This window comes from Myxocyprinus asiaticus, chromosome 22 (assembly GCF_019703515.2).
Source record: "Myxocyprinus asiaticus isolate MX2 ecotype Aquarium Trade chromosome 22, UBuf_Myxa_2, whole genome shotgun sequence".
Classification (NCBI taxonomy): domain Eukaryota; kingdom Metazoa; phylum Chordata; class Actinopteri; order Cypriniformes; family Catostomidae; genus Myxocyprinus; species Myxocyprinus asiaticus.
Genome location: NC_059365.1, coordinates 13958575 through 14079853, shown reverse-complemented (window position 1 = coordinate 14079853; position 121279 = coordinate 13958575). Strand labels below are relative to the sequence as shown.

The following is a 121279-nucleotide window of genomic DNA, read 5'->3' as shown; positions in this document are numbered from 1 at the left end:
GGAATGGCATTAGGGATAGTAGATAAAGACAGATTTTTCATTTTTGGGTAAACTATTCAATTAACAAATCCACTGAATGTTGCATCAGAAATATGTATTGTGACTCATTTAAAATGGTTAAAAATGTTGTGTAAAATATTTAATGTAATTTTCCATTTCCTGTCTATTGCTATGATGTCATTTAATGGGTGTGGCTTACACTTTTTATGTAAATGCATAGTCTGCGACCAAGGCTTTTGTCTCTTGATAATTTTAAATGGTCTTTTAATCAAGACACGGAACCAACTTTCTCTGTGCGAGACGTGGCATTCCATTCATTTCTCATCAGTGTACCTTGAGGCAAAGACTGACTGATTCTTTCAGGTCTAATTATACAATGCACAATTATAATCTAGAAAAGATTATGTCTGGGCCCTAGATGAGTTACTTTAGGTTTAGCCAGGTATAAGGTTAAATCTAAAGACCAACTAAATTACATAATTTTGTTGACTATTACTTGTTGGCATGTTATTTTGTATTTTTTTGCTCCAACAACAAAAAACAGTTCCAAATGAAGCCAAAGATGGATCAACTATTGAGTGTTGCCAAGCAATGCACAGACTGCCAGTCTGTCTGGTACGTCACGATTTGCAATCCGGTACTAACCGTAAAAAGGAAATCTAAAAGGGACAATCTATTCAAATCACCAATATTACAAAATCTTATCAAACTTTTGTCTGTAACTTCAAATGAGTTTATAAATTGCATCATCACAACAAAGGAGATTTCTGGAATCTAAATCATCCAACCATGCAGCTTTTTATTTCAACTAATCCGAAAAAATGAGCAGTCTCGATCAAAATGATCAGGCCTCAAGCAAGACTAGGCAGACTGTGGTGTCTCAGGTGACATAACTCTGACAGGTGCTAAAACACCTGACATTGAGGAGTTTTTAATGTAAACATTACTGGTAAACAAACAAAAAATCTTTTTTTTTTTTTTGCCTATAAAGGGGTATTTGCCATTCAAGTCTGGACTTGCAGCATTCTCCTCACTACAACTGTACATTTACCTTTATTTGAATGTAAGACAAATAAAGGAGTGACTCAGCTTCCCCTGGCATGGTGAGATTTCACACTTCCCAAAATCCATGGGAGGATTTTGGTAATAGTCATTTGTCACTGTGATTTACAGTGAATTACAAGCATTAAGGGATATTTGATCTTGTCAGCCTGCACCCAGCATGCAGAAATCCTGTCTTCAACCGTCTGCAGTCTTGACATGCTGATAGGTCATTACAGATGAAGCAAAAGAAGAGAATTTTCCCATTCATTGGGGGATAATGGCATACAAATTTCCTGACTGAACATGTCAATATTAAAACAAAAAAGCATATACCACACAGATCTACCAAGTGCTGATATCTCTAAGCTGTTATTTCAGATTTCAAACGCGTCATAAACCTGTTGTACCTTCTGTATGCAGTGCCTGCCAAATCATCCCACAGGGGGAAAAAAAATCCTTCCTCATGCTATGTAAGAGATGAATCTTGAATTTACAAAACTCTCTGTATCCGTTAGCAGTAACATGACATTCATCATGTCAATATCTTTGATTCATCAGTGTTTTTTTATTTGCTTTGGGATCATTCCAACATCAAACAAATGCTCATTGTCAGTGTTTGTGACATGGTATGTTTTTGTTTCCTTCTGATAGGCGACTGACAACTAGCATGTTACCATCTGCACTTTATGTTTCTAAAAACACACCAGTGACGCACAAAGGCATCCTGCTGCAGTCAAATCAACTGGCATAACAACATGTCAAACTAATAGATGTCAGAAAACCTGATCGGGTTGGAAAAGGTGGTACAGACAGTAGTGGCTGAAACACCTCAAACAAAGTGCTTTCTTAAGTGTCATGTTTCAGTGCTTTATTTTGGTATACTAGTGAAGTTAACGACCATGATGGACAACTTTTACCTGAACTTTAAAATGTTTAACTGAACTGCAAATTTCTGTTATGCAGCCTCTGTGACTAATAGAATGATTACAGACCATGTTGGAGCCAGACTTGCTTTCACCTCCCCTGAAGCACTTTCTTATTTATGTTGTACATAGTAACTGTTAAGAGACTTGCTATTATATTCAGGAGGGAGAGGAACCTGTTGTTTAGTATTACTCTATTGCACTTCAAGCAGTTGTCTCTTTTAAAATAAATGAATAAATAGCCATTGCTAGGGGTTTGGAATTATTGATTAGCCCCAGATATATAGTAATAGAAGCCGTGTGCCAAATGACTCACTGAGCACTTACACTATGAACTCAGTCATGTAGTGTATGAATTTTTCAAAGTGAAGTATCATCCCTATATGGAAGCATTTTTCGCAGTTTTTCAGCTGATGGAAGTGACATTTCAAACACAGGCGATGTGTTGCTGCTAGCTTTAGCGTGTTAGCCAAACTCAGTTCAACACTTACACTCCCTGAGCACTTTATTAGGAACACTATAGTCCTAATAAACTGCACGATGTGGTCTTCTGCTGTTGTAGCCCATCCGCCTCAAGGTTCGACATGTTGTGCATTCTGAGATGCTATTCTGCTCACTAAAATTGTACAAAATGGTTGTCTGAGTTACCGTAGACTTTCTGTCTGCTCAGTATCACTGGATATTTTTTGTTTTTGGCACCATTTTGATTAAACTCTAGAATAGAGACTGTTGTGCGTGAAAATCCCAGGAGATCACCAGTTACAGAAATACTCAAACCAGCCCGTCTGGCACCAACAATCATAGCACGATCAAAATCACTGAGATCAGATTTTTTGCACATTAACTGAAACTCCTGACCCGTATCTGCTTGAGTTTATGCATTGCACTGCTGCCACCTGATTGGCTGATTAGATAATCACATGAATAAGTAGGTGTACAGGTGTTCCTAATAAAGTGCTCAGTGAGTGTATATCTCAAATAATGAATATATTCATGCAGTGTGGGGTGATGGGGAAGCATTAAACTCACATATGTAAGGTGTTTTCTTCACAGATCAAAGTGGTTGATGAAGTGTAATCAAGCTTCAAATCATGATCGCGCCTTTGAGACTGCAAAAACTCAAGTTCTATAGTGAAAAGTATAGTTACATTTTAGTAACTATACATTTTTAAGACACGTATTAACTTTATGCTGTCTTTATGCCCATTTTGGAGCTTGAAAGTGTTGGACCCCACTAGGGCTGTCAAATTAAAATTCGAATTTCGAATATTCGTCGAATTTAAGGGGGGAAAAAAAAATTTACATTTGAATGCTAAAACTGTATATTAGAATTTTGGATGTGAGCCAAGCACTGATGATGACTTCAGATCGATTGCATTTTTGCATTAAAAATGGCTAGACACAGTGCAACAAATACAGTCTAACAGAAAACAGGTATCTCATTATGCTTTTAAAGTTCTTATTAAATAGACACATCATCAAAAAAACAGCGCTCCTACATGAGAAGCTGAATAAACAAAGGGAAACACAGACGTTCATCAAGCGCGCGTTTGCATAGATAAACAAATGGGATGGTTGCAAAAGTGTTCGGTGTAAACAGCCCCTTACTGTTGGTGGAGGTCTTTGGCCGTTGCATCTTGCTCATTTATCAGCATTTCTCAGATTAATCAATGAGTTTTTTAAACGCTTTGTCAGGAAAGATGTTCAACTTGGAAATGTGTCTTGAGACCCTCGCATTTGGTTCCAGTCTGTTGTGTTCTGTCTGTTTGAACAGCCCCTGGCCTGAGCTCATATTCTGAACCGAGTTCAGCCGAATACCACTGCCCCCCCATTTTTCTTTTGACTCAACATTTGAAAATATGGACCAGCTAAAACTTTTTATTTATTTATTTTATGCACATTAGTTGAAAATAGAATGCTGTTTTTTTTTTTAAACAGCCAGGAATGTTATTTGCAATAATGTAATGGTGCTCTATGTTTTATGTTTTTACTGCGCACTCTTGTGGACTAAGGAAACAACGTAAATTTAAAAATATCTGCAAATATTATTCACATTTTTAAAATATTTAAGGTAAATATTCGAACTTAGTTTATCTGCCCAGTTGACAGCCCTAGACCCCGCTGACTTGCATTGTACGGAAATATTCACATCATATCTCCATTACAACATCTTAGTTTGTGTTCCGCGGAAGAAAGAAAGTCTTACGAGTTTGAAAGTAAATAGATTTTTGGGTGAACTACAGCTTTAAAACTATTAACTATACGTCCAAATAATTTTTTGGGGCCTCTATATAATTACTTTCTTGTTTTGTTCCAATAGTAAATCTCTGCCATGCTGACCCTGAAGCAAGGGATGAGGGACATCAGAGTGGCCTTATCTGATCTAGACCACTTTGTGAAGACACCTGTAGAATTTTCAAAGATAAATTACCACCTAAGTAGCCATAAAAAGAAGATTTATTGTCATACTGCTGCAATCCCAACAGCTGTAAACATGTATGGCCCTTTAAACAATAATGCTGGGAAAAAGCTTCCAATGCAAATCTGCTAACAGATAAAACTTGATTCAGCATATACCGTTCATATTGATAAAACTTCAGATCAGTGCAAAATGACGCTAAAAATGGAATACGGCCTGTCATGAGCCATTCGTCTCAGTTCAGTTTTATGTTGTCAAAAAGTTGTAGGCAGCAGATCACTCAGGCCCCATTAGTATTGTGCCCAAGGACTTAAGAACACTGATCCATGTTGTCAAGTGAGGTCTTCAGATGCTTACTTGCTGGCCCAGGTTGAAAGGTAGTTTATTTGACACCTAATGTGTTGACAGGTGTCAAGGTAGGGTGTCTCTCCCTTTGTAAAGGGGAGATGGGCTAAGGGGAAGGGGGTGCCTCTGTTGCCCCTGGGGTCTTCCTGTGGTGGCGTATGTTTCCAGTGAAATCCCTAAAGGTGATGGGGCTTGAAATAGAGGCTTTAACCCAAATGGCTCCCTGGTGTGCACAATTAAGCCTTTGTACAACTCTCTGTTTGTTTTCCTGTTTTCAAGTTGATGCACTGTTTATTTTGATCTTATGTGATGTTCTTACAACGTCGGCTTTATTCAGAACTTTGATTTTTTTGTTGTTTAAGTTAATTTTGACCGTGTAATCTTTGAAATGCACATTACACAACAGCAAGGGACATGCTTGTGGGATTTCGGTTAACCGTTATGGCTGATTCTTAAAATATTACATTTGGTCCCCTCAATATTGAATATTTGGTTACAGTCTTTTATTTGCATTATGAAAAGCAAACATTATGCACAAGTATAATTCTTTTTAAAGTGTTTTTATTCTTAAGTAAATGACTCTCCTTTACTCTGGATGACTCAGCTAAAGTGCTAACAGGTTGATGGATTGTGGCAGGAAACATTTGCTCAAAGGACTGACTTTGAAATGCATCCTCTATGATGATTGACTTCAAATTTGTTTCATCATACGAAAGAGACAAATTGCCATGCCACGTACCACAGAGAGAGAGAGAGAGAGAGAGAGAGAGAGAGAGAGAGAGTACAGTTTGAACGTTATGCATGGAAGGAATGTAGTGAGGCTGAATCTCATGTCCATCAACTGCCACTGATCTGCCATTTACGCTTCTACCTGCTCTCAGCCCAGCTGCAGGGCAATCCGGCCCAATACTGGCAGCAATATCACATCTGAGGTTTCTAAACGGTAATGTGCCCACAGACAAAGGACTAAGAGACAACAACAAGCCATTAATCCTGAAAAATATTGTTAATGTAAATAAGCCAAGGGTTTGGAAAGGAGAGTGTCCATGTGTGTCGTTAAACAAGTGTCCAATTTGCGGGTTATGATTAGTGATTACTCATCAAATTCAAATGCGGTGGTCTATTGTGCCATTCCACACACACACACACACACACACACACACACACACACACACACGCACACACACAAAAACAATGCAGGAGGAAGATCACTGGTGGACATTCAATAGAGCACACAGACTTCCTTCTGGTTCAAGTAATAAGTCTGGCTGTGATGTATGTATGTACTATCACCTATACATCCTCATTAGAGAGATACTTTTTAAGGGCACACCAGTGCCCTCTGAACCAATGAGGGTAACGACAGTGTTGTGGCTTTAGTACACTGTGACCACCAGCCATTTAGAAGGAATTTATGGTTATTTTACTATTACTTTATGGTTATGTTTACTCAGCATTACTGGAATGGAGTATTTCATTTCCAGCTTTGCCAAAGGGGCTAGTAGTAGTGGTGGTGGTGTAGTCAGCTTTTAAACAATAATTTCTGTTTTGTTCCAGGGGACGGCTTGCTGCAGGGGTGGTGTACCATTAACTAAACTCAACCTATTCTGCGTGTTTTTACCTGTATGAGAGCTATGCAAAAAATGCCATAATTCACCATATATCTGGGCAACTGAAGACATATGAGGGATATGAAGGAGTTTCTAATGACCTTGAGCGCATATTTCAAAGATATCGAGAAAACTCATTCACTACCTCATCTAGGCTGTCAATCAAAAATAAAAAATAAAAAATTCTACATTTTGATCATTTGAAAATCATCTCATCCATGGTAACCATAATGGACTTGTTTGAAGATTAAAATAAAAATAAGCAAACTGCATTTTAGTGCATCAACATCAGCTATAATTTCTGCCACATAGAAAATAGTAACAATTTATGTCAAATGAGCTCATTTACACATATAGCTACTTTGGTACCTCATGATGAATAGTCTTTGTCTACATTAAAATAATGTGAATCTCAGTTCATAACATTTTAAATATATTTGCTAAAGCCCAAATTCTTGAATCCCTTGGGGCCTGTGCCAGTAATATTGCCTAAACGAAATACTATAAATGTACTAGTCATTCGCCTGACAATGATACCGTCATCATTTTTATGGAGCCACACTAACCTTCAAATCACTTGATTTATTAACCAACCAGACACATGGCGCTATCATTCCCGACAAATTTGACGAGTAGTCAGAGCAAACATGTTGTATCTTCTCTTCTTTAAAGCGACCATAGGAATGGCGCCAACTGTGTGGGAAGAACAAGCATGCCTGCAGCACAGAGCTCTCTAGTGGTTTCCACAGTTAGTACGCTGAAACTGTTACGCATGAGAGAACAGATGCTCACCCGCTAAATAATAATTCACTATGCACTTATAAAGGTCCTAGATCGTATCTAGAATATCTCGTGTTTTCTGGAGTTTTTTGTCTACAGAATTTTTTTGAAAGATGTTTTCGTCATCAGCCGAACGATCAGCCTACAACCCACTGAAGACACTGTAGCTATAGTTTTATCTCTCACAGCCTCGTTATTATGGAGGACGAAACCTGCAAAAATATTAAATAAATAAATACACACATACACCCGTAAATAAGTAAATAAATCCATATATTCATGCATAAATAAATATATAAATAATTAAATGTGCAAGGAGATATACAAATAAATAAATGCACCAATCAATGCGAAAATAATACAATATAATATAATAAATGAAATAAATGTTTGGGGAAATGCAAATTGTTAAAGGAAATCCAAAATTAAAAAGTTGATTTTTAATCCCACATTTCTATATTTCTTTAATCATGCATTTATTTCTGCATGCTATTCCGTAGGTTATTTATTTTTCCTTCGAGCAACATGCTAATGAGAGGATGTCAACAGATGTTCAGACATCACAGTCAAACTATCGATAGCAAGTGCAACGGTTTTTGGCGGGAGTTTGCAGTTTCACTATATGGTGAAAAGAAGGTCGATAGCAGGGTTGCTCCGCGAGGCCTCGAAAAGTATGGAAAACTGTAAAAGCGAGATAATTTGCTAAACGTTTATTTATTGATTGATTGTGAAAATTCGATAATATCCGTATTAATGTAATAGTCTACTAGTGTACTATACGCTACCAATCCAAGCTGTGGAGACATTGGTACCGTTGCATCTTTGTAACACACTGATTTGTATGAATTATAATTGTTTTTTTTTTTTTTTTGTTGTTTTTTTTATTGGACCCCGAGTCTGTAATAAAGTTCTGAATAGTCAAGCGAAGCACTTTTACAATGATCAGCCAATGGTGTCATAAATTCCGCCTACTGATGTTTGATTGACATCCTCTCATTAGCATGTTGCACGAAGGAAAAATAAATACGGAACAACATACAGAAATAAATGAATGATTCAATCAACATTCAATTTTATATTTTCTTTTAACATTTGTTTATTTCCCCAACCGTTATTTTTCTATAATTTTGCATTAGGCTCATGGGTGCATTTATTTAATTATTATCTCGTCGCACATTTAATTATTTATCAATTCAATTCTGCACAGATATATGAATTTATTTATTTATTTATATATGTATTTGTGTATTTATTTATTTATTATTTTTGCTGGTTTCGTCCTCCATAGCTACGTTTTCATCCCCGTCAAAAATCTAATGTGGCGTTGAATAAGGTCTATGGGAAAAGATAATCTTACAGATCGTTAAAGTAGCCTATGGTGTCTTGAAGATCAAACACCACCAGATTATTTTTCAAGTCCTTAAATGTTCAACGAATATTCCGGGCTCAATACAAGGTAAGCTCAATCAACAGCATTTGTGGCATAATGTTTATTACCACAAAAAAAATAAAAAAATAAATAAATAAATAAAATAAAAAAATAAACAAATAAAAAAAAAGGATTTTCGACCTATCTCTTTTTTTTTCTTAAAAAAAAAAAAAAAATGAAAAAGAGCAAAAAACGAGGTTAGACTATAAGAGGCACTTACAATGTAAGTGAATGGGGCCGATTTTTTGGAGCTTTAAAGGCAGAAACAAACAAATAAACAAACAAACAAACAAACAAAAAAAGTTAATAATGTTAAAACTGGTGTATGACCTGCAATTATGTTTAAATCGTTGTTTTTGTGGATGAGAGGGTTTACTAAATCGTCATGGCAACGAAGTTGTAATATAGGATATAACTTTGTCAGAAAATGAAGCGATTTTACCACACTGAAATCATGTTACGCATATTTTTTTTTACTTCTTGTGGCTATACTTTTGAAACAGTGTATATTTTGTACGTTCGGATTGGCCCCATTCACTTCCATTTTAAGTGCCTCACTGAAACCTTTTTTGTTTTTTTTTTGTTTTTTTTTTTTTGTTTTTTTTAAGAAAAGGGGGTAATGAGAAGTCAAAAATGTTTTTTTTGTGGTAAGGAACATAATGCAAAACATGCTGTCGATTGTTAACTTGAACCCGGAATATTCCTTGAAGGAAAATCAATGATGTAACATACTAGGCTACACTGTAAATACATCGGGATACATCGTGTTATTGGCATTAGTCACATTTGTAATCAAAAGCGGATGCAACTCTAAACTTATTCTGACAACTTCCAAGGTGGGGTTAAACAATTAAATACATCAAAAATAAACATGCTTTATTTTATTTTATTTTTTTATGATCCGCTGGTCCAAATTCGTTTTGTCTATATGTCATGGTTGAAAATAGTATGCTGCTAAACTGAAATTGTAAGCCTTGTTCAAGTTTAGGAAATAAAGCTGATTATGGTGTGTAAAAAGAAGGGTGATAACCAGCCCCACACCTTTTAATCAAAGCTGTTTTCCCCGGGGTGCAATTTTCACCTTTTTTGTTCGAAGTCAAAGTGATAAGGAACAACTCAGCAGCCTTAAATAGCAATCATCTTTTTTTTTAGAAGATTAATGTCTGCTTCCACCCATGGCAATGCAAAGGTTACCTTTGCTTTAATAAACTATTAAAATTGTTATTTAATAAACCATTCGAAAGAGCGCACATTATCAAAGGGAGCACGGGAGCAGATGTAGGTTAATAGCAACACATTATTTTCAGTACTATATGGGGACGCTTCTGTTGGGCAATTAACAGATTAATGAACGAAAGACAGGTATTGTATTACCTTCGTGTGGCTGATGACGTCACTAAGGGACAGTGCAATAATTCAGGTCAGCAGCTACACATAAAAACTCGCGCGCCTTCCCGCCATCTCAGAGGAGTACGGGATTACACCTTTACACTTTTTTCTCCCTTAAAAAGATCTGCTTTTTATACCCTTTTATTTTATTTTAAGCGGGACAGATGTTATTTAAAAATATATAAATGATATTACTCATCAGCCTAGTTTATTTAAAAAGGTACATGGTTAGGACTATAAAATGATTGGAATTTATTAAATACGATGCAACACTTCATAACAGCTCTCATTAAAGTTAACAAATATTATTGCATCAATCGTTAATGTATTTCTTTATATATAGTTTAAGTTAAAAATGCTTAATATATTTTCATAATTGGCTATTTCACATTTAATTTTATATTCAAATGCACATAAACTGATTCAGTAAAACTATTATTTTTAAATTACTTCTTAATAACATTTATTTTGAACAAATTTTTTATAGATGGACCTGCAGCCTCAGCTTTCTGTTCTTGGCTGATAGAAGTGGAACCCGACGTGGTCTTCTCCTGCCCATCCGCCTCAAGGTTCCACGTGTCGTGCATTCTGAGATGCTATTCTGCTCACTACAATTGTACAGAGTGGTTACTTGAGTTACTGTATCCTTTCTGTCAGCTCGAACCAGTCTGGCCATTCTCCGTTGACCTCTCTCATCAACAAGGCATTTTTGTCCACAGTACTGCTGCTCACTGGATGTTTTTGGCACCATTCTGTGTAATCTCTAGAGACTGTTATGTGAAATACTCAAACCAGCCCATCTGGCACCAACAATCATGCCACGGTCGATATCACTGAGATCACATTTTTTCACCATTCTGATGGTTGATGTGAACATTAACTGAAGCTCCTGACCCCTATCTGTATGATTGTATGAATTGCATTGCTGCCACACAATTGGCTGATTAGATAATCGCATGAATAAGTAGGTGTACATGTGATCCTAATAAAGTGGTCACAGAGTGTATGATGACTAGGCCTATAACATATTTAATAAGTAGTACTAAATCAGATCTGTTAGGCAACAAAAAAGCAAAATTAGTAGCCTATGTGTTAAATTAAAAAAACAATGTGTGTCAATTCTGGGAAGGTAAGCTTAAGGTAATACAAAATAAAAACCTAAAAAGAACGTTCACAGAAGGTTAGGAGTATTTACAAATCCCATAAAAGCAGCTTACTTTTTATAAAGTAATTTATATTTCCGGGTTCAATACAAGGTAGGCTCAATCGACAGCATTTGTGGCATAATGTTGAATGCAACAACAAAATATTTCGACTCATCCCTCCTTTTCTTTATAAAAAAAATCAGCAAAAATGGAGGTTACAGCGAGGCACTTACAAAAGAAGTGAATGGGGCCAATTTTTGGAGGGTTTAAAGACAGAAATGTAAAGCTTATAATTTTATAAACGCACACATGAATTATTGTTAAAACATGTATTATTTAAGCTGTAAAGTTGTTTAAATAGTCATTTACCGGGATTACAGGGTTTACGGCATTACATCATCACGGCAACAAGGTTGTAAAATTTTATATAACTTTACAAGGAAAAGGTTATAAAGCTATTCTATCACACGAAAATAATGTTAACATGCATATGGCTTACTTCTTGTGGCTATACTTTGAAACAGTGAGCATTTTAACGTTTACAGATTGGCCCCATTCACTTCCATTGTAAATGCCACACTGGAACCCAGATTTTAGCTTTTTTTTTTTTTTTTTTTTTTTAAAGAAAAGGGGGCACAAGTCAAAATTACTTTTTGTGGTAATCAACATTATGCCATAAATGCTGTCGACTGATCTTAACTTGTATTGAACCCGGATTATTGCTATAATCGCTGCCCTATGGACCAGCATTGGACTCTGGACAGCAAACTCAACAGGCCAATTATTAAACTTAATAGATACATTATTTAGATACAAACAAAGCGATAAGAAATTGCTTATGAGTGTTGCTCTTTTGCGCCATGACTCCATCACTGAGACCGGACATAAAGTCAGATGTTGCCTTCAGATGTGCATCGTCTTCGGCTGGAAAGAACACTCAGAGTGAGTCTCCCAGGTGGCTGTTAAATGCTCTGGGAACCTCCTGACATCACTACAGGAGGCTGACTTGTGCTTGTCTTCTGTCTAAGCAGGTATTGTCCAAACATGTCAAACAGTCAGGGGAGTAGTGAGCCTAACATCCGCTCAACCATAAAAAAGAGCCAGACTATTAACGGGGAAGTGCTGGTGTAGTCTAATAGGGGGGCACCACGGGGCAAACGTCTCAATCTGTCAATCAGCCGGGCTACATCAGAAACAAACTCACCAATCAGTGTCTCATTACACGCAACAGTGAAAGTGGTGTGGTGAGTGACCTTACACACGTCGCAAAAAGGGTAAGTTGCTGACCAAAAAAAAAAAAAACAAAACAAAAAAAACAAACAAATTAACTGCATTCTATCAGTCATTCAGACGAAAAATAATTCGTTCTGAACAGTTAACAGACTATTCAGACGTCACAATGTCATCGAGGGATATAAAGAAACTCATGACATTAAAAACAAACATATTAACCAAAAATTTGGAAGACAGATTGCTTGACTGAAGAATTACGCAGCGGTTAAACATCCTCCCATAAAGTTCTCGCATGCCATGATCGAAAAATACAAAATTCTCACGCTTGTTTTTACGTTGAGTCATTGCGCCCCCTAGCGTAAAAATCTGTATATTGACATTTCAAATGGGATGTTTTAACTCAAGAGTTCAGTCGTTCAGGAAAAACTAGATTGTAATGTCCAGCATAAAGGTGCTCTGTAGAAATCAGATGCCATCTCTCATAATCACCACTTTTATCAACACATAATTAATAAGTATTCCTCTGCAGAATAACACATTCTCATATTTATCTGTGCTGGATTTTACTAAAACAATTCTTTTAAACATTTAGTTCCAGAAGAAGTCCATCAGATGCAGCTTTTATTGCTTGATTTTCCAGGAAACACTTTACAACAAAGGCACTTATGTATTTGGCAGAACATTTAGAATATCTCACAATAGTAAAAATAAAATAAAAAAATAAGGGCACACAGGCAACAAAGCTAATTTCACCTGCATCTGAAATGCTTTTAAAATTGCAATTCATAATTGCTGCAGCGAGCAGGCCATTTGCGGTGAACACAAAGTCTGGTTTGCCAATTACTATCAATGTAAAAGAACAGAAGACTTCTGTTCTCTATGCCTGAAATACATGTAATATATTAGTTGTGTGAGTCAACATTTCTATTTAATCCAAAATTATTAGAAAATGACCCAAGTAATTGACCTATTACTGAAGATTATCATGATTAAAAGAGAGAAAAAATACTGTGCAAGGTGTAGGAAGAAAGTGTATTGGTAGTCAAAGCTGTCGAGGCTCATTATCTCTCAAACAAATAAAAACACTGATATAAAAGTGCGAGTGCATATTAAAAGATCCCAAAGCTTCAAATTAAATAAACAAGTGCTTCTGGCTCAAATTATGTCTTTGGCTCTAATGTCTCTTAGCTATTCCAAAAATGGAATCAAACATTACTGATATAATATCTAAAATATACAAACATTTGTTTTGCCAGTTGAAATGATAAATGCCGTAAGTCAGTTTCAACACCGCATGATCACAGGAGGATACGGAGGTCAGGGTTAATTATGTGGTCAGCTGGGCAACACCTCAGCAGGTACAATGGATGTAAGGTGAAATGAAGAGGAGTCTCTATGTTGTATGAGTTTAAAGAGTAGCTCTTCTTTCTCCTGGCTGAGCTTCTGGCTCTTCAGAGACTGTTTCTCTAGCGCCTCCTGCAGCTCATTCTGCTCCTTGGAGAGTTGTCTGTAAAAAAAAAAAAAAAAAAAAAAAAAAAAAAAGTATAAGAGAAAACTGACAGAGAAAATTCTTTCTTTGTCATCAGATATAAATATTAAAACAAATCACTTACTCATAATTGGTTGATCTTGTAAATGACAATGCAAATGGTAATATAATCATAATACTCCAGATGGCGCTATACACAAACATTTGAGTTAACAAATGTTCAATCTCATACTTGCTGTTAGTGCAAAAATAGAATTGACTGTGTGTAGCAAACATAACAAAACAAAAAATAAAACAGACCATTTAATTCTAAGGCTCAGATTGAGGGGGAAAATGGTCATTAAAAAAATAAATACAATTTTCACTATCATTATAAGTAGACCTCAGAGCAAAACATACTGCTAAATAATTATTATTATAAATAAATGTTATTATGTATAAGTCTTCTTTAAATAATTAGCCTTTATCAACAATCTTCAGAGTGAAAGCATTAAGGCTAGTCATACTGTATGAGGCTTTGATAGTTGTCTATCCGGACCCTGAAGTCCTCATTCTGCTGTAGAACATGCAGGAGCTGATCCTCCAGTGAGAGATTCTTCTCAACCTGACAATCAGGACGGAACAATAAGCAGAACATTATACAAACTGCTGAGAACATCTTTAAATAATCAGTACATCAAAGCTTCCAGCCTCAGTTGGTCACTTGTGCATTTCTTTAAGCAAAAAAAAAAAAAAAAAAAAAAAAAAGTCAATTTGCAACATGCAAATAAACAACATGAATACACAAACAACATGCACCCATTCCCAATTTTGTAAACACTTTCTCTGACAGTAAACTCAAGCTGACATGTGCTGCAGAGTGATATGCAGTACTCCAAAACTATTTTAAACAGCATTTTGCTTTTACAATTATGCAAGCAAATTATGCAAGCACACTTATGACCATATTGAGAGAAAAAATCATTTGCGAAAGCAAAATGTTTATTAACAGTTTTCCACCCATTTTGACCAATGCTATTCCATGACTTTCCATGAATTTTCCAAGTGATTGTGATTACTGTATATGGAATTTTAAAAATCAATTTAATTTAGACTGCTTTGCTAATGAATTATTCAGACAAATTGTGAACCATTTTGACCTATACATTGACAAGAATCGACTCAAAAACGATTCGCTCACAAATTGGTCATCACAATGGCTTGCGAGCCAGTTTTACTCTAGTCTACACAACAGCAAAATCTAGCTAGTAAGATGTTTTCAGAGCATAGGAGAACCTAAAAATTTGACTTTTGCTGGCTTTCCATGACTGTGGGAGGAACCCTGTATTAAAAATGGATAGCTGATATAAAATATTTTTTGGGAAGTTGACATGTCCATCTAAAACCATTCTGAACAGCATTTTGAAAATTCTTTTATAAATATTATGCTCACACTTTTCATGACCATATTAACTGAGAGGATATTTGTGTTTTTAACTCATTTGTGAATGCAATAAGGTGACTAGAACATTTAAAAACTAAAAATGGTGAAAAAAGAGAAATGTGACCAGTTTAACATCAAAATATACATTTTCGCCTATACGTTAATACACATTTTAACCTTAAATCTTTGTTGTTATCAGCTAATCGTGTGGCAGCGGTGCAATAGGAAAAAAATCATGCAGATGTGGGTCAGGAGCTTCAGTTAATGTTCACATCAACCATCAGAATGGGGGAAAAATATGATCTCAGTGATTTCGACCATGGTATGATTGTTGGTGCCAGATGTGCTGGTTTGATTATTTCTGTAACTGCTGATCTCCTGGTATTCTCCCTCACAACAGTCTCTAGAGATTACTCAGAATGGAGCCAAAACCAAAAAAAAAAAAAAAAAAAAACATCCAGTGAGTGGCAGTTCTGCAGACATAAATGCCTTGTTGATGAGAGAGGTCATGGAGAATGGCCAGACTGGTTCGAGCTGACAGAAAGTCTACGGTAACTCAGATAACCACTCTGTACAATTGTAGTGAGCAGAACAGCATCTCAGAATGCACAAAACGTCAAACCTTGAGGCGGATGGGCAACAACAGCAGAAGAACATGTCGGGCTGCAGTGGGTACAGGCTCACCAAAACTGGACAGTTGAAGACTGGAAAAACATAGCCTGGTCTGATGAATCTCGATTTCTTTTGAGGCACACAGATGGTAGGGTCAGAATTTGGTGCCAACAGCATGAATCCACAGACCCAACCTGCCTTGTGACAACAGTCCAGGCTGGTGGTGGTGGTGTAATGGTGTGGGCAATATTTTCTTAGCACACTTTGTGCCCATTAATACCAATCAATCAATCATCGCTTGAATACCACAGCCTTTCTGAGTGTTGCTGTTGACCATGTGCATCCCTCCATGGCCACAATTTACTAATCTTCTAATGGCTACTCCCAGCATGATAATGTCACAAAGCAATAGTTGTCTCAAACTGGTTTCATGAACATGACAATGAGTTCACTGTTCTTCAGTGGCCATCCCAGTTACCGGATCTGTATCCAGTAGAACACCTTTGGGATTTGGTAGAATGAGAGTTTCGCAGCATGAATGTGTAGCTGACAAATCTGCAGAAATTGCGTGATGCAATCATGTCAACATGGACCAGAATCTCAAAGGAATGTTTCCATCTTGTGGAATCCATGCAATGAAGAATTGAGGCTGTTTAGAGAGCAAAGGGAGGCCCTACCCAGTATTAGTATAGTGTTCCTAATAAAGTGCTCAGTGAGTGTAAATCTAAGATTCCATTTTTCCATCCTTCCACTGAAAAGTGAAAAGCTTTCTTTTTAAGCAAAGTGAAGACGTATCTAAAGTGTTAAGAAATTGTAGTGAGGTGAGTAGAGTGTGTACCAGTGTTTCCATGAGCAGCAGTTTGTTCTCCTGCTTCTGTAAATGTTCACGCTTCATTTCAATGACAAATAACAGGCTCTCCTGCTCCTGCTCCCAGAATGCACCAGGGCTGCCATGAGTCTGAGACAGAAATAATGAATGAAGGAAATGAATAAACAGTGTACTGGAACCACAGCTATCTGAAGTGTGCTTTGATAGTACATCTCCATAGTCATAACAACAAACCTCAATATTTCTCTGCAGGTCTCTCCTGAGCGTAGACTCCTCAGCTCTGTGCTTTAACTCATTGAACAGCTTCAGCTCTGACTTCAGCCTTTCAATCTGGTCCTGAGTTCACAGAAAATTCAGACCAATCACTTCAAAGACAATTCTTATAACTGCCTTGACTTGGGAAGCACAGTATATTAGATCAGTTCTCAATACAATTTAAGGCAACAAGGAACAGCTAAATAGACACATGGTTTACCTTCAAAGCATTCTCAGTTGCTGTGTGCGTTTCATTTAAAATGTTCTTCTCTTCATTGTGTAATCGTTGTAGCTCTGCAGAGTAAACAATTAGTTAGGGCTGTCACAATTATAAAATTTGGCTGACGATTAATTGCCAAACAAATAATGTGATTATGATGATTAATTGTCGGTTTTAGGGCTTTCATGATTATGACAATTAATTGTCATACAAATTATAATACTTTTGTCTTGGGTGTATGTGTGCTTCATAAACCTTAAGAAGTCATTTATTCATATTATACTTTTACATAATTTCTTTTAAGGCTTTAAAAACACACAAATGAATTATAAAATCATATTTTAAATATCGAAATATTTACAAAATACTTTTATATCTGGCTCTCTTTTTTAGTCAACTTTAGTCTTAGGTCATTTTGCATTTACACTGTTGTTGTTGGAACCTAGCCAACCTGAATAGCTATTATATTATAGAATTCCAAAATTCTTCGCTCTCCGATTTAACCCACGAGCCCTTATTTCACATGAAAAAAGACCTTTGAGATTCTGTTTCTTCATTCTATAATCTCATTACAAATAGAGTAAGCGGGCTTGACACAGGGCTCCTCTGTGTCACATTTCGGCCTTTAAACCCTCCAAAAATTGGCCCTATTCACTTCCATTGTAAGTTCCTCAATGTAACTCTAATTAAAAAAAAAAAAAAAGTTTGGATGAGTCAAAATAATTGTGGTAATCAACATTATGCTACAAATGCTGTCAATTGAGCTTAACTTGTATTGAACCCGGTATATTAATTTAAAGTGAAACCGGTGCGCTTTGCGTTCACTAAAATCCTCGTTTATATTTTCGCTGGAGTTTGACGCGAACATCTGCAGCATTTCAAGTCCGTTTTGGAAGCGGTTAATCTTCCCGCGCTCTTCAGTAGCTGCACTCAGTGCGGTCCGTGATGCGGCTCAGTGAGTTCGACTGAATGAGACACACAAATGCACCATTCATTCTCCTTTTTGGACAGTAAAATGTAAAATTTTGGACAGTGTTAATATACTTTCTCCCATCCCAGCTTAATATGCAGAGACAACTATAATTAAGTCATTCATAGATTAATTTTCTCAAAAATTGTACACAATGTGTCTCTATGGCACTATAAAAATTCCTGTGATTATTTTGAGTGACCAACTTAACAATGTTACTCAACCAATGACGTGAGTTGGGGGCGGGACTATCTGAACAACAGTGATGAGGGGCATGTTCGGAAAGCTGTTTTGAAAACATTGTTTATTTTTGTAATTCTATTTAATGTCACACAAATTGCATACTTTAGCTTTAAGAATCTGCACTATTTATGTAGTGTACTAAACATGTAAACAAATTTGTGTTAGTGACCATGTTAACTCCTTTGTACTAAAGGCCAGATTTAATTACTTCCATTGAAGCACACAAGATGCTCTGTGAAACATTCTCAAATCATGATGGGATAATATGGATCATAAGGTTTTGCACTTGTGAAGTTCATTCCATTAAAACGAAAGGGACAAAATACCATCTTATCAGCCAAATTGCAGATAATACAATTTATAATGAAAAATTGTGTTAAATTAGAAAGCTAGTGGTCTCAGACTTTTGAACCCCACTATATATAAATAGGTTTTACATTTACGCTCTTGGCAGATGCCTTCTCATCAAAGCGACTCAGACACAAATACATACACATACAAAAAAAAGTAACTGTATGGCAGCTGTTGTTAGTCTGTATTAGATGGCCCCCATGTTCTGACCTTCTGTTGCTCTCTGATGCTGTTCTAATGTGCTCCTCATCTGCTTTTCATGAATATCATTTAGATCAGCCGTTATTTCAGTCTTTACCTGTTAACACATAAGAAAAGACAATGTACTACAGAGCATGTAAATATAACAGTGATTGAGTGCCTTTTTATCTGAACTAACAAAAGTCAAATTTGGAGGAAAAGATACATTACATAACAGGTTGATATATGATATAAAAAGGCCAATAGTTAAAAAAAAATAAAAAATAAAAAAAAGGAAGCACAAGTACTGAACAAACACAGAAAATGCCATCTTTTGTTCCCCCTTGTTAAAACAAGTAGTGTTCCACAGTATGTTTAAACACAAAAACCAGCCCTCTTCACAGGGCAATGAATAACATCCCTCCCTGCAAACAAGTTTAGCTTTGTTGGTCAGAGGTTACCACAAGGACAGATGTACCAAAGCACTGATTCTAAAGCCCTGTTCAGATATCAAAACAAATGTGCACAGAATTTCCCATGTTCCCAATTATGCTGGCATGGCTTGTTTATTACCACGGACAACTCCATAATACATAACCTGCTGACATAATCTGGGAAGAAGACTAGTCTTTCTTGATTGGCTTTTAACTTGAAGCTACATGTACTTAAGAGACGTGTTCAATTCACAAGACAGAAAAGATAAAGAGCATGATGGGGTATGCAGATGAGGCTTTTTAAATGAAAAAACTCAGAGGGGAAGACTATCAGTCAAAAATAAATAAAATAAATAAATAAATAAATAAATAAAAACATAAATTTCGGTCTGTTCCTCACACAAATGCTATTGTGACTTCATAAAACTTGGAATATGGTGCACGAGTCGTATGGAACACTTCTTTGAAACTGAAATTTAATTTAGTAAGCTCTCATTTACTTTCATTACATTGAAAAGAGTGGCCACGATATTTGTAAAAAATTCACCTTTTGTGTTCCACTGAGGAAATAGTCATGCGGGTTTGGGATTAAATTATTTGAAAATATATAAACAGTATTTTGCCACTTACCTTATTTTGTCATCAGATGACTGTTTTTCTCATAAATTATGTTTTAAAAATGTACAAAGTAGTAAAAAAAAGCTTTTATCATTTTAAAAATAAATAATTTCCATTGAACGTGGATTGGATCAGTTGAACACATGACAGGGCAAAGTTTTAAAGAGAGCCTCAATGAAAAGATAAACAGAAGATACTAATATATATATATATTATATATATATATATATATAAAAAATAATGACTATATCAAAGCATGATGATTGAAATTAAACAATATTATTTTGTTCTTCTAAAAGATTTTTGCACTTTTTTTTGCAGTCACATCTGCATCGCAAATTCATATTACGCATATGTCGGGCAATTCCACAGAAATGTCAACCACAACAAAATAAAGTTAACCAAAAAAACAAGATGCCATTTTGAGTTCTGTTGTGGTATAACGCCATACACACCGCTAGAGGGCGCCGCTTGCTTACACAATGCTGACTTAAACGCTGACTGAATCGCTGAATGCAGTCTATTTTATAAGTTTTCATAGTTTAGTAATCGCGCAAGACCATACTGTGATTTCAGTCTTAACTCAATCGATCGTGTAGCTTTAATGGATACCATACCAATGTCTAAGATGTCAAAGTTGGCTGGTTTCAAAGCATTTTGGATGTGGTTTACCTCATTATGTATAGGTAATATAGGTAAGTGCTGCTTTCACAACTGTCATGTCTGTAACAACGGTTATTCTTACCATCGTAATGTTCTTAGTGCCATCCTTTATATATTCTTTGACTATCATCATTTCTGGATTGTGCATTTGAATTCACAGAGTTTTTACAAAGTGTGATGATAATTAATTATAAATAAACCATACTTTTTTTCACATTGGTGTTTATGCTTAAAAATGATTTGCTGATGGTTTTAATTTGGTCAATAATTGGCCGATATATCGGTGCATCCCTAAAGGAAATGTGTGTATTCTGTAAATATTGCCAGAGTTTTCATTTTTGAGTGAACTATTGCTTTAAATTAAAAGGGTTCTCTACCTTGTCTGTAATGCTATGGACCAACGTGCAAATGTCTCCAGGATGGTCCTTGAGGAGCTTGTCTCTCTCATGGTCTCCTGAAGCCCTCAAAACTGCACGTAGTATCTTTAGCTGCCGCTCATAAGTCTCCAATCGACTCTCCAAGCCAGAGTTCTGCTCGTCAGATGAGAGAATACCTAGCGGAGAACAATTAAACAATACATTGTTTGCCCTAGGGTACATCTGAAACAATATCTCCATGAACGCAAGCCAGGATCGCTCAGGGCCAGGAACAAAAGAGCTCGAACAGGTCCATGCAACCCAACATTACCACTACCAAACCCTGCGCCAACATCAACATGCTTCACAATGAACTCATGCAACATTAAAAAACTTACATAAACAAGTTATGTACACATTAATACATAATAACTGTAGCTTATGCATTTGGATCTACAAGTTCTGAACAAGCATTTGAGGATTCAACTGGGACATTATGAAATACTCTGCTCATATTTGATCATGACATGCTGCTAGATAGGTAGAATGGTTTATAAAATGTTTTGACTGCAAAGAACCCTATGTTCAGAATATTACCAAATGCATTCGCATAATATGATTCAGAGAAACCACTTACCATTTCCATCTTTAAGGCCGATGACCTCCTTAATTTGCTTATCACCTTCTTTTGCTTTGTTTTTCTTCTGAATGAAGAGAAATAAATGATTAATTTATTGCAGTGAAATCAAAGCTAGCAGACAAAGTGTCAGTAATTCAAAAACTAGCAGACAAACTCAGTCTACACATGCAACACATTACATTTAACAGGTGTCATAAATTGATATGTTACATTCCAAACCAGTCTTATTTTACCAGTGAGAAATGAACTCAAGATTGCACAACCATGACATCATCTATAAATCACTCGCAGTAACATGGCACCCTTTAAAAACTTGACTCATTTTTCCTCAGTAGGTAACTTGAAGCTAAATGTTGAGATATTTCTCAATCAGCAGCATTTGTGGCATAAAATCTGGGTTCCAGTGGGGCACTTACATTGAATTAGAGTTGGGATACTCGAGTCACGAGTCCAATTTTAATGGACTTGGACTTGTCACAGACTCGGATGCATTTTTACTTGGACTCGAACCTTTGGGACTCAGGATTTTTTTCCGAGTCCATGACATTTGTGATGCAATGAAAAATAAATAAATAACAAAACAGAAATTAATGAACAAATCTCTGTCTGCATGCAGCTGTATTAGCCCGTGAAGTCGTAGACATAGCCAGAGTTGTTTCACTGTGTTTAAGCAAACACACACATACGCACACACATAAGCACAGGCACACTCATCAGTCAGCCAATACGCTTGAATGTTACTACAGGGACTACTGTATAACATCAACTACCGAGGTGGCTGGCACAACGAAAACATTAAGACAGGTATGTATCCAATGTAATAGAAACTAAACAAGGCAGTTTCACATGACACGGGACCTGACAACTGATAAAAATTGCGTGTGGCATTTGTGCAGGCAAGACGGTGCTTGAACTGCGGTTTCATCATGGTTAAAAACTTAAGTTTTCAGTCTTAAGAGTCAAGTCACCCACATCATGTCTCTCACAGTTTACTAAAAACAGCATATTGAAATAAAAATACATAAAAATAGTATTAATATTGGATATTAAGTCTTTTTAAGCATAATGCATCTACACGTGTAGGCTTCTGTAGTCTCTTGTGGTCCACACAGTGTTGTCAGCTTGAACTGGTCCATAATAGCTTGATGAATTAACTGTGTAACCTTTTAAATAGTCGGGGAAAAAAGCATTATTGCTAAAGCAAACAGCAACTCTAAACAGATAAACAACACCTATTTATTATTGATTGACTATTTTCAAAGCATTGACGTGCTGCTTAAAATACATTCTTTTACAGCATTAGGATATTTTGGGCAGTGAAACATTTGGTTTATAATTTAATTATAGGCTATAAAATAAATGTATTATTCAATGATAGAGTTTGTGTATGATGCTAAACTTCATGTTATGAGATGAATTTAGTTGGTTATGATGTTTTTATTTTACATTTTTATTTAATTTTTATTGTAAACCACCAGGTAACTTATGCACATCTTTTTTTTTTTTTTGCCAATATCTCTGACACTTTTGAAGGACAATTCTGTTAAATTTATGACTCAAAATTATTATTCTCCATGTTTCTGCGGTTAAAGAAGAGCTCAATAAAATTTAGATAGAGAAAAAAGATTCCGAAAGAAATCTCAGTGTAGACTATTATTTCTTTAGATAGGGATAATTTTAAATAAAAATAAATTAACATTCGAAACAATAATAACCCTGGTTGTAATGACTAACGCAGCTTTCACTTTCTTTAGTCTATGTTTGAGTGGAGGGGAAAAAGTAACAAATAACTGAAATGTCAACAGAACGCAATAAGACTTGTGTTGAAGGACAGTTTTGTCTTCATACACCTAAAGCATACTTTCATTCTGAAACCACTTTGAAGTCTGTTCAGCAGGATACTAATCATAAAATGTATATATGAAATGCAACAGAGGTTTTTTTGTTACATTTAGATTGACAAACTGTTTTTCTTAGTTGTGAAGTTTAAAATGAACTTAAAATATTGATGTTGAGTTTACGGTTACAATTTTAATTCAGATACATGAACAGATTCATTCGGACTCGGCCTGTTATGGACTCGGACTTGAGTCCAACTTGGCCCCTTTTGGACTCGGACTCGATTGTTTAAACACTCGGACTCGACTAAGGTGGACTCGAACCCAACACTAGTTAAAATAAACATTATTTCAAATGAATAGTTTAAAATATTTTAAAAAGCGCTGAAAGTCAGGAACGAGAACACTTTCATAATTCCATAGGGAGTAAAGAACGTGCCACTCCAGTGTGAATTTTAAAGATTTCTCGAGGTCAGCGCTGTTCACAGGTGATTTCATTTTTGGAAGCTTACGTGCAAAACGTCTGCCGAGATATACCCACACCGCATCAAAACACTCAGAGTGCAAAATGTCTCTCCTCTGAGAGCAAAAATTACATCTTTTGTTTGCATTTCAGGTTAGAGGATCAGCAACTGATTATTATTTAATTCAAGCGGACACCCTCAATCAAGAGTTACAAAATAACGTTTGACCCAAGTCAAATCCTCCTTGTCATTGACTTGAGATGTCTTGCCATTTGTCATCAAAACAATGTTTTCTGACATGCAAACAGTATAAAGTGACAGGAAGACATGTACTCGGCCATGTCACTGTGAGACCCATAAACCAACCAAAGCTGTTCTTGGTTGTGGAATGTCACTCATGCGTCATGTAATATAAACATGACAATCTAAGGATGAAAATATCTACAAATATTCGAATATTCATTGAAACGATTTTGCAGGCTAGAGTAGGGTTACTTAATCATGAATACAAAGCCAAGGCAGAAACTGCTTTCATCACATAATTCAGCTTAATCCACAAAACCACTGCATGTACTGGCCCTCTATGGCCGAGAACCAAATGTTCTGAAACTTTAATCAACACTTGGTTTTATTACACTTCACCATCATGTGGTTAAGTGCTTTTGATGCAGCTTCAATAGAGGCTGTAATTGTGAGTGTAAAGCTTTCTCTGTTTAGTCTTCAGAGACTTTTCACACTTCTCCAGTTGTCCAAGCCAAGTATACTAACACACGGCTATATGATAAACAGGACCAAACGAATTCTCTCTGGTGTGGGCCTGTTTATAGGTCACATTAAAACATGCAGTGTGAAACTTGGGACCCTGTGCCCATCACATTCATAACATTGAGTCTAAATCCTTCAACAATCTGGGCTAATGAAAGCTTGACCATGCCTTTAGCAGAGCCAGATTTTATTGTATGTTTAAAGGGGCACAATGATTGTGTTGATTTCTCCCGCGCATTTAAACTTTTACATTTAAATGTAATGTTATGCTGACGTTCTTAGCTCTAACGGTTCTTCTATTATTCAAATGCGGAACGATTATAAATGGGGATATAAAATGATAACACAACAAAAATGTAGGATAAAACGTCCTTTCATTATCATAACGGATGCCAGAAGCACATTTAAAATACAGCAGATGTCACATGCTGAACCCTGAATCTGTTTCTAATTAAAAACGTCCATAAGTCGTGAAAGTAACACAAGAGTTTTCACATCGACTAACGCATTAGGGAGGAAGTAACAAGTGATTTGAGAGAACAAAACAACAGTGGCTCCCATAATAAAGACACGTGCTGTAAGACATTTCTAACGTCTCAAAAGCGGGTACAGGTCTCATTGTAACTTTGTATTATTTGTGAACATACTGAATAAGCTTTACGAAGCATTATTTACCTTTTCCCGGGAGATCTGGCCACAGACTTTGCTGTTGTGACAACCCATACTCCTCTGCCTTGCCTCTATATTCTAACCCCCGTCTTCGGTACGGTGGTAGTAGTAGTAGCAGCAGCAGCAGATCGCCTAACTTTTTGGCTGCCTCCACCCGTTCAAATATTCGGATCTATTCGAATAGGCCAAGAGGAGAGGGGCGGGAACTTCAGAGTCAGGGGGCGTTTCAAAAACGCAGTCAACATTTACATGAACAATTTACGCGGAGTTCACGGAAAATTGGTGTATCCGTGCACAGATGCGTATACTGCTGAAAGCCGCAACTTCCTCTAACATAGCCTCAATGCAATCAGCTTTTACATTAATGTACCAATAAAGCTGCCACATATTAGGGCACAACTTTATTTTTAGTAACTGTCCAATAAGTGAAAGGAAAGTAATTTTTGGGGAAAAGCCCCCCTGTTACAGGGGCTAATTGTGTTTCTTAAATTTGCTTTTCTTAACTGTGGCAAATATATTTGTTATGAAAAATCTTCAAAGTGGGCTCAACTTGACTGATCCAATCACAATGGAGATTAATATGTTTACAGAATAGCCTACTTGAGATGTCATGAAATGCCAAATGTGATTGAAATGAACAGAAAAGGGTTAACCCTTTTCTGAAGTGGTTATTGTGTAAAGGTAACAATCTCAATTTGTTACTCAAAAAAGCATCTTGCTGTCTCAAATGTATTTGCTTGACAAATTTTGTCCCTATAGTTAAACAACATAACTATAACCTATTTCTCAAAATTAAGTCAGAATTGTGAGATATAAATGCACTTTATTGTGACTTTCTATCTCACAATTGTGAGATATTAAGTCATAATTACCTCTTTTATTCTGTGCCGGGATCTGGCATCTATACAGTACATAGGCTAATACGAATTGATACACATCTGGCTACAACTTTTGCAAAGTGTTTTAGGCAATGGACATAGTATTTTATTGAATATTGTATTTTGTTATCATAAAAAAAGTACACATAACTTTTTTTTTTGTTTGTTTTTTTAGCCTAAGTATATAGATGTTTCGATGCACATTTGTACCTCGTAATTCCACACTGAGAATGCGTGATAAACTTTTCTTTTCCAACAGAGTCGTTTCACGTTTAGGGCCCTGAGCAACCAGGGGGCCCTGGTGATCTACAAAAGGGAGGTTCCCAAATATAATTTTGTTGTCATCTGAGGTGCACAGATACATAATCATAAAATGTTAATATATATAAACTCAGCAAAAAAAAAAAAAAAAAAAAAAAAAAAAAGAAACGTCCTCACTTTCAACTGCTTCTATTTGCAGCAAACTTAACGTGTAAATATTTGTATGAACATAAAAGATTCAACAACTAAGACATAAACTGAACAAGTTTCACAGACATGTGACTAACAGAAATGGAATAATGTGTCCCTGAACAAAGGGGGGGGGGGTCAAAATCAAAAGTAACAGTCAGTATCTGGTGTGGCCACCAGCTGCATTAAGTACTGCAGTGCATCTCCTCCTCATGGACTGCACCAGATTTGCCAGTTCTTGCTGTGAGATGTTACCCCACTCTTCCACCAAAGCACTTGCAAGTTCCTGGACATTTCTGGGGGTAATGGCCCTAGCCCTCACCCTCCGATCCAACAGGTTCCAGACGTGCTCAATGGGATTGAGATCCGGGCTCTTTGCTGGCCATGGCAGAACACTTACATTCCTGTCTTGCAAAAATGGCTGGTGGCATTGTCATGCTGGAGGGTCATGTCAGGATGAGCCTGCAGGAAGGGTACCACATGAGGGAGGAGGATGTCTTCCCTGTAACGCACAGCATTGAGATTGCCTGCAATGACAACAAGCTCAGTCCGATGATGCTGTGACACACTGCCCCAGACCATGATGGACCCTCCACCTCCAAATCGATCCCACTCCAGAGTACAGACCTCAGTGTGACGCTCATTCCTTTGACGATATACGCGAGTCCGACCATTACCCCTGGTGAGACAAAACCGTGACTCGTCAGTGAAGAGCACTTTTTGCCAGTCCTGTCTGTTCCAGCGAAGGTGGGTTTGTGCCCATAGGCGACATTGTTGTTGGTGATGTCTGGTAAGGACCTGCCTCACAACAGGCCTACTGCAACCCCTCAGTCCAGCCTCTCCCAGCCTATTGCAGACAGTCTTAGCACTGATGGAGGGATTGTGCGTTCCTGGTGTAACTCGTGCAGTTGTTGTTGCCATCCAGTACCTCTCCCGCAAGTGTGATATTCGGATGTACTGATCCTGTGCAGGTGTTGTTACACGTGGTCTGCCACTACGAGGACGATCAGCTGTCCATCCTGTCTCCCTGTAGCGCTGTCTTAGGCGTCTCACAGTACGGACATTGCAATTTATTGCCCTGGCCACATCTGCAGTCCTCATGCCTCCATGCAGCATGCCAAATTCACGTTCACACAGATGAGCAGGGACCCTGGGCATCTTTCTTTTGGTGTTTTTCAGAGTCAGTAGAAAGATCTCTTTAATGTCCTAAGTTTTTATAACTGTGAACTTATTTGCCTACCGTCTGTAAGCTGTTAGTGTCTTAATGACCGTTCCACAGGTGCATGTCCATTAATTGTTTATGTTTCACTGAACAAGCATGGAAAACATTGTTTAAACCCTTTACAATAAAGATCTGTAAAGTTATTTGGATTTTTACTAAATTATCTTTAAAATACAGTGTCCTGAAAAAGGGATGTTTCTTTTTTTGCTGAGTTTATATATATATATATATATATATATATATATATATATATATATACTGTCTTACTACTTTATAAGTGGCCGAGTTGTCACCTCATTGCTTTAGAGGAATTCTGTTTAGAGAAACTGACAAAACAGCAGTGAACCATGACACAGTCGTGAGGTGTGAGGATGGACATGCTAAATGTAAACATAACAAGGCATGGTAACTTCAAACAAGTGCTTGCTATTACTGGCTGCCGCTTTTGATTTCATCAACCGTGTCATTTCGATGAGAAATTAGTTAAACCTGAATGTGAATTTAGTAAGAAACTGCCCATCATATTATAATATAAAATACTGTCAACTTTTCAGTGGACAAAACATAAACCATCATATCTGAGCTAATCACATTCACTGGTGTATATACAGTAGTATGTCAGAGATACTCTATTTTTGTCCTCTTAGCTCTCGTTTGGTATATATTAAGCACTAATGTGATACAGCAACTTTGGTTCATCTGGGTAATTTGAGACTTTCATTTTTGGTCAAAACCCCATCTATTTATAGCAGAGTAATCCGTCATAAAAACGATAGAGCAGTTGTTGCTGAGAAGTGTACGTGATGATAAACTTTCCATTGACAGACAGCTGCATGGACTAACACTCAGTGGTGACAATAACAGAGAGAGCCATCTGGTAGACAAAATACTGCAATCTCATAAAACAGTATGTTTGTATTTAACAGGATTTGCCAAAGTTAACAGGCTTATCACATATGAGGTCAGGATTTTAAGAGAGAAAAGTAAATGTAGCTTATTTTCTTTAACACTCTTTAGGACACATCTCATCCATAGAGCAAAGTTTAAATGGTATTGAAACGCAGTTTTGAGAAAATAATGACTTTAGCAAGATTTGTATTTTTTGTCACTAAGAGGATGGTTTTAACAGGATTAGGAGTAGATTTTTTTTAGGTTTCCTAAAATATAGTGTTTATAAGGCACAGAAGTGCTATAAAATGTGAAACTAATAAATAATAATAACAAAAAAGACTAATATCTTGAACAAATTAAACAAAGTTTGACTGTTTTTGGTCATTACCTTTCCTTTCTGGAGTGTATATACATTTGAGCTCAATTTTACATATTTTCCTTTTTCCAGAGTGTTGCTGCATGTAAATATTTCCAAGGCAGATGCACTGTACAAGGGAGTCTGTGCCACAAAGCTTAATGAACATGCTTTGTGCCATACAGCTCTTAAAAAAAAAACAAAAAACAGACACAACCTCACAGTCAGCCAGGAGATAAAATTCTTTCCATTACTCCCCCTTCAACCCCAGGCACTGTAAGCCTCAAGGCCTCAGAAAGCTGGAGGTTGGGTGAAATTAAACTTAGCAAAGGAACAAGTTATGCTGAGAGTTAACGATCTGGCAAAACTATCAGGTTAGGTTTAATTAACACTGTTAATGCAAAAATGATATGCAGAATAATACACAATGCTGATTATATACATTTGAGAGTTCTAAACTTCATAAATACAATGAATCCTAGTAATGACCACATTTCAGCCAGGAAATACACTGCAATTGTATGTCTACAGGTTTACAAGTGACAGCAGATCTGTATTTAGCAGTCAGTAAAAATGAAGAACATGGCTAGTCTAGCTCTCTGTGACTAGACTCAGCATTCCACTTGGACATCTGGATTTAGGACTGTACAACACTTTAAAGACAGTCTGAAAATCAGTAATGCAAACAATGTTGACAGGATAACAAAAAACTGGCTTGCGTTTTACAATGGACCGTATTATGGTATCCTGGAAGAATATATAATATACAGATCTTTACAGCATTTAATCCTCTTAGCCCATAAAATGTGCAAGACACTGTTGCAAATTAATTTCACATTAATTTGCCAACTTGTCCTCAAGGCACTGCTAAAATGCAATGACAACAAAAGCTGCATTTGATGCCACCAAGTGTGTGGATTGAAAACTACACCTTGCACCAGTGTTCCTTTGAAGCGAAAACACAGGAGCCAGTTTCAAAACCACTGTTAATTATTTTAATGTTTATTAAGAACAAACATGGTAATAAAATTCACTTTAAACTGATTCAGAATAAACCCAGCACCTTTTAGGCAATTAACTGCTTTATTTAATCAAGGACATAATGTATAAATCATCACAACAGCAAATTCAGTAGATCATTTCTTTGTTAAAAGGATAGTTTACCCAAAAATGAACATTCTCTCATCATTTACTCACCCTCATGCCATCCCAGGTGTGTATGACTTACTTTCTCCTGCTGAACTCAAACAAAGATTTTTAGAAGAATATTTCAGCTCTGTAGGTCCTTACAATGCAAGTGAATGGAATGAAAATTTTGAAGCTCCAAAAGGACATAAAGGAAACACAGAAGTAATCCATAAGACTCCAGTGGTCAAATCCATATCTTCTGAAGTGATATGATAGGTGTGGGTGAGAAACATATCAATTTTTTTTTTTTTTTACAATAAATCTCCACTTTTACATTCTTCTTTTGTTTTTGGTAATTCACATTCTTCATGCATATCACCACCTACTGGGCAGGGAGGAGAATTTATAGTAAAAAGGACTTAAATATTAATCTGTTCCTCAACCACTCCTATCATATCACTACTGAAAACATGGATTTAAACACTGGAGTATTATGGATTACTTTAATGCTGCCTTTATGTGCTTTTTGTAGCTTCAAAATCTTGGTACCCATTCACTTTTTTTATTGTGAGGACCTACAGAGCTGAGATATTCTTCTTAAAATCTTAATTTAATTATAAAAATGATGAGAGAATTTTCCTTTTAGTGTGAACTCTCTCCTTACAAGAAATATGCATACAACGACTGATACTTAATTGTGAAATAAAAACCTCATTAAATTCCTGTAGATTAATCAACTTCTTCCTTTTTTTAATTAAGCAACATTTTCTCATTTTTTCCTCTCTCTTCCAAAAGCCAGGAAAAGAGCACCTTACTATCAAAGAGCAACCACTTTATATTTGCTTCAGTGTTACTTGTATAGTATGGACGCTATTGAGAGACTGACTTTAAGGCATCCAAGTTCTTTTCCAGAGCTTCTTAAAATGCCCTGTACTCTGTAATTGGTCAGCCTGTCAGGCAGTCCATAATTTGGTATGTACATAGCCGACGATGGCAAATCGTAGTCATCCTATGACAAAAGGAGATGGTATGGTTTTAAACTTAAAGACAAAGATAAAAAAGGATATGAAAGAGCTAGACCAAGCAATTTTTGGTGAAGAAAATAAGACATGATCTATGCAAAGCACTAATATTTCAGTACAAAATATGAACCAGATACTGCAAAGATGCCATAATGTTGTGTTTCTGGCACAAAAAAAGACCAACCGTTAAAGGTAAAAGGGCAGTCACTGGGGTGGTCCCTTCAAGTGGACATTTTAGTACCTGTAGTTAAAATGTATTACTTGTTTTGGGTACATACACTAATTGTACCATAAGGACCTATTGTGTACCTTTAAAGGTACATTTATATATTTTGTTCCTCTATGAACAAAAAAACTTAAACTATTCTCTCTTTAAGAGTACAAATATCTACTACTCAAAACAAGGGTACCACCCCAGAGACGGCTTTGAAGCTTTACCGTGTCTTTTTTTCTGAGAGTGCAGTTGTGTGTAATAAACACATGGATGTTTATTAAAAGGGCGGTTAATCAGGACACTTACTTCTTTGAATGGACAATGGCAAGGCAGGCAATATTTCTGCAAAGGGTCAGGGCACTGTCTTGGAGGAAAGAGTTGATCAAGCAGCTTACAGATATTAGGATAATCACAACTTCCCAGATCATCTTTGCATGGTATTTTTACCCACACACCATCAACTTCTCTTTCCACTGTCATGTTCACCTGAAATAAATAAACTTCATTCCCTGGCTCAAAGTCATCAAAAGGAATCCTATGAAAATACAGAGCATGGTTGAAATTGCTGAAACTTGGTCGTACAGTTTAACAGTCATTTGTGATGTGTGGTAAAGTTGGTTTTATGTTTAACATTTGTTTGACATTCTGAATAAAACCAATTTAACACTCTGCATTGTTCACATCATGAAGCCAAAACAATTGAGAAATACATAAACAGATGTCCTTAGTAGACCACAAGGCTTAAATGTCAAAACGGGTAGCCATTTTTTTTTTTCATACTAATTTTATTAGCTATATAAATCTATTAAACAATTTAACCATTTGAAGTTATGACAACACACCAATGTTAGAATACTCATAAAAATATCCTTTTTATGACACAAGACTACGTTTGGGAAGAAATATTTTATAAAAAAAATTAGTAATGTAAAATGTCTTCTAATTCTATTAAACTCTGACCGTTTGATCCAAAGATGTCAAACCAGCTTCAAGTAAGTCAGAATATTATTCCCTACTTAGCACAAGCCTTCTTTTGGGGAGTTTAAACTTTGAATTGTTATTCATATGAATGTAGTTGGTTTGACATATTTAGGTCAATGTGTTTAATAGATTTATATGGATAAACAAATTCTATATAAAAAATACCAAGCTGTAACTCCCAAAAGAAATCTTTTGCTATGTAGGGAATAATATTCAGAGTTTTGTTGGTTTGACATCTTTAGGTCAAACGGTCAAAGAGTTTAATAGATTTATATGGATAAAAAATTCTCAATAAAAAAAAAAAAGACTAGGTTTAAACTCCCAAAAAGAACAAGTAGGTATAGCTGCAGGCCGGAGACCTCCAGATGGGGGCGGAATCTCCAAAAGATGGTGGGGTTCCTCCAAACGAGGCCGCCAATTCCACTCATGGTTAAGGTTAGGAAAAGGGTTAGGGGCTCCCTATATCTTTAATGGCAATTTGAAGCTCACGCCCCTTTTTTGGAGCATTGCCTGCAGCTATATCCTTCTCACAAACAAGCCTTGTGTAGGGAATAACATTGTAGCGTTTACTACAATTTACTGGTGTGTGCGCGTGCAGTCAGAAAGGCAGACGAAAGGATTAACTTGCATGTATTCTGAACTCAAGCATCAAACATAAACCCGGGTTGGAGGCGTACCGGAACGCATCAAAACAGGTCTCTTTTTCCTCTCCCCCTCATACCTCTTCCTCTCTAAGGCACCCCTCCCCCAAACAAAATAGGAACATGATATTGTGAGTGATGTCTGCACAGTGTAACGAAAAGTGTGTGTGCGTATTGTGGATGGGTCGCTGCACTATTCTGAGTACTTTTTAAGTTAGTGTGACATCTTTCAAGTAGGTACAGATGCAGGCCAGAGACCTCCAAATGGGGTTGGAATCTCCAAAAGAGGGCAGAGTTACTCAAAAAGGGGGTGGTGTTACTCCAACTCCAAAAGGGTTAAGGTTAGGGGCTCCCTACGTCTTTAATGGCGATTTGGAGCTAACGCCCCTTTTTGGAGCACTGCCTGCAGCAATATCCTTCTCACATCTTTAGGTCAAGCAGTCATAGAGTTTATTAGGATTAGAAAAAAGATTTCTACATTGTTTTATAAAACATGTAAAATATTTATTCCCCAAACGGAGTCTTGTGTCATATTTTTCTCAGTATTTTAAAATGGGTGTGCTGTCAAATGGTTGAATTGTTTAATAGATTTATAGAGCTGATAAAATTGGTGTGAAAATTTGTGGTATATTAAGGACATCTGTTTATGTATATCTCAGTTGTTTTGGCTTCTTGATGTGAGCAATGCAGAGTCAAACATAAAAGCTAACTTTACCACACTTTTGTGATGACTGTCACAAGACAACCTAGCCTATTTATAATACCAGCAGTCTGTAAAAGCTAGGTCACGAGAATGGATGGGGTTCAACTCAAAGGTTCATGGTACAAGGTAGATCATGATGTGATTATATTGTATCATGTAGGCCAAATAGGTCATGTGCTCACAATATTTGTCAACTTACTGAAAGAGGAGAGGTCAGATCTGCTAATATGGAACCCGATGCACTTGCTATTAAATATCCTGGAGAAGGAATTGGATCCGGGTACAAATTCAGAGTCTTCAAAAATGCAGGGTCATCTGGCTTTCCGCAGTTTTCCCAAGAAAACCCCCGCACCTGGATGATGACGGAAATGAACACATGATCATTCAAAGACATTTATGCCAAAGAAATTCTGTCAACACAGTCACATCCCGGTATTTCACTATTGTCACTCAGGGCCTACCTTGGTCAATTTAGAGCTTTTCATGCTGTGCGAGTCTCCTTTCCAAAAAACATTTGTAGCGAACAAAGCCAAAAACACGGAAATGCAGCTTTTCATTTTACACGGTGTATGGTATAGGCTATATATAAACACTAAAAGTAGGCTATATACTTAAAATCACTTTCATTTCAATGGCACTTGCAACCAAGATAATCGTCCACGAGCAGTGAAGACAAATCAACGTTTTACAAACACTCAGGAACAACGTGTGAGTGTGTGGTGGTATTTAAACGGGTTTTTCCACGATTCTTTCCGCATTCAAAAAAACAAAAATAAAAATAAATTAAATTAAATAATAATAATAATAATAATAATAATAATAATAATTGCGTTACAGTGCAAAAACAGTGACCTTCAATGAAACAAAAAATAAGAGGCTGTAATAATAATAAAATTAATAATAGGCTACTAGTAGTAATGTTAAAACCAAGGCTGTTTTACAACTGACCATATAAGAATAAATGTTTATCAGCTTAAAATAGCGACCAAGTCTTTAGAGCAATTTACTCATTTAAGAGTTGAAATATGATTGCTGAACAAGATGAGTTTGATGCCACCAAGCGTGCAAATTGAAAAGTACACCCATCACACCAAAGTGTCGTTACTCTTACCAGAAATATTTAGGTGAAAAGCATACAAGGAACCAATTTGAAATGGTAGTCCACTTATCTATGAAGGCACCTTTGATATGATTTTCTCCCAAAATACTTAGCAACAAAAACTGCAACAGTACTTTACTTAACACCTGTTTATCACTACACACTGCAAAATATTCCTGATATATGGTCATTGTGTGCAATGTCTAAAGTTTGATTTTGAGGTCATATGATTTAATATTTAAGAATTCTGTTATGTTGCAAATGTGTGTAGCTAATGAGAATACCTGAAATTTGTCACATTTATTTTTTGACCTAAGTTGGCAAATTTTGCCCTAAAACTAATTTCCCTATATTTACATGATCTTACTTTAACCCCCCCGGGGGCCTTTTGCCCCAGGTGTGGAGTAAAAGTCTCCCTCGCCTCCTTTTAAAAACAATAATAATGATTTTAATCAAAACAACCTTTTATTTATTTTCACAAATTATGTGGCTTCATCAATTTTTCATAAAAAAAAAAAAACAAACAAAAAAATTATTTTGTATTTTTTCCCCCCACCTTGATACACTTTTTGACCAGAAAAAAAAAAAGTGATTTTTTTCTTAAGGTGCATGTTCCTTTAACCCCGTTGTACCCTACAGACAACAGCTGTAAACAATTATTGATTTTAATGACTACTAAGAACAAACATGAGCAGGAAAATGATCTTTTAATGAAAACTGATTCACAAACAGCTCAGCTTTACTAGCTTCATTGATGCATTAGTGCATCAAGGAGAACAAATCCAGTAATTAAAACTAGGTAAAACATTCAAATAAGAATGATTAAAAAAAAATAAAAATAAAAATCTATACATTTGCAGTTGATCTAAAAAATTCCAGTACTGCAGAGACATACATCAGAGCAGTAACAAGTCTCCTTACTCATTGGTTTAAAAGTAAACATATCAAAAAATATTTACAGGATCTCACAATCCTAATCGATTTCTTGGAAATATGCTCATGATGACAGACCATTTTGTCAATTTTGAAATAATGAGTAAATTCCTATTAATTAATCAACCACTACTTCATGATTAAAAAAATATTTGTATCTCCTTTTTTTCTTTCTAAGAGCCACCCAAAAGCCAGGAAAAGCTGACTGTGCTATAGAAGGGTGCTATGTCTCTCTGTTTCATAATGTTACTTGTGTAAGGAGGAATGTAATGAGAAGCTGACTTTAATGCATCCCAGTTCTTTTTCAGAGCTTCCTAAAATGCCCTGAACTTTGTAATTGCCGTTGGTCAGCCAGCCAGGCAATTCAACGTCTGGTATGTTGATACCTGACGAAGGCAAAGAATAATCACCCTGTGGGAAAACAAAATAAAAATAAATAAATAAATAAATAAATATTATGGCTTTAAATAAAGATAAAATGCATGAAAGAGCTTGGTATGGCAATTTTTGGTGCAAAGAAAAAATGATTAAATGTACACAACAGTTACCTAACATTTCAATCCCAAATTTAACCTATATACTGCCTAGTTGTTTATGAAAGTTGTGTAATAAACACATGGATGTTCAGTTAAAGCTCATGAATTTGGGCATACTTACAGCTTTGAATGGACAGTGGCAGGGCAGGCCATATGTTTGCAGAGGCTCAGGGCAGTCTTGTCCTGGAGGGATGAGTTGATCGAGCAAGTCACAGACATTAGGGTAATGACAACTTCCTAGTTCATCTATACAAGGTATTTTTACCCACACACCAGCAACTTCTCTTTCCAGTGTTACGTTCACCTGAAATAAACGTCAACGTCACACTCTAAGTCACAGTGACAAATATATTCCTTATGATGATACAGAGTACGATGCTCAGCCATTTGTTCAGTGAAATAGTTGAAATGTAATCACACAGGTTTAGAGTCACTTGTGATAGTCACAAGGTCCCACCATAATTTGTAGCCATAAAAAAATAAAATAAAATAAAAAACATTTATGACACCACCAGTCTGTTAAGGTTTAAACTAGGTCATATGAATCCCTGGTATACAACTCAATTCAGAGGTTCAGAGTACAAGGTATAGCAGCTATAGCCTCTATTGATTACTACAGCTTTCTGGGATTTGTTGTTTTTGTTTTTTTGCATTATCATTATTATTATACTTTGTTTTAGTAACTCACTAAAGGTTGCCAGAGTTGCTTAATTACAATAAATCAATTAGATAAGACCTAATATTGCTCTTTTCAAATCTACTGAATTGTGACCCCCCCCCCCCCCCCCCAAAACATCTCTGAACATCCCAGGAGGCCCTTTTTAACCAGTGACATAAAAGGTTTTAGAGATATTCATTAAAACTAATGTACTCTACAGAGAACAAAAATGTAGGCGGATAGATCAAAATGTGCATACGCCTTCTAGAATCATGATCATTTTTCTTAACTTACAGAAAGAGGAGAGGTAAGCTCTACTGATGTGGTGCCTGATGCATCTGCTGTTAAATATCCTGGAATAGGAATGGGATCTGGGGACAAATTAAGAGTCTTCAAGTATGCAGGGTCATCTGGCTTTCCGCAGTTTGCCCATGAAAACCCCAGTACCTTGACAACAATAGAAATTAATTAAGAAATAACAATGAAATGGAAATACTAATATATATTATATATAAAAGAGTTTGATCACATAATTTCACATTCGTCACTAACCTTGGTTAATTTCCAGCCGTTTCTGCTGTGCGAGTTGCACGAGGCTTCCAGGAAAACATAGTGTGCAGCGAACAGAGTAATGAAGGAAATGTGACTTTTCATTTTGCACTGTATATAGTCAAAACACGAAGTGTAACTTCTGATTGGGTTAACTAGAGCGCATAACAAAATCACAGTTATTCTGAAACACTGCACAGCAAGATTTAATGGCCCCTAACAGAATGGCAAGGTAATTATCTAAGAGCAATGAAGACAAGCACTCTTGAAATTATCCTGTGTGTGTCGTCATGTGGGTGTGTTGTGATATTTAAATATGCGTTTGTTCCTGGATTCTTTGCTCATTTATAAAAAAAAAAAAAAAAAAGCCAATACTGCGTTAAACAACTTGACAGCGACCTCTAAAGGCAGGAGGAATATCATCAGCTCATCAGCAAAAACGAACTCCAGCAGTCTCCCGGGTCCAATACAAGTTAAGCTCAATCGACAGCATGTTTGACATGATATTATTATTAAAAAAAATTATTATTATTTTTTTTTGACTCGCACCCCCTTTTCTTTGAAAAAAACAAAAATCTGGGTTCCAGTGAGGCACTTACAATGGAGGTGAATGGGGCCAATCTGTAAACATTAAAATGCTCACTGTTTCAGAAGTAAAGCCACAAGACATTAACAATATGCGTGATAACATGATTTTAGTGTGATAAAATCGCTCACTAACCTTTTCTGTCTGAAGTTATAGCCAGTTTTACAACTTTGTAGCCATGATGATGTAACGTCAACAAACCCTAAAATACTGAAGTGACTGTAAAAATGAGGATTTTGAACTTTACAGCTCAAATAACACAGAAGTTTAACAGAAGAATTCATGTAATTGCTTTTATAATATAATAAACGTCACATTTCTGCTTTAAAACCCTCCAGACAATTGGCCTAATTCACTTCCATTTTAAGTGACCTAGATTTTTTTCTTTTCTTTCTTTTTTTTTTAGAGGGAAGAGTTGAAATAATTTTTTGAGGCAATCAGCATTATGCCACAAATGCTGTTGACTGAGCTTAACTTGTATTGAACCCGGAATATTCCTTTAATGAAGAAAATATACTACTACTATTATTGTTGTTGTTGTTGTTGTTTTTGTACTTGTTATTATTAGTAGTAGTAGTATTATTCTCATCATAATCATCTATAATTTAAGAATAGACTGAAAAGACAATTTAGACAAATCTTTCTTAATTTAATTATTGCTTGCAGCATTAAAATTAATTCAAAATTCATGCAGAAAAATGCTTCCTGGAAGCATCGTTTGCTTGAATTACTGCTTTGAGTTTCTCTTCTGATATTTCTATATAAACTTATTACATGTAAATGGACATTGTCATATCTATGGGCTGGGATGTTTTAATGGATGGGAGGATGGGTGTTTTATTTTGCCAGACATACTAAAAAAAATTATATACTGTATATATATATATATATATATATATATATATATATATATATATATATATATATATATATATATATATATTATCTGACAGCACCTTTTGCCACTTGGGCCAGAGCTTTCAAAGTGTGTTGAGCAAAACAGACAAGCATGATGTGGCTTGTTTTAGGGTGTGGTTGTTGTGCCAAAGTTATCAAATCAGCATCTGTGGCCTTTCTGATCTGTTTCTTTCTTGCTCTGTAAACAAATCTTGAAGCAATTTCACATTTTGTCTTCCATAGATATGGCTTCCACTTCTTGTAGATGGTCTTTACTGATCTCATAACACTTCCAAGAAGTTCTCTTGAATGCACAATTCAACTCATAGTTGAGTCTTTGCCTTGAATGCACTTCCAAGTATTGGAATCCTTTACCATTTTTACTCTGAATCCAATTACTTGGAAAGAAATCTAAATATCTAAATCAAAATAAGTAGAACTCATCTCATGTGGGACCTTATCACTTTGTCGTAAAAATGCAGCTAGGTATACACACACACACAAAAGAAAAAAAACTTTTACTATTGGCAGTTTTACTCAATCCTCGCTTGTTCATATTATTCAAAACATTCATGTAACCAAGGAACTGAAATTGATTTGATTCAACAAAAAAATTGTCTTGTCAGGTTTACATAATCCATTCATATTTTTTGTTAAGTTAACTGAAACTGGGCAGAGGATTTCTAGTTCCCAGCATGTTTTGCATGGGACTCGAAAGGGAAAGTAATTGTTACAATTAAGTGTTTATTTAATGTGTCTTTATGCAAGATGAATATAAAGGAGAAGACTTGTTAGTGTTTAATGATTTGCTATGTTGAGATTTAGAAGAATTTCTGTTATGTTGTAGTTTTGGGGGTTATCATCATGTTGAAGTGTGGAGCTTGAGCCTAAGCGGAGGACCAATACAATTTGAATTTGAATTTAATAAGACTCATTTCAGATATGTGGAACTACTGTCCCCAATTGAATCAAGCTCAGCCAAAGTGTTTTTTTTATTTTTATTTTTATTTTTTTTTGTATTATTATTTTTTTTAAAGTTTTTATTTATTTATTTTTTTTTAGTGTAGCTGAATTATTTTATAATAATAATAATTTTACTATTGTTGTATTAAGAATTTTCAGAATACTTTAGAATTCCATATTCATTTTAATGTGGCTTATTTTGAGTAAATAAAATAAGCCAAAATTAGATGTCTGTAAATTAAATTAAATTTGCAATTTAATTACATTTAATTTTACATTAAAATAAGCCTATACATTTTGAGTGGAGTTCGTGACTTTATTTAATTTATCTGTGGATTGTCATTTAAATACATAAAAAGTGTTAATTTAAAGTAAAGCTGAAATTCAGTTTTGCTCAACAGGGGATGGATGATTTGATGTCTTCCTTTGAAGTTGTCATTATTGTGGCCACAAGATGGAGATGTTGTATCTGCTTCAGAGTCTTGCTGTGGCCAATGCAAGGTCACACTTGGCCTGTAAGCAAAATTTAGAAATCAAAATAAGTACTTAAAATTCCTAAAGCACAAATAAATACACTCAATCAGATATGTGCACAAAAATGGTCACACATATAAAAGCTGACAAGTTTAATGGGAGAAACTGTACACCATGCTGTGAACAGGGTTGGGGAGTAACGGAATACATGTAACAGAATTACATATTTAAAATACAAAATATTAGTAACTGTATTCCACTAAAGTTACAATTTAAATAGTTGGTAATCAAAATACAGTTACATTCAAAAATTATTTTGATTACTGAAGAGTACTTTGCATTTTATTGTCATTTGTTTCCTTTAATATACAGTGGCTAGAAAAAGTATGTGGACCCTTTAGAATTAGCTGGTTTTCTGCATTAATTGGTCATAAAATGTGATCTCATCTTCATCAAAGTCACAAGTATAGACAAACACAATGTGCTTAAACTAACAACACACAAACAATTATAATCTTTCATGTCTTTATTGAACACATCCCATTTAACATTCACAGTGCTGTGGAAAAAGTAACATAGGTTCACATACTTTTTCTTGCCACTGTATAGTCTATTCCGTTGGAAAACATTTATCAATATAAATGATGCGATCCAAAGAGCGATGTGTTACATTCATATAAGCTTACTTCAAAGTACGTTTGAAGTAAGTTTGGAGCAGCAGAAATAGAAATAGACCTTGTGTAAATTGTCATTTGAACATTTATCTTTATGATAAGCTAATATTCTATTTTTAGCCATTTTACATGCACCTGTTACCAGGTTTTGTATCAAGAAAATCCATGTTATATCATTTTTTTTTTTCTCTAGTAAGGCCTTTGATATCAGGGCAAAAATCTTATTCTTGATGAGAATTTTTGTTTTATTGTTTTTATGTAAAAAATATATCTAAAAATCCTTGAAACAAGATCAATTAGCTTTATTATTTATTAGCTTTTATTTTAGATTAAATCTCTTTTTTGAGGGAGACCTGGCCAAGAAAGCACACCATACAAGGTAAAAGATTTATAAGATCAACTCAACAAAAACAGACATAAGACAAAAATAAGACACATTAATGAAACAATGGACTACAATTACAGAATCCAGCTTATGCATAGCAATTACACTCTTTAGTCATATAATTTTTTAGCAAAGATTTGAATTCACCCAAGGTTACAAAGTGATTAAGATGTAATGTGTTCTGGAGGAAATTCCATGACCAAGGCGCAAGGTGTTTTAGAAGCAACACTGCATAAGATATTTAGGCTTTTTTCAGAGAATGTATTTTTAACATGTGTATTTTGTCTTACTGTACTGGCAGAGTTTTTATTGTAGAAGGAACTGAAAAAAATCGACCAGTGCTGAAGAAGTAATCCAAAGTATTTAAATTATGCTACTGACCTTCAGTAATCTAACGGCATGTATTCTGTAATCTGTAACCCTCCCAACCCTGGCTGTGAATAAGTCCATTATACAATAGAGAAATTACAGTATAGGAAATGTTATTTTCTGAAACATCAAAATCATCTGTGTACTGCTGTTACAAATAATGAAAGAGTGCAAGTTCAGGTTTTATTTCAAAGGACACTTGTATTCACAGGCCATATGATGATACTGCATGAGTCACCTTTAATCTCCCTGCATGTGCCTGCAGGTAAATGCCACCCCGTTTGTGCTAAATAAACTCCTAATGTTTAAATCTTAGGGGTACAGTTTACTCTTCAAACACACCATTGTTCATTCAGTTTAACAACTAAACAGTGTCGGGAAAAATCCCACATGTTAAATTACATACTCACTGGGGATTTGTCAGTGGGCTCAGAGGTCAAGTACTTCAGCAGTTTGACACCTCACATCAAGTGAATTGACATTTTTTTGTTTTATGTACAGTATATGACACTATTGTGACAATTTGAACCTATAGTCTTTTCATTTTGTTGAGTAAATATTTTTGAATGAAACTTGATAAGTAACTGAAATTTCCATGTTCACTTTATATAGTTTATATATTTATGTCTTTTAATATGTTTAACTTCTGTAAAACTGCACTGTATGTATTGTAAAAAGCGTTTTGTACATATAAAAGTAACTCTACTTGAATTAAATTGACTTTTTTCTTTCTCATTTGAACCAGCACAGATTACTATTTTGACAACATTCCCTTTTCATAGTAGATTCTCTCGGAATTTCCTTAAATAGTAGAACTGATTGCACAATTGTTTGACAACATGTGCCCTCTTTGATTCTTATAGGTACAGAGATCAAAGCTTTGAGATATGTTTTGTATATCTAACAGGAGAAGGTTCTGTCTCTAAGATGATCGAATGCGTTGCCGAAATTTTCTACGAAAGATTGCTGCACACAAGTTTTGAGATAGGTGTTCATAGACTATACTGGATGTGGCAATAAAGACATGAACGTCTTGTGCCATCAAGCCTGGCACATAAGTACACCTTGTATTGTGTGTGAGTGTGCACATTCCTTTCTTTGGCTTTGATTTTTCTCATCTCATATTGAGAAATATGTGTGCGACAGCTACAGTTGAAAAACACATTACTTTGGGTCTTTACAAATTTGCAAAAACGTGTTTTATGCAGTCGAGTGATTATGCTATGATGTCATGGTGGCTTTTTACGTGACCATAAGTTATATAGCTCATGCAAAGGCAGCAGGTTTTCACAAAAGAATAATTAATAATCTGACATAATTAAACATTTGACATCTTCTCTATGCAAACTTGTAGACAATTTGGCCCAAGTCTTCCCGATTGTTTTAGTAAATGCTGTCACAATTTCTCCTCCCAGCTCTTGCATTTTGATTGCAAAGATCAAGAGATATTTTTTAAGGAGATTGCAATATAATTTGGATGAGTATGAGATGTAATGTTTGAACATGCTTTATGGAAAACATTTGCAACAAACATTTTGTCCATTTTGTCTGGTTTGTGTATTTATGTAAATATGCAGTATACTCAAAGAAATGACATTCAGAATCCCTAAAAAATAAATAAATAAATAAATAAATAAATAAAAAAATTCAAACAACATACACATACTGTATATAGGCTATATGTACACATATTTCTGTGTTTGAGAAACACATAGAGCAATGGTAAAGCCCAAGATACGGTCCATTATCAATCTGTTATTTACACACTGTGGTCTTTTGCACCACGGCCTGTCATTCAGCTGTAAATTGTCTAAAACACTCAAAGGCTGAGTGAAACAGGGCGAATACCCAGTATCTCTCTCTCTCTCTTTATGCCAGTCAAATAGTCCTGAACAATTCGCATATCTCCCAGGGTGATAATGTTACCCGATTACTAGCACAGATGCATCCTGTAGGTACAGGAATGAATGAAGGTTTCACTCAGCCTTGCATTCTGCAGGAGAACTCATACATGGCAATTCTATAATAACATAATATGCTGCTTCCACTGACAAGCAATCTGTTGGCTTGCCAGTGTTGTTTTAAAATATCATCGCTGCAAGGATGTACAGATGCCTTTAATGGGCCAGTTTCAGCATTACACCAAGGACACTAACAGAAGAAACACACAAAGTCACACAGTTTTTGCCATTTCAGATGAGAATCTATCATGATTGTTTTGTATCAACAATATATTTTCTCCTTCTCTACAGATGACAAGGCTGCATAATATGTCCAATAACATCTGAATGGGGCCACAGCTTGCAAGAGACTTATGTGCTGCTTGTGAAATATTGTTGAAATTTTTAAATGCCAATAGTCAGCATTTCCATACATAAATCCTGAACACTCACAAGACAAAGGTTACTCCTGTGTGAGGCCTTAGGACAAATTTTCAATATGCATGATTTACATTTCTGCCCTGGATTTGGTTTTTTCAAAGCATGTTATTTGAGTTCTTCCATGTTTCTCTTATGTGCTTGATCTGACCTTAGATTACTTTAAGAAACCTAAATAGCCTGAAAACATGTTCTTTTGGGAAAACGTTACTGCATTAGTGACCCTGGATGCTAAAGTGACTATGTGCATCTCTGTTAATGTCACTACAAATAAAAATTCTTATATAAATATAGACATATAAATTATATACAATAAACTTATATGAAATTATTAACAAAGCCTTTTTCTGAAGAACTGCACAGAGATCATGATTTGAAATACCATTATTGAACAAATAACGAACAAGATATGGTAACACTTTACAATAAGGTTCCATTTGTTAGCATAAGTTAACAACATTAGTTAACATCAACCAACAATGAACAATACTTTTACAGCATTTACTAATCTTGGTTAATGTCAGTTACAACATACATTAATACATTTTTAACATCAAAAGTTGCATTAGTTAACATTAGTTAATTCACTATGAACAAACATAAACTAACAATGAACAATTGTATTTTTTTAACTAACATTAACTAACATTAATAAATGCAGTAAAAATATATATTGTTCATTGTTTGTTCATGTTAGTTCATGGTGCATTAACTAATGTTAACGAACAGAACCTTACTGTAAAGTGTTACCCAAGTAACACTTTAGATTATATCCTTTGTTAAGGATTTATAAAGACTAATAAGCCATTTACAAATGCATTATAAATCATGCATAAAAAGAGTTAACTTTCATCCAATACTTGGCAAATAGTTGTCATTTTAACTTACATGTTATAAATGCTTAATTAATATACTTGTTCATACTTACATTAATCAAAATCATAAAATGCCCTAATTCATGATTTATATCCCAATTATAGTGGGATCAAAAAGAGGGTGAGAGATTATGTCATTTTGCTACAGTCCACTTTGTGTTTATGTTAATTATTTATGTCCACTGCTTACTAATGTTGAATGATTGCTATTAAGCATTTATAACATGTGAGATAAAATGCTTTTTTTACTCACTTTTTCATGAAAGTCACCCTTTTTAAGCATGTTGTTATAACCGCATATCAAAGATTTATATTTTGTATTTATAAATAAATTATTAGTCATTAATGAGCCCCAATCCCTTAACAGAAAGAACATGAATGTAAAGTGTTAACTATTTGTCAGTATGTGCTTTTCATATGTATTGTATTTAAAATCCTTTGTCACACTTAACATTACAATTTGCATTTTTTCATTTCTCTGTATTTGCATAAGTAAGTTCTGAGTAATATTATTGAATTAGACTTGCATTTATTTTATATGCACTTGTTTTTTTAGACCTGCTTGAAATGAAAATATATAACTGATAATAGTAATTAAATATAGCGTATGTAACACAGACATAATAAAATAAAACATATTTGGTGGTAGCTTTTGTTTGTTATTTCCTGGCTCCTTACCCATCATGAAAGTTCATTCGGACCTTAGTGCGCAAACCTTGAAAACTAGTATTACAGTTTAACATAATCCTTATTTGTGGTGGGGCAGTTGACATCAATTAGCCAGTTATTTCTGTTGATGTTTTGGGTTCAATTCAAATGCACCTAGGGTGGTATGAGCAAGACAACTCCAAAGCCTGTGAAAGCTCAGACTTTGCCAGTTCTAAGCTGTGCCTCAAGCATTGTTGAGCAATTGCAGTGAATGCATTTGCCTGCACAAGCAGACTTGCTGAGGCAAAGCCTAAGAGGAAAACTGATACTGTGATAGAGGAAAACTACAGTTGAAGTATGGACTGGGTGAAAGGTTGTAGAAAATATCCACTGTAAAAAAGGGGAAATCTTTGCAGTACTCTGTTTTAACATTCCATATGCCCTGATAACATTTCTGTGGGTGCCCATTTGTCTGTTCTTATAGTACAACTTTGTGTAAACATTTGCTGTTTCACAATACACATCCATAGCAGCTGTCATTATGGAAACAGAGCAAATAGAATGGAATAGCAAGCATAGTAATCTTATAGTAAACTCATGTCCTTCATTTATTCCCCATTTCTACCTATAAATACAGAGGAGACCTCTACATTCTAGATCAGTGATTCTCAACTGATTTTGCCTCAGGTCACAGATTTAACATTGGACATCATGTGGCAACAAAACACAGCACAAAATACTGGTTGGTTTGGACCAAAAAAAGCACAATAAACATAGTCCATTTGACTTGTGCACATTCCATGTCTTTTGAGGCCATACAATAGTTTTGTGTGAGGAACAGACTAAAATGTCATTTTCAACAACAAAAGTGTTTTTCCCTCCATTTCAAAATTTGATAAGCTTACTTATTTTGCTAACTTTGTCAGATTATTTGGTTAGCATTTTATTATTTGCACATACCTAGATGTCTGTTCAGTCAGAACCTGCTACCCAATTTTGGATCACGACCTCCCAGTTGAAAAATACTGCCATAAATTATTCAGATATTACCAGAATCAAATTTGTGGCTCTTTTGTAGATTTAAAGAACTTTACTGTGTTCCGAAATAGAGCTGTAATTTTTAAGAAATGTATTCCCACCAAACTGCACAAAATTACATACCATCACACTCATGAACATTATAGTGAAGATACAGCTTTCTCTTCCCTAAATAGTATGTGTATGTGTTGGGTGAGTGGGGGTGTAGTTCATGGCCACAGGCTCATCGAAAGATATCTGAGTAGTGCTTTGCATTCTCTGTTATCAGTTTGTTTCGCACAAAGTAGTCTTTATTTTTGCTACTGTCGGTGTAAAGATCGAATTCTTTCTCAATAAGGTCTTTGTTCTAAATGAGAATAACATGACCACTTAATCTTATCTGAACTCTTTTTCTCATTTGGACTATCTACAGCTGAACTGCGTTGTCACAACAAGCAGAACCAAAATCCTTAACAAAGCCTTTGATTTAGCACTTTCTTGATTTACTGTTCTCTTATAGCAGAGAAATATGGGATATTTCATTAAGTTTAAATGGTGCCGTACATATTTTATGCAATAAGGATGGCTGAGAGGACAGTGTGCTTTAAAAGTCATAAAAATTTAAATAAAAATTAATGATGGAGATCATCTGTCAATGAATAAGTAAAATACTGTATAAGATGGTCATTGTGAAAGGTGTTGGATTATGGGATTTAGGAGATCTAATAAATAATAAAACACACAGTATATGCACCTCCACAACAGGATGCCATCACAGGTTTACTATGCAAATCCATGAACTGAAGACTGCAGGCTGAACCAGTTTTCAGTTCTGTCAACAAATCCTGGAAAAGTACTTTCAGTGCTTATATATCACTATAAAAAGTAACTGGACAACTGTTACCTTAAGGAGCTGTTGTTAGCCTAATGTTGTCAGGTTTTCAGTCATATAAAATAGTATTTTGACTTAAAACCCATTAATTTAGATCTTACCATATGAAGCACATTCTTTATAGTGTATTGTATTGTGCATGTCACTTACTTTACTATATGTATACCTGCACCAAGAAAAATTACTTGCGCTTTCTACATGTAGTTGTTGAATAAAGTTTGTCTTTAAGCCTAATATGCAGCACAAAACTCACAAATGTTGATAATGCAACTCACTGCTAGGGGCAACAAAGGTTATGATTCACAGCTAACATAGCAGTTGAAGTGAGCTCATATTCAGCTCTTATTTTAAGGAATGATTGAAATTAGATTTTCAAAACATGCAAGAGGTAATCAAAAAATAATCAGATTAGATGACCTAAAATTATATTACTGATGACTATTTTAGTTGTGTAATCTGTAATAAGTACCAGAATACATTTCAGAAGTATTACACCCAAAACTGGTTATTGCAGTTATTGCAAGAATTCAAAAGTAGGGACTTGACCACTTGAAATCTATGTTAAAACATTTTTCACATGTCTTGGATATCTGATCATGGTCTTGATTAACATTTGATTTTCGATACTATATGTGATGGTGTTTTTTTCTACATTGTATTTTTGGAGAAAAAGTTGGATAAGCCTTGGATCTGCTAACACAACACCTATAAGTCAATTAACTTTTAACTTATAAAAAGAATCTATTGATTTTTCATTAAAATTCTAAAATACTGACCTGTTTGATCAGGACACCAGACCATGGGGTAAAAATCTTTTAATGAATTACATTTGTGATTTGATCATCCTTAAGAATGAAAAATCATTTTATTTTCTGTAAAATCATTTTAAGGGACAGAAGTTTTCCCTAATTGAAGAATTGTTTGGGACACAAAGAAAAACCCACAGGTAACCTCAGGAGAAATACAGGCTGCTCTGGAAAAAGGCAGTGTGGTTGATTCAAGGAGCACAGTATGACGATACTTGAACAAAAATGAGCTGCATGGTCGAGTTGCCAGAAAAAAGACTTTACTGTGCCAGTGCCACAAAAAAGCCCTGTTACAATATGCCCGACAACACCTTGACACACCTCACAGCTTCTGGCACACTGTAATTTGGAGTGACAAGACCAAAATAGAGCTTTATGGTCACAACCATAGGCGCTATGTTTGGAGAGGGGTCAACAAGTATTGTGCTCCTTGAAACAACCACAACCTCTTTTTCCAGAGCACCCTGCATTTCTCCTGAGGTTACCTGTGGGTTTTCCTTTGTATCCCGAACAATTCTTCTGGCAGATGTGGCTGAAATCTTTGTTGGTCTACCTGACCTTGGCTTGGTATCAAGAGATCCCTGAATTTTCCACTTCTTAATAAGTGATTGAACAGTACTGACTGGCATTTTCAAGGCTTTGGATATCTTTTTATATCCTTTTCCATCTTTATAAAGTTCCATTACCTTGTTACGCAGGTCTTTTGACAGTTCTTTTCTGCTCCCCATGGCTCAGTATCTAGCCTGCTCAGTGCATCCACGTGAGAGCTAACAAACTCATTGACTAATTATACACAGACACTAATTGCAATTTAAAAAGCCACAGGTGTGGGAAATTAACCTTTAATTGCCATTTAAACCTGTATGTGTCACCTTGTGTGTCTGTAACAAGGCCAAATATTCAAGGGTATGTAAACTTTTGATCAGGGCCATTTGGGTAATTTCTGTTATCATTATGATTTAAAAAGGAGCCAAACAACTATTTGATAATAAATGGCTTAATATGATCACTATCCTTAAATAAAAGAATTTGTTTTTGCATGATCAGTCATATTATCAAAATCAATGCCAAAATTTAACCATTTCGGCCAGGGTATGCAAACTTTTGAGCACAACTGTATATGGTAATATATTGGGAGAGATTGAGATTTGAAAGAGAGAGAGAGAGAGATACATGTTGTAATGTCAGACTCAGCAGGTCTGCTGGGAGTTTGATTGTATTGCCTGGGCGTGCTGCACTGTGCCTGGTTCTGTCCCCTCTCTCCCCTACCCCGCACCATCTGCCTCTTCTCCTCCTCCCTCTCTCCTTCAGCATTTTAACCCACCCACAAGCCCCCCCACCCTCATGGCCTGGTTAGAGCAGGGCCAGGTGATGATGGTGTGTCAAGAGGAAACGTGTTCTCTCCTCTCCAACACTCTCTGTTCCCTGTTGTCACTCTGTTCTTTCTCAAGGTGGAGAGGCCCCAAGTGCAGAATGTTGCATTGTTAACAGCCTTATGTGTAACTGGTGAAGTGAGTTTAATACCCAGACTTGTTTTTCTAAGACTATGAAAACAATCATTTGTAAATTGTTGCATTGCTGCTTCACTGAGATCCACCACAGGTATACAATTATGGTCCTCATTGACCCTCTAATGAGTAGGACAATGCCTTTACAGTATTTGAACAGTGCACACATGAGACTGATTAAGTACGGGAGGATTATATGAGGGTCTTGAACTATTTCTACCATGTTTTAAACTAATGGGGGATTTGCATGGTGGAGTTTACACTCCAAACTAGTAATTATACCCTACTCAGAGCTAGGCATACAGGGGGAGCACGTGACCCACCACATATTTTTTTGAGACAGCTTTTGTTTCTGCCTCATTTAATTTTCTACATCATTTCTACATCATTTTGCTATAGGCAAAAACAAGTGTCTTTTTAAAAAAGCTTTAATGTTTATGGAAACAAAGTAATTTGTATTATATTTGATAACTGCTAATTTTATTCGTGGACAAATATTTTGAACAAATTATATTTAAAGAAAAAAAATAACCCCAAAATGAAAATGAATTTACTTACCCTTGTATTGTTTCTTCTGTGAAAAAAATGTAGGGTGACTAGGGGCTGTCAAGCTTCAAAAAGGACACAACAGGTATAGTGCATACGACTAATACACTATATATGCACTGTATATCCTATCCAGGGTTGGGAGGGTTACTTTTGAAATGTATTCCACTACAGATTACAGAATACATGCTGTAAAATGTAATTTGTAACGTATTCCATTAGATTACTCAAGGTCAGTAACGTATTCTAAATACTTTGGATTACTTCTTCAGCACTGGTAGATTTTTTCACTCGTTTTGACTATAAAAACTCTGCCAGTACCGTAAGACAAAATACACATGTTAAAAATACATTCTCTGAAAAACCTAAATATCTTATGCAGTGTTGTTTCTAAAACAAGATAAATCTAATTGATCTTGTTTTAAAGATTTTTAGATATTTTTACAGGAAAACAATACCAAAATTATTAACAAAGCTGACAATTTACACAAGGTTTATTTATATTTCTTCTGCTCCAAACTTACTTCAAACTTACTTCTCTGTCTGCTCGTATGAATGTAACACATCATAAGAAAGTGTTTCACCGCTGTTCAAATGCACTTTGGATCGCATCATTTATATGTATAAATGTTTTCCATCTGAAAGGACTAAATATTAAATGAAACAAATGACAATAAAATGCAAAGTAATCTATTCAGTAATCAAAATACTTTTCAAATGTAACTGTATTCTAATTACCAATGATTTACCAATGTAGTGGAATACAGTTTCTTATATTTTGTATTTTAAATATGTAATCCTGTTACATGTATTTCGTTACTCCCCAACCCTGATCCTATCTAAGCCCTCTTAAAAGTCAATATTAACTTTAAGGTGGTTTTCACACTGGGCACGTTTGCTGTGGTCCGAATCCGAATGCGATTGTTCCCGGTGCCCCTGAGCGTTGGTCTGGTTTCAGACTCTTGCTTGATTCTGTCAAACCCTGGTGCTTTTTCTTCATCAACTTGCGTAATCACAAACGTGCACATGATGGAAAACACAATGCGGCTTGCCATGTTTGTGTTTTTTTTATTAATTTTGTGTCATGATGCACACTACAGTGAACGACCCTTGCGCCTCTGCAATTCAGCTGTACTTCAGCATTTGTACATGTCCAGGAGAACGCGACTATATCTGATGCTCAAAATCTTTTTTGAGGACATATCTGGTTGCACGCTCACTCACGCACATACTATATAAAAGGCACATTACCTTTTCTGTGTCCCACAATGTTTCGCTGACACTCATGATGCACGTGTGTGTTTGTTTTTTTTGCAACTGATGATGTCATCATGCTTAAATCGGCAAAAACACATGCGCAATTCATTTTAATTCCTGAATAAGTGCAGACCAGAGTACAGGTTGCATTCTCACTCAAGCGAGCCTCCCCACAGTTCCATTGCAACCAAGCTCACATCACTTCCTACAGATAGTCTCAGGTTCAGTACAGCGGTCCGCTCCCCAGTCCGCAAAACAGCTTTCACATTACCAACTTTTCATGCAAACCGTGCACTGTTTCGGACTAAACTGCCAGTGTGAAAGCCCCCTACATTTTCCTCTACTGCACTCACAAATTTCTTTTGCACTTCTGCATATTCTAACTGGATGCATCAAGATGTGTCGCACTGGGTTTGCCTGTCTTATAATAGATCAGGACTCTAAAAGTTTAAAAACGACATAAATTTGTGTCTGTTCCTCACACAAAACTATTGTATGGCCTCAAAAGACATTGGAATGTGCATTAGCTAAATGGACTATGTTTATGGTGTTTTTTTGTCTTTTTGGAGCTTGACAGGTCTGGACATTGTATATGTGTTTGTTTATATTGATTTATACAACAGTTAGTTCTGGTCCTTGAATCTGATTGGACGAGAGACATTCCAAGAGAACTGATGTCTCACACCATCAGCACTCAAACGCGTTACTGTTTGTATCACTCCGATTGTGTTCATGGTGTTCTAAACTAAAGTGTAGAGCAGCGAAGATGTCAAATAGCAGCTAGATCTTTTCATTTTTGACTGTGACAAAAGACCCTTTTTATGTGTTGTGAGCCAGTTAAGTTGACTGAGTCAGCGATGTCAGTCAGCCAGCGGTTCCTTTGATGTTATCAGCATTGTCTCTCACTCCATGATTGCTCGGATTACTTCTACACTACAGCTGGGAAATAGAGTTAAACTAACAGCTTCAGCATTAAGGCTTATCACAGCTGAGAGACACAAAAGACTAAGTAATATACTCAAGGTGTTTACCTACGGGAGTTTTTGCGTTGGGAGGAGATTGTTAACATTCAACTTGGAGGAGGAGAGAACGAACCGGCTACCGCGAAATACTGAGGGAGGACCCGGCTCGGACGGCTATTTTTACATAGAAAAAATAGGATGCATGATCTGTGGCATAAGAAAGAAGTTCCATGCATTTTTTTTTTGTTGTTTTTTTTTGTGACAGTCCTTAGTTTTTCCAAATTGTTTTCATTTGTCACAGCCGTGCTGATATAGGACCATACAGCACACAGGGGAGTCCAAAAAAATCCTTATTTTATGAGGTTACTTCTTATTTTTGTGTGTGCCTGCAAGCAAAAGTCACAAACATGTAACAATAAAGAGTAACATCTATTTCCTCCACTAGTTGACAATAAAGGCCAGTTGAAGGAAAATTGCTCCCATCTCTTAAAGGCAGATGGAATGGCAGAATCCTTTTTTATAGGAAGCGCTACAAGTGTGTACATGTCTTGCTAAAAATGTAATGTCTGTAACATCACATATGTCTGGCTTAAAAAACATCATTGTATAACCAGTCAGAGTTCACACTAAAGATGTCTAACAAGCAGTTGAGCAGTCGAAACAAATCAGTTGTAAAAAGATACTCTTGAAACTTTATTATGTGTGTAGTTGCAGTTTATCATGTACATTTATTTTATATGTTTTGTAGTCAGCTGTAGATGAACTGAACCGACCAGAATGCAATCTAAAGCCAAACACCTGTAAGGCAGACCTGTCACTTTTGCACACATGAGGTAGGAATAATAACATTCAGCAGTACTTGGAGCTGTGAGTCAATTCAGATTAATATCTCTCTAGTCATCACATCATTTGTTTAATAAAACCGGAAGATCAAAGCCGTCCCTGTCAAATGAGCACAGTACCCACTGATTTGCTCTGATGGAACCTTCGTTATAGGATCTTTCGATTAGTAATGTAAAGCCAGACTGACATACTGTATGAGCAAGCTCAAACTCTTAGCCGTCTTGAGCTCTCTCCTGCTCCCACTGTGATCTCAGTGTTGAGGGTTTAAAGGGTCCTCTCTGTTTTATGTTGTTTAGCAACCTATACCTTAGTTGACCACATGACTTTGATTTGGTAGGCACATTTTTTTTCAAATATTAATAATATGTTGAAACAAAATTGTTTTACTGTTTGTTTTTTAAGTAATATTAATAAAAGATTATTCTGCACTACTCTTGCCACATTTCTTTTTTTTCAAGAATTTCAGCTTTCAATAAGACTTTTTCTTTTTCTTTTTTTTTTTTTTTTTTTTTTTTACTGTCTCCGGACAGTTACACCACATGACATTTTCTTTACTATAAAATCTCAAATATCAAATGTGACTTTGAACTCAGTAACTGAACACATGTTTATCATGGAAGGGGTGAATTCAAGTAATTGTTTGTGTGAATTGCATTTTAAAGAATTTTTGAATAACTTAATAGATCTGATGAATAAAATGAGTGTCATATCATTGACCCTAATGCATTATGAACCAGCATGAACTAACAGCAATCAACAGTATCTTCATGAATTAACAATAACAAGATTAATAAATGCTGTAACAATTATTGTTCATTGTTATTTCATGATACCTAATGCATTAAATAATGTAAATGTAAACTGTTGTACCAATGTTTTTCATTGTATCACTGTGGTAGTTCTTCATGTTTGTTTTATAGCAGCTTTTATCAGGTTTTTCAAGTAGCAAATGAATGGTAGAACATCTGTCAGTGCACCATAAAACCTTTAATCTGTTTCATTCATTCATTCATTCCACTTTTTGTGTTTGTAACTACACCATGATTCCTCTGAAAGCAACATATTGCAACTCATAATAATCAATACTGTCATGCAATTTCCAAAACCACGTGACTGAAAAACTCTCACCCTGAGAAAAGTCTGATGGTATTCATAACAAATTTTATCAACATAATGAAACTGTTATGGGTGAATTTACAGTTGCGATGTTTAATAAATGCTGATGACAAGCTTTGATCAGTCTCAATTTGCTATAAATAAAGCCCAAAGTCCTAAAAACTGCATAATTGATTTGACTATATACAATTACTATAGCCCTGGAGGATATAGGATTGTTGTGCAGTCATGAAAGTATCACCCTTGCCCTTATATGCAAATCAGATAACAGGAAAACATACCCAAAATCTGTTTGCATGATGCAATTATAAATTATATAACACACACGCACGCACGCACGCACACACACACACACACACGCACACTTTGGGTTTTCATGTTTTATGAGGACTCTCCATAGACATAATGGTTTTTATACTGTATAAACTTTATATTCTATCCCCTAACCCTAACCCTACCCCTAAACCTAACCCTCACAGAAAACTTTCTGCATTTTTACATTTTCAAAAAACATCAGTTAGTATGATTTATAAGCTGTTTTCCTCATGGGGACCAACCGCTTGTCCCCACAGTCAAAAATTCACACACGCACACACACGTAATACCATGGCACTTTACATGTTCTTGTGTATTTCTTTAATACTCTTGGTGGGAAAATGTCTTTACCTGCAGAAGTAGTACACCTGCTGTTGTTCAGAAGCTGCACATGCAGATGCAGAACTAAATGAAGATCTTTTTTATGGCTGCAAAACTATATAATGCATTTGCAGGTTATGTTTCCAAAGACTGTAGGTAAATATTCACGTAATCCAGTGATATTTTGTGTTTGCTCTCTAAAGCAGAGGTTTTGAACATGTGGGGGTGCGAGAACAGTGTTTTACACTATAGTATTGTGGATTTTGATTAATCGCAGTGAATCGAGTCTTTTAAACCAGTTAAACTACAGGATTCGTTCAGTCACCATTTCTGCAGATTACACCTTATGTCAGTAGATGGCAACAAATGAGTTCCTTATGTGTTATGAGTGAGTCAGAATCAATAATTCAACCGAATCATTAAAAACATTACGTCATTCAAGACTGATACAATTTGTTTACTTAAAAGATTCATTCAAAACACGTTCGTTAATGAACAAAACTCCTAGGGGGCATCAGAACCCTTCTACATACTACAAGCTTAGCCTAAAACAGCATAACGCAGCAGTCCCATAGACATTCAATGGGAGGTACACTGAAGAGGAGATGAGGCTGTTTTTTTTTTTTTTTTATTGATGTCTATGGAGGAGATGCTTCATTATGCTGAATAAACTGCTTTTGAGAGAAAACAGCTCATTATTTCATAAATTGACTGCCTGTCTACAAATCTTCAACACGTTTTAAAATGTCACTAAATAATGCTTTTGGAATGAACTATCTGTGGAGTTTACTACGATACAATTGCTGTTTTATAAGAGAAGACATGGACAATTTTTCGACAGGACCTTATTCACACAGTAGCGCCATCTTTAATTTTTTATGGAAATGACAACATGGCTGTGAGGGGTAGACTTGCAGTCTCTTCAATGTGTTGTACTGAATGTTTTCCTGACAACCTGATTACTCAGGGAAAGGCAACATAGTGGCAAAGCAATCCAAAATCACTTGCTTAAATGACTGGCGCCCTGTTGCTCTGACCCCCATCATCAGCAAAGTCTTTGAGAGACTAATCAGAGATTACATCTGCTCTGTGCTGCCTCCATCACTGGACCCATTGCAGTTTGTTTACCGCAACAACCACTCCACTGATGATGCCATTGCATCTACAATACACACTGCTCTCTCCCACCTGGAAAAAAGGAACACTTATGTGAAAATGCTGTTCGTAGACTACAGCTCAGCATTCAACACCATAGTGCCCTCCAAGCTTGATGAGAAACTCCGGGCTCTGGGCTTAAACAGCTCGCTGTGCAGCTGGATCCTGGACTTCCTGTCAAGCAGACGCCAGGTTGTTAGAATGGGCAGTAACATCTCCTCATCACTGACCCTCAACACTGGAGCCCCGCAGGGCTGTGTTCTTAGCCCACTCCTGTATTTCCTGTACACACATGACTGTATGGCAACACATAGCTCCAATGCCATCATTAAGTTTGCTGATGATACGACAGTGGTAGGTCTGATTACTGACAATGATGAAACAGCCTACAGAGAGGAGGTGCACACTCTGACACACTGGTGTCAGGAGCACAACCTCTCCCTCAACGTCAGTAAGACAAAGGAGCTTGTGGTGGACTTCAGAAGAAGAGAAAGAGAACACAGCCTCATCACCATCAATGGAGCACCAGTGGAGAGAGTAAGCAGCTTCAAGTTCCTGGGTGTCCACATCACTGAGGAACTCACATGGTCCATCCACACTGAGGCTGTTGTGAAGAAGGCTCATCAGCGCCTCTTCTTCCTGAGACGGCTGAAGAAGTTTGGAATGAACCGCCACATCCTCACACGGTTCTACACCTGCACTGTAGAAAGCATCCTGACTGGCTGCATCTCTGCCTGTTACGGCAATAGCACCGCCCACAACCGCAAAGCCCTGCAAAGGGTGGTGCGAACTGCCAGACACATCATTGGAGGTGAGCTTCCCTCCCTCCAGGACATATACACCAGGCGGTGTGTGAAAAAAGCTCGGAGGATCATCAGAGACTCCAGCCACCCGAGCCATGGGCTGCTCTCATGGCTACCATCAGGCAGGCGGTATCGCAGCATCAGGACCCGCACCAGTCGACTTCATAACAGCTTCTTCCCCCAAGCAATCAGACTTTTGAACTCTTGATCTCTCACGATCAATATACACCAGCACTGCACTTTATTAATCTTATTATCTCTCACTGGACTGTCATAAATTATATCCTCTCATAACAACACACTGGCCACTGACTATCAACCGACAGCCTGAATGTCAATACAGTACAATACAACCTACTGTACATTTTATATATACTATATATACTATTTTTTTATTGTATAATGTGTATTCTATACTGTGTGTATTGTATAATGTACATTATATGATATTATTTGTATATTGTGTTGTGTGTAATATGTGTATATTAGATTTTAAATTGTGTTGTGTAAATTTGATGTTTATTGTAGATTGGTATATGTCTCATCACTGTCACGACTGCTATGTTGCTCGGAACTGCAACCAATAATTTCACACACTATTGCACTTGTGTTTATGGTTGTGTGACAATAAAAGCGATTTGATTTAATTTGATTTACTGGTGTTTAAAATGTTACGAAACATTGTAAAAACATATTTCCACAAAACATGAACTGTGGAAACATTTGATGTGATCTAGGTGCTTTATACTGCTTGATACTGTGCGTGTCATTGAAGAGACTGTAAGTCTAGCCCTAACAACCTCGTTTTCATTCCTGTCAAAAATAAAATATGGTGCTACTGTACATAAAATACGGATTTGTGTGCATGCTAACGAACCACGTCCACAATGTTGCCTTTCCCTGAGTAATCAGGTTGTCAGGAAAACATTCAGTGCTGAATCGCAAACCAGTCAGACCATTTTGCTAAGCCGATTCAGTGTTAAGTACGGACTCAAAAGAGTGATTCATTTGCGTATTGGGGTTGACTTCTGATACCAAACAGCCGGAGGCGGAGGTGGACTGGCCATCGGGCGCACCGGGTGTTTTCCCGGTGTACATATTCTGACCAACTTTGTTTTCATTGATTTAATAAAAAACAAACAACAACAACAACAACAACAACAAAACATTTACACATAGTTATGTGGGTAATTGACATGAAATTGTAAGCATTGTCATCAGTGTCCTGCTGTGTGAAACTTTCTTCATCTAACTATTTAAAACAACATTTTATGATCTCATGTAGCTATACATGCAGAGCTATGCAGAGCTACGCGCCCACTAGAAGCCTGTGGTCGGCTAAGGAACGTCACCTTGTACCAACACAAAGAGGCACCAAAACACTTTCCTGGACTTTCAGCTTCATCATACCACATTGGTGGAATGACCTTCCCAACTCCATCCGTGAAGCTGACTCACGCTCTGTCTTCGAAAAATTACTAAAAACACATCTTTTCCATGAGCACTTACCAGTCATTAAAAAATATATATAAAAATTTCTTGTTGCACTTTAATCTGTTTTGAATACTATTCTGATGCTAGTGAAACTTTGTATGGCACTTTTCGTACCACTGTCTCATTAAGATGATTCGCTTATGTTTTCCTCTTTTGTAAGTCGCTTTGGATAAAAGCATCTGCCAAATGAATAAATGTAAATGTAAATGTCTATACATATATAATAATAATATATTATTACTATTATTATTATAATTGTTGTTTCCACAACCTCATATTAACTTAGGGTGGTTTCACATATAGTACGTCTTAAGTGAACCAAACCCAGTTCGGTTAAAGTGAACCAGACAGGGAACCAGCCGCAAATGACCTCAGTGCTTTTGGTGTTCACAATGTAAGTGGACTTAAAAGAGGACCCAGTTTCATTTTTGGTCCTCTTCACATTATTGTGGTTTCAGACCCCTTGTTGTTCACACAGCTCCTTAAGAACTCAGACCCCATTGCAGCTAGGGCTGTCACGATTATGAAATTTGGCTGACAACAATTTTTCATAAATAATCAGAATCAAAATGAGCTTTTTTGCCAAGTATGCTTACACATACAAGGAATTTGTCTTGGTGACAGGAGCTTCCAGTGCACAACAAAACAAAACAGCAACAAGACATAGATAATAATAAAAAATGTAAAAAATGTAATAAAAAATAAATACAAAAATGTAATAGAAAATAAAGTATATATAGAGTACACAATAAGACTATATATATATATATATATATATATATATATATATATATATATATATATATATATATATATATACATACATACATACATACACACATACACATACACACACAGACACACACATACATACATACACACATATACACATACACACACATACACATACGTAGTGCAAATCTAAATACAAATCTGTTATATACAGTGCAAGGGAATGTAATGGCAGAAGAGGTTGGATGTGTTGGATAAATATAAAAAAGACTAGACTGTGAATTGCACATAATTATTGCTCAATGGGGCAGTTTTAACTGTTCATGAGATGGATAGCCTGAGGGAAAAAACTGTTCTTGTGCCTGACGGTTCTGGTGCTCAGAGATCTGAAGCGTCGGCCAGAAGGCAACAGTTCAAAAAGGTAGTGGGCAGGGCGAGTGGGGTCCAGAGTGATTTTTCCAGCCTTTTTTCTCACTCTGGAAGTGTATAGTTCTTGAAGGGAGGGCAGGGGGCAACCAATAACCCTCTCAGCAGTCCCAACTGTCCTTTGTAGTCTTCTGATATCTGATTTCATAGCTGAACCAAACCAGACAGTTATTGAAGTGCAGAGGACAGACTCAATGACTGCTGAGTAGAACTGTATCAGCAGCACCTGTGGCAGGTGGAACTTCCTCAACTGGCAAAGGAAGTACAACCTCTGCTGGGCCTTTTTCACAATGGAGTCAATGTGGGTCTCCCACTTCAGGTCATGTGAGATGGTAGTGCCCAGGAACCTGAATGACTCCACTGCTGCCACAGTGCTTTTTAGATTGGTGGGGGGAGGGGGGGAGGGTTAGTGTTGGGGTGTTCAGCTCAAGGTTGTTTTGACTGCACCAGCCAGCCAGTTGTTTAACCTCCCTTCTTTAAGCAGACTCATCATCATCTCGGATGAGGCCGATGACAGTGGTGTCATCTGCAAACTTCAGGAGCTTGACAGAGGGGTCCTTGGCGATGCAGTCATTGGTGTAGAGGGAGAAGAGTAGTAGGGAGAGCACACATCCCTGGAGGGCACCAGTGCTGATTGTACAGGTGCTGGAAGTGAATTTCCCCTGTCTCACAAGCTGCTGCCTGTCCGTCAGAAAGCTGGTAATCCACTGACATATAGACATGGGAATAGAGAGCTGGTGTAGTTTAGTCTGTAGTATAGCTGGGATGATGATGTTGAAAGCCGAACTGAAGTCCACAAAAAGGATCCTTGCATATGTCCCTGGTCTGTCCAGATGTCACAGGATATGATGCAATCCCATGTTGACTGCATCACCCACAGACCTGTTTGCTCGATAAGCAAATTGAAGGGGATCTAGAAAGGGTCCAGTGATGTCCTTCAGGTGGGCATCTGCGATTATTATGATTGTCTTACAAATTGTCATACTTTTTAAGGTGTACGTACGCTTATGACAGATAGGCCTAGAAATCATATAATAAAATGGGGTTATATGATTACTTTTAAGGCTTTAAAAAAATATTGCACAGGGATAGAATTACATAAAAAGTAATATTTTATATGTTATATCATTTATGAAACCCAGACAACACTGCCAATTATATTACATTATGCAATAGTAATAATGTATACTGTATTTCTGTCCTAAATTCTTCACTCTCTCACATTATGTTAAGGCTCTCCGATAAAACCTAAAAGCCCTTATTTCGCATGAAGGAAAACATTTGAAATTCTGTGTGCATTTGAAAATATGTTTCTTTATCTATCACCTCGAGAGTATTTGAGCAAGCAAGCATCTCCTCCTGTGTGTCATTAACATTGTGTTTATGAGCCAAGATCATTTGCCATTGTGCAAATATAATTAAAGTGAAACTATAAAAATCCTCACTTGTATTTTCTTGGGAGTTTGGTGCCAACCTCCGTAGATGGTATGCCCATCAGAGCACTTTAAAGTGGTTCATCATAATGCGCTGCTCTGTTCTGAATGTGGCCGGTCCATTCATCTTAGGTGCTCAAATAATACAACAAGAACGGAATATGAGACACAAAAACACGTCATGGTAATCATGGTATATTTATATTGGCTTAAATTTCCCATATGTGGACACTAAATTGTGACTGGAATATGAAGTATGTAATGCAGCTATGTATGGCAAGCCACGACGAACTTGTGTCATAAAATGCAAAGCGGACTGGTACCTCTTCGCTTTCACATCGCACAAATCAATCGAACCACAAAAGGACCCACAAACAAACCATACTCAGACCACCATGGTCTGAGTACGGTTCGCTTTTGCGTCCTTTTAAGGGGGTCTGAGACCACTTGAGTGAATAAGACGTGATAAAATGTGCTCACCCAAACTCAACAAAGTTGCTGGTTCATGTTTTGGAGAAGAGTAACACTGAACTATGTCCAGCGCATTCCTCTGGAACTGGACCATGGATAGCTTGACAAGCACCGATGCTGCTGAATATGTTGAGTGTTGTTAAACTCACCGCTGAGTTTTGCGCAGAGAGTGTTCGGCTGTTTACCACGATTTTATCAAAATCATTTGGAAGGTCAGATAAAAGTGATTGGCGGGCTGCATCAAATCCCTGACTTACATTAAATAAAGACATTACATCGTACCGGGAGACTCTGAGAAGTGGTTGTATGCAAGAAAAACTGATGTATTCTGTAGAGTAAAATATAGAAGTGCAGGTACTGCATACTGCTGCGTACCACCCCACTTCAAGCACTGCATATAGTACTGTAGGCCTACTTCCTTACCACATCACATAATTTTTGGATGTTTACAAATATGTTAACGCTTTACAATCAGGTTTAATTTGTTAACATAAATTACAATTAACAATACTTTTACACCATTTGTTAATCTTGGTTAATTGCAACATTTACTAATAATTTTGTTTTTGTATATTTTAATATTAGTTAATACAATAACATGAACTAACAATGAACGAATGTGTTTTATCTATTCACAATGACCAATGCTGTTTAAAAATATTGTTCATTGTTAGTTCATGATACCTAATGCATAAACTAATGCCAACAAATGAAACCTTATTGAAAAGTCCAAAAATACATTCTCCTATCTTAGCTTAATATGCAGAGACAACTATAATTAAGCCATTTGTTGGTTGATTTCCCAAAAAGTGTAAAACACTGCTCTGTGGCGCTATAAAACATTGCCTTGTTTTGTGTATCCTGACTAGTCCAACACAGAAGCATTGGTTCAGTTTTGGGCAGAACAATCTGTTTGTCCAACCTATGACATAAGGGAGAAGTGTTTGGGAAACCTATTTGCCATGTTTTGTGTTCCTGCATGGTCTGATTTTATCATCCTTTAACTTAACCTTAATTATAAACATTACAAATTTACACAGAGCTATTAAAATTCTTTAACAATAAAATTAATGTCAAACTCAAACAGTTCCTCCCATTTACAATCTTACAAAATGCTTTCAAACTGGATTAAAGAACAAATCAAAACTGAACCAAGAAAGTAAATATGTTGTGTGACATTATATAATCAACACAAGAATGATATGACTGTATGTTCAGAATAACAGTGCATTAACTTTTTGACTTCCACATATGATGATCCCCTTGCCAGGGACCCTCTTCCTAATACATAAAGGCAGGTATGTATTTTAATGAATAAAGATCCATACTGTATATACACTAATAGCGTGATATTGTGAAGATAACATGTTGTTTGCAAATTAAATAATTGGCTTTTTATTGTCACTGTATTAAAGCCAAAATAAATTATAAAAATATTATCTGAAAAACACTATATTGACAGCATATTTTTCCAGCCCTAATTTTGCAAATGTATAAACCTGAAGAAAAACTTGTTTAATTGCAATTTATCTGTAGTAGCCTAATTTATTTGTAATATCACCTTTTTACTTTTCTGCTGACCTCATAGCACCACTGGGGTTCCCCGGAATCCACTTTGAAAGCCCCTGCAGTGATCTTGTTTCAAGAGTTTTGCACAAAAAATATCTTGCATTGTAGGTTCAAAGAGTTTTGGGAGAGGAGCTAAGGTTAACACAAGAGATTTTGGTAAAACACCAGACTGTTTTAACATGCACCGTTTCACACATTCATTCTCTGACTGCTAATGAAACATTAAAGTAAATAAAGACATAAGGAGAACCTGAAAACCTCACAATGAGGAAAGGTCAACACATTTTCTGAGAGAGAGACAGAGAGAGGAAGCAGATAAAACAGAGCTGTCACTCAAATCATTTTGTCTTTGTCAAATACAGATGAGTCTGCTTATTTTGCAGACTGATAGTGTACCCTTCACTCTCAGACTGTGCCAAGAAAAGGTTTGTTTAGTTAGAATACTGGGATTAAGGACTTTGGTTTTCTTTAATGCATTTTTGTAAGTGGTGACTGATCCATTAACAAGATATGATATGGAATCATCTCTGTAAGCGGAAAAGATCTTAAATAACAGGATGTTATTTTCATTCATTACAAATACTGATATGACAACAATAAAAATCCACTCATGAAAAATGAGTAGCATCGTGACATTGAGATGCAGGTCACTTTCTCTCAACATTTTCCTCTTGTACCCTTAGGGTTGCACATTTTTCACTTCAAAGTGCACTTCGGCAAAGTCCACCTGCTGCCAGTGGCCCTGTGCCCACCGTCTGTTGAGTCTTATTTGTGGGCCATGCCTGTTCCCTAGCTGGCTACATCCATGTGCTCATCCTCTCTCACTCCATGGCAGGTCTTGGCACCATGTGTGGGGTCTGTTTACATCATCTCTGGTGGGTAGCTGGATACAAAAGTGCTGTCATACCTGAGTGTAGAGTTCCAAAGCCATTTTGGATCTTCATCTTAAAGCTGAAGTGAGTAATCCCATTTTTATATGCAGAGACAACTATAAGTATAAGCCATTTGTTGCTTGATTTCCCCAAAAAGTGTAAACAGTGTAATTCTGTGGTGCTTTTAGTACATTGCTTTGTTTGAGCATCCCGATTAGCCTGACACAGCAACATTAGTTCCACCAAGGGGCATATGTTTTTGGCAGGCCTATCTGCTTACCTGACCAATGACAGTGGTGGGAATTATCATAAAACCTATTTAAAACAATTCCGTTTGATGACGCTTGTGATGCAGAAATCACACAGCTTTAAACTGACTGTGAAGGGATCAACAGTGGAACTTTTTTTGGAAAACTCTTTCCACTGTCCCCATCTCCATGGGTCTCAATATGATATACATTATACTGCAGATGAGCTCTGTTTACATAATAATCAGACAAAGGCCATGTGCTTGAGGCTGTTAGCAGTAGCGCAAGCACTCAAAAGAGGTATTTGCCAACTGGTATTCTTTGGAATATTTTTGTGTTTAGCTTTTTCGTGAGTTAATCAGACAATAATTTTCTTAAATCTGTTTCAATGTTTTGTCCACAAATTTCAAAAGCAACGAGGTGTCTTTGTATCCCACAAAGATGAGACTTAGTATATCCTTGTAGAACATATGAATTAATTATTGAAAAAAACAACAACAACAAAAACTCATAAGGCAAAAAAAATAAATAAATAAAATAATAATAATAATAATAATAATAATAATAATTATATATATATATATATATATATATATATATATATATATATATATATATATATATATATATATATATATATGTACTTTGAATAGTACTGTTTTAACTAACTAAGCATTAGGGCTCTACCTTGCCCAAAAGCCCAAAACAAACAGAAAGAAAAATAGAGAGAGAGTGGGAGAGAAAGGATAAAAAACGCCTCCAATCTGTGTTTTTGTGGCTGTTGCTGGTGGCTGATAGGTGTTGGGCTGAGTTTAGGGGGAGGGTTTTAGAGGGAGGGACAATGTCATCAGGATTTGGGAGGAGATGATGAACCTGATTCCTCAGGGAATGATGTGTCTCAACAGCCTTGCATCTCTTTACAGTCATGAGCATGACAAATTAACTGGAACTGTCAACACTAGCTCTTTTTGGCAAAATATTAGTGCTCATTATGGATGAAAAGTGCTTAATTTTGTTGCCGCATTGGAATACTGTCATACCAAAGGTGTGAGGACTTTGGAAAAAGTTTTATGCATAGCTGCATTCGAGGATCTCAGGTGAGTTTCTGAGATGTCAAACATGTGGTGTCAGTTTGCTAAACTTCTTTGCTTTATGTGTCAGTTAGTGGATGTTTGAATTTCAAAGATCATGATGGTGTTGTGTTTGAGTTAGTGTAATTTTATAAATCTTGTTATCTTTTTGTTATGTGAACCATTTATGTTGGCTACTGTCAATCTGTTTCAAAAAGTGTAGCGGTGACACAAATGTAACTCTCCTTTTAGCCTATTATTTTCTTTCACCAAATACAGATAAAAGTATTTCCTGGTGCCAAACTAGAGGGTGCTATTAATATGTGCAAACTGCCAGTGTACTTCACAGGTCTTTGTATGTTGTTAAATGCAACATTTAAAAAAAGAAAATAGTCAACTATTTCAACATACAACTATTTGTTATTTAGAGGGCTTAATTGTATATTTCCCAACTGCCATTTACAACAGGAGCTAACCTGTTTTACTCAGCACATAGCTGGGACCTAAGGTAATCGTGGTCAATATGACAAATTTGCCACTGATCATTTTCACATGCCAATGAGCTTTGTGGCATACTTGCGGCATATTGTCCATTGTTGCCAAAAGTTTGCTGCAGGTTCACCACTACCGGTGAAGAGCTGCAAACTTCTGGCAACATTTGCATGTCAAAATAATGAGTAGTAAATTTGCAGCCAGAACTCTACATTATTTTTAGGGTTATCATCTCATCCATGAAGGCCATTAACCCTGGAGAAGTCATTAAAAAGTTGATTACATATTGAAGTATAAGCAAATTACATATTGAGTATTTTGTGAATATCACACATAGGTCCATCAACAATTAACGATAACAAGGTGGACACCTGAACTGTCCAGGACCACTTAAATTGGGACTAAGCTATTTGTCTAAACTCTCCATTCTCTATAGTCCTCCTAGTAATTAAGATAACTGCTTCCCTGTGGCACTTAGGTGTGGACATTAATGAATATTTGTTTTTTTTCTTCGTCACCCCATACATATCAATTTATGTAATTTTCAAAACAATATTGATGATATATAATGGAGAATATAATCTATTATCAATATAATATATTTACAGTGATACTTGCAAAATGTATTTTGCAAAATATATTTTTATTGCTAGAATATCTCATACATACTATAACAAAATATAATTCACAGTCGAATATTTAATTTTATAAAATAAAACAGGGCTTACCAACACATATATGCACATACTGTATATTTCAAAGAGTCATTTTTTAACAGGCAGTTAAAGATGAAGTTGCACGTCATTCGTATTGCACCAATATGGTTGAACTAGTTGTTCTCTTGAACATGACGCATCCATGGGCATGTTGATGCTTGGCTCTGGCCACAACTTTTGCAAACAATAAACCAAGCGAGACAGCCAGCATAATCCTGGTGGTTCCAACATAAATTAGTGACCATAAACCATACACCACAAATCATTGTGTACAGGAGAAAGTGCTAATCATAGTAATCCTGTAGAGTTTGTTAAAAAAGTAAATTAAAACATTACAATATTTACAGTACAATGACTGAAGATTACAGTTTTTGGCTTACTTTGTTTTACAGTAGCGCATATTTTAAACATATGCTATAGTTGGCTTTGATGTTACTTTCTTAAATTAAAACTCTAAATACTTGCTACACTTAAGGTTTGGTTCATTATATAATGCAGTACCATTACAGGAAGAGTGCTAGTGTGCTAAGCTTTTCACATTATCCTTATATGTCATTTAATCTAACAAAACTTGCAAAGTGAGATCTGATAGTGAAATATGATCTGAGAGTCTCTGCTGCCTGGCTGAGCATGTGGTGGCAGGTAGTTGTGAGAGTGTAGGCTGGCAGCACAACCTACTGCTAAGGGATTTCACAACTTTTACCAGCTGGATTTAAGAGGCTTTTAAAGAGGCTGAAAAAGTGTTGTTGCTATACGGAGAAACCCACGGAGAAACAAAAGTCTTCTTTTCCTTTTAGGCCTTACCAGTATGTCACAGATGAATTTTCAATTTGTGCCTCCATCTCTCAGTACTTTCCATGAAATATGGCTCCCTGAATACCCCCCAAACCAGCCTGATCTCACTTAAAAATCGGCAAGTGTGCCGATATTTCTTTAGCCAAAATCAGTATACGTTGACAGAATTTTTAAAACACTATTCCCAGAGGCTAAAGCGGTAAGTGTTTTAGAGCATTTAAACAAGAGTGACATCCATTTATATACAGGAGACTGAAGCCAGTTGTAAAGAGAATTGTTTTCAGCTGTAGGTCTCAATATGTAGGTGTAAAACAGTGAAGAGAAATGCTTATTTTATTTAATCCACCCCCCCAACAAAAACCAAAATCTAACCCTAACCATTAGTAGAGACAAATTGCAACGTTAGGGATAAAAATACCAACGTCCTTATCATGCTTATGATTGTTTACACAAACATGATTACCTCCTCATTTGAATAGGGATTAAACTGTGGTCTCCCATGCAACTGAAGCAACATGCTACCAGTTGCACCACGAGGGAAAGTGAACTGTTGTGGAGCCGTTGCAAATATGTCCTATCTCCCATAGGAGATATGGGAGATAGGACATGACATTGAGTCGGCATACTGTTGCCAATCCTAGTGTACCGGGACTTTCGGAAACAGCATGCTGATTTCCTGTGTGATCATGTTGCCCATACACCCAAAGACAAAGTGAAAGATAGAGAGCGATTTATGGCTTTCATAATTGTTATCATACATATAGATAATTATACAGGTGACTGCCAGAGAATTATACTACAATTATGTGTAAAATAATTATCAAATTGTTCTTTTTTTCTCTCTCTCTATAAAATGCCACAAACTAGTGTAACTGCAGTTAAATATGCTAAATGTAGATGACTGGCTGACTGGCTAAACCATATGAAAATGTGTCACCTGTTTCAAACAGGTCTAGAGCTCTTTCACATGATTAAACAATATAATGTAGCTTGTCATGGCATGTCAAAACGGGATACAAAATACCTGACTGTTGCCTTTTACTGGGTAAAACAGACAATGAAATGAGTGTGTGTGTGTGTGTGTGTGTGTGTGTGTTAAACTTTAAGTTTTAAGTTTTTATACAATGGTCTTCACAAGTTTACTTTTACATATCTGCACAGCTTCTAGACAAAATACAGAATGGTCCACCTGTCAGAAAATGGAGTACCTTAAAACACATTCTTTTTTTTGTGTTTTTCTTCAGGTCTGCAGGTCCATGTTGGGACAGTGAGAATGGCCTTCATAGACACAGCCATAATTCTCACTGTCATAGCAGTCCTGGGAACCATAACCAGATGTCATGGGAGCCTGGTTAAAGACAAATCGCTGCTGAGGTTCACCCATCATTTTTATAATGCCAGCATTTATGAGAACTCTGCCCCCAGGACCTACGTGGAGAGCCTAGTCCGAATGGGCATCATACTATCTGATCCCTTCTGGGGCATCAAGTACAAGATTGTCGCTGGCGATGATGATGGCCTTTTCAATGCCGAGGAGGTAGCTGTAGGAGATTTCTGTTTTCTGAGAATTAAAACCCGAAGCAGTAATTCAGCAGTGCTCAACAGAGAGGTACGAGACATCTACACTCTTACTGTTGAGGCTACAGAAGGCACCTATGACAACCAGGTGAGAACAAAGGTATCGATCCAGGTGCTTGACACGAACGATCTGAAACCACTCTTCTACCCTGCCTCTTATCATGTGCAAATCAAAGAGGACACACCAATCAAATCAAGCCTGGTGAAAGTGAGTGCTACAGATGCTGATATTGGCAGCAATGCAGAATTTTATTACTCATTCACGACTAGATCACACCCGTTCGCTGTTGATCCTTTCACCGGGACTGTTACGCTTGTCAAGAGACTTGACGCAAGTCAGAGAGACCGGTATGACCTAACTGTTCTGGCAGAGGACAGGACAAAGAAAATCTCTGGTGTACAGAAGTTCGGAAATGTTGCAACGGTTGTTGTGACCGTTCAAAAGGTTACAGAAAACTTTACCCTCACCAGAGCATCAATTCCTCTAATGGATGATGACAAAATAAGTGTGAACATCAATACAGAACCCAAGGAAAAGGAGAAAGTGGCATCTATAAGAATGGTTGAAGGGGATCCACTTAAATTCTTTGAGATTATTCCATCTGCTTTGCAGCAGGATGGTGGATTTCAACTGGTCTCAACAAAATGGATTAACTGGTCTCAAAACCCATTTGGATTAAACATTTCCCTTCAAGCCAAAGACAATAGTAACCCCCCTTTGCTAACACCAGTAAAACATGTGCACATCCCTCCTCCTCAAATTAAACCACTAAGGTTTGATCAAAAAAACTACCATGTCACCCTTAGCGAATTTTCTCCACCAAAAAGTCACATACTTAGAGTATCTGTAGGTTTGAGTTTCAGAAACATCACCTTCAGCATCAAAGAAAACTTAGACAGCGATAAATTCATAATCAGTGCCAAAACTGGTGTCATTGTAACCAAGCAGTCTCTTGACTTTGAAAAGCAATCTCATTATGAGTTCGATGTCACTGTTAATGATGGAGAAGCAGTTACCCATGTCATTGTAGATATAATAGATGAAAATGATAATGCCCCTAGTTTCACAATGCCTTCATACCAGGCTTCTCTGCCTGAAAATGTTCCAATCGGAACAAGCATTTTGACTGTCTCTGCCATTGATGTGGACAAAGATAACAACGGTTTTGTCACCTATGCAATAGCAAACACAGGTCCCGTGCCTTTCAGTATAGACCCATTGATTGGTGTGATTTCTACCTCTGAGGAATTTGATTATGAACTCATGAAGAGATGGTACCACCTGAGGATCTGGGCCTCTGATAGTGGCAGCCCTTTTAGCAGAGTGAGCGAATGCTCTGTAACCATCACCATGACCAACATCAACGACAACATTCCAGTGTTTGAGCGGGTGGCGTGCAATACCTCCATACCCCGAGACTTTGCTGTGGGGAAGAGTATTGTAGAAATGTCAGCACTCGATCTGGATGAGCTACAGCAGATTAAATACAGGATAGAGTCTGGGAACGATGATGGATTGTTTGCCATTGACCCCGTTTCTGGCATCATTAAACTTACCAAGGCCATCCCCTCAAATTATGGAGACACTGAAAATTCTGTTTATACACTTAAAATAACAGCAACAGATGGAAAATATAGTGCTGACCTCAACACTGTAACTTTGCGTATCACAGGCAAGGGACAAGGTGCCACCACACATTGCGAGGAGACCGGAATTACTAAGCAGCTGACAGAGAAGCTTATTAAATCATTTAAGCCTTCACTCACTGTCAAAGAGGAAGAGTCTATCTCAGATGTTCACATCATTAACCACCACTCTCCAAAGTTCGTTGTGGGCACACCAAGCTCGATTGACATTAGGGAAGACTTTGCTCTCAATAGATCGGTGGTACAGTTTAATGCCACTGATAATGATTCTGGATTTAACGGAAAGCTTGTCTACGCAATTTCCAGTGGAAATGAGGATGGATGTTTCACTATTGACATGAACACAGGGGACCTGAAGGTAATTTGTGCACTGGATCGAGAGCAAAAAGAATTTTATATTCTGAACATAACAGTGTACGACCTGGGATCTCCACAAACCTCTACATGGAAATTTCTTGCTGTTAGTATTTTGGATGCAAACGATAATCCACCATTATTTTCGCAGCCGAGATATATTGTAAGTGTCCCTGAAAACATAGAGACTGACAAGAGCATCTTCAAAGTCAGTGCATTGGATTTTGACCTTGATGACAATGGAGCGTTTACCTATTCCCTGTTAACCTTTACTGATTTGTTCACGATAGACGAAGTCACAGGGGTAGTGAAGGTAACTGGCCATTTAGACAGAGAGAACTTTAGTAGATATGACCTTAAAATTGAGGCCAGAGATCAAGCAAAACAGGACCCTCAGCTTTACTCATTTGCAGATCTAGTGGTTGTACTGGAGGATATCAATGACAACCCTCCTAAGTTTGTACCCACAGTCTACAGGATCAAGGTTCAGGAGGATGTTCCACCAGGCACTGTGCTTTTATGGGTGGAAAGCTTTGACTTGGATCTGGAAAGTGGAGGACTCATCAGCTACAACTTGAACAATGAAGCCGGAACGTTTTTCCTGGATACATCCACAGGCGGCCTGACTCTTGAGCGTGAACTGGACTTTGAAAAACAACAGTTTTATAACCTAACTGTTCGAGCTGTAGACCACGGAAAGCCCCGGTCTTTATCGTCTTCATGCTTCATTGAGGTCGAAGTGCTAGATGTCAACGAAAATCTAAATCGGCCTCTCTTCACCCTTTTTGTACATAATGCAACAGTAAAAGAGGACGCTAAAATAGGAACCTCAGTCTTAACACTGACCGCTGTAGATAACGACCTAGGACGAGATGGAGTAGTGAGATACTACATCCATGATGGCTCAGGGCTTGGCGTCTTCACAATTGATGAAGAAACAGGTACAGTATGTTTCTGGTTGCAATATTTCAAGTTTGCTTCACTCAGGTAAAGAAGATACCTTGTGGATATTACTGACCTTCACTTTTACCTGCTTTCCGTATGTTGGGTCAATATTCCATGCTCAAACATTTACAGTTTTTAAAGATTGTAAAGACAACGTGGTACATAACAGTTATCTGTCTCATATCTTATTGTTTAACATTTTTGGTATTTCTAAAACCCACTGCTTCAACATCTGTGACACTGCATGCAACTTAACATTCTTCTTTGGCTACATTATTGGATTGAGTGTTGCAGTACTTGAACACCTTGGGTTATGAAGTGCTGGATTGATGCTAAAAATATAAATGTGTGGATACCTTATGTTTAGAATTTGGGGACAAAAAACATTGTTGGAGTAATCAAGGAACCCAGCCACATGGATGGTGAACATTAAACATAACTGCCTTTGGTTAATTAATGAAAACACATATGAATGATAATAGTTACGTTTTTCAGTGTAGTATGCCATATTATGGCCGCTTGCTTATTGTCGTCTCTTATTGATTCTGAATTTTATTGTATTTTTCAGGTGTAATCCAAACCGCAGGCCCTCTGGATCGTGAAGCTGTGCCACACTATTGGCTGACAGTTTATGTGAAAGATCTGGGCACTGTACCACTGGTATCCTGGACTGAGGTCTACATAGCAGTTTTGGATGTTAATGACAATCACCCTGAACTGTCTCAACCTGTCTACTTTGTCTCAGTGCAAGAGAATCTGCCAAAGGACAAATCTGTGCTCAAAGTATCTGCCACAGACTTAGACAAGTCCTCTGAGGGGAAACTAACTTTCCAGATCCTTGATTCACAGCACAAATATTTCACCATTGACACAAAAACAGGTAAACTCTTTTTCAAATGGTCCTTCATAAAGTTCTCATTCCTGAGTTTTAACTTATAGACCCTGTTTCCATCTGGTATTAAGATGCATTTTGGGTGATCTGATCACATATGGTCAGCCCTAAATACAAGTCCAAACAGGGTCTAAAGCGTTTTGGATCACAAAAACCACATACGAATGAATGTTTCGCTAAGCCGTCGTGTATGTGTCCTGGTGTTGTGTCGAAGTCTGTTCCCCCATTTTTCCCCAGTGAGTGTTCCCCGTATTGCTGTTAAACATTAAACATAGGGTGTAACAGACTTCGACAAAGGGGAAACATAGGGGAACAGACTTTGAAAAAGGGGAAACAGACTACGTCAAAAGGGAAACATAGGGGGAACAGACTTAGACACAACCCCCTATGACTGTTCCCCCTATATTTAATGTTTTACGGCGCTATGGGGAACACTAACTGGGGAAACATAGGGGGAACAGACTTCGACACAACACTGGTAGCAGTGAAGTGCCACCCCTCAGCTGTAAATCAACTACTGCGCTAAAACAAGTGTTTAAAATTTGCTGGTTCCGAGCGGATTTGAAAGGAAATAGCCATCCGATCTGAAAATTTTAAAAAGCTGATAAATACACAGTTACGAGAGCTTCATGGATCTTCTTTAGTGAGTCTGAAATCAAAACAGATGAGAAGCATGAACACCTGAAGCTCCTTTGATACAGAGTAATCCACTAAAATAACGAATAATTCTGCTTGACCTGTTTCGTTTGTGCTTAGATTAAATTTCAACCGCATCTTGGAGAAACAGAACGTTGTTTTTTCCCCCCGCTTTTCTGACTTTGTTGTGCTTTAATATCATGATGTAACACACTGACATGGTGTGTGATGTATGTCGCCATTAAACAGAGACCCTCCCCTCCAAATCCGAAAACAAGTGGTCACAGGAGATGCATTTAACTGACCAGGTGTAAACAGCGATGTGTCTCACGTGACCACATGTGATCGGATCACCCGAGATGCATTGTAATACCAGATGGAAATGGGGTCATGGAAATGCTGTAAAGTGACCTTTATAAATTCACATTCCACAATAGTTGTGATTCATATCATGCAGTAAAGAAATCTTTATTGATTTAACATGTCTGGGCACAAATTCTGTACAATAGTTGCATGCCACGTGAAGGGCACAATGAGTCGAGCCTCTAATTACTGTGAATACTGAGATCTGTGTGTGTAATTTTGGGGCAAGGGTGCGGATGATTGTTTAGCAGGCCCAGAGAGGTGCACAATCACAAAACACAACACCTCTGACCCTTTTGTAGCTTGGCCTGGCCTTTGAACAGTAGTTTGGCAATCTAGAACCGCATTAACCAGCGTTGCAAGCTTGCACTTGTCTTTACTAAGTCTTGTCTCTTTGTTGTTGCTTCTGCCCCACCCTGCGCTAATAGACAAGAATTACAAAGAAGGCAAAGGGGGGTTGGGGTGCATTATATAAAGGATATATCAGACTAAAATGCTCTTTAGACATTTGTTGGTGATTGAGAGTGGATACAAATTTAGATATTTTCTCTTTTTCATTGTAATGATGCTAACAAGTTTGGCTGGAAGGTTTAGGCAAAACCTTCTAAAGAAATTTGACTAGTGTGGCATTGAAACATTACTCTTACAGGAGACAGAAAGCTCTCTATGAATATTGTATGGATGTATATTCTAAGAGGATCAAGGAGAATGCTTAATTAATCATAAAATCAATGCTACATCTCAAGAGCCTTATCAGATGCAAAGACAGTAACAAATCACTCTTCAGTGCTGTTTACCATTCTTCCCCCAGGGCTAAAGGGACTGAAGTTCTCTGGAGTTCTCAATTGCTCCATGTTAGAACAAGACAGGCTGAGATGACTCATTACTAGAATGAACACTGTGACTAAGCTAACCGACGTAATGACTTAGCGCCACAAAACCGGGTGATTTATCAGATATTAACTATTTCTTGAAAGGGCAAATAGGTAAGATAAATAATTCTTGGGTGAGTTGAGAGTAGAATTCACATCATCAAAAGCCAAATGCTAAAAGGGAGATTAGGAGTAGAGCCAAAAAAAATTTTTTTTGGTGATATTTTGATATCTTTAAGGCACTGGCTGTCAAAGTTTTTCACGTGGTAGACCACTTCAAGACTTAAACAAAAATGGCAGACAACCTAACACCCAGTCTCAGTTAACGTCCTTTTCACAGATCCTGCCTTGAGCCACCAATCCGTAATTTTCTAGACCAGGTGTTGCTAGGGTTGGAAAAGAAAAGGGCTTAGCCCTCAGAGGACCTGGTAACGCCTCACAAGTTCTTTAAAACAATGACGGGTTGATAAAACCTGCCGAGTGACAACAGTCCCACCTACTGGCCGGAACAGGTAGTGCTCAACAGCTGGTTATAAATGTGAGGGCTTTAACCCAGCTGACGGTCATTCCTTCAGTGAACTTGAATGAACATGCAAGCAGTTATCTACCACGGCCAGCGCCTGTCGTGTTTTCATTACAAACAGATGGGACTACTGGGCAAACAAAGTCAAAATCATAAAACATGTCTTCAAAAAAGATTGGGGGCTTGGGACAGTACATAAGGGGCATAAGACCCCGAAGCCTCCCCCTCGCAACGCCCCTGTTCTAGACTCATTTTTTGTTCTTATTTTATTGACATTTGCTAGACTGCTACTTTTAGCTAATTCATCTAAATTAACATTATGTTCACTGACACATAACTGGAACTTACATTATTGTGAGACAACAGAAACACTTTATCAAAAATAATATGTTATTAAAATTAATGTTAAAAGAGTCCCAAAATGAGAATTCTGTCATAAGTACTTACCCTCATGTCGTTCCAAATCTGAATTACTTTCTTTTGACAGAACTCGCATTGTTTTTAGCGCTAAACAACGCAAGTTCTCGTGTGAATATGCATGTCACCTTGAATCAGCCTAACCGCCCACCTGTGGAAAGACTTCCATATCGTGCATGGTACAATGGGCAAACTAGGCAAGATGCATGGATTTTGAAATTGTCTTTAAAGCTTCTGAAGCAATGGTTCTCAAACTGTGGTCAGTGAAGGATTCAAAGCAGTCTGCAAGCTGATTGACTGATTTAAGAAAATATATTAAATAAGTAAAATAAGTAAAATAATGGATAAAAGCGTCTGCCAAATGCATAAATGTAAAATGTAAATGTAAACTGATGACAAGATTTTCACTGAAAAATCACTTACATTTTTGGTTGTTTCTCACCAAAACCGTATCATATGTCTTCAGAAGTCTTGGAATATGACGCATATGTAGCATGTACTACTTTTGATACTTTTTAAATGAGTCTCTATTATCTGCCATTGTATTAAAAAGTCGGATGGTACATTCTTTAAAAAAAAAGAAAAAAAAAAGAAACTGTGTTCAGCATAAGAAAGAAAGTCATACGGGTTTGGAATGACATGAGGGTAAGCAAATAGGTGTACTACTCCTTCAACTCAATCTGTTAATTATTTGTTATGAGTTGATGAATTGGTTATTCAGTAATTCAGTGTTGGTGCTTTTGTCAATTATAATTATTTTATTTAATATATTTTCTTAAATCAGCCAATCAGCTCGCAGACTGCTTTGAATCCTTCACTGACCACAGTTTGAGAGCCATTGCTTCAGAAGCTTTAAAGACAATTTCAAAATCCATGCATCTTGCCTAGTTTGCCCATTGTACCATGCACGATATGGAAGTCTTTCCACAGGTGGGCGTTAATGCCAAAACCACACTTTCTGGAATTGCTCGTACAGGATCACCTGCCTAAATACAAGCCATCGTAAAAGCCCAGCAGGGTTTGTTTTGAGTGCTGCACAGGTTGAAAGATGCCGTGGGTGCCTGCCTCCCTACCAGTCGTCTTCCACTGAAATGACACTCTCAAGTGTTTATTGCAGTGGTAGTAAACTGCTGTCACTTGCTCATTTTGTCTGCTCTTAGCCTGAAATCTGCTGTAGAGCCATGGAGCACACTTAACCTACCCCCTAACACTCAGTTGTGAAAAGATACTTTATCTTCAAACCTCTTATGCTAATTCACAACACAATGTTTTTCACACATCTCAAATGCAGTGGCTCTTAAGTGCTGTCTCATTTTCTCTCAGTTTCTTGGAAACCGGGAAGTCTGGTCATTTAGTATGCATCAGCCCCGGCTAAATCCTCATTGACACGGACTTGAATAATAACTGTTGTTCCCACAGCTTGAATGCCGCAGGTTGACCTAGAATAAACGGTCGAGCAAAACAAATAAAGCTTGAAAAACAAACTTGTGGGAAGAGAAAGTAAAATGGGGAGTCCTATGGTGAATGAACAGGTGTGCCAGCCATTTGAGAGTGCTGTCATTGATCAGCCTGTCTGTTCTTCCTCTGTGTTTGTTTAGGTGTGATCAGCACCCTTGCTGCCCTGGATCGGGAACAAAAAGCTGAGCATATTATTGAGGTTGGTTCATTGGCTTCCTTCTGTTTTTTAGGTCATCAACTGCAGGCCTGAGCCTTTCTCTGGTTGATTGCTGTGAATATATTTCTGTTTCTATTTCCAGTGAGTCACTGTGGCTGTGTGGAGCACGTGTTTACTTAAAAGACTGATTTTTATTGTCCTAAAAAAATAAACTTATAGTCCAATTGAATAGTTCTGATTTTACATTTATTTGTCCATTGAATTTAGCTGTAGTTTTTTTGGATTTGGTTTTTATAAAAGTGATGCATGTTATTGTTTTGATGATACTTTCTCCTATTCTAGCTTAAAATTAAGAGCTTTTTATAGAATAGTCTGTGATTAATGCTCTTGTGCTCTCCTGCTATGTTGTTTAGGTGATGGTATCAGATGAAGGGGCTCCTCCATTAAGCTCCACCGCCACTGTAATCATTGAAGTCCTAGATGAGAACGATAACAGCCCACAATTCAGCCATAAGCTTTTCCAGGTAAAGCTGCCTGAACGCCAGAGCTCGGCCGAGCTGCAGGACATCTACAGGATGGTGGCCCGCGATGATGATGTGGGGCCCAATGGCATGATCACATACAGCCTAGAAGACACCATTGAGGATCGTTTTGATATCCATCCCAAGACCGGGGTGGTTACAACTAGAGGAGAGTTTGTTCGAGGCAACTACAGTATTCTGACGGTATGGGTAACAATCATTCAGTTTGATTTCAATGAACTCTTTTTTTAAAAATAAAATAAAATAAAAATACTTCGAAATGTAAAAATGTGACTAATATATTCCAGTACATCTACTTATAAACTACAGTAGCTATCCTCCTAATTTCAAATGTCCGATACACTGGACATCAACAGAATTATTGCATTTTTGCCATGTAATAAGTTGCAAATAACATTGTTTCTTTCAAATTTTCACTAATTTTGAGACTGGGGAGGATAAAAAGAGGCATTAGTATTTTGAGAGTTAACAGAAAGGAACCAACTTCTTGCTTTATTTTCTACTACAATCTCATAGATAAAAGCAACAGACCAAGGCAACCCTTCAAGGATGTCTAAAGCCCGTTTGCATGTTGAATGGCTGCCCCAACCTGAACCCAGCTCCGAACTGCTGGCTTTTGATGAGCCCCCCTTCAACTATGTGGTCATGGAGACAGATCCCATCACTGACATGGTGGGAATCATCCGCACAGAGATTAATAAGAATCTTCTCTGGTTTGACATTATCGGTAAGCCAGACTTTATCATTTACCATTCCAGTGCTTCTACATACAATAAACATAAACAAGATGTCCTGAACTGGCACATAGAATATGGAGAATATGGAGAGGAACAATTTTTTTTAAAAAGTTGTGGAGAATGCAATTTTGGAATTAATAGCGTCTTGAATAGTACTGTGGCGTTCAAAACATTGCTCTGTTTGTTTGAGCGATTTGACATGTCTTCTGGCTTTTGTAATTCCATTTGGTTCTACTTGTGATGGAGAAATTACACACTTCACCTTAAATAATGGTTTTGTAATAGGTATAAATTATGCTTTAATATAAGAGATAAAGAAAGAAAATGAAAGAAAAACAAACTATTTTATTAGTGCCAAAAGGTTTTGAAGACACTAAATAATAGTGTAGTGCTGGTTATCTTGGGCACATGGTATAGTACAGCATGGAGAGGGTCTGCTGTCACTGTGATGCTATGGCTTTCCTCCCTTGTGATAAGATATGTGCCAGGAGGCATATCTTAGGGGAGACACATTTCCTCAGATGACAAGCCAGAGCACCAGAGGAGCTCCCTTCCTTACCGCTCCGGCATCAGTCTCTCACAGCCCGCACAAGCAGCACATATTCGCCTCCAGTTAAGGGCTGAGCCTGACCTTCACTCTCCTCCCTGCATTCTTACCTTCTGCCCTGCAGTCTCACTCAGAGATAAATGAGCTCCAGTGGAAATAAATCAAAAGCTTTGGTAGTAGGGAGGGAAAATGAATGGCAAGGCACAAAGTTCACCTGTTGGTTGTAGAACATATTTTATCTCTGCGTGCGACCACTAAACATTATACGATTATGGCTAAGGCCAGCATTAATTGGTATTCGCTACCTTACTCTTTCACAGTAGTAGATTATCTTTTAATCAGGATACCATGGTCAGTGTGGTTGAACTGACATTGTGATACAGCACATATTTATAAAATATCATACTTTTATACCTTCTGAATTTGTTGTGAATTATTTAGTAATTTCAAGTTTGATTCTGAACATTTGGGTATTTCTATCCAGAGCCAGCCAGTTAGAAGTTATGTGATTAAATAAATATAATTAAAACAATACAATTATTCTGTTAGCAATGAAGCCTTTTTAATTAGTAAAAAAAAATGATCAGTAATTAGTTATGGATTATTATAATGCATACCTGAATGGATAGATTTAATAATAGTTGATTATTTAATTTCAAATATTAAAGATATGCATAATATTCTATAATGGATTTACAGTAGACTTCAAATTATGTTTTAAAACAAGCAATACTTTATAACAGCCAGGTGATAAAAAAATAATGGAAAAATATTTATTTTGACAGAAGATTTACATGCATCCAAGGTCAAAAAACACTTTAATTTGCTCATAATTTAAATTGCAGCATTACCTTTTTTTCCCAGTAAAGCGACTCGTTCAATGATCCGTTCTAAAGGATTCATTCTAAACTCCTCCTTTCAGAGACCCTACTCTGCTCTGATTAGTCAGATGTCCCAGTCTGTTTTGATTGGTCTACTGCTTTGAGTAGTGTTTGAGGGCGGGTCAAAGCTGTTCGCGAGCAGCCAATGAAGACCAGAGACGGGTTTTTTGTTACCAAATTACGTAGGTTAGTACAGGAAGTAAGTCTGGAATTACTAACGACTCGTTTCAGGTGTTCAGAATCGGTTCTTTCTTTTGGGAGTCAATAACTCCATTTGTCATACACTTTGTTTTTTTAAACTTTGCAGACTTTTTTACATTCACAAACAGCTATATAACACACTACATGAAAGGTAATATTTGAAAAATAATAATAGGTGCTCTAAATTGTAGTGTAGTGTTTGTTAAAGTATAAATTGTGTGGTAACACTTTACAAAAAGTTTGTATTTGTTAACATAAGCAAACTACATTAGTTAACATGAACTAAGAACCAATAATATTTTTTCAGCACTTATTACTCTTGGTTAATATTAATTTCAACATATACTATTACATTTTAAAATTATAAGTTGTATATGTTAACATTAGTTAATGCATTTCAAACTAACATGAAACACCAACAAAAAATTATTATTAATTGTATTTTTATTCAGAAAATTAACACTAAATGGATAGTTCACCTAAAAATGAAAAATTTCTCTTTATTTTCTCACCCTCATGCAATCCAAGATGTGTATGACTTTCTTTCTTCTGCAGAACACAAACAAAGAATTTTAGAAGAATATCTCAGCTCTGTAGGTACTCACAATGCAAGTGAATGGTGGTCAGAAATTTGAAGCTCCAAAAATCACAGGCAGCATAAAAGTAATCCATACGAATCCAGTGGTTTAATAAGTCTTCTGAAGCGATGTAATCACTTTGGGGGAGAAACAGATCAATATTTAGATCCTTTATTCTAAATCTCCACTTTCACTTTCAGAATGTGAAAGTGAAAATGAAGATTTATAGTAAAAAAGGAATTAATTATTGATCTGTTTCTCACTCACACCTATTATATCACTTCTGAAGAAATGTATTTAACCACTGGAGTCATATGGATTACAATCATGTGCTGCCTTTATGTAAGTTTTGGACCTTCAAAATTCTGGCCACCATTCACTTGCATTGTATGAACCTACAGCGCCTAGATATTCTTCTAAAAACCTTTGTGTTTAGCAGAAGAAAGAAAGTCATACACAGCTGTGATGCATGAGTAAATGATGAGTGAATTAAAATTTTTGGGTTAACTATCCCTTTAGCCAAGATTAAATGTTGTAAATATATATGGTTCATTGTTAGTTCATGATATCTAATGCATTTAATATTGTTACAAATAGAACCTTATTATAAAGTGTTATCAATTAAAAAAAGTCATATATTCAGCTTGATTAGAAACAAAGGTTAAAGACTAAATCCTAGTGTAGTGTTTCTTAGGAGTTATGTGATTAAATAAAACATCAGTAAAGCCACTAGTCTGCTAATCCTTAATTTAATCCTAACCCTGAGTTTTCATCATGTAGTTTGAAGCCCTTGTCTGCTACTTTCTCTGTAGCAGCACTTTCCCTATCTTGAGAATCCAGTTATTTATTGATTAGAAAAAAACAATGAGAGATCTTCAAACAGCTTCTCTTCAGAAAGTCTCTCAAATCCTCCATCAAAGCCAGTATTAGACAAGGTCGGTGTTCGGCAAAGAGAATGTCAGATGTGTATAGTTAGAAAATAAAATGCAACTCAGAAACTGGCCTAGTCATATTAAAACAAGACCAGAAATCTTTCAATAGGTGGAGATCTTAATAAACACCATATGTTTAAGCAAGCAAGAATTTAACCCCACTGAGTAAGACGTCTGGTCTTTTTATGCATGTGTCAAATGTTTTCCATTAAACAACAGTGCTGATTTAATGTACACTGTCAGCAGTGCATTGTTTGTGGCATTGTTTTATGACTGGGTTTTACAGAAAAAAGTTGCGTAATTTGGCATGCCATACTCTAAAATGTGAACCTATGCTGGTGGTTTTCATCAAAGTGTTTTGAGTTTTTACATTTAAAAGGCTAACACAATTTTAGAAGGTTGTATGTGGATTATAGTTCACCTGAATCTTACTGTCACAACACTTCATAGTACTCACTCGGCCCTAAAGTAATGCATACGGGTTCACCCATAAAGGTTTGCTAAGAGGTGTCGATGATAAACCATGAGATGTTTAATGCATGTTATTCTAACCAATAGCTGGTTTCATATCTTAGGTGGTGATGAGCAACAGGACTTCTACATTGAGAAGAACACAGGGAGTATTGTGAAAGCCCGACATCTGGATGCAGGCAGAACATCTCATTACAACTTAACAGTCAGAGTCACAGATGGATTTAAGGCCATAACCACTCAGGTATGGGCAGACATTCAAAATCCATCACATACTGAGCACTAACTCAATGCATTACTATCATTCACCTCTGCAAATAAAACATGAAATTGAATTTTTACTTTTGGAATCAAGGTAACATTTCAATTGGTCTCACTGCAAGCCAATAGACATTTGATTTGTCTTTTAGGCCTACATTCAAGTAGTGGATATAAATGAGCATCGGCCCATGTTCTTGAAAAGCATCTATGAGGTGAGAGTGCCAGAGGACACGGCTCCATGGAAGGAGATCCTTTACATCAGTGCCGAGGATGCAGATGCCAACAGTGGGCTGTTTTACAGCATTTACAGCAGCCTTCACCCAGACAGCCTCAAGTATTTTCACCTGGACCAAAGGAGCGGTGCGCTCGTCATGAAAGAACAGCTAGACTATGAGAGCATCTCCACTCATACTCTGATTGTGATGGTAAAGTGACACTTGACCTAACTACTCTTGTCTAAAGGTCATGATAGATAATGATACGCTCGTTGCCACTGAAATCTGTTACAATTAAAGAAAAGCCAGAAAAAATGTATGCTTTCATTAATCAGCATGAAATGTCATGTGATAGATAAGATGCTTTGTTATTTTTTCAGTTAGACTCAAAGCATATTGGAATTCAATTAATTACCAAGACTTGCACACTGAGATAGAGTGGTCAGAGCATAGGGATGGCCATAAATCTACATTCCTTAAACATTCCTGTCCTCACTTAAGTGCCTTACTTACAGGTAAAACATCAGTGGTCAAAAGGCTGAATAGTCTCTTTAAAGGGATAGTTCACCCAAAAATGAAATTTCTCTCATCATTTACTCACCCTCATGCCATCTCAGATGACTTTCTTTGTTCTGCTGAACACATACAAAGATTTGTAGAAGAGTATCTCAGCTCTGTTGGTCCTTTCAATGCAGGTGAATGGTGGCCAGAAATCTAAAGGTCCAAAAAGCATATAAAGACAGCATAAAAGTAATCTATAAAACTTCAGTGGTTAAATCCATGTCTTCAGAAGCAATATGATAGGTGTGGGTGAGAAACAAATAATATATATTATTAATATAAGTCCTTTTTTCCAATAAATCTCCACTTTCACTTTCACATTTTCTTTTGTTTTTGGCAATTCACATTCTTTGTGCATATCGCCACCTAATGTGCAGGGAGGAGAATTTATAGTAAAAAAGGACTCAACTTTTCTCACTCACACCTATCATATCACTTCTAAAGATATGGATTTAACCACTAGAGCCTTATGGATTACTTTTATGCTGCATTTATCTGCTTTTTGGATCTTGACATTTTTGGCCACCATTCACTTGCATCGCATGGACCTACAGAGCTGAGATATTTTTCTAAAAATCTTCATTTATGTTCTGCAGAAGAAAGAAAGTCATACACATCTGGGATGGCATGAGGGTGAGTAAATGATAAGAGAATGTTCTTTTTTGGGTTAACTATCCCTTTAAAGAGATGAAAACTCATTTACACAACTTTGTGTCATTTCAAACTTGTATGACTTTCTTTAGTGTAATACAAGGGGAGAAATTTTGAAGAATGTTAAATGTTGCTCTTTCCCATACATTTAAAGTGAATGGGTTGAATCTCTGATTTTGTTCCACTAAAGAAAGAAAGTCATAGGGGTTTGGAACGGCCTGAGGGTGAGTAAATAACGACAGAATTTTCATTTTTAGATGAACTATCCCTTTAACTTTTGATTTACCCATTGTTGGCTAGTAATTAATGTGATCTGGACTCAAACACAGTGAATCACTCAAGCGTTTTATCTTTGCAGGTCCGAGATGAGAAGATCCCAATAAAAAAGAACCTTGCAAAGGTTGTTGTGCATGTAGAGGACTGTAATGACCACATCCCCACCTTTATGAATACTCATTATGAAGGCACCATAAGTAATTTAGCTCTCACTGGCACAGAAGTGCTGAGAGTCAAAGCCCTGGATAAAGATACAGGAAGCAATGCAGAGATTGTTTATTCCTTTCACTCTGGTAAGATATTTGCCTGGAGCACTGTGACCTTTTTTTGCAATAAAAACATACAATTAGCATTCATGACAAAGCACAGATACAAATTAAAAGTTTATGTGGCATTTTTTAAATTCTACTTTGGTGACAGTTAACAAACAATAATTACATTTAATCTATTTCTGACATTTAAAACTAAATTATCTTAAAGTAAATTATCTCCTTTTCACTCCAGGTGGGAATGTGGATGGTGCCTTTGAAATTGACCAGGTCACAGGAAGCATCCGTGTGGCTGATGCATTAGACAAAGTTCCTAAGGAGCAGTATCACCTCACAGTTAAAGCCACAGATCAGGGCTTTCCCCAGCACACTGCCCTTTGCTCAGTTACCATCACTGTCAAGCTGTCTGAATTCACACCACCCAGGTTCTCTTCCCATGAATACATCACCGAGATAAGTGAGGCCAAACCTCCCGGCTCCCCTGTGCTATCTGTCTCTGCCAGCTGCCCGTCCTCCGTGCTGTATAGAATCAATGATGGTGACACCAGTGGGACATTCCACATCAACGAGAACTCTGGACTGTTGTCTGTTCAAAAAGCAATTGATTTTGAGCAAAATCCTTCTTACCGTTTGCAAATAAGAGCTACAACTACAGCAGGAGTCTCATCTGATGCTGTGGTTTATGTATATGTGATAGACGAAAATGACAATGCCCCTGTTTTCCATCAGGACACTTACTATGGCCAGATCAGTGAGTCAGCTCCTGTGAACAGCATGGTGACTGGGGATAACAACTTGCCTTTAGTGATCAAGGCATCCGATGCAGACAAAGACACAAATGCTCTTCTGGTCTTCCAGATCCTTGAGCCTGCAGCTCAGAAGGTGTTTAAAATAGATCCAAGCATGGGAAGCATCTCTTTAAAATCTACAGTTGACTTTGAGTCAACACCTGAATATTTCTTCAGTGTTCAGGTCTGGGATTCTGGTGAGCCCTCGTTAAGTGCTTCCAAGCCTTGCAGGGTAAATATTCGTGTCCTGGACTATAATGATTGTCCTCCTAAATTTGCTATACCTGTATATGAAACTGCCCTCACCTTACCTGTTTTTGAAGACATGAAATTAATCCAAGTGACAGCTCATGATGCAGATTCAGTAGTCACTTACACATTTTCAGGGAGTAATCATAAAAATGTTTTTAAAATACACCAATTGACTGGAATCATCTCATTGAATGACTTGTCTGAGCTACAGCCCCATACTGAGTTAAAAGTTACTGCCTCCGATGGGCTATACAAAGACACTGCCATAGTGAAAATCAATATCACTGATGCAGCAAAGACTAATCTGAAATTTGAGGAGAAGATGCATGTAACCACGGTACTGGAGAACACTACATCTGTAAAAATTTTAGCCGTTTTAAAAGCAAAAGGTAGCTATCTAAATGAGCCTTTGCAGTACACTGTACTAAACCCACAGGGCAAATTTGTTGTGGTTCCATCATCTGGAGTTCTGCAGACCACTGGCGTTCCTTTTGACCGTGAAGAACAGGATGAGTATGATGTAGCTGTGGAGGTCAGAGACACAAGACATCCACCACGTGTAGATGTCACTCATGTTAAGGTCTATATAGATGATATCAATGACAATGCTCCTAAGATATCAAATTTGCCTCATTCGCTGATGATATCGGAGGAGAGCGAGCCAGGGGATGTTCTCTTCCAAGTGCTGGCAACTGACAATGACTTCGGCGAGAATGGATCTATAATATTTTTACTGGAGGATGATTTCAGTTTTTTCAGAATTGACCCTTATCTTGGGGATGTGTCCCTGCAAAGACCTTTAGACTTTGAGTCTTTGAATAGATATGTGCTCACTGTACTGGTATCAGACGAGGGTGAGCCCAGTTTATCAGCCGCTGGATCACTCTACATTCAAGTGCAAAATCGTTCTCATCCAATATTTCAAAGCCTGTTCTACCCGCTAAAATTACCTGAGAATATTGCTCTATTTACAACAATCCTGCATGTACAAGCAAGAAACCCAGAGGGATACCGCCTTATCTACAACCTTGAGGAAGAAAACAGCTCCAGATTTTTTCACATCGATTTCAAAACAGGAGTCTTAAGTGTCACTGATTTCCTAGACTTCGAGACTCAAACAAAGCATATTTTGACTGTTCGAGCCACAGATTCGGTGACTGGTACATTTACAGAAGCCAAAGTGGAGATTGATGTGGAAGATATAAATGACAATGCCCCAGTCTTTCAGAGGCTTACTTATGTTGTAGATGTGTCTGAAGGCCTTCCAATAGGCACATCTGTTATACAGGTCTCTGCCGTTGACAAAGATTCTGGCAGCAATTCAGATTTAACCTACCAAATTATTGACAAAGAAACAGATTTTTTTGAAATTGATCCACTGAGTGGGATTTTGGTGACATTACAATTGTTAGACTATGAAACCACACAGCAGTTCACTCTGAAAGTCAAAGCCACAGATAAAGGTACACCTCGACTCAGTAGTGTGGCCCACATCATTGTGAATGTTATCGATGTCAATGACAACCCCCCAAGTTTTATTGAGCCATCTTATCAAGCGACCCTCGACGAAATGGCCACTTGTGGCCACATAGTTATCAAAGTTCAGGCTTCAGACCCTGATAGTAAGGATGACCTCCAATATAAGATACTCTCAGGAAATGAAGGCAGATATTTTTCTATTAATGAATCATCTGGACTTATCTCATTCTCTAATGTTTGCAAGAGAAATTTGGATCCATTTTATAACCTCACCGTTGCAGTTTCCGATGGCGTGTTCCAAAAGACTGCCCCTGTTAACATTTACATGACAAATGACAACAAACACAGCCCTTATTTTAGCCGAAACATTTATGAGGCTGATCTGGCAGAGAATGCAGAAGTGGGAACCCGTGTTATCCGACTGGCTGCTATTGACCCGGACGACGGGCCATATGGCAGTGTGGACTACACCATAATTAACAAGCTGGCCGATGAAAAGTTCTCCATCGATGAAGACGGACAAATCATGACTTCTCAGTCTTTGGACAGAGAAAATCCATCTCAAAGAGTGATTGCTATTAAGGTCATGGCTAAGGATGGTGGAGGGAGAGTGGGCTTTTGCACTGTAAAGATTATTCTAACAGACGAGAATGATAATGCCCCTCAGTTTAAAGCCTCAGAATATCAGGTTTACATTCAGTCGACAGTAAACAAAGGCTCGCCGGTGATTCAAATAATGACTTATGATGCAGATGAAGGCAAAAATGCTGATGTCACTTACACTGTAGAGGAGGCGGAGGAAGTTACAGAGGACATAATTGAGGTCAACCCTTTTACCGGAGTGGTCAGTGTAAAAGAGAGTCTGGCTGGGTTAGAGAATAAGATTTTCAACTTCAAAGTTAAAGCTCGGGATGGAGGCATTCCTTTTTACAACTCATCTGTGCCAGTACAGGTCAAGGTGATCCCACCCGAGGTGACTCTGCCCAGGTTTACCGAGCCCCTGTACTCATTCTCAGCATCTGAGGACCTCCCTATTGGATATGAGATTGGCACGGTCAAGGCTGATGCTGACATGCCTCTAATATACAGTTTGGTAAATGGTAACACTGTGGACAGCAACAAAGACCATGTTTTTGCTGTTGACAAAGATAGCGGTACAGTTGTGGTGCAGAAGAATGTTGACCATGAAAAAACCAAGATATATAAGATTGATGTTATCGCTCAAGGTAATCACAACGGCACTGATGTAGCATCTCTTGTGTCCGTTCACATAGAAGTTCAAGATGTTAATGACAATCAGCCAATGTTTGAGGCTGACCCCTATAAGGCCTTCCTTGCAGAAAATATGCCTCCTGGCACCACAGTTATTCAAGTGACAGCTAATGATGCAGACACAAATGTCAACGGAGAAGTCTCGTATACACTTGAACTGGAGTCAGATGATGTTGGTGACATGTTTACCATTGATTCACAAACTGGCTGGATCACTACCTTAAAAGAGGCTGACTCTGAGACCAAACAGCTTCATAGATTCTATGTGGTGGCCACTGATCATGGTGACTCTGTCAAGCTGTCTTCTTCAGTTCTAGTTGAGGTGACCATCATGGATGAAAATGACAACCCACCTCAGTTTACAGAGGAGCTATACCAAGGGTCCATCCTGGAGAACAGCAGGCCTGGAGAACCCATTGTTACTTTGACAACTGCTGATATGGATGTATCTGCAGATAATAGGCAGATTGTATGTTACATAACAGGTAAGATCAGTAATTTGTGTAGCTCTTTTATGACTGATGATCTGTAGAGAAAACAAATGACTATTAATACAACTATTAATACAGACAACCCAAAAGTGCAAACACTGTGGCTGTGTTATCGCTTTTTGTTAGAGCATCCCATGCAGCCAAATATAACAACATTGGCTCAACCAGTGATGGAAGTTTGAGGCTGGACTATTTGTTAGTGTTGGGGAAACTTTTCTGAAAGCTGATAGTTATATTATTATTTTTAAATTCTGTTTGGTGATTCTAGTGATAGCACACTTTATCCCTTTAACTAACTATTCTTGGTATTTAGTCCTGATAGTTTTGCAATTAGTTGTACTTTTCTGACTTAAAAGTTCAGCTTTGAAATTTTACTTTAGCCCTTTTTATAAAGAAGTTATGTATTTTGGTCTTAAATATTCTTGGTGTTGTTTTCTCTGAAGATGGAGACCCATTGGGCCAATTCTCAGTCGCAGAAGCAGGAGAGGAGTGGAGAGTGATTTCCAAAAGTCCACTTGACAGAGAAGATAATGACAAATACACCCTTACGATAATGGCAACAGATGGAAGGTTTCAAACCTCTGCCAATGTGGAGGTCCATGTTCTTGACATCAATGACAACAGTCCTTTGTGTGAGCAAGTAAGTTGTACATTTTCCAGAAGACTTTAGAATAGTAAAAGTGTTTGGAAATGTATTGTTCACAAATAGCAAAACAAGATCAAATTTGGTGTTGGTTTTCACAAAGATTGCAACATATTTTATTGGAAAATATGTTTCCCATTTTTTCCAGTTGCTTTATACTGAAGCAGTCATGGAAAATTCCCCATCAGGCTTGTTCATCCTAAAGATTTCTGCTTCTGATCCCGATATTGGAACAAATGGACAAGTCTCATTCACTCTTCACGGTCCTAATGCATACAAGTTCCATCTTGACTCTAGAACTGGTAATTCTGGTCTCCAGATTGTTCTGCAGGTTTCTCGTGACATGCACTGTTTGAGATTGCTTTTGCTTAGATTTCAGGAAATAAAGTCAATAAAGATAAGAGATGGGTTTCTCAGGCAATTTGACATTTTTAGAATTTCTTGTAAACAATGAATGTACTGTATTTGATTTATGATACATTTTATTTCACTTACTAAATTCCAGGGCATCTTATCTACTGTAGGCCCAACATCTCACAAGATGGTTATATTGGGTTTCTTTTAGATTTATGAATCCATGCTTGGGGCATTGTTAGAAAGAAAGGATTGTGTCTAGTTGTAAAGCTCTGTATTGTTAAGTTCCTGCAACAGCAACTTGTTACATGAAATGGTCTGAACCCACAAACTCTGAGTAAATAATCCAATGTGCCACATGTATTAAACAAATAGCTAGTCTTGGCTAGTCTCAGATACCATACACGTTCAAACACAGTGTGTAACCCTCCCTTGCTATTGTCTAACATTTCGCTAAAGCCTTGTGTAATGGTGCATTCCATAATACTTTGTGAACTTTTATAGTATTTGTGTAAAATAAAGAAAATAAATATTACTGAGGGCATCTTTAAAGCATATGCTTTGCTTTTTGGAACAGGAGAGCTATCCACTCTTGCTATCTTGGACCGAGAGCAGGAATCAGAGTATGATGTTGTTGCCAAAGCGACTGATGGTGGTGGACGCTCTTGTCAGGCTGACATCACACTCATGGTGCAGGACATGAATGACAATCCGCCACAATTCTCCACAAGCCATTATGAGATCACTGTGTTTGACAACACTACAGTTAGGACACCTATTGCTGTCATCTATGCCAAAGATCCAGACACGGGTACGGCACTGTTTCTGTGCACACATTACATTGTCACAAGTGACTGCTTTGAAGTGAAACACATACACTATTTTCTGCTTATCCAGTCAGAAAGCATTACAAAGCTGCTAGCTCTTTTTGCTTTGACCCAGCGCATAAAGGTGGAAAACTAAAGGTATGCAGTGTTTGATGTGGAATTGAAAGCTGTGACAGAGAAACATGATTAGGGAGGGACAGACCACACCTGGAGTTGTGTGTGAACATGCAGAGTACCACCACGCCTCCCACCACGGGAATTTATGTGAATTTTAACTTTATTCTGCAGAACACAGATAAAGGTTTTTAGAATAATTTTTCAGCTCTGTAGCTCCTCACAATGCAAGTGAATGGGTACCAAAATGTTGAAGGTCCAAAAAGCACAAAAAGGCAGCATAAAAGTTGTCGATAAGACTTCATTGGTTAAATCCATATCTGCAGAAGCATTATGATAAATGTGGGTGAGAAACAGATAAATATTTAAGTCCTTTTTTACTATAAATCTCCACTTTCACGTTCTTTCACATTTTGAAAGTAAAAGTAAAGATTTATTGTAAAAAAGGACTTAAATATTGATCTGTTTCTCATCCAGACTTATTATATCACTTCTGAAGATATGTATTTAACCACTGGATTCGTATGGATTACTTTTATGTGGCCTTCATGTGATTTTTTGAAGCTTCAAAGGTCTAGTCAATATTCACTTGCATTGAAAGGACCAAAAGAGCTCATATACTCTTCTAAAAATCTTTGTTTGTGTTCTGCAGAAGAAAGCATGTCATACACATCTGGGATGGCATGAGGGTGAGTAAATGATGAGAACATTTTCATTTTTGGGTGAACTATCCCTTTAAGAACGTTCTTATCTTTTTTTCTTTTAAACCGTTGTTGTTTACACATAGATACCTGCTTACGAACTTCTTATAATTTATCCAAAGGACTTTCTTCATTTTTTTTTTCTTTAGAAGATTTTCATGAATCTGTCCCGTGGTCCTAAAATGGCATGCTGATTTTCGTCATTAGTCATCCAGCTTAACCAGAAAGACCATGCTGGTCAACCAGCTTACCACCTACATTGTCCTGGTGAACAGCATGGCTATGCTGGTACACCAACTAGACCAGCACCAAACCACCATAGAATTTTAACTTCAAAGCTGGTCTTTTCAACAGACTTAATTGCTTCTAATAATTACTTCCTCTAGTCTGAGCAAATGCGCTAAATCAATAAACACAATGTTTCAATTTATGCTTGCTTTTATCTCACAATGAGAACATAATTCAAAAGTATCCAGTGTTTTATAAGTCAGCACTATAAAATTTGTATTTGAATTGCTTTGATGTTGCTTTTAAAAACTAGGCACAAAATCCTGTTTTTCATGCATCTGTTGCTCTGCTATTCTGTTCTAACAGTAAAATACTGAGCTAAATTATGTTATATAACCCTTCCAGGCATAAACTCAGAGGTGAGGTACTCTCTTCAAGGTGCAGACAGTGGCTTCTTCTCTCTGGATGAGATCTCAGGCATTCTGAGACTGGAGAGATCTCTAGCTGATGAGACCAAGTCCACCTATGAGATGAAAGTGAAAGCCACAGATCGAGGCCTCCCTCGCCACCTCTTCTCCATTGCCACGATTACTATACATGTGGTCATCCTAAGTGATTACCAACCATTGTTTCTTAACTCAGAGTACTTTGTACAGATCCCAGAATCATCTAAAATAGGGTCACAGGTGATAAGTGTGTCAGCCCTTGCCAAGGATGGCACTGAAAATGAGCCTGTGCGATATACTATCATCTCTGGGAATGAGGATGGCAGATTCCAGATAAACCCCATGACAGGTAAGAGCTTTTGATTTATGTTTCCCTTTTATGCTTGTTTGGTATTTGTTTGATTTGTTTTATAGATCTGAATGATGGAATATACAGTTGCCCCCACTTAAAAATGAATGCATTGCAATGCATTGCATTAGATGACAAAATATCATCTGCAGCATCTGCAAACAAATGATGCTAGACCTTTTCTTAGAACTAACTTCACTTTTCTTAGCCAATTTTATTTACTTTCAGCCAACTAGAGTCAAGTTAATTTAAGTGGATGTTTGAAGTTCCTCTCAAATTCACACTGGTGTCCTAGCAGAGTAACTACAGTATATGTAATTCATCGCATTAACTATTGACATGTTTTATCATTTAAAACCTCACTGACTTCATTTTGTGAAATATTTTGCTGGAAAAGAGTGTTTGCGGAATCTTAAAAAAAATGCACTTGTTTTAATATTTTGTTATATAATGCAATATAATATTCATAATATTTTTTAAGTGTGTTAAGTGTCCAAATACTTTGTGGGGCCACAGTATGGCAAAACATCACAAATGTCGGCCTTTTAGAGAACTAAAAATTAAGGATGGGCATTTCAAGTAATTTTATAGTCTAACTCTACTCTAACACCTAAAAAAACTGAGTAATCAATTGCTTGAAATTTTGAATTTAAGTTCAACCTGAACCTGTTATTCTTATGAAAAAGTTAGCACTATGCATAAACAACATCTAGACACATAGAAACATACATTTGAAGTGTTGTGAAGTGATATAATCACTTTAAATAATTCAGTTTTTGGGTAAACTATTCCATTAACAACATCATGCATCAACAGCACCAACCAATGCACTGAGTTGTAACGGCAAGATTTAGGTGAGAGACACAGTTTCATTGTTGTTCATGGCAGGCAAAAACACAAAGGATAACAAAATTGCAATATTAAAGTAGTGTTTTTACTAGTCAAATATTTAAAGCTGAATGAGTACTCGATTAATCGATTACTCGTGCACATCCCCACTAAAAATACTGATCATAATCTTTGAATGCTGAGAAGAAGAAATATAAAAGAACAACCGAGAAAGGAAAACAGACTTATTTGTATTTTTATCTTGGGGTCAGTGTCACTTCAATATATAAATACAATAAGATGCCGCCCAATAGGTTTTTCATCCATGTGCATGTATTACTCAACATTCATATTGAATGCTGGCTATTAATCAACATTCATACACAACATGCACTATAGATGTGATATATTGGACTGACAGGATAAGCACGTTGTTCATTGATCCTCTTTACCAAGGCTCATTTCTGTAGAGTGAGGCAGGAGTCTTCTTCGGGATGGTTAAATGTTGAACTTAGGAACCTGTGCAGACATGTTTTGAATCCACACACACTCACTTGTCAGCTTATTTATTCCCATCTGTTCATTGCACTTTGTCTCCCATCTCTTTTGCTCTGTCTGTCCTCTTATCGTGAATCCTCAGAGACTTGATCCTGTGGGACTTTCATGCGGGATTCAGCCAATATCTTTATTCATAGTCAAACAACATGCATTACAATTGTGAGTTCTGCCTGCTAGCAGGCATTCTGCAGAAATCAATTGGCTATTTAGAGGTAATTTCATTCTAAAACATGTAAACCCACTGAGTAGTTACTTTTACTCATATAGCAAATAAAAGTCAAGCTTAGTTCTGCTGGGTATGCATTATATTTTGCAACAGTGCTGGATTTTTCTCTTTTTGTCTGGTGTGTGATGATGAAACATTTTAGAAGGCATTATCTAGTCAGTATTTGATGTAAAGAATATAGGTGATATATTGCAGTTCAACAGCAGTTATTTATTGTGTTCAGAAGGATTTCCTTCCAGGTACAGGGAACTCTTTTGGTGAACCTTATTTCAGGTTATTTCAGATGGAATGTGACCTGAGGCATTAGAACAGTAGTTAAAGTAGTAAAGTCAAACTTCAAAATCTTATCTTTGACATTTGTCAAGAGCCCCCACACCCCTCTTACCAAACATAGTAATAGCTAGAGGCGTAATCACATCTTTAAACTATAATAACCAAATGCAACTCGCACATGCAAATGTTTACACTGTGTATCAGAAAATAATTGGGTCATTCTACATATGCAGTGGTATTTCCATCAGAAATTATTTCAGAAATTAAACTCATCAATCATACATTAAACCTACATTACTATTTTAATTAATTAATCTTTCTTCTCATTTCATACAAGGTCATACTAAATAACTGAATTTAATTTACCATTGGCTGATGTGCCTAACTAAAATGTTTGTTTTATGTATTACATATTAAGTAAAATGTTATCATTCATCTTCATATATGATAACTACCATGTAAATGCTAATCATAATTTGATTAACTATATAACACCACTGACATTAAAAAAGAACCTTTAAATCACAAAAATCTAATTTTACAAAAATATAAGCCTCAGGAAAGGTTTCCCAAGTGTTTTCCAAAAAACACTTTTTGTGTTTGTTGTCGCAACTCCACCATGAGTGACCCTTCTTAAAAGAATACTTATTAACTATTATTGCAAGTGACTTGGTATGTCATTTTAGGCTAATTTATTGTTGCTTTTTTCCTGCCTTAATTTTTATAATAGACACAGCAATTTGAGCACAGAATTATTTTGCACTGCAAGAAGAAAAAAAGAAAGAATTCTTTGGAACTTTATAGATTTTCTTTTGAATTTTCTTGAACGGTTGCTAATGTTTGAAATCTTTTTTGTCAATAAAATACTAACGTGTGACATCAGCTAAACCAATAAATAGTACAGGTATATTGTAGTTTCATAGCCGTTAGACGACTGCAAAGTTGTAACTATTCAAGAAACGCATACATCATACTATAAACCCTTCACAATGCTCATGAAATAATTATTTCCTTCTTTTTTCTCTCCAGTTTTTGCATCTTCCAGTAGATGTCACAGTTTTACATCTTATTACCCACGGTTCGGTATCACATTGTATCTATCATGACAAGATCAGTGGGCTGTGATCACTGCACTGACAAAGTTTTTTAAAGTTATTTCTGTCAGTCTTAGCAAATGAAAAATAGAAATAGGACTGGATGTAAATCTACTGCCATCACTGATGGTGATTGCAGTCCATATGGACTTATTCTTTCATGAACGATAAGCCATTTATTTCCATAACATTTCAGGAATTGTAATTTTGTAGAAATTAACTGAGCTTCCCTATCTGTCACTCACACTAGGGGTCACTCTTGGGAGCCCCAAACACCTCTGATTTTGAAAAAAGGCCAATGGGAATTGGCGAGTGGAATTTGCATGCCTCTCCCCCGGACATACAGGTATAAAAGGAGCTGGCTCGCAAACACTCATTCGGATTTTCTCTTCGGAGCCGAGCGGTTGTGTGCAGCGAGCTGAATTACTCTACCGATCCATTCACCTCGAAAAGCTGTTGGTTTTACGGCGCATTACAGCGGCTTCTCCCCCTCTTCCACTGGTGAAGTGCAGAGAACGCCCCTGGGTGCTTCAGCAGCTAAAAGAATATATTCTTCCTACTGAAAGTGTATATTTTCCCTTCTAAAAGAGTGGCATTAACGGAGAGCGTCTTTTTAAAGATGCCTCTCCGTTTGTGTGTATTTCCTGGTTGCGGTCGTTACCGCTCCGCTTCCGATGGCCACTATCGTGGTCTTACGTGCTTGGACGCTGCCCACGTGGAGACAGCATTCGTGGACGGGTCATGTTCTCACTGCGAGAGCGTGACCAAGGCAACGTTGTGGTTGCGGTTTTCCTTTGTTAGAGGGAAAGACCACCCCGCCTCGGTCCTTCTACCTACGGGTTTGAGGCCACGTCGGCTAGCACTGGGGGTGATTTGGGGACCCCAATGGGAGCCACTCCACCGGTTAACTCCCCACGGACCTCCCATTCCCCAGTACACTCGTTTGCCCCGCTGGGACGAGACCGCCGGCTCGTCTCAGGGCGAGTTCGCGATCTCGTTTCAGTGCTCGCGAAGTGGATGAGCTCTCGATTGCAGCATCGGAGAGCGGGCTGTCCAGTCTGACGCGGAGGACTCGACTGGGCTCCCAACTTTGGGTGCGGTCGCCCAGTCGCAGACTGATGCGCAGCTGGCAGCCATGCTTGCCCGGGCAGCTGCGTGTGTCGGGCTGGAGTGGAACCCTCCACCACCCCCCCGAACCCTCGCAGCCTGATGATTGGTTACTGGGCCCGGAGCGCTGTTCACGGCCGCGCCCCGCCCCATGGACCACCAGGGTGGACATCGCCTGCCCGAGAGTCCACACCGTGACCTTCGTCGCCCGGAGAGTGAGGTTGGTCACCGGGCGCAGCTCCTGCATCAATCACGGGTCAGAACTACCCCCCTTTCTTCTTTGAGGTGCATAAGGAGCCCATGAGGTCGTGGCAGGCACCTTTCACTGCCCAGACCCGGTCTCTGAGCTCCTCCACTCTCACTACCCTCGATGGTGGGGCTGCCAGGGGGTACTCGGCGATTCCCCAGGTGGATAAGGCAGTTGCGGTGCACCTGTGGCCGCAAAACGCCGCCACCTGGCGGGGCCACCTGAGACCCCCGTCCAGTGCCTGTAGGGTTACGTCGTCTCTGGCGACTAAGGCCTGCGGTTCCGCTGGACAGGCCACCTCTGCCCTGCACACCATGGCTCTCCTTGCAAGTGCACCAAGCCAAGGCTCTAAGAGAACTGCACTAGGGTAGTTCTGACCCGGGATTGATGCAGGAGCTGACCTCGCTCTCCAGGCGATGAAGGTCACGGCGCGGACTCTCGGGCAGGCGATGTCCACTCTGGTGGTCCAGGAGTGCCACATATGGCTCAACTTGGTCAAGATGTGGGAAGCTGACAAGGTACGGTTCCTTGACGCCCCCGTCTCCCAGGTCAGCCTGTTCGGCGACACCGTCGAGGACTTTGCCCAGCAGTTCTCAGTGGTGAAACAGAAGATGGAGGCTATTCAGCACATCCTGCATCGGCATGGTTCAAGACCTCACACCTCTCCAAGGGCGTCCTCCTGCTGCAACAACACTGGCTCTGCCGCAGCTTTCCCCAGCATGGAGCCACCCACAGGAAGCAGATGCCACCCGTCTCACGGCCGGCTGAGGAAGAACCCAAGGAAGTCTTCGAAGAGCCCCTGAGACTGTTGACCCAGGCACATGGAGACCTGCTGCAGGCCTAGAGATGGTAAGCAGACCACTCCATCCCCCGATGAGGAGGAGAATCCTTTGCCTTTTCGTTGATTCGCTGCATGCCCGAAGGGCTGCGGCACCTACACGTTCAGAAAAGGAGCGGTTTCCTCATTCCCTGGGTCACATATCTCATGGCCGTCATTATCACGACCACCGGCCACCATTCCTTTATGGCAGGTACGGCGCTCCAGGGGCGGCCCCCCCGCCCTTGCACGCCCAGCTGTGGCACAAACATGCCCACACCAGGTTGGTTTTGATGGACTGCGGGGATGATATTGCTCCTCCCCCCTCCCCGGCCGATCCTATGGTGGGTATCAGGAGCCAGGTAAGTGCTTTTATGTCCCTGACTCAGCACGGCCACGGGGCTCGAGTCCTCTCGATGTGGCGCCTCAGGCTCCACCCCGCCGCGAGGCCCCACCCGCCGGTATGTCCGACGAGATTGTCCCCTTGGTCCCCCTCGCCCGGAGCTTGGAAGCGCTTCCCAACCCGTCACGATGGCTGACCCGGACCATCCGACTCGGCTACGTGATTCAGTTCACCAGGCGCCTGCCCAGGTTCAGCGGCGTCCACTTCACCTCGGTGAAGGGCGAGAATGCCGCTACCTTGCGTGCGGAGATTGCTACCCTTCTACAGTAGGGTGCGATAGAGCCTGTCCCTCCGGCCGAGATGAAGGTGTTTTACAGCCCCTACTTCATCGTACCGAAGAAAGGCAGAAATCGCGTGGTCGTCACGCTGATCTGTCGCCCCCTCTTCAGCCCTTGGACCGACCTAGCATTTCTACGGGCAGGGGTTCCCCTAGAGCAGGTCTCCAGGCGCGTCGTGGTTACGATGGACACCTCCAAGACAGGCTGGGGCGCCGTATGCAATGAGCACGCAGCTGCTGGCTCTTGGACTGGCCCGCAGCTGCATTGGCACATCAACTACCTCGAGTTGTTGGCAGTACTGCTCGCCCTGCGGAGGCTCCGGCCGTTGATCCAGAGCAAGCATGTGTTGGACGAACAACACGGCGACAGTAGTGTACATCAACCTCCAAGGTGGCCTACGCTCCCGTTGCATGTCACAACTTGCCCGCCGTCTCCTCCTCTGAAGTCAGCAGCGCCTCAAGTTGCTACAAGCCACTCACATCCCGGGCGACCTCAACACCGCAGCGGACGCGCTGTCACAACAGGTTACGCTCAGGGGAGAGTGGAGACTCCACCCCCAAGTGGTCCATCTGATTTGGAGTCGATTCGGTCGAGCACAGGTAGACCTGTTTGCTTCCTAGGAATCCTCCCACTGCCCGCTTTGGTACGCCCTGACCAAGACACCCCTTGGTATAGACTCGTTGGCACACAGCTGACCCCTGGGACTACGCAAATATGTGTTTCCTCCAGTGAGCCTACTTGCACATACCCTGTGCAAGGTCAGGGAGGACAAGGAGCAGGTCGTTCTAGTAGCACCCTACTGGCCCACCCAGACATGGTTCTCGGACCTCATGCTCCTCACGACACCCACGACCAAACCTCTGTAATCTCCACGTTTGGCCCTTGGACGGGATGCGGAAGACCTAAGTGGTCTACCACCTGTTGGTAAACTGTGTCTTCCTTGGGCAGAGGGTTCTCTGCCCCCAGTCACCATGTTTGTAGAGTTCCTCCCCTCTCGGGTAGGACCTACCATGGGACTTCTCCACATGACATAATTCCAACAAGACCCGGTAAGACCATGTGATGTATTTCCACTCAAAATGCCCCCCCCCCCCCCCCCGGGTGGGGTGTGATCTCCGTGGTATCTTCCCCTTGGGAGTGACACCCCCCCGACGTAGACACTTATGGCCCCCAGCCGGTAAACAAAATTACACTCTTTTTGGGGAGAAAAAAAGAGGAAAAGAGGCTACGGCTGGGCTAGCCTGTCCCTATTTGTTGGGCAAGTTGACTTGTTCCCAAAGGACCATTCGATGCTCATAAGAGCATTGAGGGAGGTTACATAACGGCCTGGTGTGCTGGCTATGAGGCACACAGCGGTCTGCCCATCTCGCACCACCAGTCCACGTAACACAGTTCAGCTTATTGTGGCGTTTCGTATAGGGACCCCTAGTGTCACTACATCGACACAACGTCGAGTGAGTGAGAGATAGGGAACATCTTGGTTACTTTCTTAACCTCCGTTCCCTGATGGAGGGAACGAGACATTGTGTCCCTCTTGCTACAATACTGAACTACCCGCTGAAATGGCCGGGACCTTGTCTCGGCTCCTCAGCACAAAACTTGAATGAGTGGTTGCGAGCCAGCTCCTTTTATATCCGTATGTCCGGGTATGTATCAACTCAGAGGTGTTTGGGGCTCCCAAGAGTGACCCCTAGTGTCACTACATCGACACAATGTCTCGTTCCCTCCATCAGGGAACGGAGGTTACGAAAGTAACCAGGATGAATTTAATTCCTAAATTTGAATTTTAAATTGAAATGATCTACAAATAAACATTTGTGAGCCACTCATGGTGAAATGCATTGCGTTTTGAAAGTGAGCACTGATGCATCATCAAACTTAACATTGACAAGGGCTCCTTTTTTTCAGAACAGGCTTACATACTATTGCCATACATTCTTGCATGGAACACAAGCTCTCTATGTTCAAAAAGAACCATAAAACACACCTTTATTGACAGAACATGTGCCAAGGACAAACACAGGCCTGTTAATAATATGGTGGTGGGTCTCTAAGAAAGCCATTAAGTGACACAACTCAGCTCTTGATCGTTAAAATCAGTAAAAAGAAACATTACAGAGAGCAATAATGCACTTGTCGAAAACTGGATTCTTGTGCTAAGCAGGAATGCCGCTGTTTTTGATGTTTTACTTTAATAATGTGTGCCGAAAGAACAATAGGAGGCCCAATCGTACACTTACTCTGCTGCTTTGTACAATAACTGTATAGCAGAGAATGGGATGCCAAATGGCAGCATCTACCCATACTAAAAAAAAGCAAATCTCACTAGCTGTTCGAATACTTCAGATAAATAATCCGCCTCTTGTCAAAATGAACCTGTCTGTAAAAGAAAATGCAGCATTGAATGAAAGATACTTAATGAAACAAATCACAAACCAGTTAAATCAAACAAGTGCATAGGTGGTTAGTAAATGGGTAGCTGACATGAAATACAGTGCATCCGGAAAGTATTCACAGCACTTCACTTTTTTTTTTTTTTTTTTTTTTTATAAGTTTGCAAAGATTTCAAACAAACTACTTTCACGTTGTCATTATGGGGTATTGTTTGTAGAATTTTGAGGAAAATAATTAATTTAATCCATTTTGGAATAAGGCTGTAACATAACAAAATGTGGAAAAAGTGAAGCGCTGTGAATACTTTCCGGATGCACTGTATGTTTGGGAAGTTGACACATCCTACAGTGTAACACGCTAAAATCTATATAAATTTATTTTAAATAGTATTTTGCTAATTATTTTTTAATTTTTAAGCCTGCAGATTTTTTTAAAGGTAAGGTACACAACAGTTATTGTACTAGTGATAATTTAATATAGCTTCTCTATGGTCAGCTGATGTAACAATAAAAGAAAATCAGCCATTTTTTGTTCTACTGATCTGCTTTAGCCTCATTTTATCTACCTAAGACTCCTGAGAAAGTGTTTTGTCAACACTATTTGTACTCAACGTATGTTCATACATAGGCAGAAAATGCAGAATTTGTTAGGATACAGAATGAGAAAAGATGAGCATAAACCTTGAACGATAAATCTTGCATTACTACATTTCACATTAAAAACAAATTTATATAAGAATTGTAAATCAGTTCACCTCCAGACCAGTTGTTAACATAGTTCCATCACAAAATAACTTGTGCAAGATATTGTGTACTATGAGCAAGCTGACTTAACCTTGTATGAAATTTCTTCCCATGTGATCAGTCTGGTTTTATTGTTCATTGTTTACATTAGGTTTTATTTTATAAAGCAATATTATGCAGTGGCTACCATATGGCCCCAAAAAGTATTTGGATGCTTAAGCCACACTTAAAATGTATGAATTTTATTGCATTACATAACAAAATATCAAACTGAGTGGCATCTGCAGCAAAAGAGGCAAGACATTTTTCAGAACTAACTTCAGGTTTTTGTTTTTTTTTGTTGCCATTTTTGCAATTACTTTTAACTGGTCCCAAGGTCATTTTAGTGGATATATGAGATCAGTTCCCTCAAGTTCACATAGGTTACTAGCGGAGTAAACACAGGCGTAGTTCAGCCCATTAACTTTCGAACAGTACAACTATTGTTTCATTTAAAACCTAACAAACTTTCACTTTTTGTGTGCTAGAGCAAAGCGCTGCTTTCTCTAGACAATTTCCTGAGAGGAACACAGCATGCTCGACCAGGACTGGATGTGATTTTGTTGCTCTGTACCACAGGTATGCTGTCTGTGAACGCCACACTGGACTTTGAGCTGATCCGCGAGTATTACCTGTCAGTGGAGGGGATGAGGGGCAAAACATTGCTCAGTGACATCGCCACGGTTATCATCAATATCACAGATGTCAACGACAACCCACCTGTCTTTAACCACAGTAGCTATAGTACAGTGATTGCAGAGGATATATCACCTGGGGACATGGTTCTGCAGGTATCACGAAATGTTCCCCTTAGCTGTCACTACAGCTGCAACGATAACAGGCCCACACTTGCTCAGTTCAGAACACTAGGTCCTGGCTGATTTCCTGACTTCATATGTAATTTGTCTCAGACTTTCTCCTCAATATGTTCTATGGAAAGTGAAGCAAAGTAAAGACAACTGTTCTCAATCTGGTGACTGGATTCTGACAAACTATTGTAGTAGGTGCTGAGTAAATGATTTACTGCATCTGTCAGTTAAGTGACCAGAAAACATTTGAAATAAAGCAGTCAGATAATGATGGTGGTTACATATCAGCACTCACAGTCTGCTCAGTTATTTGCTGCAGCATTAGTTGTGTATGATGCAGATTGCTTGGTTAGAAGAATTTGCAGTAATCCAGAGCCTTTAAGCTTTTCTTAAAGGAATATTAAGGTTCAATACAAGTTAAGCTCAATCGATAGCATTTGTGGCATAATGTTGATTACCACAAAATTAATTTCAACTCGTTCCTTCTTTTCTTTAAAAATTTTTGAAATCGATTTTACAGTGAGCCACTTACAATGAAAGTGAATGGGGCCAATTTTTGGAGGGTTTAAAGGTGGTAATGTGAAGCTTATAATTTTACAAAAGCACTTACATTCATTCTTTCATGTATTATTTGGGATGCAAATTTGTAGAAATCGAAATTTTATGGTTTTAGGGTTTGTTGACATTACATCGTCATGGAAACTAAGTTGTAAAATTGCATATAACTTTACACAACATGATTTTAGTGTGATAAAATCGCTTACTAACCTTTTCTATCATGCATATTGTTAATGTCTTGTGGCTTTACTTTTGAAACAGTGAGCATTTTAATGTTTACGGATTGACCCCATTCACTTCCATTGTATGTGCCTCACTGGAACCCAGATTTTTGCTTTTTTGAAAGAAAAGGAGGGAAAAGGCAAAATAACTTTTTGTGGTAATCAATATTATGCCAAAAAAGCTGTCGATTGAGCTTAACTTGTATTGAACCTGTAATATTCCTTTAAGGACTCCTTGAAATCACTTGATGAGTGCAGTTTCTCTGCTGAAAAGACCAGCATTTATTGTGGGTGCTTGTCTCCTTCAGACTTCCTAACTAGCTTATCCAGCACAACTTCCTTGGCTTTAGCTGACATCACAGCCATGAGCCATGATTTGCTACTGGCTAGTCTCTCTGGAAGTCCTTCTAGAGAGCATTTGATTAGACAAAAATCTGTGTAGTGCAAGATCAGTTAACATTTTTGGCCTGTAAATTTGAAATGCGCATATCTGCTAAAGATTAATTTGGTCAACTCTGAGGAGTATGTTAACATATAGATTGCCTCAAAGCTAATAGACAGAGTAAAATCCACAAAACGGCAATTTTGATTTCATGAGATCTTTAACAGCGTTGAATAAGTTACTCAAAAATAGTAATCCTCTACAAATGACAAAATAATTCTCTAAAATTTTAATCAGATTACATTACTGATTATTTCATGGAAAAGTATTCACATAAAAATACTTTTAAGTTACTTTCTAAAACAGTGTTTATATTTCCTCCTTCAGCTGTCACAGAAACACAAACAGACATACATATGAATATAAGAACATGTAGAATACATTTGAATACATTCACCAAGACTCACCAAGACAAATTCCTTGTATGTGTAAGCATACCTGGCAATAAAGCTGATTCTGATTCTGATAAATATTATTTAAGAAATATGTGTAACCCAAGTAATGTACTTAAAAGTAATTAACTAGACTGAAACTAAGTAACTGTAATCTGATTACAAAAAATTTACACATTTGACTAAAAAGGTAATTAGATTACAGTAGCTAATTAGTTTCTAATCAGATTACAACAAACAATGGTCTTTAATACTGCTGTCTGTTCATTGTGTGTCTGTCTCAGGTAACAGCTGTCGATTTTGATGGGCCACCAAACAACTTAATCATCCACTCCATCGTGAGCGGTGATCGCAAACAGCAGTTTAACATCGACCCTCGCACGGGCCACATCACAGTGCGTTCAATGCTGGACAGGGAAGAGGTGAGCGTGTTCTCTATTCAGTTTTGAGATTCACGAGGGTAAGTCCAGATGGCATTTCTGAATCTCCAGCCATAACACGTACCAACTTGTTTTATTAGGGATTTAGTTGTGTCTTGTGTTGAATCCACTGATCACATTTTAATCACTACTGTGCATATTTGACTGCTGATACTGAGTGTTTGTGCCAGGATGTTCATATCTTCATAATCCGACTAACAAGGTCTCTTCAATTTCAGATAACACACTACTCATTAACTGTGCAAGCTGCCGATGAGGGAGATCCCCCATTATCCTCTGCCGTCCAGGTGACAGTGACCATATCTGATGTCAACGACAACCCACCAATGTTCTCGCAGATCAATCACAGCCTATTTCTTCAGGTAAAGATGCTTGCTTTGGCACAGTTAATGGGTGTGTCCGAAATCGTAAGGCCGCTGTCTTTCTGCCTCGCTGCCTTCAGTCAGTCCATGACTTAACAGACAGTGTTTTTGTATGAAGGGTAACTCCTTAGGAAACTAGTTTTATACCAAAGATGCTATCAATAACGAAAATGATCACGAAAACGAAAACTAGCAATAAACATATTTTCGTTAACTAAGAAAAAACAAAAAATGGGAATTTTCACAAAAATTTAAATTAAACAAAATACAAATATGCACTGCAATCTGAACAAAATCTAAATGGAATCACAGAAAAAAATACTTTTCACACTTCTCTTTTCTTTTTTACGGTTTTGTATTTTCAATCAATTTTGGATGATCTGATTTAAAGAATGTCAAGTTGGATTTCTGACTCTGTGAATTCTGTCATAGGAATCAGTCAATTAGACAAGAAGCAGCCGTCTGATTGACAAAACAATCTCGGTCGTTTGTCATACTGTTGGTTATGTTTAGGGTAAATGGTAAATAATGGTGCTGCCATCTCCTTGAAATGTCACAAGACATCACAAAATAAATTAAGAGTCTTGTTTAGTTGAGTATGCTGTCTTCAAAAACCAACTAGGTGAAGGCATCGTAGTAGACAGGATGTTACGCAAGCACTGGAGTCAGACGTGCCTTGATGCCTTCCTTTCTTACCTACTTATACTGCCTGTGAAGGCAGCATTTCTCTGGTTTTGGAACAGCCTACATCTAATCTCTGCTCTAAGCTGCACATAAGCACAGGGGTCAAGAGCTCAAGTTAAGGAGCCAATCATCCATGTCTAATACAGCTATAGATTTGCTTCCTTGCCATTTTTTTCTATGGCAGTATTTGGACCGGCTGTTTACCCCTTCTGAGTCAGCCGGATACATCACTTCTAATTATAGGGCCAACTCTGCTGACTTGGAAATATTTTTCACACCCCATTTACCCCCCACCCAAGTTGTCTGTGTTTTCAGAGTGCACCGGCTATTTGGCACCATGTAGGTGGTCAGTAACAATTAGGCTCAATTACAATAAGTTTCAAAAACCTGATCCAGTAGTGCCAGACTGAAGGGAGACAAGGAGTGCATGTCTGTCAAAATGGCAGTGCTTTGTTGACAGATGCAGACAGATTTATCAAAATCTCCATCTGTTCTTACTGTGTTTTCATTTCAGTAGAATTGGACTGTTTCTTCAAGCATAGATATTGTGTTTGCGAAGAATCTGGCATTGAAAATGCAGGTCCCATGACAGAAATACGCTATTGATTTGACAGAGCTGGAAACAGATTGGGCAGATTGATTATGGTTATTCACTTCCAAAAATTCTAATTATTTGTTACTGTCTGTCATGACACAAACTAGTGTTGCTACAGCGGTAGAATACAATAGTATCTCAGGGGGAATTAATTCCATGGTAACTGGTGAGCAAGTCCTGTGCGTCGATTCCTGATCAAAACAAACAACAGATCTATGTTATCTGTTCGTCTACTGTCAAGTAGGACAGCTATAACTTTGTTTAAAGTCAGACTGTATTTTATGTGGATTTGTAGGTTGATTAATGGTGTTTTTCTGTCTGACAGGAAGGAGAGGCTGTGGGCAGTGGAATTTTGCAGCTGCTGGTTACTGATAGAGATACGCCTCAGAACGGCCCTCCCTTCTCCTTCCATATTGTCTCTGGAAATGAGGACAAGAGCTTTCACGTAGACCAAGGTGGACTGCTGTCCATATCCTCCCAACTGAGGAAGAGAAACAAGCCTCAACATCTGCTAAAAATCCAGGTGAAAGTTTTCATACAAACTGCAATTACAAGCAACATATATGACATGCTTGTTTCGAGTTTAAAGGAATAGATTGAAATTCTGTAATCTTTTACTCATCTTCGTGTCATTTCTTTCATGTGTATTGTTACACACAAGTCATTCACTCAGAACCTCACATTTCTCCTTCACAATGACTTGTTTCGGGGCAATAATTCATGTATTCTACATAAATAATATATTCGATATAAGCATAATCCTATAATGTACTTAAAATAATTAAACAAATTGAAAGTTAGTAACTGTAATCTGATTACAAGAATTTAAAATGGAATGAATTACACTACTTTTTGGACTAAAAAGTAGTTATATTACAGTAACTAATTACTTTGTAATTGGATTACACCCAACACTTGACAAGCCTGTATGTCTTTCGTTCTTCTGTGGAACACAAAGGGAAAAGTTAGGTGGAAGGATTTATGCTGCTTTGTTTCATACTACAAAAGTAAATGATGACAAGTGCTTTCGAGCTCCAAAAATGACCAAAAAGCATCATAAAAGTAGTCCATATGAACCAGGCGCTATATTCCAAGTCTTCTGAAGCCATTCAATAGTTTTGTGTGACCAAAATGTATTTCATTATTCACTGAAAATCTTTCCCCTACTGTACGGCACTCAAATCACATTTGTGTCCGCATCCATTCAAAAATGGTGTGTCAAGATGTCCATGATGGCAAGCAGCATAGGATCTTGCCTGTTTTGTCAAGTAATTTTTATTTGTATTTGTATTGTATTGTATTTACTATTTTGGCTTCTGAAAACTTGGAATATAGTACACAAAATGGATGGATTTCTTTTATGATACTCTAATGATGGTTTTTTTTGTCATTTTTGGAGCTCAGTGGCCCCATTCCTTATTTACATTCATTCTATAGAAAGAACGTCTCCTGTTGTGTTTCACGGAAGAAAGTCATACAGGTTTGAAGCGAAGTAAATTATAACAGAAATGTAATTTTTTGGGTGAATTATTCCTTAAGATGAAAAAAAGGCAAATGGCACACTTCTCACAATCTGACCAAAACCCAGTGATTTTATGTAACATCTTCAATTATTTAAAGCAACTCTTTAAAGGTCAGTGTATTGTTCACACTTCACAATAATATATTTTTCACACTTCACATAAATATCATCTCCACAGGTCACTGACAGCGGGCACCCTCCACTCTCTTCTATATGTGTGGTGAAGATCAACGTCACAGAGCAGAGCAGATATCCACCCACTGTGACTCCACTAGAGGTGTTCATCACCACTGCTGGGGGGACGTTCTCGAAACGGGTAATCGGCAAGCTGCACGCCACCGACCAAGATCCGCACGACATCCTTTCTTACAAACTTGTCTCTGATGCCCTGGAAAGAGGCCTGTTCTCTGTAGACACAGTGGATGGGAAGATCATAGTAGAGAAGGACCTGGATCCAGGCCTGTATCAACTGAATGTGAGTGTGTCGGATGGGAAGTTTAGCATCTGGGCTGGGGTTAAGGTTCACGTTTGGGCTGCTTCTCAGCATGCTCTGGATCAAGGCTTCACATTGCAGTTAGCTGGTCTTTCAGCCGGGGAATTTGTAGCTGATCACTGGAGAAGTCTGCAACGCAACCTGGGCTTGGAGCTCAACATACCCAGACAAGAGCTCCACATCGCCAGCTTGCAACAACAGCCGAATTCTGTCAACTTGGAGGTACTGTTGGTCCGCCGAGCTCAGGATGGCTCGGTTCAACCTGTGCCTGCTCACCGTCTGACTGGGGTCCTCTCGGCCGTGGAAGATGCACTGGGTTTGAATGTTCTGAGACTGAAGCATGATGGTTGTGTGGGTGTTGGATGCCCACCACGGGGTTGCAGAAACTCAGTAGTGATGAGGGAGGGTAGAATGAGTAACTACGCCACAGCACGAGCTAACTTCATCACACCACAGCATAGCTGGGAGAGTGTGTGCTTCTGCAACGGTAGGCCACTAGATCATCATCATCTTATTCTGAATTCCACTGAGCATTAGACAAACCCAGAGGCCTTGAATATTATCCCATTTTCAACTTAGATATATCTTTATTTTGACTGTTCCTTAAATAGCAGCAGTTCACTGCAAAGTGAAAATTCTTCACTCACCCTCAGGTTGTTCCAAGACTGCAGGACTTTCTTTCTTACGTGGAACATAAAAGAAGTTTTGAAGAATGTCCAAGCAGTCCAATTTCCAATATAATGAAGTTGGGGCTGTAAATTTCCAGAAAGGACAAAAACTCCTCACTAAAGTAGTCCGCATCACTTTTGTACTATATTTCAAGTCTTCTGAAGCCATATGACTGCATTTATCACAGAAATTTACCTTCCATCATAAAGAGGCCATTTCTAATCTCATTTGCGCTAAAACTTGTAATGTAAAAAAATGTAAACTTGGCACATTAAAACGAGTCAGTGTCGCTTAATGCCATTGGTTCTCACGTGTCTCATGACTAGTTTGAATACACGAGCGTGAAACAGATATGGTCACTGTCTTCTTTCTTTGTATGGGCAAGAGCAGCTTGGACATTCTGCTAAATATCCTTTCATGTTCCACAAAAGAAAGAAAAAGATACAGATTTTGAACAATGAGGGTAAATGATGATGACTTTTAATTTTTGAGTGAACTATTCATTTTATCACTAAATCACTTCAAGGAATATTCAGTGTTAAATACAAGTTAAGATCAATTGACTATTTGTGGTATAATGTTGATTACCACAAAAATAAATTTAAACTCGTCTTTACAAAAAGTAAAAATCGAGGTTACAGTGAAGCACTTACAGTGAAAGTGGGGCAGATTTTTGGAGGGTTTAAAGGCAGAAATGTGAAGCTTATAATTTTTAAGGTCGTTTTAGGGTCTAAGGGTTTAGGGCATTGCGTCATCATGGCAATGAAGTTGCAAAACTGGACAACTTTACACAGAAAAGGTAAATAAGCGATTTTACCACTTTAAAATCATGTTAACATGCATATTGTTTTGTCGTCTTGAGGCTATACTTTTAATCGGATTTGTCCCATTCACTTCCATTGTAAGTGCATCACTGAACCTTAGATTTTTGCTTTTTTAAAGAAAGGGATGGACAAGTCGAATACATTTTGTGGGAATCAGTATTATGCCACAAATGCTGCCAACTGAGCTTAACCCGGATTGTTTCTTTAAGGAGTGAGAAAAAAGATGCTCTACATTAACATACGACTGAAATAATGTGTACCTAACCTAATGCCTTATATCATTCAACAGCAAGACACATTTTACCAAATGAATTTGCAATTTATGCTTCCTACATTTTAGAATCTGCTTTGAGATTTGATGGCAAGGGTTATCTGAAATACCTCTATCAAATGGAAGAGGACAAACAGAACTTCCATCTGTCTCTTCGACTAAAGACATCAGATAATGAAGGCATAGTAATGACCACCAATGCCTCTGACTGGGGAACATTAGAGGTACGACAGTTTCCAATTAACACAAAAATCTTTACTTTATTCTTTTGTCTGTCACATTCAAGCACACAAAGCTCTTACTTAGGATGTGCATGAATTTAATGAATGTGTAAGCAAGGTATAAATACAAATGCAAATAGGAAGAAAGAACACATACTGATAACAATGGACAGATCACAGGAAATTTAATTCCACCTAATGACAAATCAGAGGTTCAGAAAGTGCTTTACTTTGTCCAAAAGGCTCTCTGCTCGGTTTTTCACATCGCAAAACCCTCTGAAGAGGGTTAAGAGGCTGGTGTGAAGGAGATGATGCTTAATAATGCATACCCCTGTAGCATCAGTGTAATACTTTCAAATTTGATGTACCCACAGAAGCTATGTTTTTTAATGCATCGAACAGGAAACTAATACATGAATATGTGAGCCATCCATTATTTGTCGGTGGAACGCTGAGGAGGCATAATGTCAGCGTGCATCATAATGCATCGCAAAGTTGTTGGTGAGGTTGAAAGAGAACTAACTCTGCATTCTCCATCGTCTTTCACAACTACCTTCAGCCCTAAAAAGCGCTTTTTATCTCCCACAGAGCGAGCAAGGAGAGCATGCACTCCCCACTGTGCAGGAACACAACCTATCAAACCCACCTTAGCAAGAGCCTTTGCTGGCTCTTTATCCATTCACAACAACTTGGGCACAGCCCGTAAACATTTAACTTCACGCAAGCCACAAACAAGACATTTGTGTGTGTGTGTGTTAAAATATTTTCTCTTATCCCAGTTTAATGTGCGGAAACAACTAAGTAAGCCATTCATTGTTTGACTTTCCTAAACAGCGTAAATGCAGCTCTGTGGCGCTTTCAAAACATTGCTCTTTTTTTGAGTGGTCTGTTATGTCAAATTCGAATTTGAAGTGGTCCTAATTGCTTCCCAAACAATGGAAGGCGGAATGGTAGGGATGTTAGAGAAACCTGTTCAGAAGCAAAACATCATTACTTTGTGCAGCAAAAAAAAATTTTTATGTCGTCTTGGATTTACACTGACCCCTAGGGGCAGCATCGTTCAAGCGCAATAGACTTCAGTTACAGTTGTCATTGTAGAAATTCACTATTAACAGTCAACCATTATTAATTTAATCCATGAGTGAAAATGTCCAATAATAGGATGGATACGGAGGTTAAGCGAGTAGTATTCGGTTGGTCATTTGATTCTAACATGGCAGCCCCCATGTGCGGACCCTCTCCATGTAGAATAAAACGGCTTTCATAAAGTTAATGATATGACCGAAGTTTTCATCTCATATGATTGGTTATGGTTTTATACATATATTTCAAGATTACAATTTATTTCTTTAAGAGTAAAACTTTCTTATTGAACAATGAGTGCATCTTTAGTACAATAAAATCTTTGGAAACACAATTTCCAAGATCTCATTCAAGACTGCAACTGAAAGTGATACCAAATGTGTTTGTGTTTGTTTATCTAGCTGGCGGACAAGGAGCTGCGTTTCAGATATAGATGTGGCAACATGCTCCCTACCAGCCTGCAGGTGGCCAACCACCCTGTTGCTGATGGCCGTTGGCATCATGTCTCTCTGGAGGTCAATGGCACAACCCTGAGCCTCACCATAGATGCCAGCCACACCAACTCAATTGTTCTGCCACAACCGTGCAAGCTAACTCAATCTGGTGGGGACCTGATGCTGGCCAGCTCTAATCCAAGCACACATGCCCAGCGACTGGGCTTCACAGGCTGTTTGGAGAGCTTAGAGTTCAATGGAGAGACAATGAGAAGAGACAATGGGGCGCCAGGAACTGGCCCACAGAGTGGCAGACTCTTTGGGATCTACCAGTGCTGCTCTGATGTGAAGATCTGTGCCAGTAATCATTGCGAGAATGGAGGCACTTGTGTTGAAGACTCCAGTGGAGGTGGGAATGAATTAATGTTATTCATAGGGAGGAATTTACTACAAATGAATTGTGCCCACTGATAGCATTGTTTATTTGCATGCACTGTCTGCGTTATTTTAGCACCGATTCACTAAAGGAATTATTTGCTGCAGTTTCCCCGGTAATTAGTGCTAGTTTGTGAAGGATGCAGCAGACTACCACGATCTGGCATAGCCAGCCTTACTGGGACTGTACAGTATTACTCTACCACTGTAGTCCAGCCACCTGAATCGGCTCAATTAAATGCTGGAAGTGATAATATGCCCAGTTGTAATGCTCCTCTCCATCATTTGATCATCATTTGATGAATTACTGCTGCTATGATCACTAGAAAATATACACAAACAGATTTAATGATGTTTTAAAATTATTTAATTAAAATAAGTCCGCCGCATATACAGTGCCTGGTCAAGTTGGACTGTGGATGCTTAGCGAATAAGACACAGAGTCTGAAAAACATGGCACTCCTGCGCGAGATGCGTGATAAACAGTGATATGTTCTTGGAGTATATGAAAGAATACTAGGCAGCACTACACAGATATGGAAATAAAGTCAGGGAGATAATAATCTCAGAAGTACCATCCAAAAGACTTACCAATACATCTTTAACCTCAATCCAAAGAAGTTCCTATTGATATACAATATCTTTGCTAGCTTGATCATTTATTTTGTAGAACTATAATACTTATGATTTTTAATTTTTCCACCAGAGTTTCGCTGTAGCTGTCCATTGCTGTTCTATGGCTCTCGCTGTGAGATGGACAATCTAACGGTCAACCCTTGCACATCTCAGCCCTGTACTCTTGGCTTGTGCGTGCCAAACACTCAAGGTTACACCTGCAACTGTTCCGATCAAATTGCTGTAAACGGGTAAGACTCACATAGTAAAGCTCTTGGGATCACACATGTATCCTCCTCATGTCCTTGGTGAAGACATTGAGAAGTCTAATTTGCTTGAGAAATGCTATTTGTGTATTCAGTCCTTTTAATCTCTTTTATGAACACATGCGCACATGGCATAGATGTGTTAAGTGCATTTTACGTTCAGCCGTAACTCGCTGTGTGCAGAATTAGCCGTGTGCTTTTGATTTAACAAATTAATACATTATTGATTGGCCCCTGTAACCCCAAAGCTTGTACAAATTAGTCATGGAGTGAGAATTCCAATCAATAAATGTCCTTATGTGTGTCTAACTCCATATGCTTCAAAGCATTAAGCAATATTGGTTACCAGCGTCTCTGTTTATGTATATTCAGTATTGACAATCGAGAAAGTACATGTAGGATAGCATATTGACATATTTTAAAGAAATAGTTTGAAAATCATTTACTCACCCTCATGTTGTTCCAAAATCATATGACTTGTGAAAACGCAAAAGGAGATGAAAGGCAGAATGTTAGCCTCAGTCACCATTCATTTTCATTGTATGGCAAACAATTATGCAATGAAAGTGAATGGTGTTTCAGGCTAATATTTTGCAGTTGTGTTTCAAGGAAAAATTAGTCAAATGGGTTTGGAACAACTTGAGGGTGACTGAATGATGACATCATATTAATTTTTGGGTGAACTATCCCTTTAAATAGCATTTTGCTCATTCTTTTTTGCATTAATATTATTATGCATGCAGCTTTGACCTCATACTAATTGAGAGACTACATGGATAATTTGTACGTTTAAAAATGAATTTGTCACACTGCAGAACCATTTACAATGAACTAGTGAAGGCAAAGAAGGTGATAATGGTGAAAAACTTATCCTGTAACTGGTCACTTGGTGACCAGTTACAGGATCTAACATATAAACTTTCCCTTATACATTCATAAAAAATTCACCCTAAAATCTTAAAGTTCCATGGACGTGTTATGGGTCAGCTACCAATGTGCCATTTTCAGTAAATGTTAATTTAGTTCTCATATATATGACTCAGTTTGAGAACATCTAGATCAGTACGTCCCATATGCTTCTTACATTCTGTCAATTGTTCCCTGTCTTTGCAGATGTAGAATTGATGCATGCACTCCAAATCCATGTGTCGCCGGTTTTGCCTGTTCAGTGGCAGAAAACTCAATCCACTGCGAGCGCACCACATCCCCTCCTTACGTGGAGATTGCAGAGATCTGCGCAGGCATACTGGGACTTGTCCTCCTCGTTGTGGCCTTTGTGTGTTTCCGAAAACGCTATGCCAGCAATAAAAAGCACAAGTCAGGCTGTGTGCAAGATTCCAACGGTTACTTCCCAACTTTACCCAAAAGCATAATGAAAGAAACTGAGATCAGCTCTCCTATGGAGATCAGCACCATGATGATTGGCTTAGGAAGTGATCCGGACCACAGTCCCTTCCGTTCATTGAAGCCTTGTGAACAACGGGAGCTCGGCCCCCAGGTAGGGCCTCGATCACAGAGGCCTCAAGGTCCTGTGATTTGCAGTGTGGCCCCTAATCTACCTCCACGACCCTCTTCCAGCTCCGATAATGATTCTATTATGAAAAACAACTGGGAGCACGACTATGAAGGTGAGAACTCAAGTTTTATTTATTCTTTTTTCCAGCTTTAACAGGGTCTTCAGTTAATGTGGAATTTAGTCACATTATAAAAGATGAGATAGGTTGAGGACAAATCGCGAGTACACTTGTGCAGGTCAATGGAAAAACATGTGCGGGTCGTATTCAATCATATCTTCTATTTGCTGCAGCAATGAACTGCTTTTTTGTTTCCATCTGTTCCTTTCTTTAAAACTATGGCTTAAAAACTGTAACCATCACATTTGTTATTGTGAAATAATTAAACCTCAAGGTCAATTTTGCATCTTAAACACAGCATTTCTAAAATAGTTGAGAATGAAAGTACATAATAAAGGAAGAATTATAAAACAGATCATTTCCACTCTAAATTCTGATTGGATGAGCGGTGTTCAAAGTCATTGTAAAAGTATAATAAATGCACACCTGGGACCAATACACATTCTATACTAATGCATCAAGTAAACAGCCTAGTGTTAGGATAATGAACTTTATCACAGGGCGGAAAAAATTGTTTATTCTAAAACATTATTAATTATTAGTAACTTTTTAATAAATATTAAAGTGTATTTTACCTGTGCTGTTGCTGCTGTTATATAAAAGCAATAACCCACTCAAGTCTGTGCATTACAGTGATTTTACCGTGCGTAAGGGTAGTAATACCTGTGGTAAAATCACTATAACACACAGTCTCTTATGGCTTAATGCTTTAAAGGGACAGTTCACCAAAATTAATATTCTGACATCATTCACTCACACTCATGTTGTTCTAAACCTGTATGATTTCTATCTCATACTGGTCTCATGAACATAAGGTGACCTTGGCAACATTTTTGCAAAACGAAATTAAGTGCCTTATTACATGTTGGGCTGCAGTTTTGCAGTGAGATGTCCAGCGGGTGCCGCCAAAAGCGAGTGAAATGTTGTGGTAATCAGATGAGGTTTTTAAGTTGAATATTAGATGGAGGTTTTAATGAGTAAAACACACTTCTCTTACATAATCCTTCAACCTAAACTTATCTAAAATCAAATGAGAGGTAGACACAAAACAGACAGCCTTACCATAATCAAATGCCTAATCCTTACCCATAGGATTTGTCCAAAAACAAAATGATAAATAAAAAGCATATTTTCTGAAGCAACCACATCATCTTGTGTCACATTTATGTCACTTGCGTGCTTTACTGGTCTCGAACTGCAGTCTTCCAAGCTCAAAGTCTAACACTCTATTAGGTGAGCTACCGCCGAGGCTAATCACATTGGAATAAGTGTGTAAATGTAAGTGAGTTTGTAATACAAGCGTTAAAATGTATCAGTTTTCAAATTATGCATTATAGTAAAAGTGTTTCGATATCATTTCATAACAGCAGATTTGTGAGTAATAGGGTGAAAAATAAGTGTTTATGAAGTCATAATCAGCCATTGTAGTCGTGATTTGTATGAAAGTGAATAAAAAGTACAGTTGTTGTAGCACCTCTAATGTTAATTTCACCAGGAAACTGCGACGAAACGTATAATTCAGAAGTCAGTTTGCAAAAATTTAGATATGGTAACGTTCATTCTATGAGACTAGGTTGTTCCATCTTCAGTGAAACACAAAAAGAGATTTTAGGAAACAAATTTGCCTCAGTCAGTATTCACTTTCATTGCATCTTTTTTGGTGCAGTCAATGGTGACTGAGGCTAACATTTTTCCTTACATCTCCTTTTGTGTTTCACTGAAGATGGAACAACCTAGTCTATCCATATAAAGAATCAATTAATAATGTATTATATATATATATATATAAGAGCAATACACCAATCTTTCTAAATTCTCATTTACAGTGTATCCAGCTGATCCTGACTACTATGGCCGGCCTTCCGTTCAAGCCGTTCAAGAATTCCCACAGTTTGACATTGTGGAGAGCACGTACTCAAATGCTTCAACCGAGTCCCGCAGAAACTCTCGTTTTGGAGGCTTCCCATTCCCCCTTGAGCGAGCCGATCGCCGTGCTCCATTGCCCCCTTGTTACAGCAACCAGAACTTAGATGACTTCCTGGGGCCAGATGGGCTGCCCCTGCCCAGCTCCCAGTGCCCTAATGAGTACACTGCCATAAGCTACTACCCTACCCAGCACACTCGCAGCCTTGACAATGTTTCCAGTGGCTATAAGAGACTCAGTGTGCGTTTGAGCGTAGCCCAGCCTTCCTATGCGGACAGTAGTGGATCCAAGCGGGCTGGATCTGCTAGAAGGACATCTCGCAGTTATGCTGGCTCAGATATGGTAGAAAGTGATTATGGCAGTTGTGAGGAGGTCATGTTCTAGGCAACAGATTGAGGACTCCAATGGATCAAGTGACCTGGATGGTTTAAAAGGCCTTGTGTGAGTGGAAGTTACAGAGGGGAAGGTAATTTCCTACATATAGTATATGAAGCTCAATGGCTATAAGCCACAGAGGCACTGAGAATATCAGTATTAATAGTCATATTCAGGGAAAAATGTAATATCTTTTTAAAATCAAACTTTCCTGATTTGCCCTTAACATGTCTGTAGAATTATGGCATGACTTTAAGAAGTCTACAGTATGGTTATAAATGACATTGTCTGGAGATTATGCGCCCTCGATTGGTATTATGTATTGCCACTTCAGTCTTACCCCATCCTGTTCTTTAAAAAAAAAATACTGAATATTATTATCAGCACATTTGTCAAATAACCGATTGTAGTGTTGCATGTCAATATCAGCTTGGATGCCAGCTGTGGGACAGCTGATTATTTCTGTAAACATAGCTGAGGTAGGTTTTTCTTTAAGTCCCGTATGTGCTCACAGAAACCAGCATGCTATGAAATTTAAATCGTTTTCAAACACGCCATATGGCATGTGCATTTCTGGTGGTGCAAGGTATCCAGACCATATTTCACTACAACAAAAAAACAGTATAGAGTTTAGTGAAAATAGACTGAAGCAGAGGCTGGTTCCTTGCTGTATCAAAAGTAAGTACACAATGTGAAATAACAAGTGTTTATGAAATATCAAATATATTGTAGGGCCCCTATTACAATTTATTGTGTTTGACTGATATCAGTGGCTGTTAGAGAAAGGTAATATTGGCTCTTCTGTTGAGATTTGTCTAAATTGTACTTGGTGAATAGTAATTACAGAAATGCAGTAATTTAGAATGTGAACTCTGCACTAGCTTCTAATGCTGCAGACATCTGCAGTGTTAGGAGATTTCAGTGATCAAAGGCAATCAAACACAAGCCATGGGAAATTACAATGCAGCTTCTCATGGCTCAATTATTCTTCTTGACAAACTGTCATAATGCTTCCTAATCATCAGAATGTTCAAAAATACTTTGCCAAAGTAGGAAAAATCATCTGCTAATGAGACAAGGACGGAGAGAAGCAACTTATGTGTGTGAAGATTAAAAACAACAGCTGCATTTTATATTCTAAAGAGATTCCGTCTTTGATCTGTATTCATAACAGTGATGTGGTCTTTATGGTTCAATATTCTGTTGTTTTGATTTTAAAGATTGAATACAGATTTCCAACTCAGCACTTCTTATTTAATGCAAAGATGATGTGAATGCTACTGGCACAAGTGTGATTAATTTTAAATCTGTAACAGAATATTGGCCGTGTCATCAAATTATTTTGCATGTGCTCAATGAAACTGCACCCCACCTTATTGTAGTGTTTAGTCTGCAGTGTTTCAGATTTGACATAGTTCAGTGTTTATGTACAGTATGTATAATTTGCGGCTGTAGCAAGTATTTGTAGAGACTGTGATGTTCATGGTGAACTGCTAGTTGTTTGTGTAGTTGCTGGGTGTGGTTTTGTGCAGTAAGTTGCAAATGCAAATGTAACTTTTTGTGTATTTTGTAAATTCAATGTGGGATGAATCCCATGTTTTAAATGAGTTCCTCTGTGAGAGAATTTGTGTTGTTTTTGCCATTTCTCATCTCTGTAGAAAATACTATGAATTATCTCTATCAAAATAAAATGATGTTTAATATACAGAATGTACCCTCTGTTTTATTTGGAATATTTAAGGGATAGACTTGGTTATGCATCACCCTGGACTACACTGTTTTATTTTTGTTTTTTTTTTCAAAGATTCTCCCCAGTTAATATTAAATGTGCCTCATGTGGTAACATCTAAATTAATGGGGTTTCTTCATGTTCAAAATATTATTTAATATGATATGGAACACAAAAGGAATATACATTTTTTTTTATACAGCAGAATGTCTAAGCTGATGCTGCTGCTGCTTTTCCATACAATGAAAGTGAATGGTGACCCCCATTGGCATAGAATTGGGGGGTGACAATGCTTCAGTGCTGTAAAGGGTTGATTTCCTCAATCATGCATCTGTCCTTGTTTACATATTTTTTATCAACGCTGAAGATTATTTAGTATGAGATACCCTGTAATTGTGTGACTGTGAGTCTGTCATAATCAGACAAAAAACGGAAGTCCCCCCTCCGTTGTACGAGTTGGTATTGCCCAACTAGTGTCGCACAATCTCCCTCTAGCATTGACAGCAGTGTCACGTGGTACCTGCTACTTTTCTCTGCGCTGGCCAGGATTGGCCATTCACAGTCGTTTTTTTAATTAATGGATGAGGATTTTTTTAGATAATGCTGAGGCAGATTTTCATTCACAGGTTTGAATACTTGCATTTCAGATGAGCAGGTAAGAATTGTCATTTTCTGAAAGGGAAATGTTTTTTCTGTATGTTTGATATGATACACAGTGTATAAATATTTAAGAGTATGTCTCCTCCAGACCCACATTTGGACCCCCCAATGTTCAAACCACATGTACGCCATTGACCAAAGCTACAAGTTTTTCAAGGAAAGATTTTCAGTGAATAACGACTTAAATTTTAGTCTGTTCCTCACACAAAGCTATCATATGCTGTTAAAATACATTGGGTCATCACTTTAAGGACATGTACAATACGTTTTCTTTTGAAAACACATTGTTTTAGCTACTTTTACACCATTAATCCACACTGGAACTGCGTTTCCCTCCACCAGAAACGGAGAGTTTAGAAAAAGCTCTCCATTACCGCATATTTTAGAAACAGAGTTTCCAAATGAATACAGATGAGTGTGGATATCGCCTGATGTAACAACTAGACATTTTCATGTTTTACATGGTAGTGGAAATGAAGATGATGAATTGGTAGTTTTTTTGTAATTTATCCACCTTTTGATCAGAGTTTTACTTTTCTCTGTATGTCTTTCATTTGCACAATAAAACCGAGAGGACTGTCTTATACACTCATTTTTATACACTCGGTTTTATTTACTTTTAGCTTAAGAACATCACCCAATAGTTTCCATCCCAAAATCTTTGAAAAAGTTGAGAGATGAGTGCTTAATTAAGCTGAATTAAGTAAGAATTAAGTATCTGCTTTCACATGCTGAATAAAGAATAAAAGCTATTAGAATAATGGAAGAACATATACGATCAAGGTCATGAATCAAAGAGCAGCAATACATGTTTGACCACTGAATACTGTTACTCAGCAATTTCTCAAGATTTATGCACGAGTGAAAGTGGAGCAGTCATATTACGTCACAAATCTCCTGTCTTCGAGCAATAGAACTTCCCAGACCTCATAGCTGACATCCCTTGAGTGTTTTCGGAAATAAGAATGTAAACTTATAACAGTACTGAGTGCCATAACTCTCTTAAAATTGTACACGAGACATTTTAAGACACATGTTGTATGCTTAAATAACATATAGGAAGTAACTGTTTGGCATTTGCCTTCAGCTATCTCCTACACTAGGCTACCAGTTAAAAGTCGGAAACAAATACTATATCTTTATTATTATTATTTTCACATTTTAAATTGACATTTAAGTCATCAAAACTATGAAATAAGACAAATCGATGTATGAGAATTATGCAGTGACCAAAAATGTTAAACAAATCAAAATGATCTTCAAAGAAGCCATGCTTTTACAGCTTTGAAAATTCTTTCAAACAATGTCATGAAGTATCCACCTGGGATGCTTTGTAAACAATATTGAAAGAGTTCCCAAGTACAGTATACTGGCCACTTTTTGGCTGCATTTTCTTTACTATCCTTAAATTAAATTAAATGAAATTATAAAATATAATTCAAATTATAAAATATAATTAAATTATTATTTTAAATTACAGTCTTTCAAGGGATAGTTCACCCCAAAATTAAAAATTCTCTCATCATTTACTCATCCTCATGCCATCCCAGATGTGTATGACTTTTTTCTTCTTCTGAACACAAACAAATATCTCAGCTCTGTGGGTCCAGACAATGCAAGTGAATGGTGACCAGACCTTTGAAGCTCCAAAAATCACATACTGTAAAGGCAGCATAAAAGTAATCAATATGACACCAGTGGTTAAATCTGTCTCCAGAAACAATGTAATAAGTGTGGGTGAGAAACAGATAAATATTTAAGTCCTTGTATTTTTTTCTTTTTTTTTTTTTACCATAAATCTCCACTTTTACTTTCAAAATGTGAAAGTGAAAGTGGAGATTTATAGTGGAAAAAAAAAAAAAGACTTGGATATGTATCTGTTTCTCACTCACACTTATCTAATCGCTTATGAAGATATGGATTTAACCACTGGAATCTTATGAATTACTTTATGTTGCCTTTTTGTGATTTTTTGAGCTTAAAAGGTCTGGTCACCATTCAC

The 121279-nt window shown here is 37.7% G+C and overlaps 4 protein-coding genes across 5 annotated transcripts; 1 reads left to right on the top strand and 3 right to left on the bottom strand.

Moving 5' to 3' along the window:
• Positions 1 to 12904: 12904 nt before the first annotated feature.
• Positions 12905 to 25529, bottom strand: LOC127413453 (coiled-coil domain-containing protein 69-like). The gene is made up of 9 exons (XM_051650623.1): positions 25343 to 25529; positions 21598 to 21664; positions 20982 to 21157; positions 18920 to 19007; positions 17146 to 17219; positions 16905 to 17006; positions 16680 to 16799; positions 14313 to 14410; positions 12905 to 13824 (listed from the first exon to the last, which is right to left on the bottom strand). The coding sequence occupies exons 1-9, from the start codon at positions 25388 to 25390 to the stop codon at positions 13653 to 13655; spliced, it is 945 nt and encodes a 314-aa protein (XP_051506583.1). The 5' UTR covers positions 25391 to 25529; the 3' UTR covers positions 12905 to 13652.
• A 3967-nt stretch (positions 25530 to 29496) lies between these two features.
• On the bottom strand, positions 29497 to 34566 carry LOC127413458 (ganglioside GM2 activator-like). Its single transcript, XM_051650628.1, has 4 exons — positions 34283 to 34566; positions 34021 to 34173; positions 31803 to 31982; positions 29497 to 31269 (listed from the first exon to the last, which is right to left on the bottom strand). Exons 1-4 carry the CDS (start codon positions 34376 to 34378, stop codon positions 31111 to 31113), a joined length of 588 nt encoding a protein of 195 aa, XP_051506588.1. The 5' UTR covers positions 34379 to 34566; the 3' UTR covers positions 29497 to 31110.
• Positions 34567 to 35610: 1044 nt separating this feature from the next.
• Positions 35611 to 37910, bottom strand: LOC127413457 (ganglioside GM2 activator-like). Of its 2 annotated transcripts, none has more exons than XM_051650627.1 (4): positions 37600 to 37910; positions 37342 to 37494; positions 36511 to 36572; positions 35611 to 36264 (listed from the first exon to the last, which is right to left on the bottom strand). In XM_051650627.1, exons 1-4 carry the CDS (start codon positions 37699 to 37701, stop codon positions 36201 to 36203), a joined length of 381 nt encoding a protein of 126 aa, XP_051506587.1. In that variant the 5' UTR covers positions 37702 to 37910; the 3' UTR covers positions 35611 to 36200. The 2 variants fall into 2 exon arrangements, with proteins under 2 accessions (XP_051506587.1, XP_051506586.1); XM_051650626.1 differs by having other exon boundaries at positions 36511 to 36693; positions 37600 to 37908.
• Positions 37911 to 65582: 27672 nt separating this feature from the next.
• LOC127413444 (protocadherin Fat 2-like) lies at positions 65583 to 118598 on the top strand. Its single transcript, XM_051650601.1, has 24 exons — positions 65583 to 65728; positions 68949 to 72224; positions 72797 to 73108; positions 77530 to 77588; positions 77960 to 78271; positions 78605 to 78815; positions 82540 to 82679; positions 82846 to 83121; positions 84482 to 84692; positions 84904 to 88944; positions 89394 to 89590; positions 89742 to 89895; positions 90525 to 90758; positions 92223 to 92612; positions 102199 to 102410; positions 104326 to 104463; positions 104700 to 104843; positions 106448 to 106645; positions 107823 to 108624; positions 109971 to 110125; positions 111607 to 112048; positions 112781 to 112940; positions 114069 to 114583; positions 116416 to 118598. Exons 2-24 carry the CDS (start codon positions 68978 to 68980, stop codon positions 116895 to 116897), a joined length of 13032 nt encoding a protein of 4343 aa, XP_051506561.1. The 5' UTR covers positions 65583 to 65728; positions 68949 to 68977; the 3' UTR covers positions 116898 to 118598.
• The last annotated feature ends 2681 nt before the right edge of the window (positions 118599 to 121279 follow it).

Excerpts from the sequence above, each read along its gene's own strand:
- LOC127413453 (XM_051650623.1), bottom strand. The coding sequence starts at position 25,390 with ATGGGTTGTCACAACAGCAAAGTCTGTGGCCAGATCTCCCGGGAAAAG. Across the intron at positions 16,800-16,904 it reads ACCTGCAGAGAAATATTGAG|ACTCATGGCAGCCCTGGTGC; the intron begins GTTTGTTGTTAT and ends TTTCTGTCTCAG. Across the intron at positions 14,411-16,679 it reads TGCTGCTCATGGAAACACTG|GTTGAGAAGAATCTCTCACT; the intron begins GTACACACTCTA and ends CCTGATTGTCAG.
- LOC127413458 (XM_051650628.1), bottom strand. The coding sequence starts at position 34,378 with ATGAAAAGCTGCATTTCCGTGTTTTTGGCTTTGTTCGCTACAAATGTT. Across the intron at positions 31,983-34,020 it reads ATCTGACCTCTCCTCTTTCA|GTGAACATGACAGTGGAAAG; the intron begins GTAAGTTGACAA and ends TATTTATTTCAG. Across the intron at positions 31,270-31,802 it reads GCCATTGTCCATTCAAAGAA|GATGACTACGATTTGCCATC; the intron begins GTAAGTGTCCTG and ends CTTTTGTCATAG.
- LOC127413457 (XM_051650626.1), bottom strand. The coding sequence starts at position 37,701 with ATGAAAAGTCACATTTCCTTCATTACTCTGTTCGCTGCACACTATGTT. Across the intron at positions 36,694-37,341 it reads AGCTTACCTCTCCTCTTTCT|GTGAACGTAACACTGGAAAG; the intron begins GTAAGTTAAGAA and ends CGTTTATTTCAG. Across the intron at positions 36,265-36,510 it reads GCCACTGTCCATTCAAAGCT|GGTGATTATTCTTTGCCTTC; the intron begins GTAAGTATGCCC and ends GTTTTCCCACAG.
- LOC127413444 (XM_051650601.1), top strand. The coding sequence starts at position 68,978 with ATGGCCTTCATAGACACAGCCATAATTCTCACTGTCATAGCAGTCCTG. Across the intron at positions 73,109-77,529 it reads CACCATTGACACAAAAACAG|GTGTGATCAGCACCCTTGCT; the intron begins GTAAACTCTTTT and ends GTGTTTGTTTAG. Across the intron at positions 83,122-84,481 it reads CTCATACTCTGATTGTGATG|GTCCGAGATGAGAAGATCCC; the intron begins GTAAAGTGACAC and ends TTATCTTTGCAG.